This window comes from Cupressus sempervirens, unplaced genomic scaffold (genome assembly GCF_028749045.1).
Source record: "Cupressus sempervirens isolate cs-2001-9-10 unplaced genomic scaffold, ASM2874904v1 CseChr00s100002_03, whole genome shotgun sequence".
NCBI classification, from domain to species: domain Eukaryota; kingdom Viridiplantae; phylum Streptophyta; class Pinopsida; order Cupressales; family Cupressaceae; genus Cupressus; species Cupressus sempervirens.
The window spans coordinates 2,587,877-2,732,055 of NW_028322207.1; the positions used below are offsets into that span (position 1 = coordinate 2,587,877).

A 144,179-nucleotide genomic window follows, 5' to 3' on the forward strand; every position below is an offset into this window, starting at 1 on the left:
AGAATAGATTAGTTTTAAAATATCTAAGTTTTAAGCACATATCGTTCATCAAAATCAAAATCATAGAGAATAGATCCCTTGTATAATTTAAGAACTTTCTAAAAATTTAGAAAAATTCATTGATCTATGCCCACAATTATTTTTTTAATGAAAATCACAAAAAATATTAAAAACAAAAAAAAAATAGAATTGTGGCCTATAGTCCCCTTATGTTAGCGAAAAATTGCAAAACAAATTTTGGAGAAAAATTCAAATCCAATTGAAGGATATAACTAAATCTTTGGAAATTCTATAATTTTGTCCTATTAGGGTTGCCGGATGTAGATGAAGGAAATAGATGATTTATCTCTTTAGCTCTTTCAATCATCCCTAATAGGAATATCTGCAAAATAAACACATGTGCAAAATAAAATATCTCATTCAACCCACACATGCATGAAAGTTGATTTATGAAGTCAAGTACTTCATGCCGAGCTCACCAGAATGTATAGGCTTATATTTGTGCACTTAAACAAGAAGATTAGTAGCACCAATGAATCTAATAAAAGAAACCAAATAAGCTACTAAAAAAGAGCATAGAAACAAAAAAATTAAGAAACATGATTAACTAGAAATGTATTAACATAAATACGTAAACCAATTATTACTTTACCCTTATGTTCCTTCTTTTTGTTCGGTTGAAGCGTTGCACTTAATAGTGATTCAGGAAAAACATAGAATTTGAACTATGAGAAATGTGATTAATAAAAATGATTTGGTATGCAAGTGGTAGAGGTTTGATGCAAAAGTTTGTGATGAAAATGTAAGGATTGAAAGTTGCTTATATAAAAACCTAGGAATGAATGAATGATTAGGGTAAGTCAAAGAGAAACATTATTGACATATGAGAAGAGATGAGACTGAGAAAGATTTGGCAAAGTTTCCAATTTTGAAATGAAAAAGATAAGAGAACAAATTTGAATATAATTTCAATTTTCGAAGAGATTGAGTTGGCAAACATTGAAAATGGAAAGTTTGAGATATTTTTTGGTTTTAGGTTTTCAAAATATTAATCTTTTTTAGTTGTGAGAATTTGTTCTTCTTCTTTTTTCGGAAATTTAATTCCTCATAAACTCACCTTTTCAGATATTTGAGGATTTAATTGAATTGAAACTCAATTAAATGGGAAATGATGAAATGAAATTGAAATTAGATGTGAACTTAATTAGAAATTGAAATTAGAATAAATTGAGATGAAATTGGAATGTAATTAATTTAATCAAGAGGAATAAATTAGTTAATTTAAACAAATTAATAATAATTAATTAAACTATGAAACTTTAGAAATTAAATATTAGTTAACTAGTAAAGGCTAATTAATTAATTTTCATTAATTAAATAATATTAATTGCTTAATAAATGTTACAAGAATGATTAAATGATTCGAAGATTGGATTATAGAGGTATAAAGATGATTAATTATCAATTTAAGACTCGTTAATTAATAGTGAAAATAATTAGCATTGTAATGTTAAATTGTAAGCATGTCCATTTTTTAGTGTTTACACATCCCCAATTAGACAATAGAAAAAAATATTTTCAAATAATAGTACATTCACAACATAAAAAATATATGACATATAGAATAAATAAGATATTGTATAATAAAAAATGGTGATCAGGTGAGATTAGTCCAATCTCCTATTGAATATTAGGAATTCATAACTGATTCAAGGAAAATATGATTGAGAACACCTTAATATAACAATATTTATGACTTGGGGTTTTTTATTCCTTTTGTAACTTGGAATGAAGGAAGATAGGTAAAGGTACTATGCAAATTGAGTAATTGTGAAGTTTTGAAGCTAAAAATGAGATAAAAGTGGAAATAAAAGAAAACTTGTGTACACTTTAAAATAAAATAGGAAGTATACTACTTTGATCTAGATTTATCACAGACAAAGCCCTAGAAATACTTGTAACTACTAATCTAAGATCTTGAGACTGGTAGATATTTGTAAACCAACTTTTAGCTGATTTTAGGAGATATAAAACACTTGAGAAATTTACCCATAAATAGAATATATAATCCATTTTTGTACCTTGGGTTTCATACTGAAACTTTTAGGGATGCTCTATCAAATCCTAATATTCCCAGAAAAGTTCTAGTAGCTCCATAACATATTCCTACACATAAAATGGAGAAAAAGGTTGTTGAAAAGGGTTTGCCTTGGTCAAAACCCTGATTTGGCATTAACCTTGAAAATATAATAAATTTGCATAAAGGAAAGATGAAATAAAAGCTAGATTTGAATAGTAAATTGTCTTATATGTTGATGGTGCAATGCCTCTTTGGATGCGATCACAAATGCTAATGCAATAGCTTGAACTCCATAATAACCAAAAAAGAAATCATGAAAGATAATCCTTGTGTAATGGATTTTGTAGCTTCTCACAATACTTAATGAAGTAGAAAAAGAATTTAAATACTTGAAGACTTGGATGGTTGACGAACTTGAGAAACCTCTTAAAATGCAATTTCTTGATTGACAATGGTTATTTGATAATCATTTTATGAATCTTGATGTCAAAATGAGGAGAGATAGGTCATACCTCACATTGCATTTCAAGATTCAAAATTAAGGCAAACAGACCATGAGATCTATTTTCCCACTGAAACACAGACATGGGACTCTAGGCCTAGTTTTAGCTACTATATGCAGGAACATAATGACTTGCTCATTATGTTCTTAGGAACATAATAGCTAGGTCATTATGTACCCATTAAAACACACCTAAATTAAAATGGGAGATCCATGAAATAGGGTAGGTGCCAACGAAATGGTATAGCTAATTTTAAGGTTGAAAAGGGGTACAAAAAGACACAAATGGTAATATAGGGCCAATATGTACCAATAAATGTTTTAAGAGAAAATAAAATAAAGGAATACACTTAGAAATAAGTGTTTACCTTGAGTTTGAAGAAATTAAATTAACATAGGACTTTTCATATTAACTTATTGACCTAGTGAGTATTAAGAGAGCATGAAATCAATATGAGAACCCATGCGTACTAAAATGGGGTTAAAATGAGCATTTAATTATAGATGCTTACTTCTTGGGATGATACGTATACAAATATAGGAATTTGATAACAAGTTGATTTCTTTATCACCTTGCGTCAATGAAATAACAAGGGTTATTTGACAACATCTAAACAAAACATATAGAAAGAAACACATCATAAGGGAAGTACAACATGACCATAAAACAAAAATATAATTAATCATACAAGAGGATCTAGACAATCATATTGCCTACCCCTAATATTTGTTGTTATCAAATGTTTATAGAAGGTGAACTACATGCAAGAGGTACAAGGTTATAATACCTGAAATTTATTTATTGATGTTGTCAAATCCACTGACAAGGATAGAATTGGGTTGAATCAATGAAGTAAATACCTTAATTTCATACCACAAATCAATGCTACAAACATTAATATGTGACCCATTATCAATTAAAGTTCTTCAAATAACATTACCATTAATAAGGATCAAGATCACTAGACAATCACATTGATTTTGAATTTCCCTATAAGGTAACTCATCTTGGAAGAAGATAACTTGGGCTTGAGTATTATTTGCATGCATATACTCCAACGAGGATGTTATTACATTAGGTCACATAAGAGGTCAAATATGCATGCTTCTTAAGGTCTCATGTAACATTTATTGATGTGTAGAAGAATTTTGAATTATCTTCCAAAGGGATATCTTGGGAGGAGTAACAAAAAGTTGTTCCACTAAATCATATTCCTTTCCAAGATTTTGAGCTAGGTGGGTTGCAAAAGGAAGCATTTCTTATGAAGTGAATAGAGGAGGGACAATTGAATTGGTAGGTTGCCTATTATTTCTTGTGTTATATGTGTGAGAAACCACAAGATAATCGATTTGTTGAGCACCTTTAACCACAGTGATTAGTATATTATGAGGTTGAGGGATATCTTGATGAAGATGGACAACAATATTGTGCTTCTCACTACTCAAATACACAGATAACATTGACTTTATTAGGTTTTTGATTGTTCAAGATTTTATCTCTAGAAGGGAGGTAATTAAGGAAAGTGATCTTGACATGGTCATCTTCTTCTATGGTATCCTCATGAGTAGGACAATATTTAGAAGGGGAATTAGGGATTTACATCAATGGTTCATCATTCAAAGGGATTTCATGAAGGTAATTTGACACTAAAAAAGGTGTTTATAAATAACATCCTCTTGCTCCAAAATATCCTCATAAGAAAGGTACATTTTCAGAGAGAATTAACACCACTCGTTAATACTTCATCTCTATAGGGAGGATGGATATAAGATAAAATGCCATGGAAAGAATTATCAATCATAATAATCTCCTCTACTATAATATCACCATCTTTCACCAAGGCATCCTCATGGGAGAGGTACATATCAAGAGAATAACTAACACCATCTTCTAATGGCTCATCCCAAATAGGGAGATCATTGAGAGAAGTATTATGGTCATACATCAATTTATCCTTAGGGGAAGGAGGGCCCTTAGGAGACGACAATGAAAGTAATCTATAAAATGTATTCATTCTGAGCAAACTAAATTGTAATGATTGCTAATTAAGTGCATATAAATCAAATTAAAATATATGATATGCAACAACAATGTATGATTTTTGTTTTTGTATTTTTTATTGGTTTAACACATGCAAAAATGAAAGAAAAATTTAGGAGTAAATTAGATAACAATGTCCATTTTTAATTTATTTTTAAAAAATGAATAAAAATGCAAAGATTGAAGATGAAAAAATTTGAAGAATGTATGAGGAGTAAAGTTCACCAAAATGTAACATAGGTGAACCTAGATAGCTAAATTTATATAATGTAGCCATGTTATGATGGAAATATTAACCAATGCAATACATACGAATAATGTTTGTAAACCAAATCAAAATAGAAGTCTCATGTGTTAGGTTCACCAAAATGTAACATAAGAAACATAAATCACTTTGTTCAAATGGAAAAACTATTGAACCCATGCCTGTCTCATGTATTACATTGGAAGGAAGTGATTTTCTAGGCTCAAGAAGGCTTACATGTTGAGTGGGTGCAATGATCATTTTCTATAGTTGAAGATTTGTTATGCCAATATGATTAAGAAATACAATATCTAGGGCTAGAAAGAAAGGAAAGATGGTTTTCACTATGCACAAGCTGACTGACAACTAGCAGACCATTTTAATAATGAGATTTAATAACCAAAGATTGTAACTCACCTTCAATCCAAATTTGAAGAAAAACCAAAGAGATTGACAAGTTTGGGACTGCGATGAATTTGGGACATGCTCTAAGGACTAGGCTAGCTAGTTCAACTATTACATGCACTTTCTAATGATTTTAGTTGCAACCTATAATTGAGGTATTGTACTTTCCACAATTGAGCCCAAAATCGGTGCCACTTGTTCTTAAAGGAAAAAAAAAGAAAAAATGTTTATAAGAGAGGGGTTTGCCTTCATCAAACCTGAATTAAGGAATCAAACATAATATTTAAATGAAATATGCTTGAAAGGAAAGTAATGTTGATATAAAAAAGAAGCTAGATCTGAAATACAAATTCCCTTATACCTTGAAGGTACAATGTTTCTTGAATGTGATCACAAGTGTTAATGCAATAGCTTTGACTATATTCAAAACCCTAAAAGAAAATCATGAAAGACAAGTCTTGCATAATGAATTTTATAGTCTATCAATACGAGATGAAGGGAGAGAGAAGAATGGCTTGAAGAGTAGGATGCTTGAATACTTGTGAATGGATGTGATGATCTTCTTCCTTGGTGATGGTCTCATTTAATTGGCCTTCAATTAAAGGGGGGAAACTTTCTTCATTAAAAAGATTTCCTTGAAAATTTCTTGGAATTCTTGGGATCTTCCTGAGAATGCTTTGGATGCAAATTATATGAAAGAGCTTGAATCCTTATGTTGCAACAATCAAATGAGAAGAGGAAGATTGTTTATATACCCTTCATAAACATTTCAGAGTTCAAAATTCGAAGAGGCATGGTATGAATTTAGACTCCCCACTTAACTATTGAGACCACCTCCTGATTTAGAACCCAAAGAGAACATTGAGGAATAGGTTGACTAAGTAAACATATTCCCTCTAAAAAAGCTTTAAATTTTGGTTTTGGTGTCCCAATTGTGGAGAGGATGAACAAAAAATTTAGGTTAGAGTATTAGAAATTAATGCAAGAGCCCACACATTTTGGGGCTAAACAAAATGATGAATTACATCATGATGCAATTCCTAAATGAAAAAACAACACCAAAATGGACTTTGAAATGTGTCAATGTTTAGAATCTTGATCCTTTGATCTCATGACCATCATTATAAAAAAATTCATTCAAACAACATTTAAGAACTCTTCAATGGAAAATTGTACCTTAAAAAATCTAATAATCTATTAGATTCATCTCGCATGAGATCATACAAATTGAATAAATAAAGCTTTGATAGAAAAATTAGACAATTTTCATCACTTGTAGAAGCAACACTTACTAGTTCCTCCTATGGGCAAGAATATTGATGCATTCCTCATTGAATTTCTCTACAACTCTATTGGCCAACAACACAATAATAGTACTCTACAATATTATTGGGATGATATTAACATTTTAAATGTCAAACCACCAACTAATTAGAATCTAGAATTAAAATCAATCGACCAACTTTTTTTTATGATTGTAATTTTTTTCACTTTCATACGATATTGCTTTCACTATTTTTGTCCATTTTCTCCACAATATGTGGCTAGTAAAATTATCTACTTTTATAATTTAGCTGATAGGCTATTTGTGGGAACTTTGTTCTCGGAAATTGATATTTTGACTTAGTAATTTGTTAGTTTGACTGGAAAATTGTAAATCCTTCCCACTAATTATTTACTGGCCAATATTTATCTCACTCCACTCTTAACTCTTGTTTTGATATTTATTAGTTGTTATCTCCACTTTTAACTATCATTTTTTCTTTGTCTATTTATTTAAAAAAGTAATTGCTTGTGATCTCCAATTAGCTCATGTTGTGATTTCTATTTATTTAATTTTTAATTTTTAAAATTGATCTAGGTTTTAGTTTTTAAATTATTTTAATTTATTATTTATATTAGTTTAGTTCTTTAAATATTATTTTTTAGTTTTTATAATTTATTTAGTCAATAGAATATTTCGTTGTTATTTTTTATATTTCTCTGATTAATTTTTTATAATATTTTGATGCGATTTTTTTAAATGTTTTTTTTTTCATATTTGATAAATTGAATTTAAATAAATAATATTTATTAATCTATTTAAAATATTTTAGTAAATATTATGTTATTAAAAATTGAAAATTATTAATAATCTAATTTGTTCACATAAGATTATATTTTAAATCTTCACATTAGCTCATGTTGTGATCTGTATTTATTTAATTTTTAAAATTGATTTAGGTTTTAGTTTTAAAATTATATTAATTTATTTTTTGATTAGTTTAGATTTTTTTAATATTATTTTTTAATTTCTATGATTTATTTAATCAAATATAATATTTGTTAGAGATGTCATTATTTTTTCATTTAAAAAAAAAATCTTATTAATTTTTCATAATAGATTTTTTTATGGGTTTTTTTAAATGATTTTTTTCATATTTGATAAATTGAATTTAAATAAATAATATTTATTAATCTATTTAAAATATTTTAGTTATTTTATTTAAATTAAAAATTATTAATAATCTAATTCACATAATACTATATCTTATAAATAATTATATTATCCAGCACCTATCGCACCTATCAACTTATCGTTGCAAGCACAAAAGCTTGCAATAGCTATTTTTATCCTTATTGCTTGTGACTGGATAAAAAGACTTGATTTTTTTTATATTGGTAATTTAACACATCTACATTTATAAATATTATTGAATTAGTTTAATAAACTCATTTAGTAAATTATTATTATTATTTTCTTATATAACATTTGTAAAGGAATAAATTTATTAAGTAAAAAAGTATAATAACTAATAAATAAAAATGTAATATTCATTATTTTAGTGAAATAAATATAATATTAAGTAAATATACATCACATATATTTAGATTTATTATTAAAAATACATAGCTATTAAAATCATTACTATGAATCATAATGTGTCATTTGACTTTGATTCAACATTGTATTTGGCTTTATTTGGTTGTATAACGCACTATTAGTATTTTTATAGCACCCTTTGCTAGTAGTGTGGCGGCTATAGTGGTTCTTTTGTGCTCTTGATTTACTTACAACCTTTTGGTTGTAGCATAATAGTTCTCATAGTATGAGTTATTAACTTATATGTCTATAATCCTTATTATCATATAGATTAATCACTACATGTATAATTACGTGTGATATAATAGTATTATTTTTATTAATTAATAAATATTTAGTTGAATAATTAAGAACTTATTATTATATAATCATTCATAGTAAATAGAATAATAATTACTTTAAACAAGGGTAGATATAAATAATGAGTTGTGACCTAGTTCAATTGGTAAAAGTTTCTTTGTCATGAAGCATGAGGTCATAAGGTTCATTGATCTACATAGATTTTCAAGCTTAAAAGCTGGAGTAGATTTGAATCCGACCCCAAACAAAAGCTTACAATTTATCGTTGTATTATAGACTCTTATTAGTTCCTGCCGACGGCAGGATACTTATGCATCGATGTGATGCAAATAACTTTTTCATCCCACCAATAGGAGGCACAGTTTTTTTGCTTTTAAACATTTGTAATGTTGACACATTTATCTATGATTTTCAAACATGAAAAAAGTTAATTATCTTTAGTGCAATTGGTTAAGAGCAAAAATAGTAAGGAGGAAAATTAATTTTCATTACATACAAATATAGAATTTTCAAACACTTTGCAAATACATTCATTTATAATAAATTTTGTCAATGTATTAATTACAACTTTATCTCTACAAGTGGATTAGCTTTTTAAAAAACAATAATTTTTCTCTTCCACCTCACAAATGAATGTCTAATCAATAATAATTATCATTATCTATTTTTCTTACCATATAGATATTTTAATCAAATATAGAGTTAAATGTTATATCCTTGCACTTGAATTTCTAATTTTTTTTAAATTTTGATTTTTTAATAAAACTACTTAAATTATGACTATTATTTCACTTTTATCAAAAAAAAAATAAACAATATTATTTTTCAATTTTATTTGATAATAGTGTTTGTAATATGTATAATTCATAAGTGTTACAGTTTAAAAATTATATCATTCATTATTATTATTATTATTATTATTATTATTATTATTATTATTATTCATTTAAACAATTTATCATTTAGTTTAAATATATTTAAAGCTTCAATATACATTTCAATATTAAATTAATAATTATATTTTATAACAAAAAGCATACTACAGGAAATAATCACAAAAAAAGAAAAGTTCAATTCTAAAAGATATATAAATTATTATTAAGTTTTTCTTAATTATGTACAGAAATTCAATAATTATATTCTATTTCTTTTTTATTACATTATTTTTATTCATTAACATTAAATTTATGAAATTATATAGATATTATTTCATAATTAAAAATTTCTTTATTCTATGAAAACATATGAGCTATCTTGCAATTCTAGGCAAAAATTAATGCATTTGCAATGCTACTTTAGAACCATGTAACCTTATTCTCACTCACCTACACCTTTACAACCATTATGCTGCTACTGCTAGTTGTCTCTTACCAAAAAAACATCAATCTATTAATTTCACATACCGAACATCGGCAGAACAATTTCCCATGATGCATTTTATTCTCATGTCTAAAATACAACAAATAGCTATTGGAATCGTCAGCTAGCAGAGAATATCTAAATATATAGATAATAGAAAATCATTGACCACATAAACGAGTCACTGGCAGGGCAGATAAAAAGCCCTTGTTTTCCAGGCAGACCAACATGGTTTTAGTTTTGATTAGGGAGGAAACGACTAGCTTGTCTGCACGCAGATACGCATTCCTTTATGTATGTTACACCGCTTTCTACCTTTATCTGGTAAACTCCTACAGGCAGATCCATCCTCGAGAACTACTCCACATTCATTATTATTTTTCACGATTCCTATGTTTTCTTGAATTTTCGTACCAATTTTTACTGTACTAATGCTTTCTTTAGTAATCCTGTGTCCCTTGTGATGACCGCATCGTTTCCTATTTTTAAGTGGAGCATCACTGCAGATGCTACCGTCCCCTTTAACGACACCGCATATATTTCTACCAGTGGTGTCTATGGTTTCTATATTGTTTGCTCCTTTCTCATGCACCGAACGAAGGCGATTTCTTGTGAATGAAAATGCCTTGAAATCGACGGTGGGTATTGTCTGTTTCCCTGTTTCGCTCGGCTTCTTCCCTTCAATTCTTATTCCCGCTTTCTTTTGAAATGGTATGCATTGTATTTCTGCAAGCCTTCGTAGAGGTAAGACAGGCAAGCCTTGCGATGTAAGCTTTTTCAGCTTCAGAAGCACATCATCAGGTCGCCTAGCAACGTTTCCACCTCTATTCCAAGCATAGTCAAACACTTTCAACAGCCGGGCTTCACTATCTTCTGCTCTGGCCTTCGTGTTCATCTGCAGATATAAACAAAAGAGTGAGGTCAAAGACAAGTTAAATAAGCAAACTGTTTACATTTACATTCAGAATTGGAGAACTGTTTTACTGTAGTTAAAGGTTACTGTAAAGTTCAACGGTCCCAAACAAGGATCAGAGGAGCATAAATTACAGCCATCCTATTGTAGCCAAAAATACATAGCACATTGGCTGGGTATAGGCATACAATACATGGAATGATGCAGTTTTACTATAAATATATCGAAATGAAAGTGAAACAGTTTGGATTGTGTACGTTTGAGCAAAACTAGGCAATTCAGATTTCGCCCAATGCATCCACAACAACTCAAAAGTGAAATGAAAGTGAAACAGTTTGGATTGTGTACGTTTGAGCAAAACTAGGCAATTCAGATTTCGCCCAATGCATCCACAACAACTCAAAAGTGAATTGAGTTACAAATAAAATTGAGTATTAGCAACAAAGTTTGGATGGGTTGCAAGCCGAGTGGGTTTAACCACAACTCTGTCGTTAACAGAGTGGGCTTACCATAAAGGAAACTCCATAGAGCTGGAGTAGTTTGTACTTCACTCCCATGAGCATCACCTAAATGCAATGATGCCTAAGTGTTCCATGCATTCTAATAAGAGATTGATTCTTGTGAACCACTACTTATGAAACATGGGTCAATGAGTTTGACTCAAAAAACTACACAATTGAACCTTGATAGCAATATCATAATTTTATTTGATATTTTTTGTGGAAAATATCTCCTACATATAACAAAGTCTACAAACAATCCCCTGAAACAAGGATGCATAAGAATAGGTAGAAATTATGATTATGGTATGATAGAGCCAAAGCAAACCCAGTCTAGGACAGGAACACCGTTGAGAACTGTGCAAATTAGAAAATCCAAGCATTTCCACATCTAGATTTTTAGACATAAGATTGTTTTAGAAATTTTCCTCCTAGTTATTGTGTCAAAGGTGCTCAAAAGCGATTATCCAGCTCCCAGTTAATTTGGGTTCATCCTCGGGGCAATTTAAAATCTTTTCCTTAGCATTAATTTGCCATTATTGTCGCTTGTCAAAGATGGGCTGTGTAGGTATTACAAAAACTGATTATAGTGATATTTGATATAAAAGTTCAGGTACTTATATGTTGCAGGAAGTGGAAATACATGTGTGCATACTGATTGTGTCACGGAGTTTTGGAATTAAAAAACTCATCAAAAACACTGGAAAGAAACCGAAAAAGAAGGTGATAGAGAAGGGGATGGCACAGAGTGAGGGTAATGAATTCATTTGGAATGGAAGTATTGTAACTTCATATAACTGTGTGCGTGTGTCATTTTTGTCATTTTAAACGTAGGCAAATTTTAGATCTAGGGTATTAGATCTAGGGGATGCTACATTATCTGAGATGCAAGGATAGCAGAGTATGCTAAAGTATTCTACCTTATTGGAACTGTAAGATAGCTTGAAATGTGAAGCTTAAACTTTCATCAGGTCATTGACGAGGCGATGTAACCTCTTAAATCTCTTGTAAGAGGGATGAAAACTACCTTAATTCCAATGCTTGTGTATGTATGTCATGTCCCCTTTTCAAATAATTAAAAAATAATAATCTTTGCTAAGGCAGGCAGGCCCAAGAAAGTGAAGTTTCGGAAAAAGGGGGTTAATCTTTGGAAACCGTTGGACTAATAAATGAAAATTATTATTAAAATATGTTTCATTAACCTCTCTTGGACGTGAGTTACAGTTATGCCCTTTTTTAAAGGGTTTGGAGGCATTTTGGTGGGGGGTAGAACTTGATTTTTGCTCATTCTTTGTTATTCTTCAGAGGCTACCAAATCTGTGGAGAAGGAGACCCAAGAACGGGAGTTTGCAGGTTTCCAGGGAGACCCAAGAACGGGAGTTTGCAGGTTTCCAGAAAGGCTAAGGACGGGAGTTTGAAGCCATTCCATGTGCATGCTCATACAGAGTTTGCCTTTGTGCTGAACAGTGTAGATTTGTGGATTTTTGGGTGTGTTTTTTGCATGAGTTTGGTGTTTTCAGTTGAGCATTTCATATCAGTTTTGGTTGCTGCTGTATTTCAGACTTTAAGCTGGTAAAATAGAGCTGAATATATGTATTGGGACGTGATTAAACTTCTGAGATAGTTTATTAGTGTTGTGTGGTGTTTCCGGGCATTTTTGTGTTAATTTCGGGAGCCCGATGAGCATAGTTTTTGTCCTACATTTGAGAACTGTTGTGTAAAGGGTATACGGATCTGGAAATGTCATTTTGTAGGCTGTTATGTTGCTGAAATTTCTGTAAAAATGTCCACTTTCAGATTTATTAATAATTGGTGAAGCTGTGAAACTTTTGCACAATTTCTGGCATACCCGATTTGGGGTTTCTTGAGAAATTTGAAGGATCTTTGTGATATTAGTTGCTTGATCTTAAAGATCTGATTAAAGGTTGGAAATATCATGTAAAATCAGAAAAGAGACATTTCAGTGGTATCAGAGTCATGATCTTGCCAGCTTGAGGGTTTGTAGAAGTTTGCAGGTCAGTTTTGACAACTACTCAGACCTTGCATTTCAGTTTTGAGAACTACCCAAATCTTGCATGTCATAATTTATGATTGCATGTTGCTTCTAATCAGCTGCATGTCAAAATTTATGGTTGCATGCTACTTCTAATCATTTTCATGTTAGTTCTTGGCGAATTTGGTGGTTGTAGAAGTTTGCATTTCAGTTTTGACAAGTACCCAGATCTTGCATGTCAGTTTTGACAACTACCCAGATCTTGCATGTCATAATTTGGTGGTTGCATGTTGCTTCTAATCAGTTGCATGTCCAAATCTATGGTTTCATGCTACTTCTAATCATTTGCATGTTAGTTCTTGGTGAATTTGGTGGTTGTAAAAGTTTGCATGTCAGTTTTGACAACTACCTAGATCTTGCATGTCAGTTTTGACAACTACCCAGATCTTGCATGTCATAATTTGGTGGTTGCATGTTGCTTCTAATCAGTTGCATGTCCAAATCTATGGTTGCATGCTACTTCTAATCATTTGCATGTTAGTTCTTGGTGTTTGAAGAAGCTATATACTATTGGGGTTACACTCTACTTTATCCAGAATGGACAGGTATAGTACAGAGTCTCAGAGGGAACGATCTTGGACAATTGATAGCCAGAGTCAAAATAGTAGAAAGGATGGTTATTTAGACATTCGAGATAAACTTATGAAAATAAGCCATGACATGTCTAAATAGTTAGTTGAGCACCACCGTATAATGAATGACATGTTATCTGACCCAACTAAGGTGGATAAGTTGACTGGATTTCTATTTGGCAGATTTTCTCACAGGACAGATGACACAATTCCCAAGAACTTGCATGAGGAGTTTGAGAAACTAGCTGATAGCCAGGTAGAGGTCTCAGATTCTACTTTGCCACAGGAGGTGGTGGGAAAGGATATTACACAGATTGATAGTAACGGTCAACTTGATACTCAAATTGAGACAATTGTTTACAGGTTGTCAAAGAGTGATGCCACAGGTATTCAGGATGGTATAGTTACAACAGGCAGTGACTACAGTGTAGTGGGTTCAGATGATGATTATGAGGATGTTGTTGTGCAGGATGGTGAGGTACCTGGTAGAGATGAGCAAACATTGAGCATTCATGACTTTGCTGAGAAAGAGTACCAGGCACAGTTAGATGCTTCATCACATGAGGTTGAGGCAGGTAGTACTTCACATGATTTATCCCGCCAGCTAAAGGTGAGTGAAGATAGTATTTTGACTTCATTATCTCATCATGATAGGTATGTGGAGTTAGTTGGTATTGGTCATATTACTCAAGGGAGGATTTTGCTTGAGTTACCAGCTGATTCTAGTTTACAGATATGGACTCAAGATTGTTATATTGGCATTTGGGATTTAGTTGACAGGAGATCTTTAACACTTTTTGGTAGCAGTGTTTGTTTGGGTGCTATCATGGATTTGATTAGCAGATTGCACGGTGTTGTCTTTTCTTGTGCTAGCAGCTTGTCCAATGTTGGTATTAGTTTTTATACACTGATGTTGGGCTTTGTTCATATATCTAGTCGACCATATTTGCTAGAATGTGTTGATGATATTTCATATTTGGCAGTGTGTATAGATGAGTCCCAGGATCATATTGGCATTGATGACATCCAGGAGGATGCAGTGGGCAATTTTGAAGACTTAGTTTCCTTGGGTATAGAGGAGTTGGACAGCAATGCTAATGTTTTTGATACTCCGTATGTTGATATGAGTTTTAGATTTGATTCACAGGATATGGATGGTAATACTCTAGAGACTAGTAACTTTGAGAATACTCCTTTAGACAGTGCATTAGAGGAGGTTTGTAGGAGACAGTCAAGCCAGTGCCATCATGTGTCTAATCAGTTGAGAGTTAGTGACCAAGACATTGCTATCACTTGCCGCATTTCGATGCTGCTCGTCAGTTGTTAGCAGTTTATGGATGGGGTTCTCCTACTAGTGATGAGCAGGGAGGCAGTTATCTTTCCTTGACAGAGTTCCACTCTTTATGGGAGGCTATCCAGATTCTGAGACAGGATTATATGCAGTTGGTAGCCGACAGAGATTATCTTATGAAGTGGGGCAGTACAACATATGATGCATTGTTGGCCAAGGAAGATGAGGTGAGTGAGCTTACTGAGTAGCTTGTGGTGACTTCTGAGATTCTTGAGAGTACATAGTTGGCTTTCAAGGAGTCACAGTTTCATTTGGCTAAGGTGACCATGGAGTTAGAGCGACTATAGTCTTCACCTGATTCTATACAGTCACAAGCAGTGGTGTTTGGTGATCCGAGGATGTCCATGGCCGAGATTGTCAGAGACAGTGGAGATGGGGATGCATCCATTCTTGATACTAACATTGGAATATCAGGTTCATTCCCACTAGAGTTAGGTTCAGTTGAGTTGGGTGTTGTAGCAGATTGTTGTATGCTTGACATGGTGGTGGCCTCTAGTATTGATGGCACAGAGACTAGAGATTTATCAAAGATCATGTGTGATGTTGGTGAGTCGGCAGTTGGCATGGTTCCTACTAGTAACACTACTCCCTTGGTGATATCTTCGGAGGTAGTAGTTAGTTCCAACATGGGTAATGATCAATTGCAGTTAGTTTCATCTGGATTACAGTCTGAGCCACTGACTGAGATTGGTGCATTCTATCGGCATTACATTGTGAGGTATGCTCATCAATTTACTTTTGATGACCATGTTGATGAGATAATGATACAGAGATGTACTTTGGTTCCTAGTGCTTATCATCAGTTATGGGACAATTTGATGCCTCAAGATGAGAGTTGTGATGGGCATGACATGGCGATAGGTTCTACAGTTGATAGCTTGATAATACATGACTTAGAGCAGGAGTTTCAGAGTGATGCTTCAGCGGTTGTTGTTATTGATTCTACTCCTTTGGCTATGACATCTCCTGACTTAGCTGGTGATCAGTCACAGTGGGTTGTATCACTTGTTCATGGTGAGTTGCTGACTAAGGTTGGTTTTTTTTATCAACATTATATTGCAAGGTATGTACATCAGTTAGCATTTGATCCTTGTGTTGAGGAGTTGATGGCAGGAAGATTTGATTTGGGTTCCAATTCTTGCTATTTATCTTGTGATGGCTTTTCACCATCAGAGGTGCATGGTAGTTATGGTTATGAGATAGTGGCCGGTGATTTGCAAAGTTGTGTTGACTGCAGGAGTTGTACAATGTGTGGATTCTCCATACTTGGCACAGTTTCATTCGAGAGCATTCACCATTGTTGCAAAGTTGGATTGTGCATTCCGTATAGGCCAGTGGGATGCGTTGATGGTATTTACTGTGTTGGTAGTTTGATTTGTCCACTTCGCTTGGGTTCTGATATTCAAAGAGTTTGTGCCTCATGGGTTTTTGATTGTGGTAGTGGTGATTTCGGAGTTTGGTTGAGCTATAATTGTCAGTTTGATTATGGATTCCTCTTGGTCATATTGCAGAGGATATTGCAGGAGCCTGTGTTAATTGGTAGTAGTATAGTTCATGACTACATTTGGGATCCAGGTGGATTGATTGGTTTATTGTTCAACCATTGCTTGAGGACAAGCAATGTTTGGGAGGGGAGGACTTGTCATGTCCCCTTTTCAAATAATTAAAAAATAATAATCTTTGCTAAGGCAGGCAGGCCCAAGAAAGTGAAGTTTCGGAAAAAGGGGGTTAATCTTTGGAAATCGTTGGACTAATAAATGAAAATTATTATTAAAATATGTTTCATTAACCTCTCTTGGACGTGAGTTACAGTTATGCCCTCTTTTAAAGGGTTTGGAGGCATTTTGGTGGGGGGTAGAACTTGATTTTTGCTCATTCTTTGTTATTCTTTAGAGGCTGCCAAACCTGTGGAGAAGGAGACCTAAGAACGGGAGTTTGCAAGTTTTCAGGAAGGCTAAGGACGGGAGTTTGAAGCCATTCCATGTGCATGCTCATACAGAGTTTGCCTTTGTGCTGAACAGTGTAGATTTGTGGGTTTTTGGGTGTGTTTTTTGCATGAGTTTGGTGTTTTCAGTTGAGCATTTCATATCAGTTTTGGTTGTTGCTGTATTTCAGACTTTAAGCTGTTAAAATAGAGCTGAATATATGTATTGGGACGTGATTAAACTTCTGAGATAGTTTATTAGTGTTGTGTGGTGTTTCCGGGCATTTTTGTGTTAATTTCGGGAGCCCGATGAGCATAGTTTTTGTCCTACATTTGAGAACTGTTGTGTAAAGGTTATACGTATCTGGAAATGTCATTTTGTAGGCTGTTATGCTGCTGAAATTTCTGTAAAAATGTCCACTTTCAGATTTATTAATAATTGGTGAAGCTGTGAAGCTTTTGGCACAATTTCTGGCATACCCGATTTGGGGTTTCTTGAGAAATTTGGAGGATCTTTGTGATATTAGTTGTTTGATCTTAAAGATCTGATTAAAGGTTGGAAATATCATGTAAAATCAGAAAAGGGACATTTCAATGTATAGTTACTATAGTTTGTAATATCCTACTCAGATATCCCTTTCGAATTTTTCCTCAAATAAATTTCAGAATCATAAATAAGAATTTATGCAATAATAACCAGCAATATACTCATTAAAATACTCAGAAAATGTTATTGCATTATAATATTCAACAATACAATAACAATCCAATTGTAAAAACAATGATAGCAGTCAGATTGGATAACTAGAAATGAACCTGAAATGCAACTATGAACTCCGTCATGAATTCACCACAGATGATAAATCGGGGCTATGTCCAATCCACCAAGAAGAACCAGGCGGTTGCATCCTTGGATCTTGAATCAAAGCTGAAGCTTCCATAATTTTTCCAAGAGGAATCTCAATCCAAATCAATATCCAAGCATCCTGAAAATGAACTCATCCTTCTTTTATGTTCAAAACAGTGACCCTTCAATTTCCTTCTCTTGACCTTTAGACTTTTTCCTTCTTGTCCCCTTCAACCCACTTAATAATATTAATTTGACCCAATTTATAAATTTGCATTAAGCTCTCTTAAGCCAAAATTAATATTTTATGAATTTGACTTAAGAATTTCTAATGTCCCAAAAAGGGACATTACAAGTCCTCCCTCTTTGAGATTGCTTGCTCTCAAACAATTGGTACTAGGGTCCCATGTAACTATGCAAGTATCCTTGGAGCCCAATTTGAAGATTACTGCAACAAGAATTTCCGATGCTACTTTGATTAAAATTGCTCTAAGCCCAAGACTATATAGCAACTCGTCATAACCCTCAAAAGGTAAAGCACTAATCCTATCAACTCCCAGATCCCAAACCAGTCTATCGATCTGATCCTGGGAATAAATGCATATCATCCTACCATCTTCTTGGAAATAACCCCATTACCGTAGTCCTGTGGCCAAGTCTCAACGCTTGTGTGTACACCTGGGTCCCAAGTCATGCGATCAATCTCATCCTCATCATGTAAATTGATAGGATCTTCCTCCTCCAATTCAAAAAGTGGGTTATCAAATGTCCAATCAACATCAACCTCAAACTAGGAATTATCTGCTAATTGAAAGTAATCCAAAATTTTGGTACTTGATTTCTTGGGGCAGCTATTCAAGTCATAGGTTTGTTGAATGATATCCACTTCCCAGAAAAACTCATGCCTTTCTTTATCCCCATGTTCCTTGGATTGATTAGTGACAACAATCAAATTTTCTATTTCATGAAAGGCAACTCGAGTATTATCCAAGGCCTCCCGAACATCTGTAAGCTCCCTGTTGAACTTATTAGGCTTGTCCTCTTTTTTCCTTAATTGACCAGCATAATTTTCAGCAATCTTTGAGATGTAATACATGTCTGAAAGCAAGCATAAATGATCTGATTTCAAAGATTCCAAGACTACTTTAACCCCCATGTAAATCAGCAACATAAAAATCTATTTCCATTTCCATTTGCCTCTTTTCCATTTGTGCCTTCATGTAAAGATCCTCAACAATCTTGTGAGTATCATCATAGTAAGGCTGCAATAATCATATTTTCAACGACTTTCAACTGCTTTTTCAGAAATTGTTTCTGATCATTGTCATTATGAAGAGCATTTTCTAATTGGTCATCCAAAACATCATCATCCTTGAATGCCATCTCTTCTAAATCACTAAGTGAATTGCTGATATGAGAAACACATGATTCATCATACCTCTCAAGGACGTCATCATATGTTTCAAACTCCCTGTTTGTTTGATTTGTATGCAAAGGCAAGGCTGCTACTATGTCATTGAACAATTCCTTGTCACATGAAGTTTTACAAGCTTATTGTGAAACATTCATCATGCTTTCACATTAAGTATGACTATCCTTAATGAGGCCTTTGTCAATTTCAACCTCTAAGTTACTAATGTAGAGTTTTGAATGTCACTTACCTTTGGCATTACTACTAATTTTGTTACTTTGTGGGGGCAAAATGGTGATATTCATATCGTCTCCAATGCTGGTCTGTATTTCTTTAGCTATCTCATCACCACAAACATGACTAGGTATCTAAGTTTGGTAACATGTGAAACATATTTGCTCTCTCCTCATTTGGTTCTTGCTCCTTTTTTGGAGATTTTGCAACCCATATGCTTGTTGAGATTTTAGATCATCTTTTGTCAATAATTTCCTTGAACTCTTCAGTTTTAAGCTCAATCAATTTCTAGAGAATTCATGTATTGTAACTATTTGGATATTTCACCGTCTTCATCAAGGATTGAGGATAATGTGGTGTGCACGTGCAAGCTTTCAGATGATGCTTCCTATACTCACTCAAAAAACAATGAAACAGATGAATAATCGTTCCTTCACAACTGAGATCTAACACAATGATAAATAATCTGGCTTTTGCCATAACCTCCAAGGTCGTAGCCCTCTTACCAAAGGTAGGATTTTGACATTGTGTAATCCACTATCAATTGAAGAACCTTCTTCAATATGTTATCATTATAAGGTGCAACAGGAGCTGTTATTTTGAGGTTTATATGTTATCATTATAAGGTACAACAGGATTAATTTCAATTTTGAATTCCACCAAATCTAATGCACAGAAAGTTACCCCTTATCCCACTAGAAGTTTCTGCACTAACAGTGCTTAACTCTTGTCTTCTTTTCCTGATAGAAAATTTGACAAACAGTTTGCAAGTAATAGTTCAAAAATTCAAGGTAATGACATTAAGTCTGCTGTAACCCTTCTGATTATGTTGTTAATTAATGACGGTAAAGAAGACTTGTTGAGAACTTAAAGAGACCTCCAGATTGATTATTTCAAGAATTGCACGAAAACATGCCACATCACTAGTAAATGTCCTTCAAATGGACGTAAATAGCCTTTCCATTGTTACGATTATTGTAGACTTTCAGCTATACAATGTTTATAGCAGTTCTTATACTATGGTGTTGTTTTCATTACCCATGCTGGAAGCTTTTGATAATGAAGAAGTATAAAATGCTCTGTATGTTATCTAGGTGCAAACCAACAATGAATTTTTTCTTGTGAATTGACAAATGAACTGCCCAGATGATCACACTTTAGAACTTGGTGGTGACTTCACTTCTGACCTTATGTCTGTAGATAAATGTCGGAAAAGGCAACACAGGGAGTTGTTACTAATTTCAATAGAAGCAATGAGCTGTATCAGCAATAGCTCCAAGCTCGGGTTTAATATGGCTTCCTCCTATGATGAAGATTTCAAATTTCTGGCTCTGAATTTTCAGTTTTCCTGAAGAATTTTTCTTCCCCTACCCCAAGTCTGATATACACGCCCACAACTTGAAAGGCCTTCTCTCTGTCCGGTAATTGCTGAAAAAGAAATAGTGTCTCGTGTATGTTTACTGCCTTACCAAATAAAAAACACAAATGGGATAGATAAGATTTCAAAGCCTCGCTTTAGGTTACTAAAGACTACAGAGACCAAGTTTAAGCCGCCATACTTGCATTCAATATATATTATTATTTCCCTGACAAAGTATCAGCAATATCCTTACACCACGATTTCTGCACATCAGAGCCGATCAACTTGGATGTAGATATATACACTCCACCTAGAGCTATGTCTCCCAGACTGAAACTTTCACACCAAGTATCGAGGGCTCCTTTAAATTGACCAGCCAATGATTAATCTGTTGTCCTCCTTAAAATATTATAACTCTCCAGTCGGGTAGCGCCTCTGTAACGACAATACTAGTACCTACAATCGGTTAAATATTAGCTCCCGGTAGTAGTATATTAGATGTATCTAGACCCCCACATATTTTTCCGCTCTGCCGCAACCTACGACCAACCCACCAAGACAGAATGTGAACCGTCAACCATGCAAGTGCTCTGTCATCACTTTGAAACCTGTTTCATAAAAAACAAACACTTGTGATCTTTCTTAGACTAATCCGTATCAAGGGATTCATCGATGTGTACTAATAATTCCTCCCACTTGGCTCTTTCGTTTGGATTAAACATTTACAGAACCAGTGTACACAAAAATCAAAACTTGATTCAAATTCCCAGTGCTTGGTATTCGCGATAGTCTTAGACTATTACCGTGTCAAAGATTTGTCCTGAATTATACTGTTCCAGTGCAAAAATTAATCCTTTCAAGAACAACATTAATATTTTCCTTGGCATACAAATAGTGCATTTGAATAGGAAAACGCCCCACCTTTTGCACACGAGTCTTTTCCTGTATTCATAACTGCCCAGATTTCTTGTCTTTTCCCAAAGTAACATGCAGCTCACACCAACCACCAAAATATTACATCCAGCTCCCAATATTATGCGAAAGGGAATATATAACGATAACAAGAAAGGAGATGAATGGACTCCGTCAATATTTTGTAATCCAAGAGTTACACTCGGAAAATCTTCTGCAAATAAAATCGCTGCTAGGACCTGGAGGACACCAGGCCTTGACCAGACTACCTCTTTCGCAAGCAACTCTTGCTCACACCTTGCGTAGAGGCCACACAAAAACTCCGGTTGTAGTTCATTGCTTCACTTTCAATGTACAATCACTAGAAGCCACAATAATATGTGTTCGATGAATATTAAGATGTTGCTATGTGCTTTCATATGCTCATCTCACAACCTCATCAAATTAATCCAGGGAAACAGTAATATGAATATTCGATAGAGATCACTAGCTTGGACAATAAAATATTTAAAGTAGCCCAATAAGAAAGTTATATCCAAACTTTAGTCTTAGCTCCTTAAAGCTTCAACGAAATTCAATTTATTTTGAAGTCGTAGTTTGGCCAAAAACTTCTCTGCATATGCCAATCCACAAATTAAATCCCTCAACTTTAATAAATAACACCCGTTTTAGTCAAGGGGAGATATAAAAATTGGCTTAGAATTTCATATTCTAAGCTCGACTTGATAATGTTTCAGTGCTTTTATTACTATAATTTTCCTTAGAATTCTAATATTCTTTTTCAGCCCGTGAGAAACAATAGAGCCTAGCTTAAATTTGTAGTTGAAGGCTGAAAAAATATTCATCAACAAAATGGCATCCAGGAATATGTTAAGAAATTAACCTGGATAATCCACAGGTCTATGGGTGCAGATCGTGCCTGACTCTCCTTGTTATATACTCCATTAAATGGCATTTTGTAAATACTTATAATTGCTCTATGGGTGCTGGCGATCTGGGTGTAATAGTTTTAGTTTTGTTTCTTAACTAACTTTAGTTAAAACTAACTAATAACTATTTTGTGGTTGCCGACTTAGGGTAAACTAATTACTTGTTAAATGCTAAGGGTTATGTCTCCTAAGGGACATACCCTCTGAAATGGATATATAGGCGGGCTGTGAAGGCAGTATGGAGAAACACAGCACACCTATAGTCCGATCTCCAAGTCTTCATAGCCTCACGGGTTATTAGCAACATTTTCAGTACTCCAGTTTGCATATATACTAGGATCTACAGTTATCTGCATATTCAGACTTGAATATAAGATTTATTGCCAAGGTTATTCCTGAGCCTAACTAGACTTTGATCTTGAAGTCTGATCCTGTTATTAGAATCTACAGAACGTTATATGGTATCAGAGCCCTGTTATCAGATCTAGGGCTCTGCAGATTTTCAATTATCAGACGTGTTTATATCTAGTGGTTATCCTTCATTTCCAGTGGTATATACAATCAGGCCTGAGGACAGATTCGATGGAAAGGAACATTTTGAAGCATGGAAATTCAGAATCTTGATGATTCTCGAAGAAAATAATGTTAGACAGTTTGTTGATGGAGCATCCAAACAGCCACCTGTTGAACCTCACAAATCCATATGGTCCAATGGAAATAAGAAAACCATTCAAATCATCTTGGATGGAGTTAAGAATGACATCGTACCTATGCTTACAAAACACCAAACTACCTACGATATGATGAATGCATTACGAAATGCATTGAAAGTAAATAATGCAACGAGGGTCCTTGCACTAAAGAGACAACTAAATCACATCCAAATAAAGAAAGGAGAATCAATAAACTCTTATTTTCTAAGAGTTGCTGGTATTAGGGATGAATTGTCAAGCATAGGAACCATCATAAATGACACCGAACTAATGCTCATGGCCATAGATGGACTGCCAGAATCATGGGAAACATTTGCACAAGGAATAAGTGCTAGAGCTCAACTTTCGGATTTTAACAGACTTAAAAATGATTGTCTTCAAAAAGAATCAAGAAAACTAAAGAAAGGAGGAAAACCTAAAGTGGAGGATGAAGAACTTCACGTTCTTAATGCCAACTCTTATAAAGGCAAGAAAAAGCATTTCAAGAAAAATAATGGAAATCAGAAGAATGGAAAGTCCAAGAAAGACCTACCAAAAATAAAATGTGAAAAATGTGAAAAATTTGGACACTATAGATTTAATTGTCCAGAAAACTCTAAACAACAAGCAAATTGCACAAATGTTGTTAGAGAAGAAGAAACTTATGATCCAGAGAATTGTGTTTTGTATTCCTCCTTATCAAATGAAATCTCAAATAATGCATGGGTAATAGATAGTGGATCCTCCAGGCATATAACGGGATACAAAGGAACTCTAGATTTCTTGTCCGAGAAAGTTAATAGTGAAGTTACTATTGGTGATAACTCAACACATTCAATTAAAGGAATTGGTAGCTGCACTTTGAAGCTAAAAACAGGAAATACTCTTCTTCTGAAAGATGTACTATATGTACCACGGATAAAAAGGAACCTAATATCAATTACAGCGTTAGAAGATGATGGACACAATGTCGCATTCGTGGATGGCAAAGTATTAACTTGGGCTAAGAACTCTCCCATCAAGAAAGCTAAAGTAATTGGTCAAAGAAGAAATATTTGTATGAACTGAATATAGAACCCATTCAAGCCCTTGTTCACAAAGCAGAAGATTCAAACGAAATATGGCATAGAAGATTAGGGCACCTAAACTTTAAAACCCTATCTACTATGGAAAAGATGGTTACCAGATTACCAAAATTAAACCAAGATCACCCTAGTATTTGCAAAGGGTGTGCCCTAGGTAAAAGTACTAGAAGTCCTTTTTAGGATAGTACTAGAAAAACAAATAATGTACTAGAATTAGTTCATTCAGATTCATGTGAACCCATGTCCGTTCCCTCCCTTGGAGGATTCTGGTATTATGTCTTGTTCATAGATGACTTCTCTAGGAAAACATGGATTTATTTTTTTAAATGCAAAGAATCAGAAGAAATCTTACAAAGATTTAAGGAATTCAAAGCATTAACTAAAATTTTTTCAAGACATAAAATTAAAACCCTTAGGACGGATAATGGAGGAGAATATACCTCAGATTTGTTTAAATATTTTTGTAAAGAATTAGGGATCAAGAGGGAGTAACTGTTCCTTATAACCCTGAACAAAACGGGGTAGCTGAAAGGAAAAATAGGACAATTATAGAAGCTGCTAGGGCTATGATTTTTGCCCAAAATCTAGAATACTATCTTTGGGCAGAAGCCTCTTGTATTGTTGTATACATCCAAAACAAAAGCCCTCACTCCTATCTTAAAGCTAAGACCCTTGAAGAAGTATTTACTAAAATAAAACTTAATATAAGTCATCTCAGAATCTTTGGATGTCCTGTATACATTCCTGTGCCAAAAGAAAAGAGAGCGAAATTGGAACCATCTGGAAGGAAGGGTATCTTTGTAGGGTATAGTGAAACTTCTAAAGCATTTAGAATTTTCATACCTAGACAAAAAACTATTGAACTTAGCAAGGATGTAATCTTTGAGGAAGATTTTGCATTTAAAAGAGCAATAAATTCCCATGAACCCTCTCCTTTATCAAATTCTGAAAGAATAAGTGAATCTGGATCCCAAAGGGAGAACTTAGAAGAGGTCGAAGATGAAATAAACCTTGAAGAAAGTTCAAAGAAAAGGCCACTTTGGGCCATAAAAACAGTTGAAGCAGCTCAAGATTTTGTTGCACCTTCGAGATCAGTTAGAGAAAGTAAAAGACCTAAAAGATTCTTTGGTTATACAACAAATATGATTGATTTATCCAAAACAGAGCCAACCAATCCTTCTGATGCTATTAAACATCCTGCCTGGAAAGAAGCTATGACAGAAGAATATCAATGTGAATTATGAAAAATGATGTTTGGGAAATAGTTCCAAGGCCAAAAGGAAAATCCATTGTTTCTTCAAAATGGATATTCAAAATAAAGCATGCCACTGATGGAAGTATTGAGAAATATAAAGCCAGATTTGTAGCTAGAGGTTTTTCTCAGAAAGAAGGAATTGATTATGAAAAAATCTTTGCTCCTGTCGCCAGATATACTACCGTTAGAGCTGTCTTAGCAATTGCCGCATCTAAGGGATGGAAGGTACATAAGATGGATGTAAAGACAACATTTCTCAATGGGAAGATTTCAAAAGAAGTCTATATAGAGCAACCAGAAGGATTTGAAACCCATGATCCAAATGCCTTTGTTTGCCGACTCATGAAAGCTCTTTATGGGCTTAAACAGGCTCCCAGGGCCTGGTATGAAAGGATTGATAAATATCTCATTGGCTTAAGATTTTCTAAGAATGAAGCCGATCTGAACTTGTATTATAAAAGAGATAAAGATGGTATGGTAATATTGATATTGTATGTTGATGATTTGTTAATGACAGGTGATGATCATCTTATAGATTAGTGCAAGAAAGATCTTATCGGAGAATTCGAGATGAAAGGCTTGGGTCTTCTCCATTACTTCCTAGGATTGGAAGTGCGACAGAATGCTGACAATATCATACTAAATCAAAGGAAGTACACTTCATATATCTTGAAGAAATTCGGAATGTGGAACTGCAAGTCCATGTCTTCTCTAAGGGAGACCAATTTGCATAAACTTAAAGAAGTAGCTACAGAATCACCTCCAATAGATTCTACTCTCTACAGGCAGATAATTGGGTCTCTGATGTACCTAGTAAATACAAGACCTGATATTTGCTATGTGGTTCATGCTTTAAGTCAGTTTATGTGTGAACCTAAGGAGATTCACCTGGTTGTTGTTTAACACATTATGAGATACCTGCAAGGTACTCTTAATTATGGACTCAAATATGAGAGAGCTGCTTTAGATTTGCATGGATTCACCGATTCAAATTGGGGTGGAAGTGTTAAAGATAGGAAAAGTACTTCAGGATGCTGTTTCAGTTTAGGATCAGCTATGATTTCATGGATATGCAGAAAGCAATCTTCAGTAGCTCAGAGCTCCACAGAAGCTGAATACATTGCAGTAGCAATGGCCTCTCAAGAAGCAGTGTGGCTAAGGAAGTTGCTTGTGGGATTATTTGGGCAAGCCATGAATCCTACGATCATTTATTGTGATAATCAGAGTTCCATCAAGCTCTCAGTGAATCCAGTTTTCCATGATAGATCCAAGCATATTGAAATTCCTTACCATTATGTAGGATATATGGTAGACAGGAATTCTGTGAAATTGGAATACATTTGTACTACAGATCAAACAGCAGATATACTCACCAAACCTCTATCTAGAGTAAAGGTAGAACATTTCAGAAAGAGACTTGGTATGGTTGAGTAGTAATTCATTTTTGTACTATTTGATTATTAATAAAATGATAAATTTTATTTTGTTAGGCTATTGACTGTTATGGGCTCCACCATATGTAATCGTTATTTAAGAGGTGATGATTCTTTGAAATAATGAATACTTGTGCAATAGGCATTATGAGAGGTGACGATCTCTTAGATAATGTCCTAACAGTAGATTTTATAGTAAGATCCAGGTGAACTTTAGATCGTTTTGTAACATTGACATGTTCATGGGTCACAAATTGGATAAAGAAAGAATTCTAGAAATTCTTCGGGTTTATCCTATATTGTAGTAGATCTTAAATTCAAGATCTAGTTGTGATTTAGAAATACCAATTTCTATGAGTCACAACATGTGTCTTATCATTAGTAGCAGTGATTTGTCATATCACAGGTTTAATAATATGACTATGTATCATATGTTTTATGATACTATGTATTAAGAAGAGATAGACAGATATAGAGTATTAATTCTTGCTTAACATCTGTATTGATGTTGCTTGATATAATATCTCTCTGTAGGATTATTAGGTTAAGAGAGAGTGTTAAGAAATTAACTTGGATAATCCACAGGTCTATGGGTGCAGATCGTGCCTGACTCTCCTTGTTATACTCCATTGAATGGCATTTTGTAATTACTTATAATTGCTCTATGAGTGCCGGCAATCTGGGTGTAATAGTTTTAGTTTTGTTTCTTAACTAACTTTAGTTAGAACTAACTAATAACTATTTTGTGGTCGCCGACTTAGGGTAAACTAATTACTTGTTAAATACTAAGGGTTATGTCCCTTAAGGGACATACCCTCTGAAATGGATATATAGGCGGGCTGTGAAGGCAGTATGGAGAAACACAGCACACCTACAGTTTGATCTCCAAGTCTTCATAGCCTCACGGGTTATTAGCAACATTTTCAGTACTCCAGTTTGCATATATACCAGGACCTACAATTATCTTATCTGCATATTCATACTTGAATATAAGATCTATTGCCAAGGTTATTCCTAAGCCTAACTAGACTTTGATCTTGAAGTCTGATCCTTTTATTAGAATCTGCAGAATGTTACAAAATATCATAAAATGCCGAAACTATCACATTTCCTGGATTTTCCAATATGTCTTTGAAAAATAAATACACGGCTTTGTTAATTTATTTTGATGCTTCCGTCCAAATATACTCCCTTTCCAATTTTTCCTCAAATAAATTTCAGAATCATAAACAAGAATTTATGCAGTAATAACCAGCAACATACTCATTACAATACTCACAAAATATGATTGCATTATAATATTCTGTAATACAATGACAATCCAATCGTAAAAATAGTGATAACAGTCAGATTGGATAACCAGAAATGAACTTGAAATTGTAATAACCCTCACTTGGTTATGACTAGGACAAATCCTATCTTTCCAATATTTCATAGAAATCAGATGGTTTGGATTTTGTCAAAGCAAACAAAACCCCCAGCATTGTAATTGGAAATGCAAATATATTTTAATGTTCTTTGAACTAATTGAAATTTATGTTCTACTTGTGTTTACTTCCCTTTTGATTTTTGGAGAATAGCAATAATAGAGGAAATAAAACAATGCCAATGGATAACAAACAATTCTTAATTCTGCCAATTTATTCGGTGGAAAGTAAATACCGTGCTGAAATAGACTTTCTCCAAATTCAGATTACGTTCAAAGACCTGTTTATAGTTAATTTTGTATTCAAAAGCTTGACTAAACTCATCGTACAGCTTCAGAACTAAACAAGCTGACCATAGTCTCCTTCCAAATGCTACGCAAGGCTCCCAGCTATGTCCCCTGCCTTCACACAGACTTCCAAAACAATTTGCAGGTCACTTCCCTGCTAACAACAGTCTCTGTAAATGAATCACAGGCCCTCGATAAAGCTCCAGCAGACCCAACAGCAAATCGCAGGGCTGATGGTATAAAGGTGGGCCTAGAAATGGTGATGCAAGCTCCTGTTAAACAATCGCATACCAAAATAGAGTGGGTGCAGGCCTCCGAGGCTGTAACACTACTCAAGAAACTATCAATTTGCTGCCTTAAAAATGAAATCGCAGTCCTTCAGCAAAATTAATCACAGGTCTTCCAACATTTCCAATAATCAATGAATTCTCTTCCAAATCAAACAAATCCCTTAGCATAAAACAACTTCTCAGACATAGTGTAAGACAGTAGAGAAGCTTCAACCAGTGTAGTATATAATAATAACTATACTTCAGCAGTGATTCAAAATAATTCAAAAGAACTAATTCACAATACCTCAGCTGTGAATTACCAAACAACTCAGAACAAAATCTCATATTTGAATCTACAATACTTAAGCTGTAGATCCAATAGAAAAACGTAGAATCTAGACCCTTATACTTCAGCAAGGGCATGAAAAATCAGACCTTAATAAAAGTCACAAAAGCAACAAAAGCAAATAAATATCCAAGCATGCTTTTCTCAACAAATGAGCTTGTATTTATAATCTCCAGATGCCCTTTTTGTTGCCAAAATGTAACTTCACTCAAGAAGCTTCATGACACAACATTAATTAGAAGCTTCCATTAGATTCTTTCACTTGAGTTGGCTTAACTAATTAATAAATGACTCTTTCCAATGATAACTCAACCTTCAACTTAAGTGAAATTATAACTTTATAATAAGCCATTTAATTATTTAATAATAATTTGGCCACTAAAAATATAATAATTCCCAAAATACTCATCATTTAAATATGTCGTTTGAAATAGGAGTCATACATATTAATTCTCCATGTGACCAAATGCACTTTCCAAAAATAGAAAGGGTCCATCTCAATCAACACTTGACTTACCACAAATGGTAAGTACACAAAACTAAGCCCAATTTGAGCCAAACGAAGACCAACCGGTAGCTTATTGAATTGTGGAGCAGACAAGACCCTCCAAAGCCAAGCCAACCACTACCACGAAAGACACTCTATTCACAATAATTAGCCTACAAGGATCTCAATAATAGGGTAATCTCTCAAATTTCAATGCCAACAAAAATGGGGACATTACAAAAACGCAATTGTGAACTCTGTCATGAATTCACCACAGATGATGAATTGGGGCTACGTCCAATCCAGAACTAGAGGGTTTGCATCCTCGGATCCTGAATAGAAGTTGAAGCTTTCTTAATTTTTCCAAGAGAAATCTCAAACCAAATCAATATCCAAGCATGCTAAAAATGAACTCCTCATCCTTCTTTTATGGTCAAAACAGTGACCCTTTAGTTTCATTTTCTTGTCCTTTCATCTTTTCCTTTGTCACCTTTAACCCACTTTATAATATTAATTTGACCCATTTTATAAATTTGCATGAACTCTCTTAAGTCAAAATTAATATTTATGAATTTGACTTCAGAATTTTTAATGTCCCAAAAAGGTGTTATACTTAGTTTTTGAGCAGCTTGTTTATTACATCATCTATTTAGGTCAGGTTGTCATTGTAATCACCTAAAAATGGTCATCTAGACTATTAGCCCCCTTTTCAACATTTTGGCTAAATTAATTTAATCACTTACCTAAGCCAAATTGCTAATAATCAATTTATTTGATTATAACCTATAGTTTGACTATGCTATCCTAAGTTCATTATTTGATTAAAAGAACATGTCCCCTTTTAATTAAATAAAAGACCCCATTCTTATAACCCACTTAAAGTGCACACATAAAGTCCTTTTTCTATTTTGCAATTAAAAGAAAAGGCTTTGTGACTTTTGTCTTATATGACAAGTCAACTTATATTCTATTGGTTGATTTGTGTGTGCACATGGATCACTCCTATTTTTGAATTCCACCGTTGATCATCCACCATCTTCATCTTGATCTCCACCGTCCATACATCTTTAAAAGGGAGAGAGCTTTCCCCATCCATAATCCTCATTTTGAATATTGTTATGCTGCAGGTTTTCTAACAGGTTTCTTTGGAGCTTTGTGGAGAACTTCTATTTCTTGTCTACATTCTCTCATACCATAGCATCTTAGCTTAGCTTTCATTTTTACATGTAGCTTAATCTCACATAGCTTAATAATGGTATTGTAACACTCTCATCCATGCCTAGAATAGCTGCACTTTTCATATTCATTCTAGTTTAATCTTCATTTGCATTGCATTCTTGAGGAACTCCTTGGGACATTTGCATTCTTGCATCTTGTCTTTGGAACCTCCCATTGCATGGTTTACTAGCAAGAAGAGTATTTCTAATGCTCATTTGAGAGCCTTCTTATTCTTAAAATATATTCTCTTGCACTCCGTGGATAGGGAGCTCTAAGCCGGCATTCAAACATTTCAAACTCATGGAATCGTTTGGATAGAAGGGTTTAGAGTGTGACACATTTCAAGTGTACATTTTGGCGCCCACCGTGGGGCTTGAATCAAATTTTCAGCTCCATTTGCTTTCATTTCTTATCTCTGGTTTTTTACAGCAGCATATTGAGTCTAATCAAATGCTTTTGTAGAATTATCACTTTGGTTTTAAGGCCAAGTCATAAGTAAATTGGTTTGAAGGCCAAAAACTTAGTTGGTTTAAATATTTGATCATATCTTTTAAACCGCTTGGATTTTGGTTCTGAAATTTTTTTTGCAGGTTGGATATATGCTCAAAATGTTCTATACACTTGAAGAAGTTCTATACTTAGAGGCTTGCTGCTCAGCTATCTTGTATACATCTATGAGTCTGAAAAAATCTTAAAAATCAGAAAATGTCCTGAAAAAATGATCATCTTAGTGAAAACCTCACTTTGATGTATCACCAAAAAAAAAAAAAAAAAAAAAAAAAAAAAAAAAAAAAAATCTGTCAAAGTGGTGAAAACCTGGAAACAGGCACTACTTGAAACCCTTGCACCTATGTCTATCAATCTCAATCATCCACTTTGCTACACATTTCCTAGCTTGGAATTGTTTCTTGTCCTCATCTTGGGGGCATAGCTACTTAGCCTATTGAGGTATTCTTGTGGATTAGGGTTTCTTTGACAACTCACAAAATAGTGTTTCTCAACACTTCCCCCACTTTGACATCAAGTGTTTTTTAACACTTTACAGATAGTTTACCTACGGTCTCCGATGTCGCGATATCTCACTATTAGAATCAAGTCTGGAAGAAATGGCCAAGTGACTTACACACACACACTTTAACACTTAAATGACTGAGCTATGCTGATCTTTATCTACTTTGTGTGCTGTCTATGATGATTTCTTTGCCAGGTGTTCCCTCCCTAATAGTCTTTCAAGGATGTCATTGACTAGAAGACTGGGGGCATGGGACATATTTTCTTGATTTCTGCTTGTGGGTATACTTTTGTTTGTCTATAGTGTTGTAAGCATTCATGCTTGTCCTATTCAACACTTTGACTTATAAATGTATCATCCTTGATTGTTTTTGCAAGACCGCACTCAGGGTTTATCCCGGCGCTTATGCCTTGATACAGGTGTAATCTTGCTAAATTAAATTTAGGGAATCTAATCGTGTAGTTATCTTGACTTACATGTCTCTGATGCTTAGATTGGATTTCCACATACCTATCTCATATTGATCATATTCATATCCTCATAGTTATACTAGTGATGGTTGTATGATCTCATGATGTCCCTAATAAATGCTCAATGATGAAATTAAGAGTCTAAATGTTATGCACTTCTTGCTGGTAAACCACTTTGCATATTAGCTTGCATTTTAGGTTCATTTTCTAGCTTAGTCTTGCATTCTTGCATATGGGGAGAGCTCTCTCTTCATCTTTTTGTGGACATATCGGCTAACTCCTTTCATATATTTCTTTACTTTCTTCTTGTTCATGTCTTTTCACCTTCTTAATCTTTCGCTTCATCTCTTTTCTATCTTATCATCACATAATATAAAGTTTTGACCTCTTAAATAATTTTGACGTCCTAGATTCATTTTCGGGATCGAAATCCAAATTCAAGTTCATCTTGATGGTCAAAATTGTCTTTTAAAATTCTACTTTCTTCTAAGCAGTTAGCTGACCTTTTGAAGTCTAATCTCCGAATCATCACTGGGGCATCTTCATTTATTCATATCTTCATCATTTCCATACTTCATATCTACTTCAATTCACTGTTTCACATCTAAATCATCTTTCTACTAGATTTGACCTAATTTTATGCTATATCCTTCAAGGTCAACTCTAGTCAAACTGGGGCATTTTATCAGTTTTTTTATATAGTCATTCTTGGGTTCTAATCATCTATCTGTCATCTTGGACATTGCTATATTTTAATTTTCTCATTTCTAGCCAGTTTTTGCATCCCCTTACCTCATTTCAATTTCGATCCCGAGGGGGCAGAAATACTCTATCACTGCTTAGGAGCATTTGTTTGATCTTCTCACTTGCTCTCACTCTATCCACTTTTCTAAGTGTTAGTATTCTTCTTGAATTCTGAAATCATCTCTTCCTAGTGTTCAGTACTACTGCTATCAGGCTGTGCATTCAGGACTTGCTATCTATTTCTGCATTTCACTCTTCGGAATTAGATATCTATATCTATCATCACTTACTTAGCTTCAATTTTCTTTGACATAATGTGTTCCCAGATCGATCACGCATTAGTCAAAGAGGGGCAAATGTAATCACCTAAAAATGGTCATCTAGACTATTAGCCCCCTTTTCAACATTTTGGCTAAATTAATTTAATCACTTACCTAAGCCAAATTGCTAATAATCAATTTATTTGATTATAACCTATAGTTTGACTATGCTATCCTAAGTTCATTATTTGATTAAAAGAACATGTCCCCTTTTAATTAAATAAAAGACCCCATTCTTATAACCCACTTAAAGTGCACACATAAAGTCCTTTTTCTATTTTGCAATTAAAAGAAAAGGCTTTGTGACTTTTGTCTTATATGACAAGTCAACTTATATTCTATTGGTTGATTTGTGTGTGCACATGGATCACTCCTATTTTTGAATTCCACCGTTGATCATCCACCATCTTCATCTTGATCTCCACCGTCCATACATCTTTAAAAGGGAGAGAGCTTTCCCCATCCATAATCCTCATTTTGAATATTGTTATGCTGCAGGTTTTCTAACAGGTTTCTTTGGAGCTTTGTGGAGAACTTCTATTTCTTGTCTACATTCTCTCATACCATAGCATCTTAGCTTAGCTTTCATTTTTACATGTAGCTTAATCTCACATAGCTTAATAATGGTATTGTAACACTCTCATCCATGCCTAGAATAGCTGCACTTTTCATATTCATTCTAGTTTAATCTTCATTTGCATTGCATTCTTGAGGAACTCCTTGGGACATTTGCATTCTTGCATCTTGTCTTTGGAACCTCCCATTGCATGGTTTACTAGCAAGAAGAGTATTTCTAAGGCTCATCTGAGAGCCTTCTTATTCTTAAAATATATTCTCTTGCACTCCGTGGATAGGGAGCTCTAAGCCGGCATTCAAACATTTCAAACTCATGGAATCGTTTGGATAGAAGGGTTTAGAGTGTGACACATTTCAAGTGTACAGTCATTATCTACTGGGTTATGCATAGTTCATTGATACATTTCTATCTTATCATATCGACTGGTTATGACAACAGGGTTTGGGATCTAGGTGTTGATCATATGTATTTATGGCTTGTTGAGGACCTTGTTGTAATTCTTTTCATTTTGAGGTTGGATATAGTGATGATCAGAGTTGTACAGCTTATAGGTGTAGTATTATTTCACAAAGTTATGTGGGATCCAGGGATCCGATTGCCAAATGGATTACAAAGTGACACATTGCTTCACAGGATGGTTGGATTTGTTTTCAGATTGGGCTACAGGGCTACATGCAGACTCATATGGGATCTTGGTACTGATTGCTTGAGGACAAGCAATTTTAAGGAGGGGAGATTTGTAATGTTCCCTTTTTGGAACATTAGAAATATTGAAGTTTTATTATTTATAATGTTAAAATTGACTAGGAGAGCGTAGACTAAAATTATAAAAAGGTCAATTTAATGTTATAAAGAGGGCAAAAGGTCAAGGAGGAATAAGACGAAATGCAAGTTGAAGAGTCACAAGAGAATAGGACGAAAGCCAAGGGGAGTCGAAGAGTCTCAGTTTGTGTATTAAAAAGGGAAAGAGGTTCATTCCTAGGCATGCTTGATTTATTATTTCAGATTTCAATTCTCTCTAGCGAGAATATTTGGAAAGCTTCAACTTTCAGCTAGTATGAGGACGTAGCACTTCGTGTCGACAGACAGTGGACGCAAACCCATTGTCTAGGGAGACATTAGTTTAGGTGTTTCATATGCGCTTACAAGTTCTTATTCTAGTATTTCAATCTAACTGTTAATCTGTATTTAAGATTGGATTTGTTAGTGTTGGTTATTGTATTGCTGTTGTATAATGCAATAACATATTTTAAGGAGTTATAAGAGTTGTTGGTTTTTATATCATTGGTTTGTAACACATTGTTATATGCTCGAATCTTGAGTGATATTTTGGAAAGAACGGGTCTTTATCTTGTGGAAAATCTTCTAGTTTCATTGTTCTATTGTATTACATTTGCCTATGTTTGAGTTTGGATATTACATTCAAGAAGAAGTTGGTTAAACATCTGTTGGGATTTCTATTGGTTTTGATTGTATTCATATTATATCTGCAATATCCAATCCTAAATATACTGTTTACAAGGAAATCGAGTAAATATCCAATTAGGGATATTTCATTATATGACTCCAAATTATTATCCATGCTCTCCTGTAGATTCGTAACCTTGCTCTTGTTCCACACATTGACAACATTTTGAGGGTTCACTTCAACATTGGCTTGGTTGTCATCTGGATTCAAATATGCTATTTAGTCTTGTTCCTCGAACCCTTTCTTCTCTCTTGAATCATCAATCTTTTCTCCATCTTTAACCTTCTCATTTTCTTGAGGTTTTAGTTGCTCTCCACTTGAAGGGACAATTATAATCTCTTGCTTGACAATATCCTTATGTGGTTGCAGTGAAGTTGTGGATATGACTTAATCTTGTAGCCACTTGTAAATCTCCTGCTTCAGACTATGATACTCAGATGACAGATACTTCATTCATAGTTCTATATAATCTTCCAGAGATATGTCCCTCTCCCATCCACCAATCACCCAATCCTTCTTGATTTGCTTTAGTGACTTAGCCAAAGTGGGTGTTTGCAATTTCTATCCTTCGACCTTAGGAGTGAAGGTAGTCATTGATGTCCTTGCAATGAAGTATTCTAAAATTCCTTTCGTACTTTGATTCATTCAAGAGGTTGAGTGTCTCCTCCATCCATTGGTGGAGCTTTTGTTGACTTCTTAGCTCCCTCAGCGCATTACCCAAACCATCACTCGACACCATGATTTGATCTCAATTCTTGATAGGTTGGCAACCATCTCTGATACCACTATAATGTACCCAACAACACCCCTGAGATTTCTACATGTCACGTACCACTATACCCAAGGGCAAAGTACCTGAGGGAAAACACTCGGGGAAAAGCACCTGAGGGATGCACTTGAGGGAAATCAACCAAGGGACACACTCGAGGAAAATCATTCGAAGGTAGACTGGAAGGAACATGAGAGAGCACACGAAAGATTTTGTACAGTGATATGCTCTTGTAGGGTTGTACGTTGATGAGATCGAAGGGCTAAATGATGATGAGCGTATGGACAGAGTATGGTTTATACAGTGTATGGCCGACTGAGAGATAATTAAATTTTGTTTTGGGGCAATACAGATCTGATTATTAAATTTAATTATTTAATAATTATTAAGGGCATTACAACTGTTTACTTGAGGACTCGAAACGTAAACTTCTTTAGTACCAAGCAAAAAGAGAGGGGTTCCCATTTATAATGAGGCAATGGTGTGAAAAGGTCACAATAAATCCCAGGGACCTAGATTCGAACTCGACCAAGTTTGGTGAGACTTGTTGAGTCTGGGTGAGTCCTGTCACCTAGACTATGCCAAACTAAATTTTTTTAAACTCTCAAAATTAATACGCTTTTTTGTTTGACATTGCCCCTAGAATATACATGAAATATATCGTTTAGCTCCCCATCTTTGTCTTCAAGTCAGTCTCATTCTCTTTAGTAGAAATATACAAGAAATATAACAATTCAATGTGTCTTTTTCTTTTCTTCCTATAAGTTATATTTCATATTTACTGTTACATCCCAATTTTTTTATCTTTTAAAAATAATATTATAGCCGTTGTAATAGTTAGTTAGAAACTCTCGGATATCATGATCTTGTGAAATGGAGGTTATGATTAATCGAATTGATTCATGTGTAAATGACTTGTTAGTTGACTATTGTTATTTCGACTAAAAATGCATGCTTATATTTTATGATAAATGTTGGTGGTGGTTAACCGTTGTGACAGTTATTGCTAAAGTTCAAACTATAAGTCTAAGAAAGTAATAGGCCAATTACAAATCACAATCAGAAAAATCTACATAATTCACAGCCCTTGTTGCAAATGTCTACTTTTTCATTATTAAAAGTTTTTAAAATATTATAGCTGCTGCACCATCTAAAACCTACATTAGATGCCTTCATAGGAAGGATGCAAGCTCTTGTAAGCATAAACTTCTAATTATTATTTTGATATTTGTTCGGAACGTTTGATATCATGGATTTCATAATTTATAAGTTTTGTATACATTTTATTATACATTTGACAATATTTATATATCTACAATAGTTATATATCTAAGTGTGCTATTTCCTTTTGCTGCAATTTGCATTTATACTTATTGATGTAAACTTGTGTATACGATCAAATTAGCTTCTATATGACAATGTTATTGTGTCTTTATGGTTTATTCAGTGTTACCAAGAGACGCATCTCCGGCCTCGGAGATGTTTTTGAAGACAATTGGGGTGCTTGAGCATCCTGGCCTTGCCATCTCCCAATGACCTCAATATCACTTATAACTTTTTTCCCACATCTCTAGCTCAAAATCAGGTCAAAATGGCAGTAAAGTTGAGAACACAGATCAGGTAAATACAAAAACACCAAAACTCATAGAGGAATGATGAGACGATGGAGTAGGAAGTTGTGAGCCATGTCTGTGAAGAATAATGCAGTGTTGGAGCCTACCATGATACTCTTTACTAGACACCCATCTCAAACTCAAAGCCTTCTTCTGAGAATTTTTTTTGGGTTGTACAAGGTGTGAAAAGAGAATGGCGTGCTCTTCTGCTTTTGTTGTTTCAAACTTTGACATTATTGAAGAAATCTGAAAATTACTGTACAGACATGCAAATTATTCATTTATTTATTTGATAACTTTATGTGAAAACTATGACCAGATAATTTATTTTTCTGAATATTTCATATGTTCATAAATCTGGTCATAATTGTGCCATGTGAGTTCTTTCACATTTTGCATACATTTTTGTCGCTGCAGTTGTATGCAATTGCGCTAGTAGACATGTATGCAAAATGTGGAAATATTTACATGACATATGAATGCAAAATGTGGAAACATTCCCTTTGCATTATTCCATATTTTGCATACGTGTATGTCAGTGCACTTGCATACAATAGTGTTGGCAAAAATGTATGAGAAATGTGGAAGCATTCACAAGGCATGCAAACTAAGTCCTGCTGTTAGAACCACAGACAATGTATGCAAAATGTAGAAGTTCGAAGCATTCATAAGGCATGTGAACTGTGTTCACTATTTCGTCACATGATCTCATCAAAGGCCATGATTTCAGGTTTTATAAATTTCAACAAATCCATTTTATGCAAACTGCAAGTGCTTTCAAGTACACCTGGTGATATTTCCTATTTTTACTTCTAAAATGTCAAGTGGGGGAAGACAAGCCTTGTAACCCTTTTGAAGTATGTTGATTGTATTCTAGGCGCAAAAGGTTTAAGTGGAACAACCATGATCAAATGCAAGCTTTGTCCAATGGCATGACAAGGTGCTTGCACATGGGTGAAGACTCATTTCCCTCACACACCTAGAAAAGGTGTTGGTACTTGTCTAAATGAACCAGAATGATATGAGGCTTTGAGGAAGAAAGAAATGTCTGATGAAATGTTATATAATATGGGCTCCTCTCATGCTTCAATGATAGAAGCAACTGCTGCAACCCCTAAATCAAATAGAAAGACAGGTAGATGTAGCAGCACAACAGTCTCACAAGAGATCGCATATTGACAATTCAAGTCCTATTGGAAGGCTATTTTATGTGCAAGCTCGAGAGGAAGGCTAATTGATGTGCACGGTCAAGATGGTTCTTTTATGCAAACAGAATACCATTTAATGTTGCTTGCTCACCTTTATATGGAGAAATGGTCCAAGCTATCATTAATGTAAGAGCTATGTATAAACCACCTGGGTCTGAAAAGCTTGGCGCAACTCTAATTGATAAAGAAAAAAATTGATGGAGAAACAAATTGCACCAATGGGAAGACTGTGATCTACAAATGAATCCAATATTGTGATGGATGGGTGGAAGGATGCTAGAAAACGTCCACTACTTAATGTCATGGTGACATGGCACAAAGGGCCTTATTTTTAGAAGACGATAGACTATTCAGGGCAAGAAAAAATGATGAGTTTCTTCATCACCAGCAATGCCATAGGGTGCATCTCATGTAGTCCAAGTTGTTACCAATGCTGCCTTGTTTGTCAGGCAATGGGTATGATGGTGCAAAAAAAGTACAAACATATATTTGGACACCATGTTGTGCGCATTCATTGAATAATGCACTTAAAGATATTGGCAAGTTCAAGTGGGTTTAATATCTCATAGAGAAGAGCAAACAAATATAGATGTTCATATATAATCAGCACCATACACAAGCTAGTTCATCATAAATTTTCCTTGGTGGAACTTCTCAAACCCGTTGATATATGGTTTGCTTCTTACTTTATTCTTCTTGACCACCTTTGTGAAGTCAAAAGGAGCTTTGTGTTACATAGTTATTAGTGATACATAGGCAGCATGTAGACAATCTACATTAGATACTGCAGTTGAAGTGAGAGGTTTGGTCATTGATGACCAAATTTGAGCTGATGTTAGATTCATTATGGACTTCATTAGGCCCATGTGTGAGGTGATTAAATTTGTAGACTCAAATAAGCTATGTTTTGGAGAAGTTTATGAAGAAATAGATTCTATGTGTGAAAGAGTCGAGAAAATAACAAATACAAATTTTTTTTCTTCATATTCTTTGATAGAAGAGAAGTTACATGGAAGATAGAGAAAACTAAACACACCTCTTCATTGTATTGCTTATGCCTTGGATCCTCAAGGCATAATACACGAGTCCAAAAAGAGAACTCTAGATAAGAATAGAGAGGAAATGAAGGGATTTTGGGTGGCAACAAAAAAAATTTATGGTCAAGGTGAGGATGCCTCAAATTTTAGGAGTCAACGGAATAAGTTGTCAATTGGGCAAGGTGATTTTGCTTTTGTGTAGGCTTTATATGATATGTGAGCAAAGAAAGAACCTTTAGAGTGGTGGTGGAACCATGGAGGTGAAACACCTCAATTGTAATCACTTACAATTAGATCACTCTAACAAGTGGCTAATTTTCCATCTTGTGACAGAAATTGGAGTATTTATGGTTTTACTCATTCAAAAAAGAGGATTTGATTAAGGCTAAAGAATGCAGAGAATTTGGTTTACATTCATAGCTCACTTCATCTTTTTTCCTCGTGTTGATCCTCAGTACATGGAGGGTCCTTCAACAAAATGAGACCAAATTGCACATGATGAAGAAGTTTCAGCCTTGGGGTATGAAGCAGTTGAACCAAATGGCCTCAATGAATTGCCCCCAATTCGACTATCATTAGAGGAACCCAAGTGAGAGTGATGAGCACTCGGATAGCATCTTAGCTAAGGACCTTGATATGAATGATCAAAATATTAAAATAGTAGACAATAGATTTTTTTTTATTTTTTATTTTGGTGTATCAACATTAAACTATCAAAATATTTAGACTTCAATATGTAATGACAATCTAACATGAAATATGTAGTGCAAGCTTTGAACTCTTTGACTCTTTTATACAATGACATTTGACATTTGTTTATTTAAACTTTAAAGTCAATGCTAAGTTTTATCACTGTTCTTGTTTTCAAAATTTTATGTCATGATATTTTTTGAAAATTATTAAATTATATTAGAAAAATTGTCATCTACAAGTACCTTGTCTCCTGGTAACTTTGGTTGTATTTACTAAAGGGTGCTTGAAAAAAAAATTTTAATCCTTAAAAATATTTGAATTTCTTCAATTTTTCACTTTGGGAAGTTTGTGCTAAGTCTCAAGTCTTAGATCAAATCATGCTTTGAGTCTCGTAACTATGTTTTATATCTTGTTATTAGATGATATTGCAAATAACAATCATTGCATCATTTTTCCCCATTTAAGATCCTAATTTCATTGTCCTTATTTTGAAATACCAAGTGCCGATAGATATCAATTATAAAATACTTATAATTTATTTTATTACAGTCAAAGATATTTATATTTTATTGTATGTATATTCTTTTTCCTAGACTGATTTTAGTTTTTTATTTTAATTTCTAAAAAAATTATCTTCAAATTTATAATTTTAGCAACTAATATTTTACTTGTGGTATTTATTAAATTATTTTGAAAAATATATTATGTTAATAATAAAAAAAGAAATTTTCATGTACAAATGTTGTCAAATTTAAATTAAAAATATAATTGTTAACACTAATATGCTCACGCCCTTTCTACCATTGTAAAATGTCTATCAACATTAATAATTATTATATAACAAATAATACATAATAAATAAGATAAGAAATAAATAATAAATTAAAAATATAATAAATAAAATATTAACTAAACAAATAAATAATAATACATCAACTAATACTACTAGCTTATATATATATATAAAATAAGCTGAGAGATATCCTTCTCGAGGCACCTATTTTCATAATCCTATAATTTTTATCATCTCATATTTATGTGAGTCTTAGAGGCATGAGGAAATGATTCGAGACTCTTCATCTGCCTCATTTTTACTTTCATTTCCTCTCTATAATTTTCATGATTTTAATTATAATTATATTTATTTTATTTTCTAACATGTAAATGAACGAAAATGAAAAATATTTACATTGAAGATTGCTGCCTCTCGACTTAATCACATTATAATAAAATAATATAGAAATATAAAAGAAAATAAATAAATAATTATTAAATATAATTATAAATAATAATATGTAAACAAACAATAATAATAATTATTATAATTGATTAACTATAATACAAATCGAATGTTACAAATCCATAATATACTGTCGCAACTGAACTCGTGACCTTGGAATAACCTCTCCCCTCCGAGAATGAGGAGTCCAATCGTTTCACCTGGAGGAACATCAGATTGGAAGGAATTGAACATGAAATTGGATAGATGGCACACCCCCAAAATTCGAAGGTGAATAGGAGCTACTAGCGGCAGAGAATACCGGTTATGCAGGGATTCAACACCTCTTGACAGGGCACGATAATGGTACGCTCATGTCCAGTTCGAAGAATATATTACAGTCCAACAGCGAATTCCATAATTGATATACAAATGTTGATTCATATTGCACATGATTACCGTGAGAGTTCACACCATGCCATCGATTCATTATCAACACAAACTGCGACTTTTAGCGGACAAAGGATCAACCGCAACAATTGGGTATAGGAGCTAACTGGGGGCATCATACCAATGCTAAGCCACATTTAGCGACTCGTATACCTGAGGACTGAGAATATCGCATACTTGTCATTACTGTGGTGACTGGGTAATATAAAGATCTCGGTAGCTACTAAAATGTGGCAACACATTAGTCATAGGTATTATTCATCACGAACCAAACATACAGACAACTAATACTTACAAGTATCGAATGAAGTCTGCGAGCTATATAAGGTAGGGATTTAGAAGATATCGTGCATAAGAGCAACTGACATAGCCCATGAAGAAACGATCAAATGCGTGATGAAGTGTTGAAGGCACATATAAGTCTCCATCAAGCTATATAGAATATAGGCAGAGTTGTGAAGGTATACTCAAGAGTCAGATCCATTTGTGAATGATTCATCTGGGAAAGGTCTTGCAAATCATTAAAGTAAGATTATTGCCAGGTTCGCCTTCAAGCACCTGTGTCAATTAGTGATTCCTCCTACTCGTGCATGCGGGACAAATCGTCGAGCTGACTGCTATTGATACCATTAATTCCTTATCGTAAAGTTTGAGTTGCACTTTAGACATAGGAATATTGGTTCACCATTGAAGGTTGTGTGAGGTAAGGACTCATCCACGAGAATCTGGTGACAACTTGGTTATATCGTAAGGCTTCAATCTATCAACATTGGCATCGAGTTACAATGAGTCATCATCATAGAGAAAGTGTTCAGAGTCTCGAGATGTTACCTTTGAGATAATAGGAGGGTGTTCATAACACAGGAATGGAGGTTGTTATTAGCATCCTTAGGGAGGAGTAATAGAGTAGCTTCTAATGTAGATGAGGATCGAGGAACCTATCATATTCATTAGAAGGTGAATCCCTCTAATGACATTACGCATTCCTTGCTATCCCTCTTTCAATCAAGATAAATTAGATGGAAATAAATTTATCTGGTAATATGTTGGGTCTATGGTATCATATTTAGGAAAATCACTACTTCACAAGTTTTCTGAATGAATGTTGCAGTTTTTCTGTTTAAGCATATTAACTTCATGACATAATCATCATTACACAACAAAAAAAATGATGTCTTGCAAAGAAACCACCCACAAATGAATTCACGCTATAAAAAATTGCAAGTGTGCAATTCAAATAAAACTAGCATGCACTCTCTCGAACAACTAATCAATATTAAAGTAAAAGCTGCAATAACATTAACAACCAAATTTTCTAGTCACAAAAGTTAATTGCCAAAGTCAACGAATCCATCAATAAGCACATTAATTTGCTGTGTCCACAGTTCTTTTCAGTGAAAAATAGTAATATATTCCAACTACAAATATCTGTAAGTTTAAACATCTTCCAATTCCTCTTCTTAATCAATCACTGATTTTTGAATATGAGACTGCTCTGAATGTCAAGTATCAATCATTATAAAGAACTCATTTGTATAAATGTTGAGGACTGAGTATGAGCAGATGGATATTCATATGTGCTAATAGACCAAAAAAAAATCTGAAAACAAAGAACTGAAAGTTGTATATGTATCTTCTACCTATTGTTTCTGTTCAATCTCCTCAAACTGGATGAACTGCTTAGTTACCGGATTTGCGTGTTGGACACCGGATCTGGATTCAGGTCCGATCCGGATACGGATCTGCGCATGGATCCCCCTTCCCCTGCCCAGATCCTCACGGATCCAGCACGGATCCGTACGAAATCATGGCCAAGGAAGCCAAAAAAACAATAAAAAGTGGTCCCAATTAAGTTTTTTAATGTTTTTTTTGTGTAAACCCTAAAAACAACCCTTTAAGTCATTATGCAAGTTCATTTGCTCTCTATTTTGCTCTCTCATAGTTGCTAGTTTAAAGTAAAGTGTTTGGATTTGAAGAAAATTGGTTGTGGAGCTCCAAATACCTTTCAAGAAGTGTTTAAGGTATGCATTTCAACCATATTCTTTAGTTCATTCATAGATTATTGATTTATTTCTAGTTTTCCAAATTTTCAAGTTCTTGTGTAAGTGTTGAAGCATGGTTTCCTTTCATTTTTTTCTAGACTGCAAGAATAGAACAATGAGTAGTCAAGGCTCAGTGGGTGGGGCTGGATCACCAAGATTCAAAATTGATAAGGGGTCTCCTCTATGGAGACACACAACAAGAATCAGACAATGTCTTGGGGGTGGGTCATACATATAGAAATATAATTATTGCAATGTACAATATAGAAGTGCCTATTCCCAAGTGAAACTGCATTTTTTGGGCCTTGTGGGTGAAGGAATTAACATGTGTGAGGGTAGTGGGTCAGATAAGAAGGGACTACTAGTTGCACAACTAGCAACGTTAGCAAAAGAGCAAGAAGATGTTGATAGAGCAGTTGCAAAAGCAAAACATGGTGCTTCCAAAAGAACAAATACACCAACACCACCATCCAATCAAACAAGCACAAGAACACATCCTTTTTTGCCTATGCCAACTACAAATGATTAAGATGCAGACCTATCTCCACTCACCCGCAAGAGAGCCCCACTAGATAGGGCATTCCAAAATGAATTGACAGACATTGTTGATCACAAAATTGGACATTGTTTAATTGCAAATGGTGTTTCAATTAATTTTGTGAGATCACCTTATTTTAGGGAGATGTTGCAAGCAATAAATGAAACACCCCTTGGTTACAGACCACCTGGTTATGAGAAGTTGTGCACTACCATATTACATCATTAGAGGAAATCTATAGAGACTGAACTTCAACTAATAAGAGATTCTTGGCTTCAATCAGGTGTGTCTATTATTTCGGATGGGTGGAAAGATTGTAGAAACTGTCCATTGATCAATGTTATTGTTGCATGCCCTAAGGGGGCAATGTTCTTGAAGGCAATTAATTGTGAAGAGCAAGTGAAAGATTCAAAATTTATTTCATGCATTCTCATTGATGTCATAGAGTCAGTGGATCTTGATAATGTTGTTCAAGTGGTCATGGACAATGCAAAAGTTTGCAGGGCTGCAGGGATAATTGTAGAGTCTAGATATGATCATATCTTTTGGACACCATACAGCGTTCACTCTCTCAATTTGGTGATGAAATCAATTGGCACCGAAATAGATTGGGTGAAAAAGATATATGATAAAGCTGAAGAGATTTGAATGCTTGTGACAAATCACCACATGTCACAAGCAATTTTTAGGAGTTTTCGGACTTGGAATTATTGAAGGTAAATTTGTAAATTTAATATTCAATTATATATTATTGGACATATCTTTTGGACACCATGCAGTGTCCACTCTCAATTTGGTGATGAAATCAATTGGCACCGAAATAGATTGGGTAAAAAAGATATATGGGGAAGCTAAAGAGATTCGAATGTTTGTGACAAATCACCACATGACACAAGCAATTTTTAGGAGTTTCTCGGACTTGGAATTATTGAAGTTAAATTTGTAAATTTAATATTCAATTATATATTATTGGATTCCATAAATTTTTTTTTGATGTTTACATTAACATGTTTTAACTTTTAAATGTATTACTAACTTGAGTTTAACATGTTCTTAGGTTGTTGAAACCCGCTTTGCCTCTCACACAATCGTCTTGAGACGACTTGTGAAGGTAAAGGAAGCATTGAAACAGACGGTCATGAGCCCCCAATAGGCGTTTGAAAGAATTCCAATACAACAAAGGCCTTAAATGTGAGAAGAATGATACTAGATTAGAATTGATGGGGTCTTGTGACTTTGTTGGAAGTCACCAATCCAATAATGGCAACACTTTGCTTTGCAGATAGTGATGAGACATGCTTTCAGGATATTTATGATTCCATGGACATTATGTTGGAAAAGATTAAAATGGTAAGTTCTACACTCTTTTACAATTGTTTATTTGAGATATATCTAGATTCTAAAGTTTAAATTGACATAATCACTAATTATAATTATTATTCATATCTCATATCCTAGATCATACATAGGAGGGAGAATGATCCTCAAGACACCTTTTCAAAAAGGTGGAAGCAATTGTTCATCATCGATGGAACAAAATGCCCACACCTTTGCACCTCCTCGCATATGCTCTATCCCCAAGGTAATGTAGTGCTTATCAAATACTTGTGCTTATGTTATCCAATGTTTGTGCTATTGATATTTGATAATGTTCAACTATATTACGTTATCCCCAAGTACTATAGTGCAAATATAGTTCACATTCCAATTAGAGTGTCACCATTTAAAGATGCAGAGGTTGCAAATGAGTATAAGAGGGCACTAGCTAAAATATTCCAAGATCCAAAAATTGGGGCAATTGTAAAGAATAAATTTGCTGCCTTCATCTCAAGTGATATTTCCACCCTATTGCTATAGCAAACCAAAGCAGGATGTATGCCTTTAAATGGTGGTATCTTCATGGGCAAGAATTCATGTACTTCCAACCTCTTGCCATAAAGATTCTATCCCAAGTAAGTCTGTAAAATTTAAATCTAAAGTTGATTTCTTAAGCTTAAAGTTAACACTCTCAATTCCTTGAATTTATCTTGATTGTTGTATTGATATTTTCTTAATTTCTCTTTAGGTTGCCAGCTCTTTTGTAGTTGAGCAGAATTGGAGTGCTTACTCGTTTATCCACACAATCAAACACAACTGGTTGGCTGCAAAAACAAAAGACCTTGTGTTCATTCACAACAATTTGCGCTTGTTGTCACAGAAGGATCCTCAGTACAAGAAGAGGTCTGAAAAGCTTTGGGATGTAGCACCCGAGACTCCTGATTTAGATATGACCATTTGGGATTTTGCTAGATCCACTTTGCTTGATGTGGATGATGAGTTCACAATCCCCTCTACTACTAATGACGTTGGTTTCGGTTCCTCTGGTGATACAAATATGACACTTGGAGCTCATCAGTACCCCTCTAATGCGGATTTTCTTGAAAATGCATTTGATGATTAAATCAAAAACTTTACTTGTCACTCCTGACTCTTTTATGAGTAAATCATGTTACAAACTTCAAGTTTAATGATCTATATTTTGAATATTACAAAATTTCACTATCAGTAATTCAATGTGAATGTGTTGATTTTCTTTATAATCGTGAAAATAGATCAATTATCAAGTATACTAGATTCATAGATGCATACTAGATTCATAGATTCATATTATGAAATGATTTAGTTTTAGAATTATGTATATTTCTCTTATTTTTTAGTATATATAATGCATATATATATGTGTATGTGTGCGTGTGTGCACGAATACTCCACGAATCATAATTGGAAATAGAAAATCCTGAATCCACGGATCTGATTCACGTGCCCAAATCGGATTCGTTTCACGAATCGGCAACTAAGATGTACGGTGATCAGAGTTTGTGCTGCGACACAGACATGCCCTACAAGCCTACCTAAATCATATAAAGGATTGGCAATATGACTTTTTAAAATTGTAAGAATGCTAAACCTCTCAGTTGCTGTTAAAAGTGAACAAGTTTATTTTGTAACTTCAAGGCTGAAATATAATCTCTGCGAACTCTAAACTAAAGTAACATCTTGTTTAAGTCACTGACAGGGAGAATTATTCATTAGATCATATGAAGAAAGGGAGAGAGGAAAGTATTATATGGAATTGATACAATGTAAGCATTTTGCATACAGGAGCAATGTCACAAAAACTAATCAATTCATTTTAGAGAGAGCACAACATATTTGAGTTCAGTACCGGGAAACATCATATATAATCTCTTCTCATAAAATTGGTGGGGACAGTTGCAATGCATGTATAGATCTTCTGATGCTTTATATCTGAAAATGATTTTTAATCTCACCTTCATGTGCACATACAACACATTAAAGCTACATATTGGGAGTACAACTTAAGATTTGGCATTACTTATGTCTTGGACAAATAACTTTAAAAAGTCCAAAAAAATATGTCGACGCATTGTGCAATCTAAAAAAAATTCCAAACTTGATCACACAGTGCAGTCTAATGACAAAATATTTCATAAGATGATCACACATTGTGAAACCAAAAGGTAAAACAACGTAACAAAATGAACACATATTGTGTTCCTTCAATATGGCTCAATTTCTATTTCCATCATTTGTTTCCTTTGAGCTTAATTTTCTCCATTTGAAAATTAATGAAAAGTTTCTGTTTTTTGAGTAAATTTTTTTATAGGGGCATTGTAAATCATGAGCTTCATTTTAATATAGAATCAAGTGCAAGTCAATTTTTATAATACTTACAGAAGCCCACCGAAATGTAATTGAAAATCCCCTGGAAAAGATATCTGTAAACAATCCTGGTCCTTGCTTGACATGTTCATCATATGAACATTTTGATTGTTGAAAGGATACATTCCACTTTTGATTAAGGGAGGATGAAGATTTTCCCTCCAAATGAGAACCAGCTTGTCCATAATGTTGTAGCCGAGTTCGAATATTGTCAGCTTGGCCAAGGTAGACAACTACAACATCTTGACATTTGAGTTTGTGTCTTCTACTGCCTAAAACAGAATGAGGAGAAGCTATCCCAAGCTCATAAAGACCGGGACAAGAGCAACTTAGTGGAAGATTGTGCACCCTATATCTTTCTGATCCTTCCTTGCCAAAATCATGATCTCCCCAATCAGATGGCCCAATAAGAACCTGATAAGAGAATTAGTTCATGAGGTTATCATGGAAGTCTGTTGAGGACAATTAAAGAAGAAGAATGGGACAGAATGTTAGATGCACGAGCAATTAAATCAAACAAAATAATAAATACAGACAGTGGCATCCCAGTATAGTTTTTCCTTAGGAATTTATAAGTGAGCTATAGATGGAACCATGCCCCTAATATTGATAGTTCAATCCCAATTATATTATCCTGATATCCAATCACTATATCTAGTATCTAAACATAATGCTTGCATCAAGAGATAAAAGCATTTGCAAACCATGCCAAACATATTTAATATTTTATGCAATCTACTCAGCTATTTTGTTGAAAAGATTATATCTTACAACATTTTGTCATTGTGGTTGTAATTTATTGTAGTCCATACTATTGGACAAATATATGTTTAACATGATTTTATGTATCAAATTTCAATGTATTTTTCTTATCAATATAACTATATCTAGATATGTGTTCCCCATTTTGGATGTGTAGGTGTTTTGAACCCTAGATATACAAAAGCAACTCAAACCTTGTTATTTATTTTAGATTTAATTCATTTCCATGTATGTTTATTTGTTTATTATATTATTTGTTGTATTAGTGCCATAAAGGATTTTATAGTGAAACTAAAGGTTTGTTTTCTTGACCTTAAGGGATTAAGCTCTCCATTGTATAATTTTTCCTCCCATTATTTCCAATGTTAAGCGTACCGATTTTTGATGCATTATTCATCCATATTAGTTTCTTTACGAAGGTAAAAGAAGCAATGAATGTGTTCTCTATGCAATTTAGTTTGTCTCTCATCACTTGAAACTACGGATATGACATGATGGAGGAAAGAATCAGTAAGGGTGAAGTCCAAAACCTAGAATAGAAGCATGAAACTATATTCCAGAAAATACAATCGCTAAACCATACGTGGTGACATAGTTGGAAGAAAATCAAAGTCAAGTGCAATAGATTACTCTAAACATGCAAACATAGAAAGATATAAAATAGAGACCGGAGTTCCATAGTAGTTAGTTATATGAATACTTGGAACAAGTGGGGAATTGTACCCATTAACTGTAGCCCTTAAATAGACAAGTGGATGTTTTAGTCATAAAATAGTGTACCCAGAATTTGTAGACACGATGATTGTTGATGTGATATTGTTAGATGTATATGGTGTTGTATTGCACGACATCTCAGGGATAAGAAAGTGGGGGATGGCAGGGTACACGCTTGAGGGACAGTAATGCAAGGCTCATTTTTGTGGGACGGCAAGGGGAAGTTGGTCTATGAATATATAGATTTATATATCATAACAACAATACAAACTTCAATATAGTAGTATAACAACAGGATAACAATACTATAATTATAACAACAATAAGATTACATGAGATTCATGACAACAATATTAACAATTAAGTATTAAAGTATGTTTTTGTTAAATATTAAATTTTAATATCAAAATTAAGTGCTAAATTAACTCAGTGTCAAACATTATACAACGTTCGGGCTATCAAATCCAAAGATTCAAAACCATTTGTATCACTAGCACTCTCTTCCTAAAATGGGTCAGCAATGGTAACCCAACTTTTCTTGGTTGCACCTCCTCAACAATCTACCTAACATCTTCAAGATCAATATCCTAACGCATTGGTGGAGATTGTTGATAATAAGTGGTCTTTTAATCCTAAAGTCTCAAGGCACTATAAACTGCGATTAGTTTTACTTCTTGATTCAAGGCAAGCTTGTTTCTCAAAGTGGAATGGATGAAGCCATAGGTTGACCAATTCATCTATGGGACTAGGGAACTAGCAATCTATGAGAATAAATGAATAGCAAGTTGTTTGTGTGTCCTTCCCATAAAATTTCTACCATCCAATGGGGATCTTTTATGCAATAGTGATCCTATCCATCCAAGCCTTCGGTTTGCTAAATGTATGTCCCTAAAGATTAGACAATTGAAGCCACTACTCTTGAAACTTATGTTTGCCTCCTTGGTGCTATACATTTGACAAAGGGCTTCCATAAGCCCCTCCATGACCTCATCATCTTCAGAAAGAAGCATTTGACCAGGTCTAAGTGCATACCACTTTGGATTAAAAGCATAGGTAGTCATATGAAGAGGAATGTTCATTGGGTTTCACCTCTTTATGACAATAGGTCTAATATGTTCCTCATATAATTGCAATCCAAGATAATTGTCACAAATATTTTACTTCAATTGATCAAGCATGCTAGCAAAAGTCTAATAAATCTCTCCAAGGCTTGGAGAGTTAGTATCCGCATACCTTATTACCTCCACAATAGGTGATATGATAGAGAAAATATATCTACAACCAACAATCAAAAAAAACATTATGACATTGACACTAATAATAATGCAAATTAAAATTTTTAATATAAATATAGAACTTAAAATGTAAAACAAAGTACGAACTCAAACAATTTTCCTTACTTAACACTGGACCACCTAGTTTCATTAAGCACTCTTTCTCCCACCACCTTCCCTTCTTTTGTTTTTGGTTGAGCCCATTCTTTCCACTCTTCACAAATTACAATGGATTGTAGAGCATCCTACACCTCTAATATCCTCTCTAGGAAAATAAAATAGCTAGCATATCTATTTGAGGGATTATGTCTTTGGAAGACCAAAATAGTGCAAGTTAAGTGTGATGGTTATAGAAAAACATTTGTATATCGATTACTACCTTTGCCCAATCTATTTTGTAAAAATCTTTCAAAACATATTAAAGCATGTACACAACATGTAGTGTAAAAAAATATGTTTTTCAGCACTCTCAACTATCAAACAAGCCAACTCATGAACATGAGTTGAATCTACCACAATTTTGTACAACACTAGAAGAGCCAACCTGCCCAAGGGCCTCCAAAATGCTAAATTGGTAATCAACATCTTTACATTTCAGAAAACAATTAATAGCTCTAAGGAATTATAGTCCAGCAAGTTATGTAACATTTATATTAATGAGTGGCCAATATCAAATGTTAGTCCACCCATCCATGGCAATGGAACAACCCATCCTCTATGTTTGTTTCATCCCCTTTATCAATATGTTCACCTTTGAATATCATTTATCAAGGAGGAAGGTATGCAATATATGTTCTCTAGGGGGATCATAAGAGGTTGCAAATGTCATTGCATCTCTCAACATAGCTTTGAGATAAGATGACCTTGCCAAATGAAATGGAAAAGCATTGGTAAAAAAAAGATTGTCTACTTAATTGTCAGCTTGCTCCTGTTTTTGCATATTCATTAACCCTACCACTGTATTTTTCTTGCCTACAATAGAAGTGACCTCCTTCCCTCTAGCACAACTCTCTCCAATTGATACATTAGACTAGTCATACAAATCAATATATGGTCATTTCTTATTGAATGGAACCAATAATGTTTTCCTTACTCTGACCAACTTTTTCATTTCAACTTCTATTCCAAACTCAACCCCATTTCCACCCTCTAGCACAACTCTCTCCAATTACTACATTAAACTAGTCATGCAGATCAATATATGGTCAGTTCTTATTGAATGGACCAATAATGTTTTCCTTACTCCAACCAACTTTGTCATTTCAACCTCTTTTCCAAACTCTAACCCCATTTCCACCCTCACCCAATACATGAGATCTAACCCTAGTAAAGCTCCCATAAATAATTAGTATTGTAAATATGGCATAGCCAATGCTTATTGTCGTCTCCATTTTTACCCTTGTTGATGGTAAAATTGGCAGCAAATTGAAGTAATAGTTTCTTGGAGTTGAAAAGTTCATTTGCAAATTTTTGAAGAAAGGGTGAAGGGCATGTAAAATGGTCCTAAGAAATAAAAGCTGAGTTTGGATTTTCAGAATTAGGAGGATCTACTTGGTGTGAGTTTTCTGATCACTTTGAACATGCAAGATGAAACAATGAGTATTCCAAGATGAAACACCAAATATCAAATCCTCTCTTGAACAAAGACACCACGTATGGCAAGATTGCAAGAAAGATAATAGAGGCAACTCCAAGGTTCTTATTCTTGTTGGACACAACTCAGTTTTATGATGTGGTGTGTTGGTAACTGTACGGGGACTTACACTATTCATTCAATGGAATATCAACTTTCTAATGCGAATGATTTAGCGATTCAAGCTCATCACGCAAAACAACTTGAAAAAGAAAAAAGGTTTAGGGGCTTAGGAAGTCTAAGCAAACTCTAACAATGCAAGATACTATTGATGGTGAGGTGAAAAGAAACTAATTTTGGCTTCATCAAATCAACTATGCAGAGCAAGATGCAATATTCTAAGGATGAATGGAGTATTTTCATAATGACAATTCTGATTCAAATATCCAATGATGGTGCAATCCAAATTAACATCTCTAATTGAAGTTAAGTGCTTATAGTCAGTTCAGACCAACCATGTGTTGTTACAATCAACAAGTACCTGTAGGTATTAACACAATTTTCATCATAATTCACCAACAACAATATCTTGCATACATCTACTCATTATAAATACAATCCTAATCTGAGGAAATGTAGAAAACATGCAACACTCCAAAACTTCTCAAGTATTCACCGTGATAACAACAATGAATTAGCAGTAATTTTGGTAGTATATTGACAACAATTTCAAGTCTTTCCTACTCTTCTCTAACTAATTAATTACAAATGAGAAAGCTCTGCCTTTTATTGTTGGTCCAAGTACATAGAATGGCCAAGATTAATTTGAGATCAATGGCCAAGATTGTTCCAACATAACCCTAATGCAACTACCATCTACAAGAAAAATGCTATTCAATTACAATAAGGCACCAATTTGTGAGTCAATGAAAAATTACATCACTTTAGACCAATGAGAAAATTAGTTAGGTAAGTATATTAAGTTCACTCCACATGCCAGCTGGAATGAGTTGATTGGATGTTTTTGGACAAGTGGAACTAGAATCCTCTATTTGGTTGAAGATGAGTGAGAACTACCTTAGCATGTTTATCCTATTAACTTCATCAATTCATGGTATGGAGAGCTAGCTCTTGATACTCAACATTATCAAGCCTTCAATTAATTGTCTTTTGCAAACATCACCTCTTGTCTTTTGCAACCAACATGTTTTTTCATGGCATTTTGAGTGAAAATGCCACTGCACGTGTAAGGTGTCAAAACCAATGGATTGACTAACATTTTTGTCCACACTCATAGGCCAAGGTTGTATTGCCCAAGTGAAAGCCTGTGAAACTATTATGTAAGAATTTATTATTTACATTTTTTTTATTTTTGAAAATTCAATCCAAGTATTTACAAAAAAAAAAAAAGAAAAGAAGTAAAGAATAGTTTTTTCAGAAAATCTCTTTCAAGAGCTTAGCATGTTAATTTTATAATGCACTTGCCTTTAATAAAAGGTAACTATACCATTGCCAAGTACCATGTGAGTACCCTTTACTAGGTAGCATAAGCTATTAACTTTGTAGTTCTTGCATATTGAAAATACATCCTCTATAATGTGCCACATTAGTAGTGCCATGCAACCACCACCACGTAAGCATCCTAGCCAATCAAAAACCTTAAACCACATAGTCATCAATCATGCCTAGTTAGTAGGTATAGTTAAAGATAACATCAAAAATGATGTCATGATTTTTACTTGTTCAAATAGACCCCTACCCATTATTTTAGAGACTGCTTTGGAGGCCCATAATTTGCTCATATAAAGGTATTTGGTCAAGATTTTTTTTTAAAATGGATTGGTTGTCCAAGTATTTTGTAATTGTATAATTTGGCTTATATTCATGATGCCTACATTTTTAAGAAAAACTATTTTCTTTCACTTTGTTGCATGATCTTAGTTTTTAAACTTCAAGACCTCATAACTTTCACAAATGGACTCAAATTTGAGTCACTTAGACTTTGTTGCATGATCTCAGTTTTTAAACTTCGAGACCTCATAGCTTCCACAAATGGACTCAAATTTGAGTCTCATTTTTTTAAGCGAAAGATTTTCTTAGCACTATATATTGGTGCTACCTAGTTAACCCTAGAAATCTTATTTTGACATCAACAATCCTTTCAATAATTGTCCTCTAACCTTACGAAGGATTGAAGGGGGACATGGACCTGGAGGTTGACTTGACTCACCCATTCTCTGAGAGCTAGGAGCCTAAGAAACATGAAAAATGCTGCAAACCTGAGGACAAGTAAGCTACTGAGTGAAAAAAGAGGGGGTTCCCATTTGTAATTGGGGGCGTATGTTCGTAACATAATACACCTCTTTCATTTGGAATATTATCTATTGTTGTGGCGTCAACTGTATAAGATGAGGGAAGGAATACCACAATTCGTGATTTGTTGTCCTCAATTTTGACATCACAAAATTGAGGCAATCTTACAAAATTTTCTCATGGGTGCATCCTCTTTGTTTTACGCATTGATGAAGTATTATGAAAACAATTCATTATCCTCAAATTGTTCTTTGTGTAATCTTGTCTATGTGTTCTTTTGAAGGTTTTCCGTCAAGATTATCTCCAATTGTTTGTAGGGAAGAGTTTTCCTTCTCCAACTGCAAACACTCAATTTTTGGTTAACTTTCTCGTCTTTTCTTTGTTTTTTTGTTTTGTAAATAGTTTTTGCTTTTGTTTTTGCCTAAGGTGAATAGCCCGTGGAATTCTACTCGTTTTTTTTTTTTCCTTAGGTGAATAGCCTTTGGAATTTCACTTGATTCTAGCTAACTTAGGTCCAAAATGGAGTTTTCTAGCTCAAGTTATAAGGGAAAAGTGGGGTTTTTCAGGTCAGCCGCATATTTTTATTAAAAGCCTCATAAAAGTGGGTTTTTTATTGACAATTGCACGATATAAAGTTATACTTAATATTTAAAGTGAATTTTGTGGTCCATTTTAAAATTTCAACTCATTCTGAGTTGATTTAACCATAGCTTTTTTATGGTTAATGAAAATGGTTTATTTTAAGGTTATTTTTCATGTTACTTTATTAAAAACTATAGTTAAATATTAAATATAATTACATGAGACAACACAAGTGTATATGTGGGATTTTTATTTCATATTACATATATCCATATGCAAAATACTCCGTGAAAATTCACTTTCAATAAATTCTAAGTCCCAGCATGTCATGTCCCCAATTTCTGCCCTTCCTTAGTGACAACATTTCTAGTAGGGTTGATCTATTATCTAGTTCCCATAGGCCAACAGAGCGTAGAGGGAACCAACCCAAGGGCTTTGAGAGTCATGCATGAGCTTTCCAAGTACTTTGGAGCAATAGACAATAGTTTCCTACAATTTAGGAGGGATTCCTAATTTGTAGGGATTGACTAGGAGTGGTCTAGGAAGCATTTGGAGACCTCAGCGAACGTTTTGGAAACTTAGAGTGCATCTCCTATTTTTTAGGAGGCATTCTTATTTTTTAGGAGGAACTCCCAGTTCAGTGACAGTTCACTCAGAGGTGCACACAGTAGGGGAGAGTCATTGGGACTCAATTTTGGTTGATTGGGGCTGTCTCCTACTTTTTAGGAGCATTCTTAGATTTTAGGGATGGACTGCTAGTTGACCCATCTTGTTCGGCATCAGTCACAGACAGGTGACAAGGTCAGATTCATGTTTGATTGGTCATTTTGGGCCTTTTGGGACCATTTGGGAAATATTTTAATATATTTAAATATTTCCTAAGTTGGTGATTAAATAAATTAAATAAGGTTAAGTTTTAGCCATTTTGGAGTAATAAGAGGTTTTTTGGCCTCATTTGGATGCGCATCCTATGGTGTGGTAGCTCGTTGGAAAGGTCTCAAAATTCTCTAAATCTTTCTCTTTGGTCTCAGGGCATTTCAGTGAATGGAATTCTATCTATGAGGAAAAAGGTCATTTTCTAGTAACATGACCACTTTAAAATAAGAAATTATAACATTTTCACTACACAACACCACTTGGAGACACTTAGGTTCGATTTGCAATTGAGAGGGGGTTATAAGTGTGTGCTAAAATGTTGCCACACTTCTATGAATCATTACATGTAAGAAAACTCAAGAATGAGCCCTCACAAATCGATCCATAGCTCTCTACTCATAGAGTGCAAGGGTTTGCAATGGAGGCCCTCAGTTTGACCTATTTTTGTGCCCATGCAAGTACACCATGAGATGAGAGATTCAAAGAGGAAAAGCAAGAATGCTAATCTCCATGATCTTCAAATATGCATGAAAATAAGATCTAATCTATGAAAGCAAAATCTAATTTAAAAATGCAAGATCTAAGCTAAAAGCCCATGATGGGTGCCAGAGAGAAAAAGACAAGAAAATAGAAGTTCTCCACAAAAAGCTTTTGTATTCAAACTCCTTCAAAAATTGGTCTTCAAACCTCCAGCATAACGATAGCATAATCATGGGTGTCTAACATGAGGAAAGGGCTCTCCCTTATAAAGAAAATTATGGAGGTGAGAGGCTTCTCACAACCAATATGGGATAATAGAGCTTGATCCATGTGAGACAAAATTCCACCAATGAGAAAAGAGGAGTGGTTGAGAAGAAAGTGGTGATCCATGTGAGACAAGATTCCACCAATTAGAAAAGAGGAGTGGTTGAGGAGAAAGTGGAAAGATAAATCCCACTTAGATCACATTTTTAAGTGTAGAGAAATTAAATAAAAAGAACTTATTTTTATTTCCTTTTTTTCATCAAAAGAGATATTTAAGTGGGATTTTTATTTAATTAAAAGGGAGCAAGTTCTTTTTAATTAAATAGAAGATATTTAATTAAATTAAAAGAGATGTTTTTCTCTTAATTAATTAAATGTGGATGAACTGTTTAATTAAAAGAGAGGTTTTCTTTTAATTAACTGGGGATTTTATTTTATTTAATTAAAAGAGAAGATTTTCTTTTAATTAAATAAGACTTGGAATAAAATGATCAATCTTAGAAATGAAATAAATCGAATTTGATCAAGGAAATTGATTTGAATTGATTTAATAAAATATCACAAACCATTGATTCAGAAAATTGATAAATTGAATAATGGGGGCCCATAGTCTAGGCGACCATTTTTGGGTGCATACATTTGCCCCTCTTTGACTAATGTGTGATCGATTCGGGAACACATGTAGTCAAAGAAAGAAATTGAAGTGTGAGGTCAATTTGGGATCACAAAACAACCCAGATGTGTGGTCGACTCGGGAACACATCAGGACAAAGAATACAAATAAATCTTAACTTGAAAAAGTCGAGGATAAAATTGATAAAACTGAATCAAGGATTGAAATTGATAATTACTGCCCCCTCGTGATCGAAATCGAAATGAGATAAAGGAGAAACAACAAATTGATAAATTTGATCAAATCGAACAAAAGATAAGGTTCTTGATGTAAGATGAAAGATTTAAGAATCATAGAACCAAGGTAGATCATCAAGCATGAAATATTATGCCCCAAAGGTGACTTAGAAGAAAAGAAGTGGGGAAAAAGAAAATGGAAGATAGAAGTTTGAAAGATATGGAAAGAAATAGAAATAAGAAAAGAAAATGCTCCAAAAATCAATCAACTGTTTAAGATAGAAATTTCAATTGAGATCACGAAAGAAAATAAGGAAATGAAGATCAAAATGTGACCACAATTGATTAAATGTCCACAATAAAGATGAAAAGAGAACCCTCTCAAACTCATAATGCAGCCTAAAAATGCAAACTAACATGAAGTCTAGTAATGCAAGCTACATGAAATGCAATGGTGTACTTGCAAAAGAGCAACTATAACATAGGATTTTTTGTTCATCATTCATTAGAGAATGTAAAAGAACTTATTTTCATCATTGGGCCATTATTAACGGACATCAAAAAATCACACAATCATCACTAGTTACAAATGCAACTATGAAGATATGAATGCGATTTATATTGGATTGAAATGTGGAAAGATTCTAACATAAGCATCAAAGACATAAAGGTCAAGATGACTTCGATGTTAGCTTACCCAATTTAATATAGAAAAATTATGCTCGCATCAAGGCATAGATGCCAAGATGACTATAAGAATGGTTGTGCAAAAACAATCAAGGATGATGTCTCAAATCTCCTAAGTGTTTCAAGGGGACAACAAAAGACACTCTAGAGTTCAAGACCACACCCACAAGCAAAAAAAAACAAATAAAACCATGTCCCATGCCCCAAGTCCTCTAGCGATGCATCTCGGAGAGACTTATCAAACAAGGACACTCAACAAAAATCAATAACAGTCAGCACACAAAGAAAAGATCATGACATAAGTCAAGCATTAAGTATTGCGTTTAAAAATTTAAGTGTGTTAACTGATACTGAGTTCTGAGGACAAGGATCAAATGCTTGTAGGAAGGTAAGATCACATGATGATACTGGGTAAGACCAAACCAATAAGTGTTGAAAAACACTCGATGTCAATGGGTGTTGAAAAACACCATTTGCGAGGTGTCCTAAAGACTCACACATCTAAGAAAAAAAAAAAAAATTGAAAAAGATTGAAAAAAATGATCATCTTAGTGAAAACCTAGCAATAGGTGTTTTGATGTATCACCAAAAAAAAAATTGAAAAAAAAGTCCTGAAAATATCTCTTTAAAAAAAAAAAAAAAATTGAAAAAGATTGAAAAAAAAAAATAAAAGAAAAGAAAAAAATTTGAAAATGTGCCTTGGTGAAAACCTGATAATCAGGCACCTTGGTAGCAAAACTAAAGAGAAATAAATTTGTCCTATGGTGAAAACCACTCCCTTGTGGCACCTTGGATAAGTACCATGATGAAAACCTGACAATCAGGCATCATGCGTAGTTCTTCTACATCTTCCATCCATTTTGTCTTCTCTCTTTGATCTTGACAATGTTGACCTATATACAAACATTTGGCTATCTTGTGAGCTATCTTATGATGATCTTGTTTTCATTCCTTTCATGTTTAGCCTTCATATCTATTTTCCTCCATTCATTCTAGTCTTTCGCTATCCTTTTCCCATTTACCCTTTTGGTCTTGATCTAATAAAATAGAGTAAAATATGATGCTATAAAGTCTCTTGACATGTCTACTTCTTTGGATTGCATCTTTCCCACTTTTACATTATGCTTTCTTGAATTATCCTATACTGGCCTTTCATTTCTTGTCCAAATGTTCTTTACATGACAAATTTTCCCTAGCTTGGGTAATCTTGAGGAGTCAACCTTTGAAGATCACTTTCACTTGCTTCATACACTCCTTGCTTGTCCATAATATCCATTAGCTTATTGCTTCATCATGTCCTCCACCTTGTTAGACATTGGGACTGCACGATGTGATCTTTCTTAAGAGTTTAATGCCCATTCTATCTAGGGGTATCTTTGTAAATATTTATTGATCCTGAAAAAAAAATTCAAAAAAATTGATATATTTAAAAAATCCAAAAAAATGATATATTGTAAAAATTCTAAAAATCAGAAAATTTCCTGAAAAAATGATCAATCTTAGAAATGAAATAAATCGAATTTGATCAAAGAAATTGATTTGAATTGATTTAATAAAATATCACAAACCATTGATTCAGAAAATTGATAAATTGAATAATGGGGGCCCATAGTCTAGGCGACCATTTTTGGGTGCATACAATAAGAAGATGGAAGCTTCATTCTAAGATCATCTTTTGCATATTGAAAAACTTGTTTTTGTGAATTGGCTCTGCAAGAGCAATTCTTCATCTGGGACGCAAACCCCAGGTTCTGAATTGGCTGGGACGTAGCCCTCAGCAATTATTGGCATTGGATTCTTCAGACAGTGTGCGTTGCTATTAGGGATAGAGTACACCATTCTTTATTGTGGATTCAGGTTGCAGATTTATGGTTTCAGCGTTACAGATTGATTCTTTCAGTTGGGACGTGATTCATTGCAGTCTTACGGCTGTCATTTGCAGTAGTTTGGCATCATTGTTGGATATAAGCTCCTTGGAACTGCATTGGATTTATTATTTGGCTTTATAAATCAGAAATCTGCCTGGTACGATTTATAGCAATTCTGATTTGGCTATGTTCTTATTTATTTTCAGTCTCCTCTCATGTTTATTGTTCATTATTCATTACTATTGTGAAAACTATCAAAAAACACAAAACAAAAACAAAACCTTCTGCAACTTTTGTCTATTCTCAAAGACCATCAAAGAAATCACAAGAAAACATAGTTTATTAATTTAAAAACTACAACAGATCAGCAAGGGCATCTATCAGAGATCTTTCAGTGGTATCAAAGCCTACATCCTGCCAGCCTGTAGGGTTTGTGAGAAATTGTCACAACAGATTTTGGCATCTGGGTATTGGATAAAAAGTTTTGATAATTCATTTCAGCATCTGGGTACTGGCTTAAAAGTTTTGATAATTCATTTTGGCATCTGGGTATTGGATAAAAAGTTTTGATAATTCATTTCAACATCTGGGTACTGGCTAAAAAATTTTGATAATTCATTTTGGCATCTGGGTATTGGATCAAAAGTTTTGATAATTCATATTAGCAGTACAGGGTCGATTTTTGCTCTGGCATGTTAGTTTCAGTTGGTCAGCGTGGTAGTTCATTATGGCAAAATTGTTAAGAGATATAACCCTGTGGAAAGAATGGGAACAGTCACAACAAAAATTCGAGCTTCAATTGCAGCAGTTCAATGATTCTATGTCAAGGAAATCTGGACATGCTAGTGGATCATCATCTTCTTCTAGAAAGGATCCATTGCCACTAGACAGGAAAACGGAAGTAATTAGCATACTTGAGTATAATACTCTTCCTCAATATGTTAGGGAGAACTTTCATTTCAAAGATTACATTGACATGAATCCAAAAATTTGTCATAAGGTTAAGCTTGCAAAAAAGGAATACCATGTCATAGTTGATGATATGTTTTCATGTGAGAAAGAAGATTTGTGTCAACCTATCCATGTTCATGATAAAAACACCATAATGGATCAGTCACTTGCAGGGTATGCAGAAGAAAGGCATGAAAATGTGTTATCATTTGAGTTGCAGCCTATGAAAAACAAAAATCAGTTATCATGTGGGATTCCTAAAGAAGAAATAACTCTAGATCAGGAGGAAACACATAGCACACCATTGATTCATCAAGTTGATCACAAAATGGAAGAGATTACAATCATGGATCAGTCCATTAGGGATGCTGAAAGCATGTCTCCAAGGTCTGATCCCTATTCTAATTTTTGCAATAGTAGCTCTAGTCATGTGGTATCATCCATTTCACATGAAGGTAATGAGGTTGTTGAGTCTTCCTATGATGGTACTCAGGTTAAGTGTGTTGCACATGAGATTTATATTGTGGATTCAAACCACAAAGGTTTTGATTGTGTTTACCCCACCTTGGAAGATGTGAAAAAGGCTCAAGAGACGTGCAATGGATGGTCACATAGAGCTAAGAAGGCCAAGATGCTTGCTGCCCAAGCAAGACAACACTTACAAGAGGTCAAGGAAAGATGCAATCAGCTTGATAATGCAAAAAGACAAAAAGAGTCATACATTAGATCCTTATTTCTTCCAAGGGAAGAAAGTGAGGATGTTGAGCATACAAGGGAAGAGTTTCTTGAGGTAAGTCCACAAGAAGAGCATGTTGAGATGTGTGAAGAGGAAAAGAGTCATGATTTATAAAACTCAGTTTGGTCTAGTTTGCATCATGAAGTTTATGACATTCCTCTTTTAAAAGAGCCCCTTAAAGGCTCCAAACAATGATGATATTAGTTTCACACTTGATGGACCAGCCACAAGTGTTGTTTTCATTTGTGTGGAATGGAACATTATTGATTCTAATTTGGTTAGTCATGCATCATTTACAATGAAAGGACAATTGTTAAGATCATATGAAGCATCTTATCTTAAAGAGATGATTAGGGAGACTAAGAGGCTGCTTACTAAGAAGATATTGCATTTTGATAATGTTTGGTTTGTTTAGTAATGGAAAACATATCAGTTATGGAGATAGAGGTATGGATCAGATTTTGGGCAGCTAAGGCAATTAATGAGACATGTTATATTCGTTTGAACACACCCCATGGACCAGCACCTTTAGAGGAGTCACCTACCTTGGAAGGAGAGGCAAGAGAAGACTGCAAAAACATTGTGGAAAGGTATGAACATACTTCTGATTTTCTGACTTTGAACAACAATTCTCTTTCATCTCATGAGTCAAACTTTGAACCTTGGGTTGGTTACATTCAAGTTGGGGTGTTCAAGTGTGAAGTTGATCCTTCCCTACCAAGAGTTGATGACATATTAAGTTGCATACCTAGTGGACCAGCCACAAAGAGCCTGTCTTTGTTGAGAATTAGAAACATCTCTCAATCATCAATGGGTTTATCACCTCTTCCATATGATAGGGTAGCGATGTACCTTTTGATTGAAGATTCAGACTTTTTAAATACTACATTGGGCTTTCAAGATCAGAATATAAGGGACTTCATTGGTTACATGGTTAAACAAAACATTTACTTAACAACCTTTAATGAAGGCACACTAATTTGTGGAAATATAAGTAAAATTGCAGCAGCTGTTTGGAAGAGTTGGAAAAGTATTCAACAAACTTTCCTTGCCGATGATTGGCTCATTTGTGAATTCCTAACAGCATTGGTTGTTGGTAGTAATTGTGGCTTCATTTGGAGTGAAGTTCTTAGTTGGTTGGATGAGGTACAGTTTCACAACAACAACATAATGAGTATCAACATGCCAGAGGGATGTGTCAGTGCAAAGATTTGGGATCTTGGTATCAACATGTGTTGGGCATTTCTTTAGTGGATTCATATTGAGTTGCTTCACTTTTGGTATACAGATGTTTACATCAGAGTAGCGCAGTGGTTGGGTGGAGCAACATTTCTCAGATCGATATGGGATTCAGGAATTGATAATCCTACAATATTGGGTACAAATGACACATGCTTTGGTTTTTCTCATGATGGCATACGTACTTCATCTTCGAGTTTGTCATCTACATCCATTGATATGGCAGTGGTATTCTTGTTGATTGGTGATTCCATAGTCTTCGATTCCTTATGGACTAGTGGCTGTCCAAGCTGGAATCATTTACTACTTGACTTGGCATTGACTACATCCATGATTCAGTATGAGGGCATTGAGGAGTGTTTCTTTGGGACATTTGTTGTTTGGAATTGGTATGATGACGTCTATGATATCATTCGAGTTGCTGGTCAGAATTATAGTAGCATTGTTAGGTGGTCATGTGGGTTGGAATACTGGTTTATGGGAGTTCACTTTTACACCTTGTTGGTCTGCTTCATTGTATGTATGTTTCATGGAGTGCGGTTGAGATACTTCTTCATCTCATTCAGCACATTTGGTATTTTGGTTTGGGATCCGAGCCCTGGTCTCATTGAAACATTGGTGCTTCAAGGTCCTAATGAATTGCTTCACAACTTATGGTTCACTAATATTTATATCAGAGTGACGAAGCGTCAGCATAGTGGTTCCCTTTTGAGGCGGATTTGGAATCCTGGAATCACTTGGATTTGCAGTTCAATAGTTGAGGATGTGGAAGCCAATGCAGGCTTACTAGAGTTTCCACCTTTAGTGTTCCAGTTTGGTTCTTTCAGAGAACAGTTCATTGAGGAGTTGACAGAGTTGGTACAGTATTTGATTGCTCTTTCTTCAGCGGGTTTTCAGGAGGTTACTTGTTTGGGTGCAGTGCAAGACAGTGTTTCTAGAAGATGGAACTACAAACCTTCTAGGATGGCTTGGGACCCTGGGATCATTCTTGGTTATGGTATGGACTTGCTTGATGTTTGTGGAGTTGGATTGACATTGCTTGAGGACAAGCAATCTTTGGGAAGGGAGGACTGTCATGTCCCCAATTTTTGCCCTTCCTTAGTGACAACATTTCTAGCAGGGTTGATCTATTATCTAGTTCCCATAGGCCAACAGAGCGTAGAGGGAACCAACTCAGGGGCTTTAAGAGTCATGCATGAGCTTCCCAAGTACTTTAGAGCAGTAGACAATAGTTTCCTACAATTTAGGAGGGATTCCTAATTTGTAGGGATTGACTAGGAGTGGTCTAGGAAGCATTTGGAGACCTCAACGAACGTTTTGAAAACTTAGAGTGCATCTCTTATTTTTTAGGAGGCATTCCTATTTTTTAGGAGGAACTCCCAGTTCAGTGACAGTTCGCTCAGAGGTGCACACAGTAGGGGAGAGTCATTGGGACTCAATTTTGGTTGATTGGGGTTGTCTCCTACTTTTTAGGAGCATTCTTAGATTTTAGGGATGGACTGCTAGTTGACCCATCTTGTTCGGCATCAGTCACAGACAGGTGACAAGGTTAGATTCATGTTTGATTGGTCATTTTGGGCCTTTTGGGACCATTTGGAAAATATTTTAATATATTTAAATATTTCCTAAGTTGGTGATTAAATAAATTAAATAAGGTTAAGTTTTAGCCATTTTGGAGTAATAAGGGGTTTTTTGGCCTCATTTGGATGCGCATCCTATGGTGTGGTAGCTCGTTGGAAAGGTCTCAAAATTCTCTAAATCTTTCTCTTTGGTCTCAAGGCATTTCAGTGAATGGAATTCTATCTATGAGGAAAAAGGTCATTTTCTAGTAACATGACCACTTTAAAATAAGAAATTATAACATTTTCACTACACAACACCACTTGGAGACACTTAGGGTTCGATTTGCAATTGAGAGGGGGTTATAAGGAGATGGAAGCTTCATTCTAAGATCATCTTTTGCATATTGAAAAACTTGTTTTTGTGAATTGGCTCTGAGAGAGCAATTCTTCATCTGGGACGCAAACCCCAGGTTTTGGATTGGCTGGGACGTAGCCCTCAGCAGTTATTGGCATTGGATTCTTCAGACAGTGTGCGTTGCTATCAGGGATAGAGTACACCATTCTTTATTGTGGATTCAGGTTGCAGATTTATGGTTTCAGCGTTACAGATTGATTCTTTCAGCTGGGACGTGATTCATTGCAGTCTTATGGCTGTCATTTGCAGCAGTTTGGCATCATTGTTGGATGTAAGCTCCTTGGAACTGCATTGGATTTATTATTTGGCTTTATAAATCAGAAATCTGCCTGGTACGATTTATAGCAATTCTGATTTGGCTCTATGTTCTTATTTATTTTCAGTCTCCTCTCATGTTTATTGTTCATTATTCATTACTATTGTGAAAACTATCAAAAAACACAAAACAAAAACAAAACCTTCTGCAACTTCTGTCTATTCTCAAAGACCATCAAAGAAATCACAGGAAAATATAGTTTATTAATTTAAAAACTACAACAGATCAGCAAGGGCATCTATCAGGGATCTTTCACAACATTATTAAAAGTGTGCTTTTTAAATACGATTGCATATGTAATTGTGTTTAAAGTTCATTTTTAATAATTAAATGCATGTGTTTTTAAATCACCATTTAAAGTGGGTTTTTGAAACTCATTTACATGTAAATGTAAAATCAAGATGAGTTCTTTATTCATTTTAAACCAAAGTGGTGATTTTGGATCCAAATACATATGTTTTTAATTAAAAAATATGCTTTCCTTTAATTCTAAGTCATAAGTGGCAATTTTTGAGCCAACTGCATATGTTTCGTAAAACATGTAAATGCTATTGAAATGTGCATTTGGACTTGTAAATTCCACTTGGAGCAAAAGTGGAGACTTTATTATCATGTTGCATATATTTCTCGACATGCATATGCTTCCTAAAAACGTGTTTTCATTAGCAATTGAAATAGTCAACTAAGAGTGGTGATTTTTGGTGGATATGCATGTATTTTATAACATGCGTTTGCTCCCAAAAGTTGTGCTTTTGTCTATTTAAGGCTAAATGGCAGTTTTTTGAGAAGCATATTGTTTATTACATGCTTTTCATTCAAGAAATCTCGATTTTCACTTGCAACATGGATTTGGAGGGCTTTTGTGCATCTTTTTCACATGCAAACATTCCCCAAAAGTGCATCCATGTATTAGCAACATATTGGCACATGTATTCCTTCAAAAAAAGTCACATTTTTTACCAAAATACAAGGCATTTTTGGGCTTTTTTTTACAAGTGGCGATTTTGGGAGTAATTGCATGTCACATGCTACATGCATTTGGTCAAAAAAAGCCCGTCTAGGGCACTCTTTTGCCAAAAATGACTCATTTGCCAAAAATGACTCATTTATGAGTGTTTTCTACATTCAAATTCTTCCAAAGAGCTTTCTAAGGTAAGGGTTTTTATTTCTAGCTTGTTCATCATTTTCAAGCTTAAAATGATGCCCTAGACGCCATTCTTGAATGCATTTTCATATGGTTTTGATTTGATCAAAGTTTGTTGCAAATTTTGGGCATTTAATCTCTCGAACTATCTCCACATGTCCAAATTTGAATCTTGACTATGTGCAATGTTTGAAATTAGAAATCTCTATAAGTCTTGTGATATTGGACAAATCTAAAATCCTAAATCTCTTCGATTTATTTCAGATTTGCTCAAATTTTGGATAAAGACTTGTTTTCTCATTTTTGGTGGAGTTGAGGTAAAATTCCTTTATTATTTTCCTTAAAGCATTGATGTATATATTTGTCTTGAAAGTTCTTGCAAATCTTTGTTATTTCCATTTTCAGATTGGCATTTCTTTTATATATATGAAGTTGTTCCTTCTATCTTCCGTCTTCTTTTCCAAAGTTGCATGTGCAAGGGCTCATCTTACTTGCATATGCAGTCGGGTGTAAAATCTCATTCTAAAAAGAAAGATAAGTTTGTTTTTCCCTTACATGCGAATACAAGTTAAAACCCCACCATTACGCATTCCATGTGCCTCCATATGGCTGCCCTATGTTTGAAGTCTTTCCCACATGTTTGCCTAATAGAATTTCACATTTTGCACTTACTAAAACATGGGGTGCTTCATGTATTACTCATTTTTCCCTTTGCTCACTTATTCCAAGCTTGCTGGTCACATATGCAATCTACTTAAAAAACCCGTTTTTAGTTATTTTAGCCATTTTTGAGTCATTATGAGCTTGACCCATTTGTTCATTCACTATCCTCAATCATTTACCCATTTGTTCATTCACTATCCTCAATCATTTCATCCATTCTCCCTATCCATACCTTGCCTAAAATCCACGTTTTTACATTAAAAGCTTTGCATGGACCCCTCACCTGACGATGTTCATACACTATGGAACTTTCATGTGACAATTGCATAGGCACACCATTCGGCAATCTCAAGAGAAGTTAAACCAGCAAATGGGAAAGAGACTGCTACTTGATTGAATGACATTCTCAAGCTACTCAATCATCAACTTGAGTTGCTATAGAGATCTTGATGCCTAGAACAACATGACGGAGATTTATTTGGATGTCCTGTGTGAGTACGAAGTCATCAAGTCTGTTGAAATGTACCATGATTACGCACATGTGATGACCAACAAAGAGAAAGTTCTACAAGGACTTGTAAAAGATTGAAAGGCAACAGTAGCCTAGATAACTAACCAAGAAAGCATGATCAGAGAGGCATTCAAAGGGGTATCATGCGAAATCATCATTGAAGATAATGAATTCAAGAATCAAGAAGATGTCCTCATAGAGTTCACAAAGGTCATCCGCTTACAGCTTGAAGTGAATGACTTCCAAATCAGTGTGCTGAATACATTTGTAAGCTGGAAGTATTCATTGAAGAATCCGCAAAATCAAATAGAGATTTGTAACAAAGAGATATTTGAAGCAGCAAGCATACTCAAAAAGGTTACAATGATCTCGCAACACACCGGTACACCGATGAACCAGATGTTACAGTTGTACATGAATCCCTGCGGAAGTTTGGAGAGATGGTCGAGACCATGTGAATACTTCAAATCAGATTTTCATATGCTTTAAGTAGAATAGCAATAGGACAGTTACATGTAAAGAGCATCTATATTGTAAGAACGGGATAACATGTACCTGTACAACCAACTCATGTAGTTAAGTTGCAATCACATTAGGCATGCAACTTTGAATAAAGTCAAAGCAGTTAGTTAGAGATAAGTCAAGGTGGTTGAGAATTTCCCCTTTTTCCTCCACCTTTTTCTCTCCTATTTCTTTATATAAAGGAGGGAGCTCATTGTAAATAATCATCTTTTGGCAAGGCAAGGAAATTCTGCCAATTTGTATTGTGCACTCTAAGACTTTGTGTTTGGAAGTAAATCACATTGCTTTCAATAAAAGAGGCAACTTGCTTTCAAACTTTGTGTTGATTCAAAGTGTTATGTGATGACATTTTCTGGATATTGAGTGTGAGTTTTGTAGCTTTGATCAAGAGGGATTTGAATCTAATTGTGCAAACTTTGAGCTGCCTATTGCATTCAGAGCAAATTTGAACTTTTGAAGACTTTGTGTTGTACGAGGACAAATTGTAAAAGATGGTACTGGCTGATTACTTAGAGCTGAAGACTTTGGGCTTCAATTGTAAATGTTTTTATTAAATTTGAGAGTATCCAGTAAGAGATTTTTGTACCTTACTATTTATTTTGCTTGAATCCTTATTCGAGACAAATGTAGGAGACTTTGGGTTCTTGTTTTTGTTTCACAAAATATAAAATGTTAACTGCTACCCTTGGTGTTGTTCTTACGTCAATTCTAGGGTCACCGGTATTATCGTAGCAATAAGGCACTTTTTGTTAAGTTGGAAAGTTAGAGTTGTATGCAAATCATTCCTGAAAAAAGAGGAATTGATCAAGAGAACCATTCTTTTTATAATTTCAATTAAAGTTCCTATTGAAGCCACCTACGGTAAGAAGGGAGCCTCCCCTATTGCTGAGAGGAGAGAGAAATCTCATGAAATGTTGCCTAAAGTCACAATTTTGTTAGTCATAGTGACATACGAAATTTTTAGCCATCATGATTGTGTGCAAGATATCCAAGGCTAGAATGGAAGCCTTCGCATCATATAATATATCATCTTAACCTATATGCAGTGCCACAAAAGTGAACCTCATAGACTCAAACATGTCAAATATCTTATCGTGAATTACTTTGATTGAGCATATGTTCTTTATTGGATAAGTTATCTCCATCAGTCCATAACAGTTATAAAAATAACTGAATGCAGTTCATTTTATTGCTTAGTGCTTGATTTGTGAAATAAACTGTTGCCTCAAGAGTGTGGTAAATGGCAAGCCTGGAATTCATTTACAATTTATAGAGATGGATATGAGTTTTCAATTATATCTTTCCAAAACTGTCAGATGCTTCTTCCAGTTTCTGATGATTAGAATATGCAACATATGTCGTTTGCTGTCACAGCTTAGTGCCTGATCAGAATGTGAAACATGCTGATGCCTCTGTAGTAATGTCAAACAATAGTTGAAGCATACTTCATTCAGGAACTTGTAGAGAGCATCAGTGACTTTTGTCAACCTAACTCTGATTTATTTTAGTTATGGGTTTTTTCAGTGAAATCTGGGGACTTGCACCCCCTCACCCCCCACAAAACCTCAAAGTACCCATCTCCGGGACATCTCTGCACTGGATATTCAGAGTAAACAAGGACTCCCACCTGCAGCATTCTGCAACCACACTCCCACTAGGATGGGTACTTGAATTTCTATTTTTATTTTTATTTTTGAATGTTAATATACGGTATGTACTATGTTACTATGTTAAATGTTAAATGGTTTTAGTTGCTGTTGCAATTTTGCTAGGGTCAAGTATTTCAATTTAGTAGTTATACTGAAACATTATTTCATAAAAACTAGCATTTCAAGTTCTATATGTATAGAATACAGCAACCCCTCCATGCCTCTACCCCCTTGCCCCCTGCCGTCCCCTGTCATCCCAAAATTGAGGCCCTTTGTTCTCCCATCCCAGAAACTTGTCCCAGCGTCCTGACGTACCACAACACTGGTGTTACACTGAATTTTTGTAGTCATATAAACCATTATGGATGAGTTTAATAGTTAGATTGGTTAACTAAAAATCACTTGTTTTAGCACTGCATTACAGACTGGGACTCTTTACTGTCCTTGACTTGAGCCTAGTATTTGTCTGATGTTTACTGCTGACTATACTTTTTTATTTATAAATTAAATTGAAAATTAAAGAACAACCATATTCTGATTTTCAATTTTAAATAAATAAATAAAAGTACAGTCAGTGGTGCATTTTGATCCCTGGATAGACAAAATGTTAAAAAAGGTTCTCAAAAGTAGTTCTTCTCTAATATCTGGAAAGAAGGAATGATGCAGATTTTGGCAATGTCAATCATATCGACTGTTTATTACCAACTTTACTATGCAATGCCGAATTGATTTGCAAAGCTAATAATGGAAGTGGGTCGCTTTAAGGATCTAAAATCCCATTACAGGATACGGCCTTGCAAAAAGTTGGCAAAGCTAAGTCTCACCAAAGACATCGGCAGTCAGAAGCAGAAAGGAGCGAGGGCTGGATACATAGGGACTTCTCCTTCAAAATATAGAAAGTGCAGCGCTCTATTGTCCAGCAGTAACTTTTGACGGAGACTGTGGATCCTTGTTGATGACACTCGTGCACTTTGTTAGACTTCAGTGAAAGGGATGATGTTTGCAAAGACTCTCTTGATAAAATGAATAGAAGTTAAAAATATATGAGAAAATTCTTCGATCAAAATAGAGGAATGATGTTTTATAAAGTGGCTTTACTTTTGGTAGTAATAGCATGGGATTTATCAGCGACTGACTGCTCTAGTGTGTTTTCAAGCTATACTATCAGAAACAAGAAACTGATAACCCCACCTTTCCCCAACTGAGAGTATATATACTGGATTTAATTATAAAAGTAAATACATTATGTTTCATGTTGCATATATTAATAAATATAAAAGTAAATAATCGAACACGATCCATAATTAATAGTAAAGGTCAAGGATCAGCCACCTCCAACAGATTTGGTGTTATGGACCATAAGTGTGAATCAAGGTTAACTGGCTGTGTTTCTGACAAAATGGTTGCCAAGGGAATATATATCGACTTTATTTTGCAACGAAATCAAAAGGGACAAAGCAGATAGCCTCTGTCCACTATCACTCTCAATTTATACACGTAAAGGCATACAGAAACTTTGAGGGAGGAACAGAAAGCTTATTTTCAATCTGATAAAGTGGATCTGATGACATTGTGGCACAGAAATCGTTTTCGTAAAAATGATTTAAACGATCAAGCTTCATATGTTCTGATAGACAGAGAGATCGGACAATAAATGAAATGGGATTTCATTGAAAATATAGGTACTAAAAAATGACGTTTTTCCCCCAAAAATAATGATGGACAGATCCAAGGAGGGTAAGGAAACATACCGCCCAGTTGGAGAAAACTTTGCAATGTTGAACGTGGGTGTAATCCTCCCTTCTCAACCTTGGGGCGCCACATTCTTCTTCGCCCACAACTTTCAACCCCATTGACTACGTAGGTGTTATCCTCCCGCACTGATGAAACGATTGTCATCGTCATTAGTATTACCATCAGACATTTATTTTAACAGGCACCGCATTGCCTTTTAAAAAAGGTGAAAATGGTTTCTTTCCCTCTTTACTTTGTCTTATTCTTCTGCACTTTTCTCCAGGTCCCACTAGCCGTTGCTCTCAACATTTCAAAGATGCCTGAAAATTTCGAAAAATTAGCTTTCTTGATGGGAAATCTGAGAATAACTATTTGCACTCTAATGCCGCAGCGTTAAGAAAATTGATTTCCAGAATTATGAATTCCTAAACATTTCGAGCAGGTTTCAGACAGGACTAGATCTGATCTTGATCATAAGCATAAAGTTTACTCTGGCTCGGTTTTCGAAAGGCTTTCGATCAGCAGCTTTTAAAATCTCATCTATCTATCTATCATATTCAAATCCAACAGCTTCATGAGTTGCATATGCAAGAGAGTTTGATTACTTACCTAGTCTAAAATGACCACCAGAATATGGTTTTGCCATTCCAAAACTGTTGGGGTATCTTCGTAATTTTTTTGAGATTAGATTGTTAATATATTTTTTAATTTTCAGTGAGAGGTAGAATCTACGTTGATTTTAAGAAAGTAAAAAAAATAAAAATAAAAATAAAAAAATTGAGAGGTGACTGGAGATCATGTTGACTAAAGAAATGATTCATGAGAGCAATATGAGAGGGACATCAAAAATGCAGAAGAAATCTTTGACATTAGATAGAATTGTTGTATATAATTTTTAGTTTTGATCATGTGATTCTTTTTTTCAAATCATATTTTATGATCGATGAAAATTTTTCTTTCAAAACTATAATGTATAACAAAATATTATGAATTGTGAAAAGCATATGTATGTAAACAAAACAAAATTTATCAAAAGAAGGCATCTAATAGTTGAACATGTATCATGGTTGTGAATGTATTTGTCATAGCTTTTCTAATGGTTGAATGAATTCTCATTATCATTTGAATATTAAAATATCAAAAAATATTTAAAGAAAATCTTAGTGAATCATAGTTTAAAATGACATTTACCATGAATATACTAAAAATATGTACAACTACTTATCGTCTCATAAAAAATAGTGGTCAAAATCTAGTTCCACATAAGAACGAGTCAACCTAATTCATTACAAATGAGAACTATACATTAGAATTTATACATCCATCCTTATATTTATATGTTTGAGTTTCTACAATCTTACAACTCTTTTGTCCAAACACATAATACACTCTTTTTTTTTTTGGGTACATAATACACATTTGTTATATTAAATGCATTCAACCTTATTTAAAATACGCAAGTGTCTACTTTCTCATCTTGAACTAAATATAAGATGTAGAGTATCACCTCTAATCTAAATACACATAATTAGCCTTCTATTTTTTCTAAGCAATGCACAATGAATGTACAAGAAAATGTAAGGGTCCTCATTTAGTGTATAAATTATACGTATTATATAGTTTCAATATTAAGTTTAATTAGTAAAACCAAACTCTAAATTGAATTTAAGAAGATTTTTTAATGTTTATATTCATCAGAACAAGTGATCCTTTATTATCACAATTGCCTCACATAATACTTGTTATTCAAACCCAAAAACTTCGTAAACACCATCAAATTAACACATTTGTGAGAAAATGTTAAGTAGATGTATAACGCTTGTGAGTTATAGGTGGCTTGCATTTCATTTTACATTTAGATTAAGTCAAAATCCACACAACCTTACTCCTTCATTGAGAAACACACTACAAGCTATCATTCAAGATAGTTTCTAATGTTGAACAATGCATTTAAAGGATTTACAATTTAAGAAAGCAATAAATTAACAATTCTAATTTTATTTGGCCTTAAAAGATATATAACTATGGATTTCTATGTATCTAAATATCTTTATTATTATTATTTGATACATGGAGCCTTCTTAATTCATGTGATCCCTAATAAGTTGAGTAGGGGTAAGATGTTGATCAAAATTCTCCTTAAATGGAACTTGTTGTGAAGTGGTATGATCTTCAAAATATTATCTTCAATATAGGTCGTTGATATAAAGAGTACATGATGTATTATTGTTTATGATCAAGGATCGTGTAGAGATAATTTAACAATAAGAGACTTTATGTTCCTTGTCATAACGAAGATGTCATTTGGTTGCATAAAGTAATAGCATCTTCCACATCAATTGGATTTAAAATTCATATTATCATTTTTGCTAGTCCTATAGTTCTCTTGTAATGATATGGACCAAGTTGAGGTTTAGATCATCCTTGAGATGAAATGAAAATAAACAGAATTTATGTTTTGTTCCTTTTTTGTAGATGTAACTTGACTTTGTTTTGGTTTTGGATACAATGAACTAGAAAATGTGGATGGGGATAAAGATAAAGATTCTTTGAAGAGACCCTAAAAAGTTTTTTGCATCACTTTGGTTTCTTTGTGGTTTCTCTTGTGGACTAAAGATTTCAAGGTAAAGATAAACTACATGTACAATTCACCTTTTTATCACTTAAAGATGTAGAAAGTAATGAATTTGTTCTCGAGTGATGAACAATAAGAACTTATCTCTTATTCCTGTTGTTTTGCAAATGTAACTCGAGTTTTTTCATGTTTTGTATGCAGTAAATTACAAATACTAAAGAAGAGTGTAAAGAGAAAGCCATCTTAAATATATCATTGAGAGTGTTTTACATGTCACTTTTATTTCCCTTTGTAATGTCCCCTTTCTAATTTACATTAGAATTTTTCCTAAGATCATAATTGCAATAAATTATGGGTTTTTATCTTACCGAATAAATGTTTCCCAAATAATATGATCCGAGAACCTTGCAATCACAACATACATATATAGTTAAGTGTTAGGGTTAATCAAACTAAATTGCATTTATAAAATAAAAACACATTTGGGGATGAGACACGATGAGTCTTCTTAAAGCTATTTCTACATCGAGCCTAAAAGTGGATGTCTAACACAACCCTCTTTCTTGGCCACTTGTACCTGTTTTCCCAACCATTTATCATCTCCCTATAGGAAGTTGTCATCTTATGGAGTCAAGAAGGGGTCATAAGGTTTACTTGACTATGTAAGTTCCCTCTTTGTTATAGGACATAATGGTCCTCCTAAGATGGCCTATTTACAAGATCACTTGCCACCTTTCTCTTACATCTTTAGTGCATTCTCTCACAATGTAGTTTTCATACAGATAAGATTTAGAATAAGAAGGAATAGCAAGGTGTATTAAGACAACCATTTTCCCTCCATGCAATTCTATTCATTCTTACATGTTTGGAGATATTTGGTTTTGTATATGTATATTGTAATGTCCTCTTTTTATAATAATCAAGACACTACATGAATTACTAATTATATGTGCAAATACAATGAATTGATACTTTATTGGTAGTTCCAAATGCTATGCTAATGCAATTCGATATGAATAGTAATTCCAAATTCTTTAATGAATTAAAAGAGAAAATAAATTGTGGTATAATATGCAACATAAATGACCATGAATTAATGCATGTAGGAAATACAATGTTGTGCAATAATTTAATAATGTAATTTTTGTAAATGGAGATAGACAATATGTATATATATATTTACAATTATAATTTCAATGCCGCAATGAAATACAAAGATTGCAAGGGTATGTATGCAATAGTTTGAGTCTCAATGAGATTCTATGGTTATCTCTAATATGATAGTATAATTCACGCACATTCCCTACTAGCCATCTCAGGTGAACAATAAATTGTATATTTTTATTATAGGAATGATCACAAGTAGTATGTCATCCTTGATAGCTTTTGTAGCACATATGAAACCTTCTCATTTCCTTGAGTTGCCTTCGATATGGAATATGAATATGCTATGTATGACATCATCTCCATGTAGTGCCTCTCATGCTTATGTTCTACATATCATCATGTAGGATGTGATCTTGATGTTCTTTCTTTCTTAGTGATCATATTGGGACCCATGAGTGATCTACACCCTTGGGGTGATTTGACTTATGTTGTTACATTGGCTTTCTGGTTATGATTTGTCTAACTTATGAGACTTATGATGTATTTGATAGTTTCACTAAGCTATGCATCAGTGGTTACTTGGATGGGTATGGTATCACGATGTTATTCCAGGACTACCCTTGAGATATAAATATTAGTTTCACTGTGTGATGCATTTAACTACTACACTTGATTCTAGTTCATGTGGTTGTGTTGTGTCATATGTTTGATTAAGCTATTAGTAGTATTTTGACTATATATGTATGATGACACCTTATGATGTTATCTAACATATTTTACATTTAAGGTAGGGATAACTTTAAGAAACCTCTTCTGAAAAAAAAAAGTCTAAAATGCTGGTGAATCCAACAGTTTGTGGGTAGGAAAATTTTAATGTCGAGGGTGATTTTTTTGTTCCATATAGGGAAATAAAATATTATATGTTGGCAATGTTTTATTGCCCTAGCAAAATTCATTTTAAATGTGGAAAATTAATATTTTTTCTTGCTGATAGATAAATAAATGATTGTTATTTTTACCCTAGCCAAAAATGAATTAATAATGTTAGAGGCAAATTACTTGTTTTGTAGGAAAATGAATAATAATGGTCTTAGCTAATCTTCAGTGGTAAACTAAAAAATTGTTTAATCTGAAAGCGAAATTTGCACATGTATTGGCTAGTGACTGTACTAACTGCTGAGTAGTCACTTGAAGTTTCAACTCATGTATTGTTTTAGGTCTATTATTAATAATGTCATAACATCGTTATGTCAGTGTCACTATTACCAAGTTAGCTACTGTCACTTTCACATTGTTAATAGTAAATACAATAGTTTTATTAACTATTGATTGGTTAGAGATCAATGATAGAAGATGCATTTTGAGGCCACTTGCTTGAAAAGACCTAGAGTCGCATGAAATTCTCTGTAATGAAGACACGTGGAAAGGTTTGCATGAAAATCATTACTAAATGTTAGGCACTATCAACTATCTGACATTAATGCCAGTACATTTCGATGTTTCACACACTTGAAAATTAATAGAAATACGAAAAAATAAGATATGAAAGATCGTGAGCACCAAAGAATTTAATGCAACTACCATTAAATAGCCTCTTCAAATCCTCTTTCATTATCACTTCTCATATTCTTCAATTTGAATTCAGTTTGCAGTTGCACTTTGCAGAGTTTCTTGAATCTTAGTCATGGATACGCCAATTCACTTTAAATGCACTACAATGGCTCTGCAAGAGCCCTTTTTGGGCAAGATTCCTGACGATGTCCTTGCCATGGTTTGCAAACCAAATGCCCGAAGTCCTTTTATCTGCCATGCTTATTCGTGGTCCTTGCTCATAAATTCTTGAGAAACAATAAGAGGTACTGTGTGTCCACGGATATTACCTCCCACTTCTTCACCTCTCTTCTCGACCTTAAAGGCAGTCAAATAGACATTTTGATACTTCTACGTAACATTTTTAAGGAAACAATTTTAGAAGATGATGTCAAAATTCTTGTATTGGCTAAGCAGGTACCAGGGTCAGGCATTGGCATCCCTTTTGCATACGTAGTAGACAAGTGCTAGGAGGAAGGCATAGGGTGCATTATACATAAGTATCCTTCCTTGCTCAACATGAATGAACGACAATTGACTTGCCATCATAAGTGAGTGCAGCTCGGAAGGGATTTTCTATAGAAGTGGTTGTTGTTGGACAATGTCAACGAGACAGAATTCACATGGTTGGACGAGTTCAACGACATCATCTTCTCCAATAGATTCCTCGTAGAGGGACTTGAAGACCTTTCTGATTGAAGGCTTCAAGCCCTTGGCCCCTCAGCCCACTGATGCTTCCAACCTCCCTGGTTCCCTAACTTCCTGTTCCTTGTTTCCTTAACCCTTGCCCTTTGGGCAAAAAAATATTTTTAAGATATTTATATTTTTCTTTGGATTGTGCCTTGCCCTTTTTTGTAAATTATGAAATAGTAAAACCAAACTAATTTAATTAGCTATTTTGAATATCTATGGTATGAATCAGTATCATGTACATTGTACAGTCTAAAATATTATCAATGAAAACAATAGTTTTTGGCTTCTCAAATCGTTGTTCTTGTTAGTCTACGACATTGTTTTTGGCATCTCAATTCTCAATGCACTGTTAAAATGTTAGTTTGCAACTTTGTTAAAAATAATTAACTGTTAATAGTTATAAAGTTAGAACTTAGAACTTAGAGTTAGAAACAAAAAAAAAAGGGTTTCAACAATCTCGATTCCCTTTATGATTTCATATAATATATTTTATTAATGATTTATAGTAAAAAATTATTCAACCAAAAATTATCCAATTATAAGTTTTGTAATTTCTAAAACTATTTTTCTTTAATCTATTATCTGATTGGTTTACGTTAAAACAAATGGAGTGATAAGATATTAAGAAAAGATTTCAAGGAAAACTAAAGATTATACCCTTAACAAAGTTAAATATAATTTTGATAATTTATGTATCAAATTTTTATTTCATACCTATCTTGTCACCTATTCCTAACTTTTTTTCATTATGAAATCTTTTAAATAATGAAGAATAGTTTGTAAACAATTATCACAATTTTCATTGTTCAATATATGTTAATAATTTATAGATAATTAAACTATATTACATTTTAATTTTGAAACTAAATGATAAATATGAATAAAAATATAGCATTTGTAATTATATTTTTAAATTGTAATTATTTTATTTACATTAAACTATTGTCATTATTATTTCATATCTTCCACCAATTTTATTTTATAAAATTTAATATATCTTCATTGAATTTTTCATATCATCTTTACAATAAAAAGTTTATGATAGAAATGAAAATCATTTCTATAATAGAAAATAAAATTCTTTATTTATATTATATAATTATAATTATAATTATAATTATAAATAATATATATATAAATATATATCATGATTTTGACATACTCAAGCTTAGAAGTAAAATAATAATAATTAATAACAATTTCTTTAACAATATTTATTTCAACATTTTTCTCCATATTAATTAATATGCTATGTAAATTTTTTTCAATGTCCACAACTCTATTTTGAGTCAAATTTTATAAGATTGAAGATAAAGTCTATTTCTACCCGAAATCGGGACACATGTACTAAAAAATTCTACTTGAAATCCTGACCGTTGCATAAAAGAAAGATCGATAGCCCAAGATGAATTTTGGGCCGATTTGGAGAATATTTTTCCATATGCCTAGATTCATCTAGAATTGTGACACATGTTCGCTCATTGGAGGTTATTATTATTAATAATTATGTTTATAAACAATTATCACAATTATCAATATATGTTAATAATTTATAGATAATTAAACTATATTACATATTAATTTTGAAACTAAATAATAAATATGAATAAAAATATAACATTTGTAATTATATTTTTAAATTTTAATTATTTTATTTAAATTAAATTATTTTCATTATAATTTATTATTAGTACTTGATGGTAGGCTTAGGGCCAAGAGCTAAATATTTCATTTTCAATGTGATTCATTAATGTTAATATTTTTATTTTTTTAATGTAAGTGCATTGGTTTATATTTTATATTTTAATAATGTATTTTTTATAAATTATAATATGTTTTTTTTCATTCAATTAAAAATAATATTACTTATATTATATAATCATTTAAAATTTATTATTATTATAAAAATATTATTATTTTTATATTATAATTATTTATTATATAATAGAACATATATATCAATGATTATATTTATGAATAAAATTTAAATTTAAATTAACATCATTACAGAAAAATATAATTATATAACATTTTTATTAATTAAAATATTTTATATATTATAATAAATTTATAAAATTTAAATTAGATTTATATAAAAATTAAAGGCAAGTACTAATAACACTTGTTTCATATCTTGCACCAATTTTATTTTTTAAAATTTAATATATCTTCATTGAATTTTTCATATCATCTTTACAATAAAAAGTTTATGATAGAAAAGAAAATCATTTCTATAATAGAAAAGAAAATCTCCTTTATTTATATTATATTATAACTATTATAATAATTATTATAAATTATATTTTTTATATAAATAATTAAATTAACCCAAAATTAGGAAACATGTACTCCAAGATTCTATCCAAAATTTTGACCACTGACTAAAAGAAAGATCGACGACTTGAGATGAATTTCGGGTCGATTTGGGAAATATTTCCCATGTGCCTAGATTCATCCAAAATCGTGACACGTGTCCAATCATTGGAAAGCTCACTTAAGTCTCAAGACATGATCAATTTATTAATAATTATGTTTAGCCTTTAAAAAAAATTAATGCTTAATCTTGACTTGGCGATGCCACGATTGTTAAGTAAAAGAAAAATCAACGCCAATAGCAACAACCCGAGATGAATTTCCGGTAAATTTTGGGTTTGTTGTCGCTGTTGTCAAGAAACATCTGGAATCATGACACGTGTCCTTGACAAGTGTCACGATTCCAAATGACCCTTGATAATAGCAATAGCATTTCACAAATTGACTTGAAAATCATATTGATAATTAAGTTCAATTTTTATTAATTAATTAATTTAAAATGAACAAATTTATTCAAATGTATATTAATGTAATAATTTTTTTCTTTCTTTTTAATTGTTATGTACATTACTACATTATTGAGGTTTGACTCTTTATGTCGTTTATATGTACATTGTACATACTATTAGTAAAGTACTTAAAACCATTAATTACTTAATACTTTTGTTTTAATATTTAACTATTAAACTTCTATGTTTTTAGAGTATGAAGTTGAAAGTTCTCCAAGTTGAGCCTAATACGATAGGGTTTTCAAATTTCAAATTTTCAAAGACTAGCAACATTCCATTTTTGTGTTCTAAAGACTGAAAAGTGAAACTTGGGTATTAGACGACAACACCAATTATCCAATCTTGATTTCGAGTATTTAATTTTTTAATTTTTTTTCATTGCAATTTGTAGCAATAGAAATCTTGATGTTAATTGTCTTAGGTTTACACTTTACAATTATTTTGAATAGGGCCTGAAGAAGAATTTTGTGTAATAACGAGTAGTAGGCATGGGCAAAACAAAGTAAAAAACCTCTCGTACGAGTGCAAACATAAAGGAAAAGAAACACATTATAGTACTCAAGCAAGTGCTACAAACCCTAGGTTTCACTAATGAATGTCATGATATTTTTTTATCTTGTTATCCATGGAGATTTTGGAATCATGAGAATTAGAAATTCATTGTTTAATAAGTGGAAAGATCCACAGAAGGGGAGAAATTATTACAAATATAACAACAGTATATGTGCACATACAAATAAACTAGGTGCTTTGATTACTAGATTAAGAAACCTCGTTGTACCCAAAGTATTCCCTTGCCTTGAAATTGTAATGCTATGCACTCAGAATTATGATGAAAATAGAAAGACAATTGTAAATCAAAACACTCAGGAGGAAATTTTATCCATAACTAAGAGTGAATTTTTCACTTTGTTAGACCTAGGGCTAGGGTTTAAATTAGAAAGCTTTAACGAGCGCAATGACTTGGATAAACTGGCACAAGCTTATGACAAATTGGAAAGAGTTTTTCAAGATTCATTTATTAAGGGTTTAATAAACTCAGAGTCCTCTACTAGTGTTACACTAGACATAGACCATAAGCCTTCTTATCAGTATGATATTTTTGTGCCATGGGTTCAAAATATTATTTTTTTGTTATCATTTTGTCTGGGATTGGACAGTAATAAGGAAGTGAGTGCCAGTGTTCTTGAAATGATTTATAATATCCATTGTTGAGGTTAATCAGTTAAGAAGGTAGATGTAAGATATAATTTTGTTCAACACATTGTTGAATCTATGCAATAACAATTAGTAATGATTAAACAAAGTATAATTATAAGCAAGACAAAGACATTTAGGTTCACAAGTTACTTGTGCTACCTTCTTTTAGCAAAGCATCGCCCAATATTTGAGACAGAGAACAACATGCTTGATATTGAGGTCTATAAGTTTGATGAGAAAACCCAAAAGAAATCAGAGACTCCAAGTCTAGTATATGAGTGGGCAAATAAGATGAGGATGATTGCTACAAATAAAAACTACAACCATTTTGTAGACTTCTTTTTGGCACCTATTTATCAAAAAATCATAGCAACTTCGATGCCTAGATTGCCTGTGTCTTGTAAAGATTGCATTCAACTAGGAAGTCAGATTCAATTGACTAACCGGTTCCTCATGGAAGAGTACACTATCTTAAGGTTTTACAGTTCGGCAGTTGAACCCTGCAAACTTCCAATGCATGTTACAAAAAGATTTTTTGCACTGAAATATGTACGGCAGATGGAGAGCATAGATGAACTTTTCAGTGGACAACAAAAGAAAACTATATTTCCTTCCTTGCCTTTTGCAATTGGAGGCCTCACATTTGAGAGAAAGGCTTTCAAAGTGGCAAATGAATTGGTAACTTTTTTTGGCTTTGATTTTTCTAGTCACTGGAATTATGATCCACTGAACGTTAAAAAAATGAAACTTATTACCAACGGGAACTTTGCGAGAAAATATCAACATTAGGAGATGCCATTGATAGAAAAATTAAAAAACAAGGATTCATGGGATGAGGTTAAGAAGAGATGGAGAAACATGCAACAAAGAATCATATTTCAGTGCAAGAATTGTTATCCCAAATTATGACATTGCACATATCGGAGTCACACAAATTAGAGCCTCTGACATATTTAAATTTCTACAAGAAAGCATCTAAACCTTCTAAGAGGTCTATGCCGAAAGCAATTAAAAAGGCATGCACATCTGCTTTGTGGTGTCAACCCAAGATGATTGATTTTTGAAAAATGAGGCAAAAATTGGGTGAACCAAGGACATTAGCAGATTTTGAGGAGATTGAGGAGGATGAACTTTTCAACGATTATTGGAATAAAGATCATCTAACTGTACTATATGATTTTGGCAGTGAAAGTGATAATGAAAGACAGAAGGACCTCAAGTCTGATGCCGACATTCAAGGTATTTAGGATTTTGGGTCAACTAGGGGTAGAGATATTGTTAAACTTCAAATGAGGGATTCTATTAAACAAACTATAATGTCCCCATTTTAGCAGTTGACCAATTGTGTGAGTGTTAGCCTTGTTCTACATGGTCTCGAGGGCTAACGAAGGGTTTAATGGGATCCTAGAGTGTTTTGGCCTAGTTATTTTCAGTTTGAGCCAAAATGAAGTTGATTTACTCAGTTTTAGGCATACTTACTATTTTTAGTAAGTTGGCAAGACACAGTGCAGGTCAATTTTGGTGATTGGATTTGATACTCCTCGGTGAGAGCTTTCTAATGAGCTATCACTTGCATTATTCAGAGTCTGATTGCTAATACATTTTAATGCTTGAAGTTTTATTAAAGTAATGCCTAATTTAATTGTAAAATATTAAAGTGTTACTTTAATATTTATTTTATGGGGATGTGTACCCAAGGGAGACATAAGAGGTATTTTAATATATGTTTTATATATTACACTTCTTTTATCCCACATTGCCGATATGAGCTGAGTGGACCCTTAGAAATAGAATAAAAGGAAGCATTTGTGGCTTCATTAGACAGGGTTGAATATGAGAAGAAATTGGTGTGTGAGTTGCAGCTCCGTTCTTGGCATTTGAGGACGTTTATCCTCTCTTGTAACATTCTAGATGTCATTCCCTTGGGGTTTGGCCTTTGGAATTCTTTGTTATCGGCTTCATTATCAAGCAGTTTAGTTGCATTTCCAGCTACAGGCGAATTTGGTATTTTGCTCATATCTTCTTCACTACTTGTCCGACACTTATGCCGCCTTGAGGGAACGATATTGCGAAGGTAGTGGACTGATTGAAGGACAAAGTACTGTAGCAGCAAGTTCGAAAGCATGGGCTGGAGTATTATGTCAATAATGCTGAAGTAATTAGTGAGTTGATAAATCTGCCATGTATTTGGTTTTATGAATTCTGAAAATAACATTTATTTGGCTGTAGTTCATTTCCACTTTGCATATTATTGTAGTTTCTTTCTTGTTTATGTTGGATGATACCAATTCCATGCACAAAACACAACAAACAAATAAACGTTTGATTTCTAGAGTTACAAGGGGTTTAAAACATTAAACGGAGAAATAAGAGGTTGAATGCAAACTGTTTGACATAATTCCTTTCAGCAATTTGGTTTAGTTTTTGGGACATTTAGGGGTGCCCATTACAGTGGTATTAGAGCTATAAGTCCTGCCATCCTGTGGAGGTCTTGTAGGGAATTTGGAACAGTCGGATAGAGGGAAAAGTGTTTGACGAAATGTCAAAACACTAAAATCAAAAATTAAAAAAATAGGCTAAGCATTTATGTTTGAGCATGCGATAGGGGCCTTATAATTTCCGCGATACCAGAGCAAGACAAAATAGGATTTCAGACTTACAAAGCAAATAGTCTAGTACATCCGTGCAGGGGGACATTGAATCCAGCCATACAGACACAGAGGAGATATTCTTTGATCAGGACAACAATATGGGTGATCGAGATGACAGGAATACAGGATTAGGCGGAGGCAGGAATGCTAGTCCAGATTAGGGGGACATAATGTTCAGACAATTACTGGATACATTAGAGTAGGGGCAGCATATGCAGCAGGAGCAGAATAGGCGAATGGACATGATGTTGCAGCTCATGGCTAGATAGATGGGTGTCAATATTAATCCAGGTGATGCCAACAACAGAAAAAATAATAATGAGGGAAACAATAACAATGGGGGAAACAATAAACATGGAGGCCAAGGCAACAACAATGGTCCTGAGAATAACATTAATGGTAATAATGGACATGGCAACAATGGGAATGAGGCTGATAACTTTAGACACATTGCACGCCCAGCGCGGACTGCGAGCTCGAGACCTCTTCTACCCACCTTCCCACCTAGAGATCCGGTTCAACCAGTAAAGGAACCGCAGATTACCAAGTTACAGGATCAATTCAGGAGGGACTGGGAGGCTAGTGGACTGGAGTTTCAGGCAGATATTTCCCTCAGAGATTATATGGACTTGAGGATGAGACACATGCCTAGAGCAGGAGGGAGGAATCAAAACTTTGAGCTGAGAAAGAAAGTTGGAAAACTTTCCTTACCTTATTATGATGCTTCAGGGAGGATGACTGCACGAGCTTGGGTGCAGAAGGTAGATACATACTTGCAGCTAAATCCTATGCCTGAGGAGGAGGCTATCAAGTATGTGGCTATGCACTTGGATGGCGTTGCACATGAACGGTGGCATCATGGCATGGTGACTTTGGGGCATAATTAGATTACATCCTATAAGGAATTCACCGAAATATTGATTGAGAGATTTGACACTAGGGATCTCGAGTTACATTTCAAAGAACTAGCACAGTTAAAACAGTTAAGTTATGTGGATGCTTACATTGCCAAGTTTCAACGCTTGTCTGTACTTGTTACTGAAATCTCTCCTAGGAGATTGGTGGTGTTATTTTGTAATGGTCTTACTGATCCATTACGAGGTTGGGTGAAGGGACATGATCCACTCACCTTAGCTGAAGCAACTAAAAAGGCACGAGATTTAGCCCCTTTGGTATACAAAGGAAAAAACCATTCAACAGATTCTTCCTACCGCAAGGAAAAAGACAAAAAACCATTTCAGAAAGAGTATAGCAAACCCAAAGAAGGATCAAAAGGACTAGACAATGAAACCTTGAATGAACTTTGAAAGAAGAAGCTGTGCTTCCATTGTAGAGAGCCTTGGGACTTATCTCATAAATGTTCTCTCAAGGCTAAGGCAAATCAAATGGAGTACTTTTCAGCAGAAGATTCAGAGTCAAAGGGGGAGGAATAACACTCTGATTCAGATGAGGGTAACACTATAGAGGAGAGCAACATTCCTAAGGATGATAGATCATTGGCACGCTTGACAGGGGCCCAAAAAGCAATCACATTTAAGGTTAGGGGTACTATCCAGGGGAAGAAAGTGATATCTCTTATTGATACTGGGGCTACACATAACTTCATAGATGCACAGTTGGTAGCCAGGAGAGGGTTACAGACAGAGGAGCATGATGGGTTTAGAGTCATGGTGGCTAATGGTGATAAATTATTATGCACCCGAAAGATATCTAATCTTCACATAAGGTTTGGAGATGGCTATGAGTTGAAGGATGTGTTCTATGTTGTAGACATGGGAGATTATGATGTCATCCTCGGCATGACATGGATGGCTTCACTAGTGGAGTTCACACTCAACCTAGCGAAATTGGAGATGAGATTCTAGCATGAGGGCAGAACTATGGTACTTAGAGGTCTTTCGGATGGAGGTTGCAGAGTAATGTCCTTGAGGAGAATGCAGAGACTTTTTCGTCATGATGACATAGAGTGGGCGACAGAGTGCTACATTATGCCAACTTCACCAGAACCACAAGAAAAGAGTCATCCACTAGATATCCAGAAGATACTTGATAGACACGCTAAAGTATTTAGCGATATTCCTCATGGGGTTCCTCCTGACAGAGGGATGGAACATGTTATTGAGCTCGAGGAGGGAGCCAAACCAGTTATGATTACTCCCTATCATCATCCTAAGAAACACAAGGATAAGATAGAGAAGGCGATTAAGGATTTTTTGGAGATGGGGCATATCAGACCCAGTAAGAGCCCCTTTGCTTCAGCAGTAGTATTGGTAAAGAAGAAGGATGGGACGATGCGCATGTGCATCGATTATAGGGCACTGAATAAGAAAACAATTAAAAACAGGTATCCCATTCCTAGGATTGATGAGCTAATTGATGAGTTGCATGGGGCATGCTTCTTCACCAAAATTGATATGCGATCCGGATACCATCAAATAAGGATGAGAGCAAAGGACATTGAGAAAAAAACCTTCCGATGTCACTATGGCCACTTTGAGTTCATGGTTATGCCATTTGGTCTAACCAATGCACCTGCTACATTTCAGAGTTGTATGAACCAGTTATTTAGGAAGCAACTGAGGAGATTTGTCTTGATCTTCTTTGATGACATCTTGGTCTTCAGTAAGACCTGGGAGGAGCATTTACATCATCTGGAGGAGGTGTTATCTATTTTGGAGAGTGAGTCATTGTATGCCAAGGAATCTAAATGTGAGTTTGGCATGATTGAGCTCCTTTACCTTGGGCATATCATTAGTGCAGATGGCGTTCGGGTTGATCCCAAAAAGATTAGAGCTATTGTAGAGTGGCCTGCTCCCACAAACCTTACACAGCTTAAGGGATTCTTTGGTTTATGTGGTTTTTATAGGAGGTTTGTTAAGGGATTCTCACAGATTGCTACACCCTTGACAAATCTTACCAGGAAAGGAGCCTTCATGTGGACAGGGGCAACACAGAGGTGTTTTGAGCATTTCAAGCAAGTGATGTCTTCATGTCCAGTTCTAGCTCTATTGGATTTAACGAAGCCTTTTGAGCTTCATTGTGATGCATCAGGTGATGGGATTGGAGTAGTATTGATGCAGGAGAAGCATCCCATTGCATTCAAGAGTAGGAAGCTATGAGGAGTTGAGAAGAGTTATTCTATCTATGACCAGGAGATGTTGGCCATAATGCATGCATTGGCCAAATTTTGATCATATTTGGTAGGTGGATGTTTTGTGATCAAGACCGATCACAATTGTATTAAATACTTCATGAGCCAGCGTGATCTTAATGACCAGCAACAAAAATGGGTGACTAAATTGCAGGCTTATGACTTTGACATAGAGTTTTTCAAAGGTAAGAAAAATGTGGTGGCTGATGCTTTATCTCGGAGACCTCACTTATGTGCTCTGGCAGAGATTTCAGGAGATTGGAGAGATTGAATTATAGTAGAGTATGTCAAAGATGCTTGGGCTTCTGGATTGATTTCAGGTACCATACAGGATGATCACTATGAGGTGATAGATGGATTGATCAGAGTTTAGGATAGGGTTTATTTGATTCCGTCATCACATTTGAGAGAGGCGATACTGAAGGCATTTCATGATGCACCCATAGCTGGACATCCGAGGGTCTTCAAGACCTACAAGCAAATCCGAAAGCGGTTTTCATGGAAAGGGCTCAAGGATGATGTTCAGAGGTATGTCAGGGAGTGTGTGGTTTGTCAATAGAATAAGGGAGAGCACACATTTCCTGTAGGTTTATTATAGCCCTTGCCCATTCCTGATAGGAAATGGGAAAGTATTTCGATGGACTTCATCACTAGTTTACCATGAGTGCAGGGAAGGGATTGCATCTATGTGGTGGTGGATCGCTTGACAAAGTTTTCTCACTTCTTTGCTATTTCGTCCACTTACACAGCAGCACAGGTGGCAGATCTTTTCTTTAGAGAGATATTCAGGTTACATGGGCTGCCTAGATTCATTGTCAACGATCGGGATAGTAAGTTTATGAGTATTTTTTGGCAAGAGTTGTTTAGGTTGTGTGGTACAGATCTTACACCTAGCACCACTTATCATCCACGAACAGATGGGCAAACAAAGATTGTGAATAAATGGGTGGAAGGATATTTGAGGAACTATGTAACTGCACAACAAAAGGCTTGGATCAGATGGTTGCATATGGGAGAGTATTGTTATAACACCACTTATCATATGTCCATCAAGATGAATCCTTTCATGGCACTGTATGGTTATGAAGCACCTAGCTTCATGTATTTAGTTTTGGGGGACAGTAGAGTGCCCAAAGCCAAAAACTTATTGCAGGATAGTTAGGACATCCTGAAAGTGCTCAAAGAGAATATACAACAGGCCCAAAATCAACAGAAATTGTACGCTGATCAGCACCGAATAGAGCGTGGCTTCGAGGTAGGGGATATGGTTTACTTGAGGCTATAACCATATAGACAGTCATCGCTCAAGAAGAGCGGAGCTGAAAAGTTGAAACCTAGATTTTATGGTCCCTACAAGGTGATTTGCAAAGTGGGAAAAGTCGCCTATGAGCTTGAGCTTCCAGAGGGCAATCGAGTACACAATGTGTTTCATGTGTCTAGGCTTAAGAAAGCCATTGGTCAAAGTGTAGTGCCTTTTGCAGATTTACCCCCTTTGGATGAGGAGGGGAAGCTTGTCTTAGTACCCAAGGCTATTCTAGACACCAGAGAGAGGAAGCTTAGAAACAGGATAGTGAAAGAGTATTTGGTCAAATGGAAAGACCTGCCGGAGGAAGATTCTACATGGGAGAGTGAGCAGGTTATTCAACAGGCTGGATTGAGATCACTTGAGGACAAGCAATTTCAAGGGGGGCGGACTGTAATGTCCCCATTTTAGCAGTTGACCAATTGTGTGAGCGTTAGCCTTGTTCTACATGGTCTCGAGGGCTAACAAAGGGTTTAATGGGATCCTAGAGTGTTTTGGCCTAGTCATTTCCAGTTTGGCCCAAAATGAAGTTGATTTACTCAGTTTCAGGCATACTTACTATTTTTAGTAAGTCGGCAGAACACAGTGCAGGTCAATTTTGGTGATTGGATTTGATACTCCACGGTGAGAGCTTTCTGATGAGCTATCACTTGCATTATTCGGAGTCTGATTACTAATACATTTTAATGCCTGAAGTTTTATTAAAGTAACGCCTAATTTAATTGTAAAATATTAAAGTGTTACTTTAATATTTATTTTATGGGGATGTGTACCCAAGGGAGACATAAGAGGTATTTTAATATATGTTTTACATATTACACATCTTTTATCCCACATTGCCGATATGAGTTGAGCGGACCCTTGGAAATAGAATAAAAGGAATCATTTGTGGCTTCATTAGACAGGGTTGAATATGAGAAGAAATTGGTGTGTGAGTTGCAGCTCCGTTCTTGGCATTTGAGGACATTTATCCTCTCTTGTAACATTCTAGACATCATTCCCTTGGGGTTTGGCCTTTGGAATTCTTTGTTATCGGCTTCATTATCAGGCAGTTTAGTTGCATTTTCGGCTATAGGTGGATTTGGTATTTTGCTCATATCTTCTTCACTACTTGTCCGACGCTTATGCCGCTTTGAAGGAACGATATTGCGAAGGTAGTGGACTGATTGAAGGACAAAGTACTGTAGCAGCAAGTTCAAAAGCATGGGTTAGAGTATTATGCCAATAATGCTAAAGTAATTAGTGAGTTGATAAATCTGCCATGTATTTGGTTTTATGAATTCTGAAAATAATATTTATTTGGCTGTAGTTCATTTCCACTTTGCATATTATTGTAGTTTCTTTCTTGTTTATGTTGGATGATACCAATTCCATGCACAAAACACAACAAACAAATAAACGTTTGATTTCTGGAGTTATAAGGGGTTTAAAACATTAAACAGAGAAATAAGAGGTTGAATGCAAACTATTTGACATAATTCCTTTCAGCAATTTGGTTTAGTTTTTGGGACATTCAGGGGTGCCCATTACACAAACGTATAGTAAAGGGGCAACTATGATACAAAAAATAGGTAATGCAAGTATAGGGCACATTGGTGCAAGTGGTGAAGGAATTTGGAATCTAGTTTTTGTACCAAAGCTACCCAAAAGAGGATGTAAACCAATCATTGGACTCTTTAAGATTGAAGATGATTCGTCTAGAAAGGGAAAAAACATTATACTTCTTCTTTTTAAGGTCATCCCAACACATTATTTGTTAAATCTTCAAATTTAGTTGTAGTTGATCCCACTGGCACTAGCATGGATGAACCTTGTTCAAAAAAGCAAAAAGTTGTGACAATTACACCGCAAGCAATGTCAGCAATTACTTCACCAATGTATACACTAGTAGCTTATGTACAAAACCTAGAAAATAGTCCTAAAATGCTAAGATTTGGAATGGGTCATCTTCAATCTATTGGCAATCCTCAAAATACAATTGTAGGTGGAGTAAGTTTAACTGGAGTTGGAGGAGCATACAATGATACACTTGATAATTCACCTTTCAAACACTCAATTGTGTTAGCAAACTCAAATTCTAATTTGAATGAGTTTGCATCAAAGTTTGAATAGATAAGCAAAAGAAATAGGCAAATTATGAAGACCTTGAAAAGTGATGCAGTTGTTGAGTGTCAGGGATATCCTAACAGAATATTTCCAACATATGATCTAAAAAATGAAATGATGAACTTCATGGTTGTTATGTCCTTGGGTAGAGATAATAATCTACCAGAAAATGTAATAAATCATAATGATATACAAGTTACTAGTCTTCAAATGGATTTGTCAAAAGTGAAAAATATTGACAAAATCAATATATCAAAAGAAAGCAACAAAATGGTCTACTCTACACTTCTAAAAGTGGAGAGGAAAAACAAAAGGCTTAAAAAAAAAATAGAAAAGTTACAGGCTAACCTTGATAATGTGAAGGCCAAGGAGAAAGTAGTAGACAATTGGTTCAAAGAATTGCAAAACAGGATAAAGAATTCTTCTCCTACAGAGGCAATTGTCCAGCAAGAAAAGATGAATGAACAAGTGCAAAATTTGACTAAAGAATTGGATGAGTGTCAAAAAAGATTTTAGTGTGAAAAAGCCTCTACTGTATAGTTGTTCAAATCTGTAGAGAGTAGTGCACTGGTCAACAATAAATTAAAAATTGACCTGGACTTTGCTGTGAAAGAAAATAATAATTTGAAGATTGAATTGGAGAATGAAAAGAAAAAAAGAGGAGGCTAAGGCAAGGATGATTTATAATTTGCAAAAGGAATTGGGGAATGAGAAGAAAAAAGAGGAGTCTAGTGCAAACACAATCCATAATTTGAATAAGCAATTGGAGAAAATGAACAAAAAGAGGAGTCAACTGCAAAAATAGTAGTTGATTTGAAGAAGGAATTGGAGAATGCAAAGAAAATAGAGTCTAGTGCTACTGCAAGAACTAACACAATCCACCATATGAGGAGGGAATTGGAGACTACAAAGAAAAAAGAGGAGTTAGCTGCAAAGAAAATCCTCAATTTGACAAAGGAATTAGAGAACATGAAGAAAGATGAGTCTACTCGAAGACTTCATGATTTGAAAAAGGAATTAGACAATGCAAAGAAAAGGAGGAGTCCATTGCAAAGACTATCCATGATTTTAAAAGGGAACTTGAGGATGAGAACAAAAAAGAGGTAACTACTGCAAATACAATCCAAGATTTGATGAAGAAATTGGAGAATGAGAGGAAGAGAGAAACTAATTGGTGAGAACAATTAGAGGAAATACATAAAAAAAAGTAAAAAAGAGATGTTTGAAATGAAGAAAAAGATGGAGAATGTAATTGCACAAAATAGAATGACCTCTTCTGAAGACCATCATGTGAAGGATACTATAATAAACACAGTTAAGCTTATCAAACAAGAAAATTGGGACAAAATAATGAAAAACAATGATAGTTTGTTTGAATAGCTTGATTTTAAATAGCAATCTCAAACTTCTCTTTGAAGATGTAAAAAATTATGTTCAGGGTAAAAGATGAATCTTCACCAATTCCTTAAAAAATATTGCTAACAAAATTTTGAATAAAGTACGAAAATCCAATGACAGAGATTTGGCAAACTATGGAATAAACAACCTCTTGGATGCCTTTGTAATGACCATTGATGTCTATCACAATTGTGATCAAGTAATGGAAATAGATGAAACTCTCAAATCTACTTCCAAAGACTTGATGAAGATGAATCACATCATATTGAACTTGTTAAATGTTGGATTACGAAATCCAACTAACTTAGACTGGAGATTCATTGGAAAAGAAGATTACATGAAAAAGTTGCAGGACAACATGAATTCTGATTTAGGTAACTTTCCTAAGGAAACCACTTCAACAAGAATTGGAAGTTGCATCAAACCACTATCAACAATGAGTGAAGTTATAGATAAATTCCTTGATTCATGTAAAACTATCTATATGAAGTATTCATTGTTGACGAGGTTACAACTATTTAGCTACAACCTCAAACAAATAGAACTTCCAAATGATGCAAAATGGAACACCCTAAAGAAATTTATTGGAGTTGGGTTATCTTCTCAAACTTTTACTGTTGCTGTTAGTGGTAGTCATAGCTAATAGCACTAAGAAGTAACAACTTAGTAAGTGATAGTACTATAATCATTTTGTTACTTGTTGCTCTTAATTTCAAATTTTGGATTTAATTTCAACTTTGTTTAATGTTAATTGTTACAGGAATCAAGAGCCAGCATACTAAGATAGTTGGGCAGCCAAGCACTAGCATACTATTACTACACAGAGCAGATGGAAAAATTTCCCTACTACTTGAAAAAATTGTACAATTGGCAATGTGATTGTACACACATAATGTATTATGTAGTAATAATATGATTATATATACAATTACAAATTGACCCGCAACTATGCTACTGCCTTGTATTTGCAAAAGGGAATTTAGGGTCATTTCAATTTGACATCGAGTCATTTTGATGCAAGAGCATCCTGGGTGTATGAACAATCTTGCATCAGCCAAAATATTTTTATTTTTAATCTTTTCTATTTTAATAAGGACTAGTAGACAAGGTGGTTACTATTTATGGGAACTTTTTATTTTTAGTATGTTTCTCATACGAGTTCAAAATGTTCTCATTTTCTATAAGAAGGTTCATTTTGGAGATATAAGCCTACAATAAAAATCTCATTGCTCTAGCTTGAGTATCAAAGAATTTTTTGTAGATTTTTGGTGGAAAAATTTGCAAAAAAATCTTTAGACTCACTGTTGGAGGTCTTAGAGTGCCCGGATGAGGTCTGAAAACTTGATAGAAGGGCACTAGTTTAATTTTTAGCCTGTAGATCAAGAGCTGGCATTTCCAAAAAGTGGTTATAATAGCCAATTGGAGCAATGGTTCGTGTGTTATGGCCTTCAAAAGTTGGGCTACTTAAATTTCTAAAATAATTTGTCAAAAATGTATTTGGCCGATTTTGTGTATTGCTAGGCTCTATCAGCCTTAGGTATTAAGTTTGAGCATCTAGAACCTTCCCAGACGGCATAAAATTGCCTATTTAATAAAGGCATAAAAATTGTTTAAGATAGCTCTGGGTGATAGTTCGCAACACTGTCTTGCAGATTTTTGTAATGAAGGTGCCCATTTGGGTTAGCATATTGTAATTGAGAATTCTATAATTCCACATTTGTGGTGATAATAAGAACTCCATATTTTTTTTCTTGCATTTGCTATTGTTTCTTTGTTTTTGTTATGAGTTTATGGTATTAAGGGGAGTCCCCTGCATTAAGTGGTATCAGAGCTAGAGTTCTTGAGTGTGTGGACAGATCATTGATTGTGAGGCAATTCACACTAGGACCATGGTTTGGGCTGAGCATGTAGACAAATCACTGAATGTGAGACAGTTTGCACTAGGGTTTCAGCAGAAGCAAGAAAATGCCTCCACGAAGAGAGCGTGGTGGAAGAGCTATAGGTGTTACACCTGAGGGTTCTTGAGCCCTCCAAAGATAAATGCAAGCATTGGAAGAACAAATGCATTGAGGAATGAATCTTCCCATAAGAGATGAAAGCGAGGATGAGGATAAAGTAGAAGAAAATGTCAAAGCGGAGGCAGTTCTAAACCCAGAGGAAGAGAGGCTTTTTAGGGTCATCTCCAAGATTGGAAAAAGACCTAAGTTTGAGGTTCCCACATTTTCAAGAAATCTTAACCCAAAAGAGTTGATTGATTGGATCAATGAACTAGAGTAAAGTTTGTGAAGGCAAAACTGAAGGGACATGCAAAGATCTAGTGGCAAGAGGTTCAGTTGGAACAAAATAGAAAGGGAAAGGACAAAATCACTAGATGGGATAAGATGATAGCTAAAATGAAGTGACAATTCATTCTTATGGATTATGAGCTTGATTTGTTGAAGAAGATGCAAGGAATGAAGCAAGTGGAAAAATTTGTTCAAGAGTATACTAAAGAGTTCTACTGAGTTCTCATTAGAATCGGCCATGCAGAAGATGATAAGGAGAAAGTCACCCATTATCTTAATGAGTTAAGGCCCAATATTCAGGATGAGCTAAGTCTGGTTTGGATGAACAATATTGAGGAGGCATACCAATTTTCCCTGAGAGTTGAGGAGAAACTGAGCAAGAAGTTTAACAATAAGAATAGTGGAAGAAGTTGTGGTGGAAGATCTAGTAGAGGATCTTATGGAGGTCATAATGATGATCAAAAGAACAAGGATGAGGTTGGAAGTAGTAGTCAGAACTAGAGGGGAAATAATTTTAATTGTTTCCATGACTAGAACAATAGAGATAAGAGAGGAAGAGTCAGGGAACAAGGATCTGGAAGAGGAGGCTTCTATGCAAAATGTTTTCACTATAAAGAGAAAGGGTATAGAGTGTTTAAATGTACCCAACACCAAGGAAGGAAATATTGAAGAATAGAAGGCTAGGCCAGAGTTGCACATGTTGATGAAGATGCCAGATCCTCACATTTTGAAGATGCTAAAAGAGGAGAAGTCCTAGTTAACCAAAGAGTCTTGCAAAGTGGTGAGAATGAACCTGAACAAAGAAGGAACTTGTTTCACACAAGGTGCAGATGTGAAGATAAGTGTTGTGATGTGATCATTGATGGTGGAAGTATTGTCAATCTGGTGTCAGAAACAATTGTCACTAAGTTGAAGCTGAAGAGGCAAAAACACCTATGTCCATACTGTATTGCTTGGGTACAAGATAACCACAAGGTCATGGTCGATGAGCAATGCTCAATGAAGTTCAAGATTCAAGGCTACTAGGATGAGGTACTATGTGATATCATACCTATGGACATATGTCATATGTTGTTGGGTAGGCCGTGGAAGTTTGATAGGCATGTTGTACATGATGGGCGAGCAAATACCTACACTATAACTAAGGATGGAGTGAAACATAAGTTGAAGCTATTGAAGGACAAAGAAGAAAAGGTATGCAGTGCTGCCAGAATATGTTTTGTTGATGGAAATAGTTTCTTAAAGGTATGAAGCATGAGCATATGTGTTTTGCTATAATTCCTAAAGATAGTAAGGAAGAAGTAGAGGAGGTACTTGAAAAAGTTGCAAATCTGTTGGAAGAGTTTTCTGATATTGTATCAGCTAATGTACCTGATGGATTGCCCCTAGTGAGGAAGATTAGTCACAAGATGGATTTGGTTCCAGGAGCCAGTTTTCCAAACAAGTTAGCACATAGAATGACACTAGCAAAAAGTGAAGAGTTGAACAGGAAAGTTCATGAGTTGTTGCAGAAGGGGTTGATTTGAGAGTATGAGTCCATGTGTTGTACCAGCAATGTTAGCACCAAAGAAGAATGGAGAATGGAGGATGTGCATAGATTCTCGTGCTATTAACAAGATCACCATCAAGTATAGATTTCCTTTGCTGAAGATGGATGATATTATGAACTGTTTGAGTGGAGCTTAGTATTTCAAAAAGATAGATCTGAAGAGTGGGTACTATCAAATTCGTATAAGAGAAGGCGATGAGTGGAACACTACTTTTAAGACAAGGGAAGGACTGTATGAGTGGTTATTCATGCCTTTTGGGCTAACCAATGCACTAAGCACTTTCATGAGGCTCATGGATGAGGTACTGAAGGAGTTTCTAGGTAAGTTTATCATTGTTTATCTAGATGATATATTGATCTTTAGTAAGACATTAGAGGAGCATTTGATCCATATTCGCAAGGTGTTTGAAAAGTTGAGGGAAGAAAAGTTGTTGATAAACCTAAAGAAGTGTAGTTTTGTAAAGAAGGAGTTAGTGTACTTGGGATTTGTAGTCTTAGGAGAAGGACTGAAAATGGACCTAGAGAAAGTGAAGGCTATCCTTGAATGGCCTACTCCAAGGAGTGTGGCAGAGGTAAGATCTTTTCATGGACTGGCTACATTTTATAGAAAGTTCATAAGAAGTTTTGGTAGTATTTGTGGACCCTTGACTAAAACAATGAGAGGGGATAGGAAAGAGTTTAAGTGGACTACAGGAGAAGATAAGAGTTTTAATTTGTTGAAACAGAAAGTTACAAAGCAGTCTATTTTAGCACTTCCTAATTTTAACAAGGTGTTTCAAGTAGACTGTGATGCTAGTGGTACTACAATAGGAGTTTTTTTGAGCCAAGAAGGTAGACATGTTGCTTATTTTAGTGAGAAGTTAAATGATGCAAAAAGAAACTATTATGTTTATGATCAAGAATTTTATGCTATAGTTCAAGCATTGAAGAAGTGGAGAAACTATCTTCTTCCCAAGGAGTTTTTTTTGTATGCTGATCATCAAGCTTTGCAATATTTGACTACTCAAGGACAATTGAACCAAAGGCATTTAAAATGGGTTGAGTTTTTGCAGAGTTATACATTTTTTTTGAAACACAGGAGTGGGAAGTATAAAAAAGGTGTAGATGCTTTTAGTAGAAGACAAATTTTGCTGACATAAATACAGATAGAGGTGGTTGGGTTCAAGGAACTCAGTACTTTGTATCTAGATGATCCTGATTTTGGTGAAGCATGGAAGGCTTGTACAAAACTTGTTACACTTTATAGGACAAAGTGGTTGGATTTCATGATCCAATATAATATGTTGTTCAAAGGAAACTAGTTATGCATTCCCAGAAGTTCAATGAGAGAGAATCTCATCAAGGAGAAGCATAGTGGAGGATTGGCTGAACATTTTGGCAGAGATAAAACCATAGCTTTGGTTGCTAAGAATTATTACTGGCCCCAATTGTAATAAGATGTGAAGAAGTTTGTACAGAGTTGTAGAAAATGTCATATGGTCAAAGGAGTGAAGCAAAATATGGGGTTGTATTAGCCATTACCTATACTAGAGAAGCCATGGAAGGATATCAGCATGGATTTTGTTCTAGGATTAACGAGGACACAACGTGGGTATGATTCTATTTTTGTGGTGGTTGATAGATTTTCAAAGATGGCACATTTTATTCCTTGCAAGAAGACTAGTGATGTTGTTCATGTAGCAGAGTTGTTTTTTAGAGAAGTGGTGAGATTACATGGTCTACCAAAGAGTATAGTTTCAGATCGAGATACCAAATTTTTGGGTATTTATGGTGTGCATTGTGGAAGAAGTTGAAGATAGATTTGAAGTTTAGTCCATTACATCATCCACAAACTGATGGATAGACAAAAGTTGTGAATCACAGTTTGGAAAACTTGCTGAAATGCTTGGTTAGGAATAATCCAAAAGGATGGGATATGATTTTACCATAGATAGAATTTTCATATAATAATTCTATCAATAGGAGTATTGGTAAATCACCATTCCATATTGTATATGGGAGTAGTCCCAAAAATGCTTTTGAATTGAGGTAGTTGGATAAAGGAGAGATAAGTAGTGCTGAAGCAAAAGATTTTGCTGAACATTTGAAGAACATCCATTAGGAGGTGAGAAAGTACATCATAAAGATGAATACATAGTATAAGGCAAAGGAAAATGTGAAAAGGAGATATAAAAAATTTCAAGTTGGAGATGAAGTCATGGTTCATTTGAGAAAGGAGCATTTTCTAGTGGGTACATATAATAAGTTGAAGATGAAGAAGTTTGGATTGTGCAAGATAGTGAAGAGGCATGATTTTGGAAATGCGTATGAGGTGAAGTTGCCTACTGAATTAAATATTTTACCAATATTTAATATTTCAAATTTGATAGAGTATTATGAAGAAGGTGATGGAGATGAAGTTATAGAAGTGCAGTGGAGCATTCCAATAGCTAGTTTAGCTACCAATGGAGATTGAGGAGATACTAGACAATCATATTGGAAAAAAGTACCAGAAACAAAACTTATGAGGAATATCTAGTCAAATGGAAAGGGATACTAGTTGAGGATTCATCATGGCTAGCAAAGGAGGAGGTTAACCATCTTGGTTTTCCTCTGAACACCTGAGACATGACAGGGTCACTTCTCAAATTGCCTCAAGTGTCTGATGCAGGAGCATCTTGGGTGTATGAGCAATCTTGCATCACCCAAAATATTTTTATATAAGGACTAGTAGACAGGGTGGTTACTATTTATGGGAACTTTCTACTTTTACTAAGTTTTTAATACAAGCTTAGAATGTTCTCATTTTCTATAGGAAGGTTCATTTTAGAGATATAGGCCTACCATAAAAATCTCATTGCTCTAGCTTAAGTATCAGAAAAGTTATTACAGATTTTTAGTGGAAAAGTTTGCAAAAAAATCTTTAGGCTCACCATTGGAGGCCTTAGAGTGCCCAAATGAGGTCCAAAAACTCAACGAAAGGGCACTAGCACAGTTTGAAGCCTGCACATCAAGAGATGGCATTTTCGAAAAGTGGTTATAATAGCCAATCGGAGCAACAGTTCGTGAGTTATGGCCTTTAGAAGTTGGGCTACTCAAATTTCTAAAATAATTTGTCAAAGATGTATTTGGTCGACTCTATGTGTATCATTAGGGTCTGTCGAGACTAGGTATTAAGCTTGAGCATCTAGAACCTTCCTGGGTGGCATAAAACTACCTATTTAAGAAAGACTCAAACATTGTGTAGGACAGCTTTGAGTGATAGTTCGCAGCACTGTCTTGCAAATTTCTATAATGAAGGTGCCCATTTGGGTTAGCATATTGTAATTGAAAATTTTGTAATTCCATATTTGTGGTGATAATAAGAAGTCCATATTTTGTTTCTCGCATTTGCTGTTGTTTCTTTGTTTTTGTTATGAGTTTATGGTATTAAGGGGAGTCCCCCACATTACATTTGTAAAGGGTTGTAATTGTTTGTAATTGTTAAATATATTATGTTACAGGCTGATTATAATTATAAATTATAATACAAAATTTTTTAAAATAGAGCTTATTCTATTAAATGCATTATGTTACAATTTCTTAAAGAAAATAGAATTAATGAAAATCTCAACATGTTAAAAAATTCAATCAATGAAAATCTCAACATGTAAGTTTGTAACATCAACATGTTCATAAAAATTAAAATTAAGCATCTATAAAAGGACAGTGAATGAAGGTTATAAATTGACTTTTACAAACATAATTAATTATTAGATAGTCTTAGATCAGACCTACTACTACTAGCCTACTACTTGACTCATGCAGAAGTTAGAACTTAAGGTTGAGAAGCTGCTATAGTTGCCAATTTGATTGGACCGGCTCAGCATCACTATCATCAAAATCCTCCTCATTTATTGCATATAACATTTCATTGTTCATTGTGTTTTCATCACATTCACTATTAGCATCAATATGCATGCCAAAGTCAACATCCTCTTCATTGCTTCCAATATTAGGACATGAATCACTACCACTGCCACTGCCACTGCCACTTGGGTCTAAAATGTTGGCAATCCCTCTTCTTTGACATTGGTTTCTTCAAATTTTGAGAGCCTTACCATAAGGGAACCTATCTACCTCATACTAGAATTATAGAGCCTCATACAATTATCCAAATTTTTGTCTAATTTGTTTCTAACCTTTGACTTTAGGAAGCCCAAAGTACTAAAAACTCTCTTATCCTCCGCTAAACCCAATATCATTGTCAAACATAAATTGGTAAGCTTGAGATATTCTAGTATTGACTCTCTCAACTGATTTCTCTCACCAAGGTTTTTCCAAAGCTTTCTTACCGCTCCCTCTTCATTTGGGTTCTCCATAAGATCATATTGTTCCCTCATTATATTTGCAAAAGAATATGATTGATCTCTTAGTCAAGATTCATCTAAAATTCCATTTTTAGTTACTCTATTGATTACTTTAGATTTTCAAAAATGTTGAATCAAATTCGTCATCCTTCTTTGAAAATTAGTTGAATAGTTTAGAGACCAATATTGTGGAAAAACAATTGACATTGCTTCAAGCAATTCCTCTGGGGGAATCTGAATCTAATTTTTGACAAAAGATTGTAGCAAACTCGCTTGACAGAGTCAAGCACAGAGTCTTTGATCTTCTTGAAGTCTTCACTTGTAACACATGAAAGTACCTTCTCTGGTTTTGATTCAACTTTGCTTCCTACTTCATTGGAGTTGGAGTCAGGGTTGACATGGGCATAGTACTGCATTGGTATGTCAACTCAACGTACCCTGGCATATACCTCATCGTTTGCACCAATACGTAAAAAGTTCTCAGGATTGTTCAAATCTATGATTTCTATCCATTTTGCAAACTTTGATTCATCTAATGGTAGTAATCAATACAGAGTATCCAAGCTATTACATGTCATTTTACATAGCTTATTATATTTTGCAATGTACATAGCTCTTTGCTAAACCTTTTTTATAATATTTCTCATGTCTTGTAGCATGAGGAGAATAGTTGCTAAAGTTAAGAGTATCTTAACATTAGTTAGACTTAAATATAGCCAAGGGAATCTGTCTCACACATAGTGGATTAGTCCAAGTAATGACGGATATTTAGAGATTACTTGATGCACTAGTTTATCCAAAGAGATCCATCTGGTATCATTGTCTTTAAGAAGCTTTCTCCCATTAGTAAGTCCTTGAGCAAAGTGTTGAAATTCTCAGACTCGTTTTGGACTTTGATAAAAGTATTGGTAAATCTCTTTGATTAGAGATTCCACTTTACTTACACAACCAAAATCACTGACAATTCTAGATTCATTCAATGGGCCATGCAATGAACGAGAATATTGTAGGGTGCCAAATCATTCTTGATCTTTTTGCAAAGACTTCCTTTATGACCTTGCATAATCGAAGCTCCATCCACTCCAACACACACCAACTTTTTGGAAATCTCCATTTAATCCAAACCCCCACATTCAATTAGAGTACTCTTTAATAAATCAAATAAATTTTTAGCTGTCGCACTACAATTCAATTTAGCAATAGATAGTGGAAAGGGTTGATGACAAAGATTGTTTACAGCATAAACATGCATGCACACCCAGGAAGTATTATCAATTGCTGTAACTTCATCAAGAGACAGTGCAATGAAATTTGAGTGTTTTATTTTTTCCTTCATATCTTCTTTTTCAACCTGTGCAAGACATCTAGCCCATTCCCACCTGCTATTTACTAACTAGTGACTGTTCAGATAGTTTCCAAGTTTGAAAAAGCGCAATAAGGAAGTAATTGAAGGGTAGTCTATCATAGGAAGTCCTCTACTCAAAATATAAAAGACCACACTTAATTGAACAATTTTTCCCATATTTTGCACTTCGATTGCTTTCGTAATGAAATCTTTGATGAAACCTTTTATTGCAGAATGCTTCTCCCATATTTGCTGGTGTAACTCATATATTTCAACATTCCTGATATGTAGATAGTTGTTCTTTATTGTCCAAGTTAACCTAGATTTTTCAACTCCATCTATAGTTTACTCTTTGTAAACTTTACTGACATGCTTTTCTATGGTATCAAGTTTAAGCTGCAACCTCTTTTCCTTCTTTGTTATCTATGTGCAAATCTTACATCTACATTCTACAGGAGGCTCATCAACAATTGGATTGGCCATTGATTCAATAAATTAATACTTTTCCACCCATTCTAATTGAAAATTCCTTTTGGATAGATCCCAGTGAGATCGATCTTTCTTTGATTCCAATTTTCTTTTCCCCTTTTGTGCATGAACATGATTTATGGAATCACTTTTGGTTTTCTCACTTGATTGGTCTGAGACCGACTCCAACTCTATAATATCAATTTTTGACTCCCTACTTAGGGGAAGTGCCTCCAAATTGTGTTTAAGTTCATCCTTGACTAAGATATTAGGTTCAAAAACTTGAACTTCAATACGGTTTGAGTCTCCAACTTGTAATGAATCTCCTTTTTCAATAAGCACTGGAGAGATCTAACTTGTGAATCTTATAGGTTGCCAACATTTCCACCACCAAAATATGTTGCTATGCTTCTGCATTTTGGTAATGGTGGCCTCACTTGGCTTTCAGGGATCCTACTGAAACCTCTGTTACCCCTTTTGTTTGACATTGCAAATTGATAAAGGCTGCAAAAAATAAATCAACTTAGTGGTTGAACAAAATACTCAAATAATGATAACTCAAAGACTGTAAATAGTGATAGTAGGCTACTTAGACTACATATAATAACAATAATATGATTCATTATCCAAAAAAATGGTACTACTACTACAGTACTATAGTCTACAGTACTACCCAATATAATTCACAAACCTATAGACAATCTTAGCATATGAGATGTCTAGTCACTAGTGGACATTGGACAATAAAACTAAAAAATAATTAGTACCATTGTACCAGTATGGTAGTACCACTGTCAACATAAAAAATAATTAAAAATCACTTGCCTTTTACGAAAACTAGGGTCCACGAGTCAATGGGCAATGCACTTAGTGCTCTGAAACTTCGGTGGCAATAAGAAATGCGAGTCTCCAGACTAGAAAAGAGTGAATTGTGTAGAATAATATCTTATAGTCCAATCTAGGCTGGTGAATTACATGGGATTAACAAGTGGGAATGTCAAACATAGAAAAATCACACCTTCCTATGCAAGCCCATAGTAAGAAACAATTGGCTAAATAGGGCTAGTGGTTGACACATGTCAGAAAAATGGTAGGTGATGCCCAACTCAAGGAAAAATTATTTGGTTGTAGTAATGGCAAAATAACATGGGCCAATAAGAAACAGACATGTAAAGGTTAGCGAAATGTTTAAAATAAATGTATCCAAAATGTATATTGTATTGGCTATTGGACTGATATTTTTGACCAATCATGTGATTACTAATGGGTGATTACCACAGACATTGAACCCAAATTTGATAAATATCCAGCGATGTGGTTAGCCTATGTTGCATGTGCTATTTGCCAAATGACAATCGATCCATGAAATGAGATCACCAAAAGGCAAATATTTGCCACTAAATTAATCTCTTATTTAAGGTTATTGTTGTTTGCTTCAGGATGATTGTTTGAGATTTCACAAAGTATTGTGTCATACATATTATGTTGAGTAATTTGGTTGTTATTTCCATTGATTAGAAAAATTAGTAAATGGTTAATTATATGGTTACTTTTTTAGATTACTTCTAGCTAGGATGGGTGCCCTTCATGTTGGGAAGGATTGCAGGGAAGCATTAATGCTTTGTGTTAGGATGGAAACACATTCACATAATATTCTTTCCCTAGATGAATTTGGTGAATTGGTGGTAAAGGGTTCTTTTAGGAATGAATTTTCTTTGTAGTGTGTTATGCTTGTATGTATACAACCTAGTGGTATTTGGAAATTTTGTTGTTTACTTTTATCATTAGATAAGGAAGTGAGTATTTGGTCTAATCTTGCATAGATGTTTTTCACAAGTTGGTCGAAACTTTTATTAAGTTGATGTAAATAGTGATTTCTTTAGGACATTTAACAAATGGTTGGCATCCACTTATATATGGCAACATAGGCATGCTTTATCATTTCATTAACTTTTGTCAAAATTTGTACTTTTGTTATTCCTTTCCTATATATGGAATTTATTTTTATCTTGTCAACTTTTGCAATTGACCTTTGACTTGTTGACCAATTTCATAGACTAATTATTATTTTATTTATGTGGCATTTGTATTAGAAATTCAATCTCTTACAATTATACACCAAGATGCATACCTATTAGACACCAAGTTGAATTGCTATTGATAAGACACTTGTGAATATGTGCTCAACAAAAAATGTTGAAAAAGCACACTAAATTTAACCTATGTTGATAGTTAATAATGAGAGGATGCATAAGTATCTTAATAACAATAATAATAATTACCCATTATTTTAAAAATGTGTGATGGTGTTTCATGGAGATGAGGAGTGTGAATCAATGAACATGAGCAACATATTAGAGATGTGCAAGGAACAAAATGTACAAGGTTTGAGGCATTTGACAAAGCTTTTCTCCACTTTTTTTTTTTATAGGTAAAAGGCCACAAGGCCTAAGATCATGTTTAGATTTAAAAATACATCTCAATTGGACACCAATGATTAGAGATGGAGACGTATTCTTGGTGACTTCTCTCCACCTTTTTTTCTCATGCATTAATTTTGTCATTACTAAGTTTGAGAATCGATCCATTTTTATATGTTGTATAAACTAACAACCTCTAGTTGCATGAAGAAAATTATCCACTCTAATTCAACATATTGGATTTTGGCTTCTTCTTGTTCTATTTTGTCTCATGATTCTTTAAGGAAGAGTGGCCCTTGGTTCTATGGGGAGTTGAACCTTTTTATTACCTCTTGAAACCCTTTTAAAACTTTGATACTATCGTTATATATTTTCTTCATGTTTTGATTAGATTATAAAACCTTCCTGTGATTATATGGGATTTGGTGCTCATCAAAGATATGATCAAATAGTTTGGATCCTTTGTTAATATAATCTTTGATTCGTTGGCTCCATATTATAGCATCACTAGCATTGTGTCATTATAGACATCTCTATGTTGATCCATATTTTGTTTTGATCCATTCCTCTCATGGAACTTGGAACCAATGTTTAAATCACAAGGGCCTTCATTTTAAATATTTCTACTACAACATGCTTTTTCATAAGGTGGCTAGGTGCTTCCTTTCAAAAGTTTCAACTGCAACATGCCTTTTCATAAAGTGGCTAGGCGTTCCTTTTCCAATTTTATTTCTTCAAGGAAATTTTTATTTCAAAAAGTGTGTCAAGAAGACAATTGAACTTGATTTCACCTTCATTTGGAGACATAGGAAGAAACTTTTGTTAATTTTTGGGCTACTAACCTATTGATTGGCTTGCCTCTTCTATGAATCCTATCATGTCCAATATATTGATTGAGATAATTTCTATAATACTTAAAGTTTATTATGGTCATAAACATTCTGATGGGGCAATTGGTGATGGGATTAACTCCAAGGCATCCTATTCCTTTGTAAAGGATTTGGACAATGGTTTTTATTATTATTATGATTGTAATAATTGGTGTAATGCCCCACCAAAGATCCTTGGAACACAAGGATAAAATATGCACTAAATAATTTTTTTCTAAGATAAGTTACTTAAAAACAACATAAAGTAACCAAGTGCAAGAATGAAACATATAAACAAGGTGAGAAGAATAAGAAGCATGGCTAAACTCATATGTTCACCTACACCATCGAAAGTCTTACAAACACTTCCACAGATCCCTAAGCACTAAACCATAACTTACGAACCAAAGATCACATGAATCATGAGAATATACCAAGGGGATGTTCTTTTTAAAACCCAAAGTAAAAGTTCCTAGCATGGTTAGACATACAAGTCCATTTCCACTAAACATATCATAATCAAGAATTACAAGAGACAAAGAACGATCATGCATAAGATGAGGGCTCAAAGTTACAACCACTCTTATACTAGACACCATGTTGAAAGATAAATGCTAAATCCTAAAATTGGCTAAGTTTGGAATCTTGAAGCCCTAAAATTTGACTAAGTTTGAATTCATGAAGCCCTAAAATTTTATAGAATCTTTATCTTAACTTGGAGAGGTTTGGAACCTATCTCAACTAAATCATCACATATTTTAAATTATACTTAAACAATATATTTTATTCACCTTAGAGCTGATCTATTCTAATATGGGATGATGCAGGATCCAAAAGGGTAATCAAAACCATATTTCGCATCTCCTCGAAGTGTGTGCAAAAACTCACTATTTTCCATGTGAGGAAACAACCAAGATGCTCATGTGAGTCAGGATTCATTCTCGCGTGAGCTTTCCTAATGAGCCATGCAAGTTTCCCCATCAGATGTGCGTGAGTCTTTGTTTCATCTCTCGAGGAAGTACATACTCACTAGAGGCAATGCATTCTCATGTAAGACAATACATTCTCACACGAGAAACTGCCCTTCCCATGCGACAAATACTAACAACGCATCATCAAGGTAAGAAGAAAATGCATAAAAACATAAAACCTCTACACCAGGGAGTACCAGATCCACGTAATTCAAGGAATGACCACTCAAGAGCATGAAATTAGTTCTAAGAACTTAAATGAATCTAAAATACACATTATAATAACATACATCCATATAATCTACAAAATGAGCATAAGAAACATCACAGTGACAAGGAAGGTACACACGTATGATAACCAAATAAAATCATTAATGTTTGTTTCCTCCCTACCATGATGGCATCATGAGACCTCAAGGGCCCTAACCATAAACCCAAGCATGAATCTCAAATTTTCAACTAATTCAAAGCAAGAGTAAGAACATCATCTAGCAAAATGACAACATCATGATAAAGGAATGCATTAAGTAAGATACTAATCGTCATCTAAACATGATATCAAATGTATTCAAAGAAAAGTATAATTTACAAGACATCATACTCTAGATACATTGGACTACTAAGTGAATATCTAGCACCGGCCTCAAACTAGAAGTAGACCATCCACTAGTAGAAATTGCTTTTTTTTTTTGAAGCATAATTGGTCAAAATTTTCACTAAATTAGTTGAATGATCGACCGATGGCTTTGTTGGTATTTTCCTCATCGAAAGTTTGATGAATCCTTGACACAAATTTTTGTCGTAATTGACACAAGCATTTGGTCATTATGGTCATAAAAACTTTGACCAATGTTGGTTGAAAAGATTGACATACCGACCAAGATGTCAAAGCCACAACAGTGCCCTTGTTGGTGCCTTGGTCAGAAGTTTGACCAAGCTTTTTCATGTTTCAACCAAGATTGGTTGAAAGTTCAACAAAACTTGGTGGCTAACATCTGGTGTTATCTGACTCCTTCTTTCACCAGTTGGCTTAAGTTCTTCATTAATTGAGTTAATTATGTTTACTCTTCACCTGAGTGAACTCATTTTCTTCTTTGAATGAGTTGTAGGTTAATATGCATCCTTTTGGGGTTAACATTTCGTATTAACCATTTTTGTTGTTTTGGATAAGCACTTTCATGCTCCTTCTAAAAAAAGTAAATTTTGTTATTTCGGTAGAAGCATGAAAGTGCTTCTTTGAAACAATGAAAATGTTTAACATAAAATGTTCACCTTGAAAGGATGCATGTTAACCCATAACTTGGTCAAAGAAGAAAATGAGTTATCTTCTTGCCTTTTCAAAATAGCCAAATTTGTTTAGTCACATCGACAAAAAAATCCATAGAGAACCAATTACATTATGAAGTTTTTTTCATGTGGGTTGTACTTAATGCAGTGAACTAAACATGTGAATGTAGTTACTTTCTTTTGAACACTTACATAAAAGATGTGAATAAAAAAAGGTTTATGCAGAGACAAATCTGAGACTGCACAAGCTCAAAAATCTCTATTGGTTGTACTTCTATAGATGGACACATGAGATTTTTTTTGCTGAAGTTAGGTAATCTAAGTACACTGTTAACATAAATAATGCAAAGGAGACATAATACATATTGTTCCACTCCCATATATATATATATATACCCTTCATTATTTAACATTATTAGATTTTCAAAATCCATTTGAAATGCATGAAATTTAATTTTGAATAGGATTGTGTAAGTTTTTTTTAGAATCAATTTTTCAGATCACACTCTTGCATTTTCTAATCATGATGAGAATTATGTAACATAATCTGAAATGTTAATGCTAAAAAAACTTACACAATTAAATCCAAAGTTAAAATGCAAAGGGCATTAAATTGAATTTGAAACCATCTGATTTAGCGGAATCCAGAAGTAAGCAAGATTGTCATTAGTCAAAGTTCAAATGGAATTAAATTCAAGTTGGGTTCTTATGATGCTTACTAGGAGTAAGATCAACATTGGAACCTGGTATATTTTTTTGGAGGCAAGCACAAAGGAAGAACTCTACCTTGGATTGGAATTTTTGCAAAGTAAAATTATACTTCCCACCTTCACCTTGCATCAAGACCTTCAATACACAAATAAATTTGTTAAGATCCATGTAAATTATAACATATAAACAATTAATCCAATAAGAAAATTGTACTTAATGCAAGGAAATTTCTCATGAAGTGTGCTAAATTCTTGTATTACCTTGTTTTCAAGGACTTGGAGGCCCACGCATTTGACATCCCAATTGAATTTTGTCACTACCCATCCAGTGCCCCCTAAGGAATCTACATTATCAATAATGTATTTGAGATAATATACATCTCTAGTTGCCTGGTACATCCATGAGGCATCCCAGAGAAACTCATGCTAATCATCATCAACACTGCATATTAGTAAAGTGTAAATCCCATCAAATATGGATTGAAATGGCTATAAATCAACTAGTTATGGATTCTTTTAGGTTCTAACGCCATAGCCGCTTATTGAAGAATAGTACTTCCCAACAATGTGGATTCTAGAGCATGAGGAAGATTTTCACAAGGAAGAGCAAGCACATTTTTCTCAACAAGAAAATGTCACAGTGTTGGAGAGCTTCATTTTTTTCAACATTGGGAAGGAACTCCATGCAATAGTGTGTTTGTTGTGCTTGCTCCTATTTTCAGCTACCCACATGCATGGAAGGAAAAATCAACTTGTAAGGAAGGGAAACTACATCAACAAGCTAGTTATGGCTTTGCTTAATTTTATTTTCTTGTAAATATTTGTACTATAGTAGAGTAGGAGTTTTCAACTTTACAAGAAGTGTGCGTACACAACTTTCTAGAGCTTTCCTGAGCTTTTCAGAACTCCTCAGAGCTTTTTTTTGTTGTTGTTGAAGATCTTGTGAAGTTGTAGGTGGGACAACATGTCATTTGTTTTTGGTTATCTCGTATGATTATCATTTTGACCAAAATGTCAACTCTTATTTGGGATTATCATTCATGCAAGTATTATGTGTGAATTATACACAATAATGAATTGGTATAATTTTAATCAATTTAAATCAACAATTGTAATTGTTAACTAATCGATATTAAGATATAAGGATGAATGGTCATGACCATTCACCCACATACCCTATCATAGATTATTTATATCAAATGAATTCATTCTTGCAAGTATCAAAATAAATAAATACAAAGCAAGATTTGGAGAATAATAACAATTTTGTGATTGAAACATTGCTTATGATAAACCCATTGCAAAAAGTGGTAGATGGATGATAAACATGGTATTGGGAGCTAAGACAGAATTTGGAAACAAAAGCATTATTTAAAATTGTCACAATTCAAGGTGTTTACTTGAAAATCTTATGAGTACATAAGAAATTTAGCTCTAACTAGAATAAGCTTTAAACGAATTGTATCATTTTATGTACCGTAGTGATTGAATAGCCAAATTGAACCAAAAAGTCTAAAACAACACCAAAAACATACTCTGTAATTGCCATTGCACACCATGGAATAACACTAAACCATGTAGCTTGCTTCAGATTTACATTAAATACCTATATGCAAAGATGAATGCGACTTTATCGCATATGTGCTTGAATTCAAATGTAGTGAAAATTTCAATATGAATGAACTAAAATTGTATTCATGACTCAATTCTATCATGAATAAGAAAAGGTTTTGATTTTGATACTGTAGAAGAAAGTAAGATTATCACATTGTCCAAATGAAATCTAGCCATCGATAGGCTTATTGCTGTAGCCCATTCTGTACAAGGAAACCACCTTGAATAAAAATTTAAAAAATTACATATTGAAGTTATCTTGAGCATCTATAGTTGAATAGTGAAAAAAAAGAGGCAGGACAATTTGACTGGATACCATGGGTAAAAGTGCTTTAATACTATATGATGAAGACAACATTAAAATGATAATGAAAAGGAATTAAATTAGTTTAGTAAAGTGATTTTTTTGAAGTCTTACCTTGAAATTGTGGTCTTCATATAGGGCAAGACTACACCTTCAGCAACACCAAATAGTGCTAGAGAAGTTGAGTATTGGCCTTCTAGTTTGTTATTTGATAGTTGCCTGATAATGACACATTCAAAATGCACTTATGAGAAAAGACCTAGAATGAATGAAATTTGATCAAATAATGAAGGTGTGTTAGTTTGAGCTTCACTTGGTTTCAAGAATACTTTAATATTCTCTACTTAACAAGATCAACCACGTGAAAGTGGAAGCTCATTTGGCCTCACCCCCCATCCCCCTAACATCAATCTAAATTCCCCATTAACATCTAATTACATACTTCATTCATTCATTCATTTATGAACTTTAACATTCAATCAATACAATCACATAACATTCATTAATATGATATAAAATTCATTACTAAACACTAATCAATAATTCATTAACACATAACAATATTCATTAACATGACATAATATTCAATATTAATACACAACATTCATAGATAATTTCTTAAAACCAACATTATTTCATTATCCAACAAAGTTTATCAAAGAACATTTCTAATTTTTTTGCCCTTAGATTTCTTAAGGAAAAGGCTGATAGGAGCATCAATATCTTCCTCATTCTCCTCCTCTTCTAGCTATAATGTCAAATTATGATGCTTCCTCCTTCTCTAAGGAGCATGAGGCTGCTGCACTAAAGGGGGGTCTTTAGCAATAACAAGTAAATGAATTAAATTCACAATTTTTATTTTTTTTGTATTGTTACATTTATTTTATTAACTAGTACAACATAACATGCATTTTTCTTTATCTGACAGTGCCATATCATGTACAATAACATTTTGATTGGCCACCACCTCAACATGTTGAACACTTCAAATATGCTCCACTCGTTCACCATGATATTCAACATACTCTAAAATATTCAAAAAAAGGTTACACATATGACCAATTGCAATTGAAGATGTTTGATTCTATTAATAATTACATAATTTATTTCTAATGGCGAATTAATACCTCCACCACTATGATGCACATCATGGCCTTCGTCACGCGCAGGTTTTGTGATATGATTTGAAGGTTGCAGTGAAATGCCATGGGCATTGTTATCATTGTTTAATGTATAAAATACAAATAGCCAATTTATGTTGGAAATTAACACCAAACATGAAATTTCTCAACTATTCAATTTGATTTACTTTTCATTTGAATAATTTACTTGTGTCTCATCTGGTGCACCAAATTCTTTGGTATGGATTTCGAAGTCTTGGTGTAGGCTTTCAATCAAGACTTTATAGCCTTCCTTCAAGGAATATTTTTTGTATTCATCCATGGACTCTACATTGAATTATGTAGCTTGTATTTTTTGCTTAATATTGTAAGTTTTGCATGTATGATTTGATTAAACAAAATTGTTTGCAACCTTATACAAAAAAAATTGATATAAAATTCCATTGCTTCTACTTATAAGTCAAGAGTGAAGTTCCATATAGCCACTAGAGCCAAGTTTGTGTTGGCCAAACCTTTGCATTCTCGCTTCTATAGATTTTGATGGTCAATCAAAAATCAAAACAAATAAAAAATAAAAAAGTCAATCAAAAATCAAATCAAAACAAATAAAAAATAAAAATTTGGCATCAAAAAATCAAAACAAATAAAAAAGTCAATCAAAAATCAAAACAAATAAAAATTAAATAAAATTTGAATTAAATGAAAAATTCCAATAAATCAACTATTTGAACCCATTTGAAATATTAGAGATGAAAATAAATTTTAAAGAAAATAAAATGAGCTTTATCCTCGTAAATCTCTAAAATATCTCTAAAATCATTTTATATTCCAAATGGAGTATTCTATTCAAACATGAAGACTTATAGTAAAAAATGCAGATTTATATTCAAAGAAGGTGGTTGATATTCAAACATGGCTATTATTATTTTATTCAATTAAAACCTTACCCTCTTGGAACTATGGTAAAAACTAAACCTTACCCCAACCCCTTGGAATATCTATAAATAAAAGGCATTCAAAGAGCAAAATCATCCAAGTTTTATGCATCATTTTGATAGGAATTTGTAGAGATAATTCAAGATTCATATATTGTTGTTATAGCCATTTTTAGGATCTTGAGATTTATTCATCTACATATAAGTTCATAGTTTCATTGTATCATTATCACCATATTTGCATGCAAGATCATATTTTCATTCATCATTTTAGATAGGTTTGCATTAGTTCATCTAGTATTTACAATATCTTGTCCTAAGATGTCACTAAGATGCTTGATTTGAGAGCAATTTAGCTATCGTAGTTAGGGAGACATGGCATAGTTTTGAGCTTTCAATTTGATTTAGCATAGCATGTCAGATTAAAATTGAATAGATTAAGTTAATGTTTCATGAATATGCTTGTACTTTGATAGACATGTACTTTCATTAACCTTTTACATTGTTTAAGCTTGTTTCATATAGGTACATCATTCAAGAGCATACAAATTGGCGCCCACTGTGGGGCACGAAAGCCTCATTATCTTTTTTTTGAAGGAGCATTTGAGAGATCTCTTCCTCTTCTCCATCTTAATTCTTCTTCTTCTTCTTCCTTCTCATGTTCTCTTTCCTAATAATCTTCGTGGAGGGTTATTTTTTCTTATTTTATTTTTTTGTCATGAAAACTTAGTGATAGGTTGGTGTTGATGTATCCAACTTATTTTTAAAAAAAATCAGATTTTTTGATTGAAATTCTATTTTTCTAAATTTTTTTAATGATTTTTCATAAATATCATAAAAAATAGACTAAATCATGGAATTTTAATCTAATTTTTTTTTACAAGTTTGGGACCATGGCTAGCTATCACATTAAAATTTTTAGATTTTTTTGATAAAACTTCTATTTAATAATTGTTTTTATGAGTTTTCATTAAAAAATTCATTTGTCACTGAAATCATGGTATTTTGATATAGATTTTTTTCATAGGTTTGGGACCATGGCTGGCTATCATAGTAAAAATTGCAAATTTTTTTGATCGAGCTTCTTCTTTTAATGATTTTTAAAAAAAATTTATAATGAATTTTCATAAAAAAATAAATTTGTGACCCAAATATGGGATTCTAATTTGAAAACTTTATTGTAGGTTTGGGACACTTTCAGGAGGCTACTATAAAAATTTCATATTTCTATGCTGAAACATCTATTTTTAATTAAAAAAATTTAATAATTTTTTCATAAAAAATTATGATACAAACCACTGAATCTTAATCTAAAAATTTTGTTGAATGTTTGTGATGCTATCAAGATCTCACAGTCTCTAAAAATATAGAAAGGACGTAAAAAAAGTCATCAAAAGCATGGAAACAAAATGAAGACCCTTAAAAATGCGCCTAGCCTTTGCTAGCTTTGAACAAGATAAGCCTAAACCTTTCGTTCTTCTTTAAATTGCAGCAATTCAAAAGTTCTACATTTAGATCAGTAAAAGAAGTTGATCTCTAAAAATTTGTTGGAAATAGGCCTATGCTATCAACTCTTTGAGTTGATCAAACTACTACATATTTCAAAAAAGTCTATAGAGAGAAATTTGGGAAAGAACAAACACATAGACTAAATAAGAGCCTCATGTCTTCTTTAGTTTAAAGGCTTAAAAATCAACCATTTTTTTTGGTGTGTTTGAGGAATCAAAGTAGTAGGGATATGCTCTCACCCTCTTATCGTAATCAAATTCCCCAACCTTCTTTTGACTCTAATTTCCCTACTTTTCATAGGTAGATTACATAGCCATAGAAAGGCACACCTCCTGAGAATTTTCCTTAACAAGGCTGGTGAGAGGGAAAGCCTATGAATTAAATTTGTAATGGGATGTAAGAAATAGTGTTCAAATTATAACCTTCCTCAAGTAGTCTCATAAGAGATTGTGCAAAACTTCCTCTACGTTGGTGGGAAGCTTTCTTTCTAAGAGAGGTAAAAATTTGGACGATATTGGAAAAACTGTCAGTAAAACTTTGTAGTTCCCAGCCCATTTAAAACCATTAACAATACAATCCATCACTTGAATTGCATATTTGAAATTGAAAGAAAAAAAATGCAAACAAAGGCTACTTGCACTCTACTTAGCAAAAATCAATTGGATACCATTTTTCCTACATTCTACAACTTGAAGGAATTAGAAAGACCATAATCTCCTCAAATTTAGGAAAAATGTTTCACATTATCTTGTTGGTAATGAACAACCAAGTTCATTTCCCACCAAACAACATCACTGAGTTTCTTTATAGTTAAACATTGGGATATTTACATCCTCTCATCCCAACTTTAAAGAGCTTATTGTGATTTGTCATGTCTAAGTAACTTGTCATTTTTGTTTGAAACTTTTCACTCATATTTGGTCTAAATATTTTACTCATTTGGTAGTATGAAGACATTTGAACAAGGGTATACCAATTTCTCATGTCACCTAGAAAATTTGTTAGTACCCTAAGAACAAGAGCAAATAGATCTGCTACTTTGAGAATAGGAGGAATAAGAACAATTCCCATACAAACGAGTGCAAGACTATCTAGACAAGTTGCAATTGTAGAATCCTCACAATCATCAAACACTTTTGATCTAGGGATTGAACTTGACTCCTCATCCATATTCATTAACCCAATATACCTCAATTAAATGCCCAAATCGAACCAAGTTGAATAATCAAACCCAGTTGAACAATCAAATTAGGAAAAATAATCATCAACCAAGATGTCTTCCCTATTCCTACCAGGCAGTGATGAGTATTACAATCCAAAAATTAATGAACTTCAACAAGACCTTGATTTACTTGATGTAATGGATAAGATGATGGAAGGATATAAAGAATGATACTTGTTGTTGCTAGTAGAATAGGGTGCTAAATTTCCTTCAGATTTTGACATTTTTGATATCAAGAAAGACCATAATGATACACCCTTTGAGGTTGTTACTCAATGATTACAAGCTATGGAGTTGGAAGTTTTCACCCTACAACAAGAAAAGACCCAATCGACACAATTTAGGCTAGAAAAGATATGCCCTCTCCCCTTTGACAAGAGAGTCATATTAGTGCCCTTCCCACAAAATGTGCAAATCCCAAAGTATGATAAATATCATGGCACATATGATCCCCAAGATCATTTAAGACAATTCTATATGTTAAGTATGGAATTTGTATATGAGACTACTTACTTGATGTACTTATTTCTATGGAGCTTAGGGGGGAAAGCCATGGATTGGATTTCAAGTCTTCCATCTAATATTAAAACTTTTGACCAACTAGCTTCTTTGTTTGTCACACAATATGCTTATAACATTGAGAAAGAGGTCACAATGATAGATCTCTGTAATACCAAAAAAATCTCAAGAGAATGTTTTCAACACTTCCTCCAAAGGTGGTGACATATAGTCACCAAATACAATCAAGACATCTCTGAGAAAGAGAAGATTACCATCTTTGTGAACAATCTTACTAGGCCAATGAATTATTGGTTACAACTCCAATGCTCACAAAAAATTGAAACAATGCTCAAAGATGCTACAAAAGTAGAGGCAACTTTGCTTAATAATAATAGCCTTAAAGTGTCTAAAGATGGAAAAGGGTTTCCTATTAACTCTTCCTCCTCCAATGACTTTGCAAATAATTCCAATGACAAATAAAAAACCTCTTGGCGAAACAACAATACGAATGTGGTGAATGACAGCGTTATAGATGCTAACAGTATGAGATAACATTCATCTTCTAGAAATAACAATGTTAGTATAGTTTCTTTCCAAACAAACAATCCTTAGCCATTTAATAGTCATAGGAATACTCAGCCGCCCACACAAAACATGTCAAACCAACAAGTGGCATATAATTAGGTCCCTCCACCAATAGGGTATACTACTAAACCACCTAGAGTATATACCCCAATAGGTGATACTTATGAGAATTCTTTAAAGACACTTTTGGTTGATGAACTTATTATTTTGCCCAAGGCTAAACCATATGAAACCCTAGTCAAGCCAAAATAGTGAAGTGAGAAAAATTACTGTGCTTATCATCAAAACTAGGGACATCTTATAAATAATTGCTTCACCCTTAAGGATGCCATCCAAAGATTGATCAATGATAAGCTCATTGATGTGAATAACCTCCAAACCAATGAAGACCATACCAAATTTAAAAATCCCTTCATGAGTCATGAGAAAGGGGAATCTTCAAGGGCCAGTCAAAGTAAAGCTACTAATGAAAAGATCAACTATACCCAAAAATATGACCATACCATCAACATGCTATTTAGGTTTGATGAATTTTTGAATGTTATAATAGTAAAAGACCAATACAAGAAACAACCAGTAAATGTCACCACCAGAGGACAAGTTGCTAAGGTAGTATTGTTAGGAACAACAATAAACCTAGAACAACCTGACACAATTTCTAACCCTACCAAACATAAATTGGTGAATCAATTGCTAAAAAATCCTATGCATATCTCCATTTTTGTTATTACAAATATCCCTTGCACATAAAGATATCTTGACTAGGGCCTTAGTACCTGATAATTTGGATGTTAGGAGGTTTCAAAATATGGATAGCACTCTCCCTGCAACTCATTGTGTCTCTTTTTCATCCCAAGATGACATGTCTTTTGGTCAACCTCAAAATTCTCCCTTGCACATAGAGGTCTTCATTTGCAGACATCGAGTTAAAAGAGAAATAATTGATGGGGGTGCAAGCTTAAACATTTGTAGTTTAAGTGTCATAAAAAAATTGGGATATTTAGAGGATACTATTGATCCATTGAAGAAAATAATGATCAAGGTAGATGATGAACGTGAAATATCTTCTAAAGGGATGGTTATTCTACCTACAAGAGTTGGTCCTATGATCAAATAAACTATTTTCCAAGTTCTTGATCCTAAGCTGACCTATAATATGTTGTTGGATAGACCATGGATACATGATATGCAAGCTAGTCCATCCACATATCACCAATTCCTAAAATTTCCATAAATGGGGCAAGAAATTACCATAGCAAGGGATCAAAACCATAATTAGTATTGTAACTCTTTTTTTCCTCACAATAGAGAAGACATGTCTACTAAAATGAATCAACATAAAAACTCTGCATTAACTCTAGTTAAAAGTTTATCTTCTATTCATAGTATCTCTAACAATATGGATCAAAGAATAGAATCTATGATAGCAGAAAACTCTAATTCTCATTATCAAGAAAACAATCACCAAACAACACCAGCTAAGGGAAAAGAGAAGGTTGATTGTTCTACCTCTTTAACTCTTCCGTCACTTTCAAAATCAGAGGCAAAACAAGTACATTGTATAAAGATGAAAAAAGCAACGAAAACCTTTGAACATAATTTCTAAATTCAACATAAAGGAGTAGGAAAATATTTTGTTTCTTTATTTGACTTACTCGTATCTCCTAAATCACATGGTAAACCATCTTGAACTGCACTCCCTCCAATGTACAATCCACATTTTGTTAGAGGTGAAACTTCATCTATCACTGCATTGGTAGAAAATTCATTAGTTACAACATCAAAAGGTGAAGAAAAAAAAGTTCAACATGTCAACATTTCACCCCATCTCTTTGGTAAAGGTTTGGATTTAATGAAGAAAATGGGATATACTAGTACAGGTCCACTTGAAGGCAGTAATTGTTTGGTAGAACCATTAGAGGAAAACTTTAGATCTAGTAAACTTAAGATAGGTGTGGGTTACCTAAAATATCTACCTAAAAAGTTACCAATTCATTCCAAACTACAACATTCTCCTAACTAGTAACACTTGCACAAAGTGTCTTCTTCTAAATAAGCTTGGGTCCCTAACAAAAAGGTAGGCATTGAGAACTTCATGACATGCTTAGGAGCCATGAAATCATCTTTTTCAAACCTCCACATCATTGAGGAACCTCTTTTGGGTACTAATGATGGTGAGAATGATGAAAACACTTCAACAATTGATGATTCTACTCTATGGGAGTTTGAATCTTTATCTGAGGAGTCTACCTAAGACAAAGAATTCTTTTTTGTTCATGTTTCTTGTCCATAAACCACAAGTGAACAAGAATCTATATTTGACATGAACTCCAACCCAACTATAGAACTCACTTCATATTAGGGTTATTTAGAAAATAGTTTGGAACAGGTTGTTGAACCCATGTGAGCAGACTCAAGTCCAAAAACCACTTTATTTCCAAAAATTTCCAAAGACCTTTTGGGATAGATATTTGATCCTATGCAACGAGACCAAACATATCACCTGGATAACCAATGGCTTGATGATCTAACGCCACCTGAGAGAAGACATGATGATAGTGAGTTCCCTTTTCAAGCTTTATTTCCACACTTTTTCCCACAAGAAATTATAGATGAGTGTAGTGAGTGGTTTCATGACCCTTGTTCTCTAGGTCACCCTGAGGAAGCCCACATTATTGACTTAAGTGATATAATGCATGATGCATCAAATGAAGTTATGTCTTTGAACCCAATTGATTTGGCCTATAATCTTGAACCATTGACCTTAATCCATCCTGAGCTTATTAATTGGGAGACAACACCTCATGACCTTCTTACCTCTGACATAGACCATGTTATAAATATATATCTAAATTTAGTTGAACCACCTTCAAAGCTTGAAATTAGCATTAGATTAAGGGACCAACAACGTATCAATGGCCTCAGTCATCAAAAAATAATAAAAATATCTAGTAGCCCAAGTCACCATGTGTTTAGGCTAGATGCAAAAACAAATGGAATAAAGATGATGTATCTAATGGTGAAAACCCAATTGTTACACCTGAGAATGGGATCATTGATACATTGCCTGAAAATTTTGAAGAAAGATCTTTGATCATAGTTGAGCCAATAGAAAAAGTTAACATTGGAATTGTAGAAGACCACAAAATTATTCATCTAGTAGTCTCTCTAACATCTTCCAAAAGAACGAATTTCATAAAATTCTTTAAAGAAAGGAAAATAAACTTTGCCTAGTCATATGCTGACATGTCGAGCTTAGATCCTAATTTGACTCTACATCATCTCAACATTGCACCTAGAGAAAAACTCATGAAGCAAAAACTTAGAAAAATGCATCCTCACATTGCATTACTAGCCAAGGTAGAATTGGAAAAACTTCTTCAAACAAGATTCATAAGACTATTGGCCTATGCTTCTTGGATATCAAGTATTGTTCCAATATCAAAGATGGATGGTAGTATCTAGATTTGTATTAATTTCAAAGATTTAAATAAGATCTACCCTAAGGATGATTTTCCACTACCCAACAATGATACCATAGTACATCTTACAGTTGACCACATCAGTTTTCTTTAATGGATGGATTTTCTAGTTACAATAAGATAAGAATGGCTCTAGAAGAATAAGAAAATACCACATTTACTTGTGCTTGGGGAACATTTTGTTGGAGTGTTATGCCTTTTGGTCTAAAAAATGTAGGGGCCACATATCAAAGAGCCATGGCCACCATTTTTCATGATAAGATCCATAAGATAATGGAAGATTATGTAGATGATATTTTGGTTAAGTCATGTACAAGAGAAGAAAACCTTCCACTTTTAGCTCAAATTTTTACAAGGCTAGAAGAATTCAATGTTAGGCTATATTTGAAGAAGTGTGCCTTCGGAGTTAAGTTTGGAAAATTGTTAGGTTACATTTCTTCTTCTAAAGGAATTGAAGTTGACTCTAATAAGGTACAAGCAATCATGAAAATGAAAGAAGCTAAAAACCTCAGCAAGTTAATATCCCTATAAGGAAGACTTCAATTAGTATAGAGATTCATCTCTCAGTTGGTCAAAAAATGTAGTCCTTTTACTCATCTTCTCCATAAAAATATAATATTTCAATGGAATGAATAGTGTGAATCATCCTTTAATTTTATCAAACAATACTTGATGAACCCACCTATTTTGATGCCACTGATTCCAGCAAAAACCTAATTGCTATATATTTCAGTAATTGATAGGTCATTGGGGGCACTTTTGACACAAGAAAATGACTGAGGCAAGGAAAAGGAAATCTACTACATTAGTAGAACTCTAGTGAGCTACAAGCTTAACTAAACCTACATAGAAAAAGCATGCCTTGCAGTAGTTTTTGCCTCCCAAAAATTACATCATTACCTCCTAGGACACAAGGTCAAACTTATTTTCAAAATAGATCCATTAAAATGTCTTATAAGTAAAACAAATTGACTGGGAGGTCAGCTAAATGGGTGATCATTTTGAGTGAATTTGATATAGAATATGTTGACAAAAAAGCTATCAAGGGGTAGGTTATTGCTGATTAGTTAACCAAATCACCCTTGGAGGGATTTTATCCTATCGAGGTAGACTTCCTAGATGAACACATCCTTCATCTAGAGCTAATAACATGGAACTTATATTTTGATGTTTCTTATACACATCATGGATCAGGAGCCAAAATTTTGTTCATTACTCCTCAAGGAATCACTATACCTAAATCATACAACCTCTTATTTCCTTGTACCAATAACATGGCTGAATATGAGGCTCTAGTACTTGGCATCAAGTTAGCATTGGTATGGAAGCTAATGATAGTAGAAGTCTATGGGGACTCTCAGTTGGTTATAAACCAAGTCAATGATGTTTATCAAATGAAATGTGACAAACTCCTATCATATAAACAAATGGTGGATGCACTAAAAGAGTGCTTTGTTATCATTACATTTGACTAGATTCTTGGAGAGAAAAACAAAGTGGTAGATTCTATGGCTACCTTGGCTTCTTTACTCTAGTCACCAAATCAAATAAATGTTTTTAATTCTTGGAAGAAGAAGTGGTTCAACTTGCATTTAAAAAAAAATTGGAATGTTCTATGGATACCTTGGCTTCTTTACTCTAGTCACTAGATCAAAATAAATCTTTTGAATTCTTGGTAGAGGAGGTGGTTCAACTTGCATTTTCCCTACCCAAATCCCACATTGTTTGGCTTCTTGATATCCTAGAATCATCTTGGTAATAACTTATTTATAGCTACCTCAAAGATAACCTTTTTCTAGACACCACTCCCAAAACCAAAAGAAAAACTTTATAAGACAAGCCTCTTGTTACACTCTCATATCTAAAACATTGTATCGTAGGGGTCTTGATGAGACTTTGTTTAGGTGTCAAGAGAGTCAAAAGTCTAAAATTGCTATGCAAGAAGTACACAAGGGAATTTGTGGGTCACATTCTAGTAGGTTTACTTTAGCCAAAAAGCTACTTAAAATGGGTTATTTTTGGCCAACTATGGAAAAGGATTCTATTGATTTTGTTAAAGCCTATAAAAAATGCCAAATCCATGGGAACCTAATTCATGAACCAGCTCAAGTTCTTCATCCTTTGTCAACACCCTAGCCCTTTTATCAATGGGGTTTTGATTTGATTGGTATGATATATCCCCATTCTTCTAATGGACACATGGATCATTACAACGACAAAATCCTTCACCATATGGGTAGAAGTAGTGCCACTCACAAATGCTACAACAAAACAAATTTCTTTATTCATATTGAACCATATTATCTGTAGAATTGGTATACCCCATGCAATCTTGACAAATAACACCCTGTATTTTAAAAATCAACTTGTTGATGGATTATGTGAAAAATTCCATATCATTCACCATTCATCTTCCATTTATTACCCCTAGGGAAATGGTCAAGCTGAAGCTACATATAAAAACATCATCAACATTTTGAAGAGGACTATTGATAATTTTGGCTGAGATTGGCACCTCTAACTAAACCCTATACTTTGGGCATATCACACAAGTGTGAGGACTCTGACAAGAACAAAACCATTTCCCTTGGTCTATGGAAGTGAGGCAACTTTTCCACTAGAGATTGAAATTCCCTCCCTTAGAGTCACTTTACATGATGTAATGACTGATGAAGACTATAGGGTGGCTTGTTTGGAGCAATTGGAACTTCTAGAAGAACACCAAAACATGGCATATGAACATATTAAAATGCATCAGAATAGGTTGTCCAGACTGTATAACAAGAGGGTCAAATAATTTTTCTTTCAAGTTGGTGATCTAGTTCCAACAAAGAATCCAAAAAATCAAGCTGTGAGAAAAAATAAAGGAAAGTGGGAACCTAATTAGATAGGTTTCTATATTATTGTTGAGTCAGTTGGTACTGGAACTTGTAAGTTCACCAATTATGATGGTGAGGAACTATAAGAACCCCTCAATTGCATTCATTTGAAATGGTTTTACATTTAGAACCTACAAAAGTCCTACCACTTGTATAATAGAAAATGGATCTAAAAAAAATGAAAAAAATGAGGGTCCAAAAAGGATTGAGACTTTGGTTTAGAAGGAGAGAGATATAAAACTTTTGAACTTCCCTAAACAACATAAGTCCTTCAATGTGAAAATACAACAAGCCATGGCTCAAACAACTCTCTCTGAGAATTTTTTTGCTTGTTTGTGGCCTTTTCACTCCATATCGACACACTACCTAGCATAATTGAGTTAATTTCACACATACCTAATTGAAAAACACTTGTGGATTATAGTTTAGTGGTTTCTTGGCATAAGAAACAGTTCACAACAGACACAACCAACAAAACAACAACAAAGAGGTAGACGAGCAACTCAGAGGAAACATGGAGTCTGATTATGTTCTAAGATATCCCAGACATGAATTGTAGGAAAATCAATGCACATCTCAAAAAAATTTGCTATGGCCAATAGTCCCTAATATCCATCTTAGCCTTCATACACCCCACTTGAAGTCCCAAAATTTGTTTTTTGTCTCCACGATCCCCATTATAGCCCTCTAAGTCTCTTTTAGCCTTCGTAGCCCACTTTTAGTCTCCTTGACTCTTTATGTGTTCTCATAGACCCCAACTATCTCCATATTCTGACAAATCTCACTCACATCCTCTCTCGCCAATTACCAGATCCAAAAATTGTCAAAAACATACAAAAAATGTTGAAAATTGTCAAAAACAATAAAAAAAATATTAAAAATTATTAAAAAATTCAAAAATTGTCAAAAATTATCAAAAAATTCAATAAATATTGAAAATTGTCAAAAAAATTCAAAATTTGTCAAAAAGAGTAAAAAAATGTAAAAAATGATCAAAAACATTCACAAATTGTCGAAAATTGTCAAAAACAATTGAAAAATGTTTAAAATTGTCAAAAATATTCAAATATTATTATAAAATCTCAAAAGCATTAAAAATTTGTTACAAATCATCTGAAACAATTAAACAATCCCAAAAATATCAAAAGACAATCCAAAAATCAAGTCAATTATTGCCAAACTCATCTCAAATATGCTATTTAATTTTGCATAAATAATTTTTTATTTTTCAAACCGATGATCCATTTATCTCACGTTGAGCTAGTGTTCATTTATAATTGCTGCTCATTTGAGGCAGGTTTGCGTACCTTGACCAGTTTTATATGGAATCAATAGTGAGGCCCACTTCATTGAAAATTATTTAAATATTTTATGGCATATTTTATAGCCCTATTACCTCTCGCAAAAACAATAAACAACTGTCTCACTTGATTAAGAAGCAGTGTAGTCATGTCTTGAAACATCTTCCTAGGTTTTGGAAAATTTGGCACAACATGAATAGTGCAAGAGGTGCCAGTAGAGTCCCATTTTCTATCCTCCTATCAAGAACAACAATTCCCAATGGATTATTAGTCTTATTTATGTTGTAGTGGCCACAATTGATCTAGACTCCTTCAACAAATATTTGTTAGACTATTTCATCATCACCTAACAGGGGGCACAAAATAAGTAAGTGCAAGTTTGGGAGATTGCCATAATCTCCTTTCCTTTTTGGCCCCTGAGGCACCTATTTAGGTCCCATGAGCCTTTTTAGGCCAAAACGCCTTTTTCAAGGCCTAGTTTTGCCTTTTCATGCCTAAATGCCTTTTTCAAGGCCCAATTTTTCCTTTTTAGGCCCAAACACCTTTTTCAAGGCCTGATTTTTCCTTTTCAGGCCCCTAACACCTTTTTCAAGGCTTGATTTTGCCTTTTAAGGCCCCAAACACCTTTTTCAAGGCCTAGTTTTGCCTTTTTCAAGCCCAAATGCCTTTTTTAGGGCCCATCTAGCACCATTTTCAGCCATCATTGCCTCTTATGGGCCAAAACACCTTTTCACAGGTCTTGTGAGCATCCATCTCAACACATACCTACAGAAAAATCTGAACTTTGGTCTTAAGCTTGTCTATAAAGGCTATCAATATACACAGACTTGTGCCTAACAATTTGTTGTTTTTTTCACCTTGCGCACCACAACTCTCCAAATGGTACACAAGTTTGTACTCATATTTCTTTGTGAACTCACATTCCTATTCAATTACCCCACATAAGTGAAGGTCAATCTTCCTCTAAATTCCCATCATTTGTGCATTTATAGATATTGACCACCTTCCAAATATTTGCAAAAAATCCATAAACATCCAAATATCTCCAAAAAGAAGAAGCTATAAACATTCAAGAATTCCCAACAATTTCAAAAACATCAGGGCAGTGCCACATTAATTTTCTCAAAATACTTTATTACAACAAACCCACATTTTCAATACATCATACACCATACAGAACAAATGTTTCAGGAACACAACCAACTACAATTTTATTTACTTAATAAAGAGTGTTGGTTACAAATATGCTAAGCCAAAATGCAAATACATTGCTCATGAATGACCTCCTCATGGAGGTAGAGCATTTGAGTTTCCCGCTGAGGGCATTCCCACTTGCCCAGTCCCAGATGATGATGCCTTGGGAGTCATCCTTGAACCTTTCTAGACTATATCCATCAGAATTGGGATGTTGCCACACCTCAAAAAAATGTTCATCTTCTCCATGAATTTTTTTCTTTGAGTAGATGACTCCTCTCCTTTTCTCCAAAGGGATGGCTTGATGATATAACCCCATATAATATGTTGCTTCTCATGTAGCCTCGATAGACTACTCCATAACATCCTTCATTTTTGCTTGTAGTCTTTCTGCTATGGGAAGCATTGTTGTCCTTTGTGAAATATTGTGCTCCCTTTCATACCTATTCACTAGCATTTTCATCAACTCCCTCTCATGTTTCACTAGATTCAACTAATTTTGGTACCAAGTACTCTATTTGTTACTCATATTTAACTGCTCTTGAGACCTATACACTATCTCATTGGTCTTCACCTTTGTCTCCCCAAATTCTTCAACTTGAGACCACAACAAAAATAGTTCATTGTGGATTCTCTCCACAATAGCTCTCTCAGTAGCCACAAATAGCTTGGAACTATTTCTAGGCACTTAACTTCAATTAACAATACTATTTCAACTAACAATACTATTTCTAGGCACTTAGCTTCCGTCTGTTCACCATCCTCTTAAGCCCTTTTGATTAGGCCTTGAAAGAACTCAACATCTTTCTCTACCTAGTCAACCGACTCTTTTTCAACCACCATCACTTTCTTCAACTCTTCTAATACCACTGCTGCATCATGCACCACTTGTACCACAGTGTTAGGTTGCACTACTCGAAAAGGTCAAAATGTAGGTGACACTAGTTCATCTATTTGTTCTTTGGGGATATTTTTCATGTCCCCTAGGATGTTGTTTTCCTTCCTCTATAGTTCTGCTACTAGCCTCACCATAGATCTATGTTCCACTTTTGGTAGATTCTCTTCCACAAGTGGTTGATCTTTTGCATCTGCTCCTTCTATCAATACTCTCACCCCTAGAGATTTCATCTCCTTCACTATTTCTCTTTGTTTTATTATTTGCATCACACCTTCTGCTAAAAGTTGATGTAAGGTAGGATCCTCCTCTTTTTCTTCTATAGGCTCCTAGGTCAAAACACCTTGGTTTGCCTTTACCGCTTCTCGCTTACACCAATGCATAGTTTGATGAGAGGATACTTCACTTGCTTATTTTCAACTACTTTTGTTTCTCCTCCTCTATCTCCTTAGCCACTTTCCATCCACTAGGATTTTACTATCATCTTTGACCCATCCCCCATGGCTAACATCACCTTCTTGTTGCGACTAATCTGGGAAGCTTGACATGCTCTCACTCATGCACTTACTTGGAATTCCCAATAAGCTAAACAACTACACTCTCTCCTTCAACATGTTTTCTTTCATCTACATCTCACACACCTATTTATGGTTGTCACTAGTCTCACATCAAACTTCACTAGCCTTACCAAATGTCCACTCTATACATCCCACTGCACTAGTACCAGGTACACTTGTCACTCTGCTCTAAAATTCCATTGGTATAATCTCCACCAATGCATATCTTCTGACGCAATCCCCATGCATTCTATTGCAAATTTTCCAATAAAATATCCCATGCCTTGTTTCCATCAACCACACCAATTTTATCAAAAGAGAATTGAACAAAATTGACACTATTGCACACAACTGTCAACACTACCGGTCTGCAAATAATGATTTTTCTATTGTTATGAGCTTCTAGTACCTTGATGATGTTTTGGCTAGAGGTATTGGGATCAAGTCATGATCTTTTGTTTGAGTTTGGTTTTCCATTGTTTTTCTCCAATCATCCTCTAATTTTATGCATTATAGGTGTTCACTTGTAAGTGCCTCCTCTTGTCTGGAAAGACATGTGTACCCTAACAAGTTTTGTATGATATCTTAGGTGAGGTTCTTTGTTTGACATGTAACTATTTGCCTACTTTTTTTTATTTACTATAACTATAACTTTTGTTCTTAATAGTTGTTGTATCTTTCATGTATATTGATTGTGTTTGCTTGTACTTCTCAGTGTGATATATACTATTCATATCACCATAGCTAAGCTAGTGGTGGTTGTACTCTATCACTTTTTATTTTAGGTGCTGAATGATGATAATTAAATTGGCACATCCTTAAAATGTGACAATTAGTTGCACCCTAGGTTTGCATAGAATTTCATGTTGCATTAGGTTTGCATTTAATTCCTTCAATTCTCATTTTTGCCTCATCCAAAAGTTACTTTCAATGGGTTGGTATAACATTTATGGTTTACCCTCTAATCATGACCCCAAGGAAACTTGATACCACCTCAATGATCTTGATCAATAGTAACATCATCAGTCTATCAATGTGTCCAATTAAAAGCCCCATATCCTTGATTCATCAACACACCCTATGGTGCATCCATGCTCAATCAATGCCATATATTCACTATCATCATTGGAACCTATCACTAGGGGCACCCCAAAAAAATATTTGTTTGATCTATAGATTCTTCCTTGTTCAAGGCACCCATGCCTTCATCTTTTTGTCATATACCTCATAAGATTGGTGCCACCCCACTCATTAGAATTATCTCCTTTTTCTACTACACCAATCTTTGAACCATTGTAGAGGATGAATGATTGAGAATTGATTTCTCTCTCATTTTATTGATGACGCCATTGTCTAAATCAGATTCATCCAAATCAACCACATCAGATTTAATGTATGCTACATGCCATATCTTCACTAAAGCATTTGAGTTTTTCTCCATGATATTTTTTACACAAAATTCCAACAAATTACATTTTTTTTTTTGGCAAGTGATTGTCATACATCAATCTAAGTCAACCACATCTAGCTATCTAGCTAATGGCTCTATCTTGGAGTAGTTATTTGTCCAACTCTATATCTTGAGGTTGGATATGTTAGTTTTCCCAACTCTACACCCTGAGATGGGACAATTTCATCTATTTTACATATTTTGATTGATCTTCCCTCTCACTTGGTGATTACATTGTTATGTTATTTCAGCTTTTCATGTAATCCAACTCTTTGACACAACTACTCTTATCATGATCTGCAATCTTTTCATCTTCATTTCTTAGAAATACAATTGATTTTTTCCAATCTCATTTATGAGGGGGTAACATATCAACAAAAACCATCATCTATCTAATAACCTCTTGTCCACAATTCATTCACATTTTTCATTTCATTTACATATTTTCATATTCATCTCATCTACACTACATTCATACATCATATAAATTTGCATTCAATCAATCATAACATTAACATCTCATGTATGATAGACTATAAGAGAAAAAAGGTGTGACACATGCAATGGTACCAAACAAGAGCTTATACATATGTGTGTGTGTATCTCCAATGGAGTCAAGTGTACATTGATACAAAAATGAGTGTTACTTGAGCACTTCGATCTCAAAATGATACAGAATGGTGTTGGCACACCAATCAATGCATATCTAGAATAAAATTAGAAGAGAAAACAACTAACTCTAGACCTCTTTTCCATCCTGGGTGGAGGAGAAGTGGGAGGAACATTTTCTCTAGTCGGAGGATGTGCACCTCTTGAGTCTCTCACCTAGTCTAAGAATCATGAACCTGCTCTGATACATCTGGAACTTTCTAAGCATAAACCATTTAATAGGATGCTACTCTCACTAGCTTCAACTAAGCCTCATCTTGATGTCACTCCATCTATTCTCATAGCTCGTAGTTCTCCTGCTCTTGATCTACTAGCTAGGTATTTCTTACTATAAGGTAGATCTCTCCTAGTTGTCATTGTACTGCTCTCAATCTATCTCTCACTCTTCTCAAGGTATCCTATGTCTGTGCTAGGATGTCTTCACCTTTTGACTTAGGAGTAGGCTAATCTTGCATCTCCTCATCACCCACTCCAAGCTCAGCCTATTGAGTTGGCTGCTCCTCTGCACATCATTGTTGATGACACCCAAGGTACCCATCTCACCCTAAGGGTGCCTATGTCCTACCCCACTCCCACCAACATTTGAATCTAATCTCATCTGATGAGGAGGGATTTGTACCTATCTTGTCTATAGTCTCAAACTCTATAGTTATGGCTTATGTGGTGCCTATTGTGGTGGTTGTTGCAGTGGTGCCTGCATTGACTATATAGGCACTACCATCCCTACTAGGTCTATAAATCGAGGAAAGGGATGACTCAATAAATGCTCCCTATATGTAGCAATCATCCCCCCATCTACAACTATCAGCAAATAAACCTAGCATGCCAGGGTGCGGGAGCACACATCAATCATAGACCTTCTAGGGTCTAACCTAACATACCACCCCTTCTCCACCTCTGAGGAAAAGTAGGCATAAATGCAATACTCTTGTGATATGTCCTATGGTCGACCATACTGCCACCACATACGTGTTAGTGGAAATCTCTTAATCACCTAGATGGAGTGACCAATCAATAGTTGAGAGGCAAATATATGTCCAAGCTCCACTAATGTGTCATCCTACACATTTGTCTATTTCCATAGTCACCATACTATTACTATCAGGTCATCAAGCTGACCTCGCCACTACTCGATCTTACCTAGAGCTATTTGGGGCATCTGCCCTCGATATCTATAGATGTCTGATTCATGGTCCTGCATCATGTCAACACATATTTAACTTGTGATGGGTAAGTGCTCCCACACCCATACTTGAAGAACATAAACTCTAGTAGCCATTCTCTTCTTCTCTCGATACACCACCTCATGCATCTCATGGTACATATGGGCTAGCATACACCAACCCCATCCACACCATGCTAGCTCATCCAAAATCTTCTATAGCATCTACCCCATTTGCACTCTAATCCATGTTAGCCTCTATTAGGCATCAAAAAGAAACTCAAGAATATGCCAAGTACCATTGCCAATTTGTGCATGGGACTATATGTTTGCACCAATTCCTCCCATGTGATGACTCTTTCTAGGATAAGATCCTCCTAGAATATGGCTCTTAGTTCCAATGTACCCAATCTCATTTAAATATCGTACTCAACCTATAGTCCATGGAAGGGTATATGTAGAATTAGGTAGATGTCCTCAAGCATGATGGTCATCTCTCCCAACAATAGGTGGAAGGTGTTCATCTCTGAATGGAAAGGCTCTACTAGTGCTATGAGTAATCCATGATTCAAGCACAGATCAAGGATAACAAAAATGTCTGAGAGGCCAAGGGAGTCAATATGTGCCAGCTCTATGGTATCCAATTGATGAATCTACGCCCCAATGGGGGGATAGTGGGATCTGAATGCAACATCTAGAAAGCTAACTTGCAAACATGAAAATGACATAAAAACAATTAGTATTTGCTATGTAAAACATCTTACTATCTCTACCTATGCTACAACCTACTAAATGCATACAAAAATGACTGTCGATAATGTGAAATGATGATAAAAACATCACATTTTTTTGACAAAATTTTCTTGCAAACAACACCAGATTTTCACACGAGATTTCACTTCTTTGTGCGAGACACTTCACTAAAGCGAGTGAAAAACCATTAAACTTAGGGACTCTCGCATGAGAGATGGGTACCTCATGTGTGAGGAAACTCACACCCTACCAAAAGAAGTATCTAAGTGATACTTCCTCACACGAGCTTCACTATAGGCTTGTGCAAAAAATTGGATTTTTTGCATGAGACTTGATGAAAACAATTTTTAAAACCTTCAAAAAATGCAAAAAAATGACTAAAACATGTAAAATTTTAAATCAAAAGGACGATATTTGATTACTCATTAGAGGTTTTTAGTTTTCCAGCTAGCTATGCCACTTTGAACTCTCAAATCAATGAGTATGCATGATGACCACTATTTTCACTTCAGAGCATTTGAAAGACAAAAAGCACAAATGAATTGAAAATGACCTTTTGGGCTCTTAGATAGTTTTTGACCTAATTTTTGAAAGTGTTCCAATTGATGTGAAAATAACCCCATTAGCTAATTGGCTACTATGAACTCATTTTCAGGATCAAATTTGAAATCTGACACATTTGAATAACCAAAGATTACTTTGGTGGCGAATATTCACCTTTTGGTGATCCTATCTCATGGGTCAATCATCATTTGATGAATAGCACATACAATGTAGGCCAACCATGTTGCTGGATATTTATCAAATTTGGGCTTAATGCCTATGGTAGTCACTCATTAGTAATCACATGATTGGTCAAAAATATCAGTCCAATTGCCAATGCAATATACATTTTGGATACATTTATTTTAAAAATTTCACTAGCCTTTGCATGTTTGTTTCTTATTGGCCCACGTTATTTTGCCATTACTACAACCAAATAATTTTCCCTTGGGTTGAGCATCACCTACCATTTTCCTGACATGTATCAACCACCAACCCCATTTAGCCAACTGTTTTCTACTATGGGCTTGCATAGGAAGGTGCACTTTGCCTACATTTGAGATTCCCTCTTGTTAATCCTATGTAATTTGCCAACCTAGATTGGACTATACGATATTAATGTTCTACATAATTTGCTTTTTTTTAGTCTGGAGACTGGCATTTCTTATTTTTGCTAAAGTTTCAAAGTGCTAAGTGCATTGCCCATTGACTCGTGGACCCTGGTTTTCGTAAAAGGCAATTGATTTTTATTTTTTTAATGTCAAAAATGGTACTGGTTATTTTTTAGTTTTACTATCTAGTGTCCACTAGTGACTGGACATCTCACATGCTAAGATAGCCTATAGGTTTGCAAATTATATTGGGTAGTACCACAGACTATAGTACTATAACACTAGTGCCATTTTTTGGAGAGTGAATCATATTATTGTTATTATATGTAGTCTTAATAGTCTACTATCACTTTTTATAGTCTTTGAGTTGTCACTATTTGAGTCTTTTATTCAACAACTAAGTTGATTTATTTTTTTGTAGCCTTTATCGATTTGCAATGTCAAACAAGAGGGGTAGCAAGGGTTTCGGTAGGATCTCTAAAAGCCAAGAGAGGCCACCATTACTAAAACAAAAAAGTATAGCAACATATTTTGGTGGTAGAAATGTTGGCAACCTACAAGATTCACAAGTTAGATCTCTAGTGCTTATTGAAAAAGGAGATTCATCACAAATTGGAGACTCAAACCGTATTGAAGTTCAAGTTGGTGAACCTGATATCTTAGTTGAGGATGAACTTGAACATGATTTGGAGGCACTTCCCTTGAGTAAGGAGTCAGAAATTGATATTATAGAGTTGGAGTTGGTCCCAGACTAGTTGGGTGAGAAAACCAAAAGTGAATCCATAAATCATGTTCATGTACAAAAGGGGAAAAGAAAATTAGAATCAAAGAAAGATCGATCTCATTGGGATCTGTCCAAAATAAATTTTTAGTTAGAATGGGTGGAAAAGTACTGGTTCATTGAACCAATGGCCAATCCAATTGATGGTGAGCCTCCTATAGAATGCAAATGTAAGATTTGCATAGAGATAACAAAGAAGGAAAAGAGGTTGCAACTTAAACTTGATATCGTAGAAAAGCATATTGGTAAAGTTTACAAAAAGGAAACTATAGATGGAGTTGAAAAATCCGTGCTAACTTGGAAAATAAAGGACAATTGTTTGCATATCAGGAATGCTAAAATATACGAGTTACAACAGCAAATACAAGAGAAGCATTTTGTAGTAAAAGGTTCCATCCAAGATTTCATTGGGAAAGCAATGGAAGCACAAAATATGGGAAAAGTAGTTCAATTAAGTGTGGTCTTTTATATTTTGAGTAGAGGATGTCCTATGATGGACTACCTTTAATTATTTCCTTATTGCACTTTTTTGAACTTCAAAACTATCTGAATAGTCACTGGTCAGTAAACACTGGGTGGGAATGGGCTACATGTCTTGCATAGGTTGCAAAAGAAAATATGATGGCTAGATGTCTTGCAAGTTCAGTATGATGCAATTCATCTTCATCAAGTCTTTGGAAGTAGATTTGAGAGCTTCATCTATTTCCATTACTTGTTCACAATTGTGACAGACATCAATAGTCATTACAGAGACATCCAAAAGATTGTTTATTCCATGGTTTGCCAAATCCCTATACTCGATTTCTGTACTTTATTCAAAATTTGGTTAGCAAGATTTTTTAAGGAATTGGTGAAGATTCATATTTTACCTTGAACATCATTTTTTACATTTTTAAAATGAAGTATGAGATTGCTATTTAAATTGAGCCATTCAAACAAACTGTCTAATCAATATAACACCTTTTTAGTTATAGGATCGGACATCCCTTACTACCAAAGTACTATGCTGATTTTTATTAAATGTCAATCCTGGCGCGTGAACTTGAGATGATGTTTGCAAAGTATATGCTCTAGTTTTCACTAAAAGTCACTACTACCTTGAATGCAATAACAATTAAGGAAATCTAGTTTATCCAAAGGAAAGACAACTATCAAATACTTGGAAGGGAATTCTAATTATTTAACCATACATCTATGCACCCACTACTGTAGGAATAGTGACTGATTCTATTTCCAGTGGCTGTAACAATGACAGTTCTAATCTTAACTTAGAAAACTGAGTGTAACTCCTACTTACTAAAGTAAACTCCACCTTTTGCATGGCCCCCCATGAAAGAATGAAGAAAAAGATTGACTCAGAAAAAAGTATAGAAACTCAGCAAAGTCATGTATTCATTCAAATATGCAGTATTACAATAACTTGGGAAAACAACAAGATGTCTATCAACTCTATCTGTCTACTCACTACTTAACCTCATGGATATAGATGAGTTCTTATTTAAAAGGAAGGAAAACAAAAAACTCCTATAATTGCAACTTCCTCATGAAGGAAAGTTAGTTACAACTTAAGACTACAAGCATGCAATTGTAAAGACATTAGTTATTCCTTAAATTCCCCATAAATATAGATAATAGAAAATGCTAGATCTACTCTTTTACCTAACTTTAAACAGCTTCTAGGAATCCAGGTATCATGCTTTGCATGTTTGACTGATCACTTTGACTCTTGCTTCCTTGCTCAACCATTTTATCAGGTCCCTCTTTGTTATTCATTAAAACAGGTCCCTTCTGACTTGCAATGGTGTCATAATGCTTCTCATTAATACCATCAATTCCTTAGCGCTATTCCTTCGCAATTTTTTTTTGATTAACTCTAGCTCAGCTTGTATTCCTACGATCAAAATTTAATGCACTCAAAACTTCCTGCAAACATTTATTTGCATTTATTAGTTTACAAAGAAAAGACATTAATTATTCAACTAATAGTTTTTACAATCTCTTTGGCTGTAGGAAGATCTACCCATATCAAACATTTATGAAGAAATATTTTTACCAAAAAATGAACCACTTTTTAGATATAATTTTGATTATCATTTTAATGCTCTATGTCCATACTTTATACATCAAAAGTTCAAAACACTTATACTAAAAGATGATAAAGTTCAGTATGTTATAGAAAAATGTTCACAAAAAGGGCCAAAAAGACTTTTATTTCTTCATGTCATCATTCCCCCCCCCCAATCATCCTGAGGCTAGTCCCTTCAACATCTATAGGTTTCTAATCCTCATCCATAGCCTGAGATCATTGGTAATTTTCTCCCCTAATTCATGAGCTCTATAATTAAAATATCCATGATTTTGTTTCAACCTTTCCCATTTTTGTTCTTCAACAATCATGTTATATTCAACAAATGAATCATACTTTCCAAGCATAGGATGCAAGAGTATTGGCGGTTGGAAATGAAGAGGTACCCAATAATTTTTTTGACTTTTACCTAACATTATATACTTAGGCATCCAGTTGATGGCCAACTCTAGATTTTGAGGAGAGTGCAACTCCCTTATTTTCAGATCTTTTGGTAATCGGATTCATCTTTGAAGGGAGGCTTGTATAGCATCAGGGGCATTTGTAGAACAATGCTGCTCCCAATCCAGAAATGCCTGTTCGCAAACAGGGTGAATTTTGGTAGCAATACTTTGATTATTGTTAACAGAAAACCAATCAAAGAATACTCTGTGAGTGTGTTGCACCTCTGGCTGAATGTACAATGGTTCAAACATTTCTTTTTCCCTATAAGGAGCAGCTTGGTTCTCTTGACTAAGCTCATTCTGCATCCATGACATAACTGCCCTAGACTATACATCTCCCACATATAACAATGAATTCTAATCTTTATCATCTGGAACAAAAAGATTATGAACATATAACTCACAGAAGAGATTCTACAGAGCCATCAAAACTGATTTGAATGCTACATAGAATTCCTGGGGAGTGTGCAAGGAAGGGTTCAACCCCTGAGTAATTTGAGACAATTGAAAATTAATCATTTGCTTTTAGGAACAGTGTGTAAACTGGAGATGGTGACCTACAATTTACAAGCTTTGGAATGAGCTTTGTAATCTTTGTGATACATTGCTATAGGACCATCATTTCACTATCCTTCTCTTCAATTTGCTGTGCTTTTTTCCTGATAGTTCTGAGCAATTGCTTCCTTTCTAGGTCCTAGTTTTCTTTTTCCCATTGAAATTGTTGGTACAAACTAAAGTTGGCTGTTAATGGAGTAGAAATGTCTGGTGGTGTATGAGGACAAACAATAGGTTTATAATCTTCAAAGTGGTGCTCAGGATGATGGTGGTCAGTAGTGCTATTGTCCTAAGAATGCTGATGGCAACAAAGCTATTATTTTGATAGGCAACAGTGTTATCAACTTTTTTTGAAGGTACAATGACTACAAGATAGGGTGCAATAGTCATTTTAACTCAAAATGTTTCAACAATTTCTTGAACCATTTCTTGTGCAATAGATGGATATTCCTCTAGTGGTAGATTATCAGTTTCCTCTATTGGTTGTTCAAACCTAGACACTATTTTCTCTAAGGACTCTGTGTCACTATCAATATTAATAGGGCTATTTGCTTTTGCAGGAATTTCCTCAAGATCATTTTCATGTTCAGGAGTACGGGTTGTAGGTTTTGAGGTCTACAAAGGTGGAGCTTCTAAATCAACAGGTGGAATGGAAGGTTCCTTTTTTGAGTCCACCCCAGACAATCTAGTTACTCGTCGCAGGGTAGAGATTGGTTGCTTACTCTTATCAATAGATTTCCTTTTATTAAGGTTGAGTGAAGGTTCTTGTGATAGTGGGGATACTTCTTCTGAACCTCCCTTTGTAGCAATTATGTGTGATTTTCTCTATCTAGGAGTTGAGGCTTCTGCGGGCAAAATTTTCCTTTTTGCAGTTTTAGGTACAGATGCAGAAGCCAAAGCTTCTTGAGCCATTCTATATACTACTTTCTTAACTCCTACAGTAGTTTTCTCTCTTGTCTCCATTCCTTTCCCTTTAGGTCCACCCCTTTTACATCCCTCTATCTTCAATTTTACAAAATCCTTCCATGTTCCCAAGTGTTGCCTAGTCAACTCCCTTTCAATTATAGCCCTAATCAAGCAATGGTGGGATAGTGATTGGGTTTTGCCTTGCTGTACATAGGTAGCTTTCCTTTTGATAATATTATAAAGGAAACTTGGGAGATTTACAAGACAATCACCATGCCACAAACCACTCAAAATTTTGAAATGAATAGCATGCAAATAGCAATACCTTCCTTCACAGGTAAAATACCTTATGATAAATTCAATAGGGTGGATTAATTATAGAGGGAGAGATAATCATAATTTACCTTGCTTTTTGTTTTCCTCGAGCTGAGGATCTCCAAGTACTGAGAATTGCTCTTTTTCTTGTCGTGCATCCATGTCCTCTATCCATCATTCTCCATTTGTGGGCAAACCAGAAACTTCTGCCACCACCTCCTCTGTAAACCCTATCCAAATGCCCTTAATAGTTTCATATCCATCCCTTAATGTATTATGAAATTGGAGCGCAATTTCCTAATCAAACTGCTTCAAACTGAGATAGTAAGCCAGCCAACCTCGTTGTTGAAATAAACTACATGTTGTTGGGTCTGCCAGTAAGACTTTATGGTCTGTTGGTTCATGCCACTGAGGTTCTCTACCCATATTTTTAAAAAAAAAATGCTATTACTGGAAAATTCATTGCAAGTGATTTGAGAGTATGGATGGAGATGGCTACAGAGGTTTCAACAAAGGGAATTTTAAAAGAAAAAAATACTTCAATACTTTCCAAACATCACATCCTTTAGTACTTCATGATGGCATTTTAATCACCAAACCATAATAAGGATAAAGATCATGCTCAAAACATATGCCATATTAATGAGGGGTTATGTGAAATCATGATTTAATGGTTAGCCTTCTTTATATTATTTCATACATTTTAGAAGTACAAAGGAGCACCAACTCATTACTGAAATGACCCTTCCCCCTACATGCCAACTTAAGATTTTCCTTGATTTGCATTCATGGTTTCAATTTTCACTCCCCCAAACCTAGCAAAGATTGGGTCCCACCAGACCGTAAAGATTGTGAGTTATGAAAATTGAAATAACATGCTTTTCTAAATAAATAATAAATTAAATAAATGCAAAAGGGTCAAGTGTGACTAACCTAAGGTGCAATAGGAAGGATGGTCTGAGTAGTATCGTACGAGAGAAAGAAAGTGAGATGGCATGATGATGGAAAGACAAGAAGGTGGGATGGAATGAGGTGGAAAAGAAATTAATTTCGCATGAATGCAAAATTTTTATTATGAAAGCCTTGAAAATAAATTCAAGGGGCTGCAGGCATCTGAGTGGGAGACTTAGATGGAGTGGCTGCAGGAAGAGATGTTTATGTTGTATTGAATTGTTGAAGAAATTCTTTTTGGGTTGCTGGTTTATGATATAACTTCAGGCGATGCCCATTAACTAGGAGTTTGAATTTGATCAGATCAATTGTTGATAGTTGAACTGCTCCATTGCTAAAAATTGTAATGATTTCATAGGGACCAAGCCATCAAGTTTGAAATTTTCCTTGGTGATGCTAATATCGTGAATCATACAGGAGCGCCCAATCACCAACAGAGAATTCTCTATCTTTAATGAATTTGTCATGCCATTGCTTTCTTTGACTTTGAATTAATTCTGTATTATAAAGAGCTGACTTTTTCCATACATCCAACTCATTGAGATGCAAAATGCAATCCTGTTGTGTTACAAGAAGGGTAATATCAAGTTCCAAAGCTGTCCACAGAGTTTTATGTTCAAATTCAATGGGCATAACAGCTGTCTTCCCATATAGGAGCTGAAAAGGTGTAAACCTAGTAGCGGATTTCCATGCTATTTTGAATGCCCATAAGGCTTCAGGAAGTCTAGCTACCCAATCTTTTTGATGCAAAGACACTATTTTAGTGAGTATATGTTCCAACTCTCTATTTGTCACTTCTACCTATCCATTGGCCTATGGATGATACAGAGAATATTTTCCATGCCAAATTTTATACTCCTCTATGAGTACAGCTATTAGATTAGATGTAAATTGAGGCCCTTGATCTGATTGTAATTCTCTTGGAACACCAAATTTGGTAAAGATACATTTGTATAGAAACTTTGCAACATTATTGTCACGATGATGCTTTATGGGTTTTGCTTCTGCCCACTTAGTAACATAATTAGTGAAAACTAGTATGTAAATTTTCCCTTCTGATTATGTCAGTCGACCCATTCTTTGAAATTTATCACATTTTTTTGTATATTGGACTGTATCCTTGTGAAGTGTGGGTCAATAATAACATGTATTTAAAATTTTTAATGCAATCCTTTTGTTAGCAAAGTGGCCACCACAGGTTGACAAGCACGAAGGACATCATAAGTTTCATCCTCTCTGAGACATCTTCATGTTACCTGATCTGGTCTAGTATAAAACATGAACCTGGAGATCCATGAAAAGTTAAAACTCTTTTCTGCCAGCAATCATTTTTCTTTTGTAGGGAAATGTAGGGGAGTTTTGCTAGTAGTTAGGTAGTTGGCAATGTCAGCATACCAAGGGTTTTGTGTTGACAAAAGAAAGAGATGTTCATCAAGAAAGCTATCTTCTATGGCTATAGGATCATCAGGTGTTTAAAGACGAGACAATAAATTAGCTACAACATTTGCTTTACCTAGCTTGTCAATAATGGTGATGTTAAATTCTTGCATTAGTAACAACTATCGAGCCAATCATCTAGAGATTGCTGGTTTGTTCATTAGATATTTGATAGCAGAGTGATCTATATGTACAAATATCTGGTATCCTGTAATGTAATGTCTAAATTTATTTAGAGCATAAATTATAGAAAGTAGTTCTTTCTCTTTCATAGTGTAGTTATACTCGACTCCTTGAAGATTTTTGTCGATATAGTAAATTGCATGTTCTATTGAATCTATCTTTTGGCCAAGTACTACTCCAATGGCATGATCTAAAGCATCTGTGTGTATGTGAAAAGGTAACTCCCAATTTGGTCCTCGGAGCACTGGTGCTGTTGAGAGGACTTCCTTGAGCTGCAAGAAAGCTTTCGTACAATCTGAATCCTATACAAACTCTACATCTTTTTGAAGCAATTTATATAAAGGTGTTGCAATTTGACTGAAATCTTTGATAAAATGCCGATAATACCCTGCATGTACTAGAAAACTCCTAACTTCTTTCAATTTAGTTGGTACAGCCAATGTGTGTATGACTTCTATTTTTGCTGGATCTACTTCAATTCCTTTAGGGGAAATAAAGTGTCCCAACACCACTCCTTCTTGCATCATCATAAAACACTTTTCACTATTTAAAGACAAATTGTAGTCTTTGCATCTTTGTAAAACCTTGTCCAAGTTCTCCTTGGCTTCTTCAAATGTTTTTCCATATGTGGTGAAGCCATCCATATACACTTCCAAACAATCTGTAGATATGTCAGAAAAAATGCTAATAACAGCTCTTTGGAAAGTTGTAGGTGCATTGCACAAACCAAATGGTAGGACAACATAAAAAATTTTTCCCCATGGACACATGAATGTGGTCTTGTCCTAATCCTCTAATGCTATCTGAATTTGATTGTAGCCACCGAACCCATCCAAGAATGAAAAGTATTTTTTTCCTATAAGATTGTCAAGAACTTGATCGACAAAAGGCAATGGAAAATGATCCTTCTTGGTAGCTAAGTTAAGTTCTCTATAATCGATGTAGACTCATCATTTTCGCCCTTTTTTGGGAACAATAACCAAAGGTGACACCCATTGGCTATTTGAAATATGATATATGAGGCTAGCATTGAGTAGCTTTTGCAATTCATTTTTGACAATATCACTTAATGCTGGGTTTATCCTATGCTGAGGTTGTCTCACAAGTTTTTAATCTGGACTGATATAAATCCTATGGGTACAGAGTATAGGATCCAAACCTTTCATATTTGTATACTCCCAAGCTAAAGCATCCTGGTGCTTTTGTAACAGTTGCAGGGTATTATTATGTTGTGCCTGAGATAAGAACTTGCTTATATTTAATTCTCTCCCTGGAATGATTCCTGTTTTGACTATTTTTTCAGCCATTGAAATTTGCACAATTGGTTTTGAATCTATATCATGTGGTAGGAGTGAATGCATAAGCTATGCAGAATCAAAATAATGAAGTTCAACAGGTAAAGGCAGAATGCTTTCTAAGACACACTCTTGTTTAGAAGATGTCTTACGTTGTGTTCCATACTCATTCAATATGATAGAAGAAATGACATCATCTTCTTCTTTAATGTTTACAAATGAGTCCTATGAGATCATCATCGATTGTTGAATAGAATCTATGTCCATATCAGAGTCACCCATATTTGGCCAGACAACTTAATCATCCTATAGCAAAGGCTGAGTAGGAGAATACAAGGTTAAATTTTTAGTGTTCGCTCCACCTGAAATAGTCATTTTCCCTGATTGATATGCAATATAAGTATCTTTTTTTGCTAACCATGGTTGTCCTAGAATGATAGGATATCCCCCAGTACTTGTTTTTGGAGAGAGTACTACAAAATCAACAGGATAATCCCATGAATGTAATGTGATATCTTCTAGCATACCATCAGGAATGATGATAGAACTATCTGTTAGCTACAAGATTGTTGGTGTTTGCCTGAGACTGATGATGCTTAATTTGGACACTACTTCCTTGGTCATTACATTAATGGATGCTCCTAGGTCTATTACGACATTTTTCACTTGCACTCCTTGAATGGTGAGGGTCACTACTGGGCTTCTAGGGTCTACATACTTAGGCATTTTGCAGTTATCAAGCATAAGATCAGAAAGCTACCCAAGGACATGGATAGTCTTTGGGTCTTTCTTTTTCCTTCCTAGATTTTTAACACAGGCTTATTTGATGGCTTTTGAATATATAGGCACTTCCTTTATTGCATCAAGCAAGGGATTTTTTACCATCATTTGCTTGAGTTGCTCAAGAAAATCTAGTGTAGCTTGATTTTCATTTGGCAGAACTTTCTCTGTTAACCTACTAGGAAATGGTGGTTTCTTGGCTATAGGAGAGATAGTGGTGGTAGGTTCTTGAATTGACTCAACATTTGTATCATCTATTTCTGTTATAATGGGCTGCTGAGGTGAGGCAAGCATTGTTCTAGATCGTAGATGGATATCATTTAAGGTGATGGAATAACTTTTTTGTTGGTCTGAAGGTTTTGCACTATTAGGATTAGGCATAGGTTGTACAGGTAACTGTGGCTATTTTGGAGGGGCTGTATTGGCTACAAGAGGCATTAAGGCTTGCTGTTGAGGAGGTTGAGTCAAGGCTGGTTGATGCTGGTGCTGCTGCCAGTTCTAGGTTTGTTGCCAACCCTGCCGAGGTTGTTGCCAACCCTGCTGAGGTTAGTGCCACCCTTGTTCAGGTTGTTGCCAACCTTGGTTAGGTTGCTTCCATCCTTGGTTAGGTTGCTGCCAACTTTGGTTAGGCTACTGCTAATTATTATAATTATGATGCTATTGTTGCCATTGGCTATTACCACTGTAATTATGGAGTGGGTCTTGAGGAATACCTAATCTTGGAGCCCATGGCCTTTGTTGAGCAACATAGAGGACTTCCCCATCTTCATCAATTGCCTTGAACTCAGTAGGCACATGCTGTGATTCCAAGCTAGCAATAGGCTTCCATTGATAGTTGCATTTCTTTTCTCTGCAATGGGGGCGATATTCTGCCAATATAATATCAACATCCTCCTTCTTCCTTCGTGCTTGCATGGTGTCTAATTGTGTAGCAACATCATTAATGATGTCTTGCTTGAAATCTGACAATAGGTTTGATAGTTCTATCTTAGATACTCCCACTCTAGGAGTTTTTTGGAGTAAGTCCCTCAAACCTCATCCTTTTTTTATTGCTACTCTAGAATAGTTCAAACAAATATTTCAAATTTCAGCCCACATCCTTTGTGTAATGTCACCTCCAACCATTAAGTCTAAAGCTTCCATACTCTTGTCATGCACTCCTTTTAGAAAGAGATGCTTTTTGGGACTCCTTGTTCAACTGATGTTGCGTGTTACACTATAAGTTAAACATGAACTGGGCAACATAGTCCTCCAAAGTCTCATCCTCCTTTTGTGACATTTTAAAAATGTCATCTCCTTTCAAATCATGGCCTCTGCAATATTCCTTATATTTATTAAGGAATAGGTTATTCATAGTTGGCCAATCTGTCACAACATTGGCACCTAGACTCATGAACCATCTTAAAGCGACTTCTTTGAGAGTCGATGGAAACAATTTTAGCTTATGGGCATCAGTTGTGTAG

At 34.4% G+C, this 144,179-nt stretch overlaps 2 protein-coding genes across 7 annotated transcripts; one reads left to right on the forward strand and one right to left on the reverse strand.

The window, feature by feature from the left end:
- Positions 1-9,795: 9,795 nt before the first annotated feature.
- LOC149527831 (protein EFFECTOR OF TRANSCRIPTION 2-like) lies at positions 9,796-73,350 on the reverse strand. The gene is made up of 3 exons (XM_089812078.1): positions 72,887-73,350; positions 49,198-49,599; positions 9,796-10,689 (listed from the first exon to the last, which is right to left on the reverse strand). The coding sequence occupies exons 1-3, from the start codon at positions 72,986-72,988 to the stop codon at positions 10,054-10,056; spliced, it is 1,140 nt and encodes a 379-aa protein (XP_089668204.1). The 5' UTR covers positions 72,989-73,350; the 3' UTR covers positions 9,796-10,053.
- Positions 42,464-47,995, forward strand: LOC149527832 (uncharacterized). Of its 6 annotated transcripts, none has more exons than XR_016359630.1 (4): positions 42,464-42,798; positions 46,520-46,812; positions 46,921-47,414; positions 47,528-47,995. XR_016359630.1 is itself a non-coding variant. In XM_089812080.1 (4 exons), exons 3-4 carry the CDS (start codon positions 47,334-47,336, stop codon positions 47,900-47,902), a joined length of 456 nt encoding a protein of 151 aa, XP_089668206.1. In that variant the 5' UTR covers positions 42,479-46,812; positions 46,921-47,044; positions 47,192-47,333; the 3' UTR covers positions 47,903-47,995. The 6 variants fall into 6 exon arrangements, 5 of the variants coding, with proteins under 5 accessions (XP_089668206.1, XP_089668207.1, XP_089668208.1 ...); XM_089812080.1 differs by having other exon boundaries at positions 42,479-46,812; positions 46,921-47,044; positions 47,192-47,414; XM_089812081.1 differs by having other exon boundaries at positions 42,479-46,812; positions 46,921-47,044; positions 47,198-47,414.
- Positions 73,351-144,179: the final 70,829 nt, after the last annotated feature.

What these genes read in the sequence shown, in the direction of transcription:
- LOC149527831 (XM_089812078.1), bottom strand. Translation starts at nt 72,988, where the DNA reads ATGGGGTTGAAAGTTGTGGGCGAAGAAGAATGTGGCGCCCCAAGGTTG. An exon ending in AAGTTTTCTCCAACTGGGCG is followed by an intron (nt 49,600 to 72,886) that starts GTATGTTTCCTT and finishes TTCTCTTATCAG; the next exon opens with GTTCTTATTGGGCCATCTGA. An exon ending in TTACATTTCGGTGGGCTTCT is followed by an intron (nt 10,690 to 49,197) that starts GTAAGTATTATA and finishes TTATATCTGCAG; the next exon opens with ATGAACACGAAGGCCAGAGC.
- LOC149527832 (XM_089812079.1), top strand. Translation starts at nt 47,334, where the DNA reads ATGTATGCCTTTAAATGGTGGTATCTTCATGGGCAAGAATTCATGTAC. An exon ending in CCATAAAGATTCTATCCCAA is followed by an intron (nt 47,415 to 47,527) that starts GTAAGTCTGTAA and finishes ATTTCTCTTTAG; the next exon opens with GTTGCCAGCTCTTTTGTAGT.